At 63.5% G+C, this 137,097-nt stretch overlaps 4 protein-coding genes across 4 annotated transcripts in view; 2 read left to right on the forward strand and 2 right to left on the reverse strand.

Annotated features, from left to right (window-relative positions):
• Positions 1-1,494: 1,494 nt before the first annotated feature.
• Positions 1,495-12,713, forward strand: ETV3 (ETS variant transcription factor 3). The gene is made up of 6 exons (XM_029055534.2): positions 1,495-1,618; positions 7,148-7,210; positions 7,938-8,175; positions 8,468-8,583; positions 11,551-12,350; positions 12,441-12,713. The coding sequence occupies exons 2-6, from the start codon at positions 7,165-7,167 to the stop codon at positions 12,612-12,614; spliced, it is 1,374 nt and encodes a 457-aa protein (XP_028911367.1). The 5' UTR covers positions 1,495-1,618; positions 7,148-7,164; the 3' UTR covers positions 12,615-12,713.
• Positions 12,714-35,257: 22,544 nt separating this feature from the next.
• ARHGEF11 (Rho guanine nucleotide exchange factor 11) lies at positions 35,258-80,922 on the forward strand. The gene is made up of 42 exons (XM_039910876.1): positions 35,258-35,382; positions 53,257-53,289; positions 53,651-53,665; positions 53,821-54,086; positions 56,263-56,312; positions 57,536-57,593; positions 58,473-58,648; positions 58,763-58,834; positions 59,595-59,714; positions 60,171-60,225; positions 60,524-60,600; positions 60,739-60,876; positions 61,249-61,323; positions 61,465-61,566; positions 62,150-62,248; positions 62,897-62,939; positions 63,081-63,177; positions 63,376-63,498; positions 65,305-65,328; positions 65,724-65,868; positions 66,018-66,114; positions 66,556-66,585; positions 68,667-68,802; positions 69,362-69,541; positions 70,171-70,218; positions 70,374-70,561; positions 70,783-70,929; positions 71,144-71,223; positions 71,844-71,969; positions 72,172-72,289; positions 73,544-73,722; positions 73,825-73,900; positions 74,395-74,568; positions 74,657-74,747; positions 75,021-75,149; positions 75,584-75,642; positions 75,996-76,229; positions 76,463-76,804; positions 77,810-77,920; positions 78,737-78,954; positions 80,372-80,564; positions 80,864-80,922. Exons 1-42 carry the CDS (start codon positions 35,351-35,353, stop codon positions 80,920-80,922), a joined length of 4,815 nt encoding a protein of 1,604 aa, XP_039766810.1. The 5' UTR covers positions 35,258-35,350.
• Positions 80,923-86,606: 5,684 nt separating this feature from the next.
• Positions 86,607-104,395, reverse strand: LRRC71 (leucine rich repeat containing 71). The gene is made up of 16 exons (XM_029055536.1): positions 104,382-104,395; positions 103,618-103,778; positions 101,692-101,829; positions 100,936-101,061; positions 100,123-100,198; positions 99,934-100,008; positions 94,677-94,745; positions 94,087-94,246; positions 92,826-92,909; positions 92,435-92,524; positions 91,498-91,629; positions 90,642-90,732; positions 89,976-90,064; positions 88,705-88,816; positions 88,023-88,144; positions 86,607-86,767 (listed from the first exon to the last, which is right to left on the reverse strand). The coding sequence occupies exons 1-16, from the start codon at positions 104,393-104,395 to the stop codon at positions 86,633-86,635; spliced, it is 1,674 nt and encodes a 557-aa protein (XP_028911369.1). The 3' UTR covers positions 86,607-86,632.
• Positions 104,396-107,226: 2,831 nt separating this feature from the next.
• PEAR1 (platelet endothelial aggregation receptor 1) overlaps positions 107,227-137,097 on the reverse strand; it is a 32,081-nt gene continuing 2,210 nt past the window's right edge. The window contains 25 exon segments of the mRNA XM_039910877.1: positions 107,227-107,515; positions 107,967-108,206; positions 108,368-108,415; positions 108,530-108,659; positions 109,149-109,237; positions 109,317-109,547; positions 109,642-109,726; positions 110,568-110,890; positions 112,458-112,528; positions 112,888-113,035; positions 113,788-113,940; positions 114,031-114,198; positions 114,704-114,824; positions 115,650-115,824; positions 117,090-117,118; positions 117,121-117,255; positions 117,258-117,306; positions 119,011-119,147; positions 119,265-119,385; positions 121,421-121,503; positions 121,505-121,668; positions 122,656-122,748; positions 122,855-122,955; positions 124,523-124,627; positions 127,082-127,198. Coding sequence (XP_039766811.1) covers positions 107,364-107,515; positions 107,967-108,206; positions 108,368-108,415; positions 108,530-108,659; positions 109,149-109,237; positions 109,317-109,547; positions 109,642-109,726; positions 110,568-110,890; positions 112,458-112,528; positions 112,888-113,035; positions 113,788-113,940; positions 114,031-114,198; positions 114,704-114,824; positions 115,650-115,824; positions 117,090-117,118; positions 117,121-117,255; positions 117,258-117,306; positions 119,011-119,147; positions 119,265-119,385; positions 121,421-121,503; positions 121,505-121,668; positions 122,656-122,748; positions 122,855-122,955; positions 124,523-124,627; positions 127,082-127,173 — 3,243 coding nt within the window. The 5' untranslated portion in view covers positions 127,174-127,198 and the 3' untranslated portion in view covers positions 107,227-107,363.

The following is a 137,097-nucleotide window of genomic DNA, read 5'->3' on the forward strand; positions in this document are numbered from 1 at the left end:
ATCCACCCCAGCGCTTAGGACAGTGCTTGGCACCTAGTGAGTGCTTACCAAATACCAATATTATCATTATTATTCTTATTACTCTCTGGGCCTCAGTGACCTCATCTGCAAAATGGGGATGAAGACTGTGAGCCTCACATGGGACACCCTGATGACCCTGTATCCCCCTCAGTGCCCGGAACGGTGCTTGGCACATAGTAAGCGCTTAACATATACCGACATTATTATTATTATTATTATTTGGGCCTCAGTGACCTCATCTGTAAAATGGGGATGAAGACGGTGAGCCCCACGGGGGACACCCTGATGACCTTGTATCCTCCCCAGCGCTCAGAACAGTGCTTGGCACATAGTAAGCGCTTAACCAATATCATTATTATTATTTGGGAAGCAGCCTGGCTCAATGGCAAGAGCCCGGGCTTGGGAGTCAGAGGTCATGGGTTCGAATCCCGGCTCTGCCACTTGGCAGCTGGGTGACTGTGGGCGAGTCACTTCACCTCTCTGGGCCTCAGCGACCTCATCTGGAAAATGGGGATGAAGACTGGGAGCCTCACGTGGGACCACCCGCTGACCCTGGATCTCCCCCAGCGCTTAGAACGGTGCCCTGCACATAGTAAGCGCTTCACTGATGCCAACATTAGTATTATTATTCACTGCTCTGGGCCTCAGTGACCTCATCTGGAATATGGGGATGAAGACTGGAAGCCTCACGTGGGCCAGCCTGATGACCCTGGATCTCCCCCAGCGCTTAGAACAGTGCCCTGCACATAGTAAGCGCTTCACTGATGCCAACATTAGTATTATTATTCACTGCTCTGGGCCTCAGTGACCTCATCTGGAAAATGGGGATGATGACTGGGAGCCTCACGTGGGACAACCCGCTGACCCTGGATCTCCCCCAGCGCTTAGAACGGTGCCCTACAACTAGTAAGCGCTTCACTGATACCAACATTAGTATTATTATTCACTGCTCTGGGCCTCAGTGACCTCATCTGGAAAATGGGGATGAAGACTGGGAGCCCCACGGGGGACAACCTGGCCCCAGCGCTTAGAACGGGGCTCTGCCCAAAATAAGAGTTTGAGAAACACCAACATTCTTATTACTTTTATTAGCGCTCCCCCCCCCATCCTTTCCCTCCTCTCCGCCCCTCCCCCACCCCCTGCCTCCTCCTCCTCCCCCCCCGCGTGCGTAGGCGGCGTGCGTAAGCCCTCCAACGTCATCACGTCGGACCCCCTCCCCCGCGTCACGTCGTCCGCGGCGCGCGCGTACGTGACGCGTCCTCCCCCCCCTCCCCACGTGACGCACGCCCCCGCCGCGTGACGCACGACGCCCGGGCTGGGGCGGAAGCGGGCGTCCTCCGCCGGGAAAAGAGGAGGCGGGCGGCGGGCGGCCATCCCGCTCCTCCTCCGTCTCCCTTCCCTCACCCGCGCGGCCGAGGACGACGACGAGGAGGAGGAGGAGGAGGAGGAGGGGGGAGAGCGGGCCCGCCCCCCCCACCCCGAGGGGCGGAAGTGACGTCAGCCCCGCCCGCCGAGGTCACTTCCGGTGGGGGGGTGGATGAGGAGGAGCCGCCGCCGCCGCCGCTGAGGAGACGGGACGGAGACGGAGCGTCGTCAGGTGAGGGGGGGGGCGGGGGGGGCCGCACCGACCCCCGACCTTCGACCCCCGACCCCGGGGGCGACCCCCCCGTACCCCCCCCCGCCTCCCCCGGCCCCCATCGGTGGGGGAGGGGCCGCCCCGCTCCTCCTTTCCCCGCCGACGCCCAGGCCTCAAGGGGGGGGGGGGGGCCCGGCCTCCTCCCCTCCCCCCATCACCCCCGGGGGGGACCCCTTTCGTTATCCACCCCTCCGGGGCTATTTCCTGAACGCCTATCGGCCGCGGAGCCCTGGGCTGAACGCTGGGAAGGCCGCACTTTTAGGTGGCGCTTTTAGAATTCATTCATTCGGCGCTATTTATCGGACGCTTACCGGGGGGGGGGCGGCAGCAGAGCACTGGACTAAACGCCTGGAAGGCCGCACTTCCAGGTGGTGCTTTTCTTATTCAGTGCTATTTATTGGACGCGGAGCCCTGGAGTGAACGCTGGGAAGGCCGCACTTTTAGGTGGCGCTTTTAGTATTCGTTCACTCGGTGCTATTTATTGGACGCTTACTGGGGGCAGAGCAGTGGACTGAACGCTGGGAAGGCCGCACTTCTAGGTGGTGCTTTTAGTATTCGTTCACTCAGCGCTATTTATTGGACGCTTACAAGGGGGTAGAGCACTGGACTGAACGCTTAGAAGGCTGCACTTTTAGGTGGTGCTTTTATTATTCGTTCACTCAGTGCTATTTATTGGACGCGGAGCACCGGACTGAACGCTGGGAAGGCCGCACTTTTAGGTGGCGCTTTTATTATTCGTTCAGTGCTATTTATTGGGCGCTTATTGGGGGCAGAGCACTGGACTAAACGCTTAGAAGGCTGCACTTCTAGGTGCTGCTTTTGTTATTCATTCAGTGCTATTTGTTGGACGCGGAGCACTGGACTGAACGCTCGGAAGGTTGCGCTTCCAGGTGGTGCTTTTATTATTCGTTCAGTGCTATTTATTAAACGCTTATTCTGCGCAGAGCAGTGGACTAAACGCTTAGAAGCCCGCGCTTCTAGGTGGCCCTTTTATTATTCATTCAGTGCTATTTATTGGGCGCTTACTGGGGGCAGAGCACTGGACTAAACGCTTAGAAGGCAGCACTTCCAGGTGGTGCTTTTATTATTCGTTCACTCAGTGCTATTTATTGGACGCTTACTGGGGGCAGAGCACTGGACTGAACGCTTAGAAGGCCGCACTTCTAGGTGGTGCTTTTATTATTCATTCATTCAGTGCTATTTATTGGACGCAGAGCAGTGGACTAAACGTTTGGAAGGCCGCACTTCCAGGTGGTGCTTTTATTATTCCTTCAGTGCTATTTATTGAGCGCTTACCCTGGGCAGAGCACTGGACTAAACGCTTAGAAGGCTGCACTTCTAGGTGGTGCTTTTATTATGCATTCATCCAGTGCTATTTATTGAACGCTTACTCGGCGCGGAGCAGTGGACTAAACTTTGGAAGGCTGCACTATTAGATGGTGCTTTCATTATTCAGTGCTACTTATTGGATGCTTACTGGGGGCAGAGCACTGGGCTAAACGCTTGGAAGCCTGCACTTTTAGGTGGGGCTTTTATTATGCTTTCAGTGCTATTTATTGAGCGCTTACTAGGCGCAGAGCACTGGGCTAAACGCTTGGAAGCTTGTACTTCTAGGTGGTGCTTTGATTATTGGCGCAGTGCTATTTATTGAGCGCTTACTGGGTGCAGATTCCAACCCCCCCCCCCAGGTCATTCACTGGTATCTGTTGAGCGCTTAGTATGTGCAGAGCACTGGACTAAGCGCTTGAGAGCCTTTACTTCTAGGTGGCGCTTTTATTATTCGGTGCTATTTATTGAGCGCTTACTCTGCGCAGAGCAGTGGACTAAACGCTTGGAAGGCTGTCCTAGGTGCCTCTTTTATTATTCACTTGTATTTATTGAGCGCTTACTCTGCGCAGAACACTGGCCTAAACGCTTGAAAGCCTGTACTTCTAGGTGGTGCTTTTATTATTCATTCAATGCTATTTATTGAGCGCTTACTCTGCGCAGAACAGTGGACTAAACGCTCGGAAGGCTGCACTTCCAGGTGGCCCTTTTACTGTTCCTTCAGTGCTATTTATTGAGCGCTTACCCTGCGCAGAGCGCTGGGCTAAACGCTTGAGAGCCTGTACTTCCAGGTGGTGCTTTTATTATTCGCTCAGTCGTATTTATTGAGCGCTTACTGGGTGCAGATTCCCCCGCCCCTCATTCACTCAGTGGTATTTATTGAGCTCTTACTAAGCGCAGAGCACTGGACTAAACGCTTGAGAGCCTGTCCTTCTAGGTGGTGCTTTTATTATTCCTTCAGTGGTATTTATTGAGCGCTTATCTAGGTGGTGCTTTTATCATTCCTTCAGTGGTATTTATTGAACCCTTACTGGGTGCAGATCCCCCCCCCCCCCCCGCCCCGCCCTTAATTTACTCAGTGGTATTTATTGAGTGCTTACTACATGCAGAGCACTGTACTAAACACTTGAAAGCCTGTACTTCCTTCATTGGTATTTATTGAGCGCTTACTGGGTGCAAATCCCCCCAGGCCCTTAATTTACTCAGTAGTATTTATTGAGTGCTTATGTGCAGAGCACTGGACTAAACGCTTGCAAGCCTATACTACTCGGTGATGCTTTTATTCATTCGGTAGTATTTATTGAGCGCTTCCTGGGTGCACATCCCCCCGCCCCCAATTCCTTCAGTGGTATTTATTGAGCGCTTCCTGGGTGCAGACTCCCCCCGTTCCCAATTCTTTCAGTGGTATTTATTGAGCGCTTCCTGGGTGCAGATCCCCCCGCCCCCCAATTCCTTCAGTGGTATTTATTGAGCGCTTCCTGGGTACAGATCTCCCCCACTCCCAATTCCTTCAGTGGTATTTATTGAGCGTTTCCTGGGTGCGGATCCCCCCGCCCCCAATTCCTTCAGTGGTATTGAGCGCTTACTAGGTGCAGAGCATTGGACTGAGCGCTTGAAAGACCCTACTTCTAGGTGGCACTTTTATTATTCAATCGTTTACGGTGTGCAGAGCACTGTACTAAGCGCTTGCTGGCAACAGATAATCCCTACCCAACAACAGGCTCCCAGCCTACCAAAGCGCCCTCCTTTATTTCATGATTTACTCCTCACAATACCCCTGCGAGGTAGGGTGCAGGTATTATTACCCCCCCCCCCAATTTGCAGCCGGGGAAACTGAGGCATGGGGAGGTGAAATGATAGGCCAAAGGCCACACGGGGACTCGAACCCGGGACCCCTGGGTTCCTGGCCCCGCGGCTTTTGCATCGTGCCTCCTAACGTCTGCCTTCTCTTCCCCTTGTCTTCCTTTATTCCCCCCTTATCTCCGCCGGTTGGGGGGTGTTGGGGGTGACCGGGGGAGTGGGAGAGCGCTTTGAGATCCTTCCCCGGCCCCGGTGACGTTTCCCGGGGGATCCTTCGGTGGTTCAACCGAGTATTTATTGAGCGCTTCCCTTGTGCAGAGCATTCGTTCATTCAGTCGTATTTATTGAGCGCTTACTATGTGCAGAGCACTGTACTGAGCGCTTGGAAAGGACAGTTGAGCAGTAGAGAGACCATCCCTGCCCTCACCGGGATTTACGGGCTAGAAGGGGGAAGACGGGCAGCAAAACAAGTCAAGAGGGCATCACCCCCCCCCACCCCTCTATCCAGCGGCGGCTCAGTGGAAAGAGCCCGGGCTTGGGAGTCGGAGGTCATGGGTTCGAATCCCGGCTCTGCCACTTGGCAGCTGGGTGGCCGTGGGCAAGTCACTTCTCTGGGCCTCAGTTCCCTCAGCTGTCAAATGGGGATGAAGACCGGGAGCCTCACGTGGGCCGACCTGATGACCCTGGATCTCCCCCAGCGCTTAGAACGGCGCTCTGCACCTAGTAGGCGCCTAAGAAGCAGCGTGGCTCAGTGGGAAAGAGCCTGGGCTTCGGAGTCAGAGGTCATGAGTTCGACTCCCGGCTCTGCCGCCCGTCAGCTGGGTGACTGTGGGCCAGTCGCTTCGCTTCTCTGGGCCTCAGTTCCCTCAGCTGTAACATAGGGATTAAAAGCGTGTGAGCCCCATGTGGGACAACCCGATGACCCCGGATCTCCCCCAGCGCTTAGAACAGTGCTCGGCACCTAGTAAGCGCTTAACAAATTCCAACATTATTAACATCATTATTCCTAGAGGTGATGTGCCCACCGAGGCCTGGGCTAGGAGAGGAGGGCTAGGACCCCCTCCCCGGCCCCCCGAACTGCCCAAGCGCTTAGTACAGTGCTCTGCACCCGGGAAGCGCTCGATCACGGGAGGCAGCGTGGCTCGGTGGAAAGAGCCCGGGCTTGCGAGTCGGCGGTCATGGGTTCGAATCCCAGCTCTGCCCCTTGGCAGCTGGGTGACTGCGGGCAAGTCACTTCTCTGGGCCTCAGTTCCTTCATCCGGCAAATGGGGATGAAGACCGGGAGCCTCACGGGGGACCACCTGATGACCCCGTATCTCCCCCAGCGCTTAGAACGGTGCTCTGCACCTAGTAAGCGCTGAACAGACACCAACGTTGTTAATAAATATGATTGAACGAACCCCCCCCGCCCCCTCCCGAAGCTGGACGGCCCACACAAAAGCACGGATAGCGACAGGAAATTTCATTGAGGAAGTGCAAATCTTGAACAAGTGGATGGAGATATTCCCCCGGCCGCTCAGCAGTCGCCCGTCGGAAATGCCCCCGTTTTCCCTTCCCACCGGGGAGAAGTCTTTTGAAAGTTTTTTTTTTTTAATTGTTTTTTGTTGTTTTGTTTTTTTCTTTCCCACGTAAAGCCCTTGACTTTATTTTAGTTCCTTCCTTCCAAGAGTCGCCGTACGACGAGAGCCTTTACTCCCCCAGATTCCCGGGGAGTTTTCCGGGGGGGGGGGGACGCAGAGGTGTCGCCCCTCTCAGCCGGCAGCCGCTTCCCCTTTCCCTTCCACCCGCTCGGTCCCCGGGCTGGAGAAATCAAAAATCAGACGCGCCTTCCGGAGAGGGGATCGGATGCGGGGGGATCGAAGGGGGCGTGGAGAGGGCGAGAGTGGGTTTTTGCGTCGGGCTGGCATTTTTTTTTTTTATTTCATTTTTTTCCCGCCGGTCCACGTGGGCGAGCTCAGAGCTTTGTATATCTTGGCATCCCGGTCCGTGTGGTAACAGAAGACGAACCGTTGGACTCGTCCGTCCCGTTCACCGGCGAAGACCCCTCCGGCCGCCAACCTCTGCCGCCGGGGGAGGGGCAGGGGGTGCCGGGGGAGAGGAGGAGGGCAGATGATGAAAGGCAGAGCGTGTTGCCGTGGGGAGTCAGGGCGGAGATCATCACGGCCCTTAAGGATGACCCGAGGACCATCATCTTGGAGTCGGGGCGGGGATCGGGCTCCGTCGGTGACGGGTTTGGCCCGGGGAGGTCGGGCACGGAGGGCAGGGGTGGGCAGAGCGGGGCTCCGGGCCGCTGGCGGGCAGAGCCGCGCCGGGCGGAGAGTAATCGTGGCGCGCGTCTGTGTTTTTTGTGTGTCCGCCTTCCAGTCAGCAGGAGGGAGAAAATGAAGGCCGGCTGCAGCATTGCAGACAAGCCTGAAGGAGGGGGAGGTAAGTCGGGGGGGGGGACCCCCACCCCGGGATAAGCTCCTCTGCAGCCCCTCCGGACCCGCGGCCTCCCCCGGGCACGTGTAGACCCGGGCGGAGGAGCGGGGAGGCCCCGCCGGTTTTCTTTGCCCGCTTTAGTTTGCCCCGCTCCTGGCCGGTGAGCGCAAGCTGGCTGCGGGCAGGGCCCGGATCCTACCGACGCTGTTACCGCCGTCCTCTCCGCCCGCGCTTAATAAATAGTCGACGATCCCTCCCCCCGACAATCTACCCCTTCAAAACTTCAACTCCCCCCGCCCCTTCCCCATTCGGGGGGAGCGTCTAGCGGAAAGGACACCCCGGTCCCAGCCCTCCCCCCCCCCCCCCCTTCCCAGCCGGGTGACCTCGGGCGAGTCGCCTAACCTCTCTGGGCCTCGGTTTCCTCGCTCGTAAAATGGTGATAATCATCCCCGCCTCTCCCTGCCTCACAGGGATGTTGTGGAAATCGAGGGCGATAATTGATGTGAAAGGGCTAGACGGATTCCAGGTGGTGGTGGTGGCGGCGGCGGCGGCGGCATCGTTTTTTTTTACTGTTGTCGTCATCGTCGTCACCGGTCCCGCCGGAGCGCAGCGGGGAGGGCTACTGCGCCCCGAACCCGCTGCCCGGGGGTCCCGTGGACGGGTGAGGGTCGGGGAGGCCGTCCCCGCCCGGCCTCACCGCCTCCGGTCCCCCTCCCGCCCCCCCCCCCGCCAGGCTACCAGTTCCCCGACTGGGCCTACAAGACGGAGTCGAGCCCGGGCTCGCGTCAGATCCAGCTGTGGCACTTCATCCTGGAGCTGCTGCAGAAGGAGGAATTCCGCCACGTCATCGCCTGGCAGCAGGGCGAGTACGGCGAGTTCGTCATCAAGGACCCGGACGAGGTGGCCCGCCTCTGGGGCCGCCGCAAGTGCAAGCCCCAGATGAACTACGACAAGCTCAGCCGGGCCCTCAGGTGGGCGGCGGGGAGCCCTCCGGGGTGGGGGCGGAGGGGGTGACCCACGGGAGTCCAGAGGTCGCCTGCCGGGCCGACCTCCTGGTGCTCGCCTTAGCCCGGCGACCTTCGATCCCCGCCCGGTGACCGGAGCCCTCTGGCCTTCCGTGGGTGAGAGGGTGATGCCATCGCCCTCCCGGGAGGCCCGCGAGTGGGATTTCCCTCCCCGAGGGCTGCCGCCCGGGGGCGGGGGGCGGGGGGCGGTGGTCCCGGGGCCGCGGCGCCGACCGCCCTCCTCCGCCCGCCTCCGCAGATATTACTACAACAAGCGGATCCTGCATAAGACCAAGGGCAAGAGGTTCACCTACAAGTTCAACTTCAACAAGCTGGTGATGCCCAACTACCCGTTCATCAACATCCGGCCCAATGGTCAGCGGGCACCGAGGGGGGGGATCGGGCGGGAGGGCTCGGGGACCCCCCCCATCTCGCCGCCCCGGTTCTCTAGGCTCCGCCACCTGGCAGCCGGGGGACTTGGGGCGAGTCACTTCACTTCTCTGGGCCTCGGTTCCCTCATCTGTAGAACGGGGGTGAAGACTGGGAGCCTCACGTGGGACCGCCTGTTGACCCCCCCCCCCCCCCCAGCGCTTAGGACGGTGCTCGACGCGTAGTAAGCGCTTAACAGATACCAGCGTTAATTCCAGCGTGGCTCAGTGGAAAGAGCACGGGCTTTGGAGTCAGAGGTCACGAGTTCACATCCCAGCTCTGCCACTTGTCAGCTGTGTGACTGGGCAAGTCACTTCACTTCTCTGTGCCTCAGTTCCCTCATCTGTAAAATGGGGATGAAGACTGGGAGCCCCACGTGATTCCCCTGTGTCTCCCCCAGCGCTTAGAACAGTGCTCTGCACATAGTAAGGGCTTAACAAATACCAACATTATTATTACCACTGTCCCTCATGAGAAGCGGCGTGGCTCAGTGGAAAGAGCCCGGGCTAGGGAGTCAGAGGTCATGGGTTCAAATCCCGGCTCGGCCACTTGTCAGCTGTGTGACTTCGGGCGAGTCCCTTCACTCCTCTGGGCCTCAGTTCCCTCCTCTAAGTGGGGCTGAAGACCGGGAGCCCCACGAGGGACAACCCGCTCACTTTGTATCCCCCCAGCGCTTAGAACAGTGCTTTGCACGTAGTAAGCGCTTAACAGATGCCATCATTATTATTAGTATTACTACGCTGGAGGCCGGGGCCTGGATGGGCCCCCAGTCCGATGCCGGGAGCTGGGGGAAGGGTCCCCGTCTACTCCCACCGGGGCCCCCGGGGCCCGGCCCCTCCTCCCCGACCCCGGGCGGCGGGGGTGGGGCCCGCCGAGGTAATTGCTCCACCGAACAAGTCGGGGCAGTTTTTTCCCGGGCGCTGCTATCATTCCTGGTCCATCACGGTGCCGCCCCGCCCCACCCTCCTGGCCCTGGGGCACGCATTTGAAAAAAAGAAAAAGGGGGGAGGGGGAGGGTGGTGGGAGAGAAAGAGAAAAGAGACAGAGAGGTCACCTCCTGGAACGCCTCTCTCTAATTACAACCTGTTTTCTTTCCCGGGGCCTGGCGGAGAGGCGCTGGGAACCGAACCTGTTTGGGGCACTGGAATCCGGCTTCCTCCCTCCCGCCCCGGTGCCTCTCGCCCTCTTCTTCCCCCTCGTCGCCCCTCCCCGTCTGCACCCCCCCGGTTGGGGGGGGTTGGGGTCTAGTTTTTGTCCCTGTCGTGGGGGGCCCGAGGTCAGACGGGGGTTCCTCGGGTGGGGGGGACGGCCCCGGGGCTGGTTCCGGGCTCCAGGTGGGTACAAGCAAATAATAACGTTGGTATTTAAGCGCTGTTCTAAGCGCTGGGGGAGGTACGGGGTCATCGGGTTGTCCCACGTGAGGCTCCCAGTCTTCATCCCCATTTTCCAGATGAGGGAACTGAGGCACAGAGAGATGAAGTGACTGGCCCACAGTCACCCAGCTGCCAAGTGGCAGAGCCGGGATTGGAACCCATGACCTCCGACTCCCAAGCCCGGGCTCTTTCCACTGAGCCACGCCGCTTCTCTCGACCCGGTCCCTGCCCCACGTAGGGCTCACAGCCTTAATCCCCATTTTACAGACGCCCAGAGAAGTGAAACGACCTGCCCGGGGCCACGCGGCAGACCACGCGTGCAGGGATTAGAACCCGTGACCCTCTGGGCTCTATCCGCTACGGCGTCAGGCGGTCGTGTCTATTGAGCGCTTGCTGTGCGCAGGGCACCGTACTAAGGGTGCGGTAGAACAAGAAGCAGGCCTTCCCTGCCCACGGCGAACTCACAGCCTCGAGGCGGAGGCAGGTGTTAATATTAATAGTCGATCTTATTTATTGAGGGCTTCCGGTGTGCAGAGCACTGTCCCAAGCCCTGGGGAGAGGGCAGTAGAACAACAGAGTCTAGCTTAGAGTCTAGAAGGGGGGGGAGAGACATTAATAGAAATATCATTAATTAATAAATCGGGCAACAGCCCTCCCCGGCCTCCGGCTCCCAGCCCGCAGCCTGGCTTCGTTGGGGCTTTTTATTTTCCCGCCCCCAGGCTCCGGCCTGGCCTCTCTGGAGAAACCCGGAATATCGTGGGAACCCCTCTGAACCCGCACCGCCGGGCGTGGGGAGGGAGGTCTCGATTCCTCTCCCGGTTCATCAACCGGTTTGGAGGACGGAAAGGTCAGGGACGGGGGCCGGGCCGGGGCCGTCTGTCCCCCGGCCCACATCCGCGTGTCTTGAGCGCTCGCCGTGTGCGGAGCGGGCCGAGCGGTTTGGGGGTGTCCGATACGGCAGGGTCAGTAGACACGGGCCCGGCCCACCCCCCGGCGGGCGCTCGCGCCTGGACGGCGGGCGGACCGGTGGACTAAGCGCCTCTCGGGTCCCGGGGGCCGCCCCCCGCCCCTCTCGCGTCCCTTGCTGGTTTCCGGGGGAGCCGTCGCCGCCGTGCCCTGCCCCGCGGGGCCCGAGCCCGACCCCGGGGGCGGCCGGCGCCCGCCCGCGAGGACCGGTCTTCGCCCCCGTGTCTTTGCCCAGGGCTGGTGGAGAAGGGGGCCGGTGGCGGAGCTCTTTCATTCATTCAGTAGTATTTATTGAGCGCTTACTATGTGCGGAGCACTGTACTAAGCGCTCGGAATGAACAAGTCGGCAACAGATAGAGACGGTCCCGGCCGTCTGACGGGCTCACGGTCCGATCGGGGGAGACGGACGGACGAGAACGATGGCGATAGATAGAGTCGAGGGGAAGGACGTCTCGTAAAAACAGTGGCGACTAAATAGAATCGAGGCGATGTACATTTCATTAACAGAATGAATAGGGTATCGCGGCCGGTCCCTGACTCCCTCCCTGTGTCTCCCCTCCCTCCTCCCCCACAGGTGTGGTCCCCCAGAGCGCCCCCCCGGTGCCCACCGCCTCGTCCCGCTTCCACTTCCCCCCGCTGGACAGCCACTCCCCCCCGGGCGACGGGCGGCCCGGCCGCTACCCGGTGGTCCCCGACCCCCCGGCCGACGGCGGCGACCGCAAGGCGGAGCTCCCCGAGCTGGAGGACGGGCCGGCCGACTGGCCCCGCCGCCGCCGCGGCGCCGCGGACTTCCTGACGGGACGGGGCGCCGGGGCCCCCGCGCCCGCCGCGCCCCCGAAGCGCAAGCCGGACCTGGTGGTCCCGCTGTTCGCCCGGCCGGGGCTCTACGCCGACGCCGCCAGCCCCTTCGCCGTGTCGCCGCTGCCCGGCCGGGGGGCGGCCGGCGTGCTCAACGTGCCCGTCTCGCCCGCCCTGTCGCTGACGCCCACCCTCTTCTCCTACAGCCCCTCGCCCGGCCTGAGCCCCTTCGCGGCCGGCGGCGGGAGCTGCTTCTCCTTCAACCCCGAGGAGATGAAACATTACTTGCACGCCCAGGCCTGCTCGGTGTTCAACTACCACCTGAGCCCGCGGACCTTCCCCCGCTACCCGGGCCTGGGCCTGCCGGGCCCGCCCTCGCTGCCCCCGCCGCCCCCGCCCCCGGCCCCGGCCCCGCCCTGCCGCGGGGCCCCCGACGAGCCGGCCCCCTTCCCCATCAAGCTGCAGCCCCCGCCCGCCGGGCGCAGGCACCGCGACAGGGCCGAGGAGCCCGCGGCGGGGGCCGCCCCCGCGCCCCCCAGGATCAAGGCCGAGCCCGACGGGGAGCCCGCCGCCCCGGCCCGGGAGGAGGGGGCGGCCGACGGGGAGGGGGCCGGCCGCGCGGAGGCGGCGGCGGCGGCCCCCCCGGCCCGGCCCCCCGCGCCCGAGGTCCCGGAGCCCCCCGAGGCGGGCGAGCCGGAAGCCCCCGAGAAGAAGGAGGACGCCTCCATGCCGCCCAAGCTGCGGCTGAAACGGCGCTGGAACGGCGAGCGCGAGGTCCCCTGGAACCCCGCCGGCCCCCCGGTCCTCCTGGCCGGCCCCCAGGGGGCCGCGGACGCCTAGGACCCCCCCCCCCCCCCCCCCCGGCCCGTGGATTGTCGCGGCGGGGGGGCGGGGACCGCGCCCCGCTCCGTCTACGTAGAACAGACCTCTTGTCTTGGGGTTGGGGGGGTGGGGAGGGTGGGGGAGGAGGGGGGAGACTCCTTATTTTATTGGTGGGTTTGTTTTTTTTTTAATCTTATTTTATTTCCCCTTGTAAACTCGGCGAGTGCGACGCGGACAGCTTGCTTTGGTCAGGAAGGGGTCGCGCTTCGGCTTTCTCGTCCTTCCCCCGCCGCCTCGCGTCCTCTCCCTCCCCTCCCGCCTTCCCTCGAGGAGCGGACCCGCGTCAGGGAAGCAGTAGAGGCCCAGTTCGTCCCTTTCCCCCGGGGAGTCGAGTCCGGACAGAACGGCGTCGGCCCCCCGGGAAAATTCTCCCTCCTACCCGGAGAGAGACCTGCCCGGGGAGGCTGGAATTAGGCGGGCTTCCGTCTCTCCGTCTGTCTTTCTCCCTCTCTCCCGTCCTCTCTTTGGTTTCCGGGAATAGGGGACCCCGAATGGGGTCTTATTTGGCCTTGATGTTTGGCTACATATATGTATGTACGTGTATATATATGTATATATATATATATATGCTATTAGGGTTTTTTCCTAACGAAGTCTTCAGGGAGATGGGGCGGTGGGAGCTGGGGACGGGGGACGGACGTCTTCTGCCCCCACCCCCGGTCAGGCCCCCCCCCCCCAGGTTCTCTGCCTCCTTCGCCCCTCCGCCCCCAAACTAAGAAGCCATGCGGAGTTGTGAAACTCCTTTCAGGGATAGAAGGGAGGAGGGGGAGGAGCGTAGGGCCCACCCGGCCCCCTGCCCGGCGTCCTAAGCCTTAAGCCCGGAGAGACTCTGCACGGGTGGGGATGGCCGGAGGCCAACGGCGGGCCGGGCGAGAGGGTGGTCCCCCGTGGGGACGGCGGGCCCGTTCTTGGAGCCGACGGAGGAGGACGACGGGTCGCGCCGTCTCGATTTCTCCCGGCGGTCGTTGCCCCCCCCGTCGGGCCGCTAGGCCTCGGCTCCCAACCCGCCGCCCCCGCTCTCCCCCGGCCCGTCCGGTCCAGGGCAGCGGGAGGGCTTCCCTGCCGCCCCGTCCGGAGAGACCCGCCCGGCCGTCCTCAGCATGAACTCAGGAATAGATACACGAGGCCTTCAAAAACAAAAAAAAAAAAGGAAAAAGGAACCCACGATGCACTTCTCTTAGCCGGTCGTACCCAAGTGCCAGGTCTGTTCGACGCTTCTCCTCCACCCCCGGCCCCTCCCCGACCTCTCCCGTCCGTGCTCCGGCCGCCCCCTCTGCCCTTTGCAAAAACCAGCAGATGCCTCGGCGGCGGCGACATCGTCCCCGGGTACGGGTCTGGTGGTCTGGCTCGTTCCCGTCCCTCCCACTCCTTTCTGTATCGGCCCGGGGAGGCCGGGCAGGGAAGGGGCGTCGAGAAGCGAGGGGAGGTGTCCGGGGGCCGGCGGGGGGTGGTGGGACGGGAGGGTCCGCTTGCTTTATTCCCTCTGTATCCCCCCCCCCCCCCCAAATCCCGATGTGCCAAATATCCCATCTCTGACATTCCTCGTCTCCCACCGGCTCGCTCCCGGCGACCTTCGTGAGCCCGGGGGTGAGGGGAGGACCCCCAGATTTTCGGAGGGGCCGGTGGGCCCGAAGCCTCGTGCGGGGAGGAGGAGAGACCCCGGGGAGGGGAGCAAAAAGCATTAATGACCTCGAAGACACCCCCTACCCTCCCGGTATCCCCCCCGCCCCCGTGTCCCCACTTAGTATCCCACAGTTCCCTTTCGGTGCCTTCTCTCTCTGCCTCCTCACCCCAGGGCCTTTGCCGACAGCCTTAGAAACCCCCGCGACCCCGGGCCGCCAGGGTGGTCCGTCTCGGTTTTATCGTGTCCGTCCGTCCGCATTGCCCACGTGCAAATGAGTTGGAACCCGAGGGTCCCACCGCCGCGCGCCCCCCGCCTCCCCCGCCCGTGCAGGACGGCGGGGACGGAAGGTCCGGGGGGACCCTCGCCCCGTCGAAAGGCACCCGCCCAAGCAGGAAAAAGCGTGTGAATATGTACATAGAAACTGTAAGTCCATTGTGCAGTGCCTTTTCGCGGTTCCACTTTCTATAAAGTCTTCAAAAAAATTTGCATATATATATTATATATATATGATGTAATGTTATAGAAATATATGTATAATATACATATTTTTTTTCCAGGGGTATCTGATAGCTCTGTATTTTGTTATGGAAGTTGAAAGAGGAAAAAAAAAAAGTATTTTACCTCAGAAATTTAAAAAAAAAATTTCAATAAAAAAAAAAATGGCCGGAGACGAAAGGTTTTTACAACGAGGGCGTCCGCGGGTTGTCGGACCGCGGCGGGGGAGTGAAAGGGGCTCCCTCTGCCTTGGGGTCTGTGAGGGCCGGGGGTGCCTCGGGCCGAAGGGATGGTGACGACGACGGTGACGTTTAGGCGCTTACCACACGCCAGGCGCCGTACTAAGCACCGGAGTAGGTACGAGCTAATGGGATTGGACACGATCCCTGTCCCACCTTGGGCTCACGGTCTTAATCCCCATTTCACAGCCGGAGGCCCGGAGGAGTGAGGGACTCGCCCAAGGTCACGCAGCAGACCAGTGGAGGAACCGGGATTAGAACCCAGGTCCTCCCGACTCCCAGGCCCGGGCTCTACTCACGGGGCCAAGCTGTTGCCCTAAAATGGGGATCTCGTGTCTGCTTTTTCTAAGAGAAGCAGCGTGGCTCAGTGGCAAGAGCCCGGGCTTCGGAGTCAGAGGTCAAGGGTTCGAATCCCAGCTCCAGGGTCACCCCGCTCTGCGGCTGTGCGGTCCCGCCATTCGAGGCCCGGGCCGAGAGGTCGATCGGAGCCTCTGCAGCTACTCCAGAGGCACGTGTCATCCTCAGTCAACCCAGGATACTTACTGAGCGCGGAACACTGTCCTAAGCGCTTGGGAGGGCTCCGCCGCTTGTCATCTGCGTGACTTGGGACAAGTCACTTCACTTCCCCGTGCCTCAGTTCCCTCATCTGTAAAATGGGGGTTGGGACCGTGAGCCCCACGGGGGACGAGGACTCTCCAATCCGATTTTGCTCGCGTCCATCCCGGCATTTAGTACAGAGCCAGGCACGTAGCGCCTAACAAAGGCCTTAATTATTATTATCGTCGATCAGTCCGTCCGTAGTATTTATTGAATGCTTACTCTGTGCAGAGCACTGTAGGAAGAGCTTGGGAGAGTCCAGTAGAACAATAAACGGACACATTCCCTGCCCACGATGAGCTCATAGTCTAGAGGGGAGGCAGAGATGAAAAGAAATAAATTATGGCTCTCTATTAGCAATAATTGTGATACTTAAGCGCTTATGTGTCAGACACTGTTCTAAGCACCGGCGTCGATTCGGGGTAATCAGGTGGGACCCGGTCCCCGTCTCGCGTGGGGCTCGCGCAGCGTGGCTCAGTGGAAAGAGCCCGGGCTTGGGAGTCCTGGGTCATGCGTTCGAATTCTGGCTCCGCCACTTGTCAGCTGTGTGACTTCGGGCAAGTCACCTCACTTCTCTGGACCTCGGTGCCCTCATCTGTCAAATGGGGATGAAGACTGGGAGCCCCATGTGGGACAACCCGATCACCTTGTAGCCCCCCAGCGCTTAGAACGGTGCTCTGCACATAGTAAGCGCTTAACTTACCATCATTATTATCGTTATTAATTCCCATTTGACAGATGAGGGAATTGAGGCCCGGGGAAGTGAAGTGACTTGCCCGAGGTCACACAGCAGGTAAGTGGCAGAGCTGGGATCAGAAGGCAGGTCCTGCGGACTCCCGGACTCTAATAATAATAATAATGACGGTATTTGTAAAAGCAATTCCTAAGTGCCAGGCACTGTTCTAAACGCTGGGGCAGATACAAGCAAATCGGGTCGAACACAGTCCCACGTGCGGCTCGCGGTCTCCATCCTCATTTTTCAGATGAGGGACCGGAGGCCCAGAGAAGCGAAGCGACTCACCCGAGGTCCCACAGCGGACAGGTGGCGGAGCCGGGATTAGAACCCGTGACCTTCCGACTCCCAGGCCTGCGCTCTAGCCACTAGGCCACGCTAATAATGATGGTCTTTGTTAAGCGCTTAGTATGTGCCCAGCACTCTTCTAAACGCTACCCCTGTGGGAGCGATTGGGAGCGGCGGTGACAACGGGGCGGGGGAATTCGGAGCAGGGGAGCCGAGTTGGAGAGACTGGGGGGTGGGAGGCGACCTTCCTCTCCCCCCCCCCTCCTCCTAGTCCTTGAGTTCGAATCCTGCCGCCTCCCCTTCTGTTTTCACTTGGGGGAGGAGGAATGGGGTCGGGTTTGATCCTGGAGGAGGAGAGGATAAAAAAATCAAAGTGTGAGGGGAGAGGAAGGGGCGTCAGTGGGCCCGGATCAGCCCCTGCCTCCTTTTCTGCGCCCCCCACCCCCCCCACCCCCTCTGGAGCCTCTGAGACCCTCTTTAAAGCAAATAAACCCCCCGTTCCACCCCTCTGCTAGACGATGGGGAAGCGGCCCGGGCCGTGGACCCGACCCCCTCCGGCCTCCCGGGAAGGGGAGGGTTGGGGGTGGAGGGGTAAGGTCAGGCCTCCACCGGAGCTAGGCTTCCATCCGGCCTGAGAGTTGCGTAGACCCTCCTCTTTCCCTTTATTCTTCCCATCCGTCCAGTCGTGTTAAATAATAATAATGTTGGTATTTGTTAAGCGCTTACTATGTGCAGAGCACTGTACTGAGCGCTTGGGAAAGTACCCTACAGCAATAGAGACAATCCCTGCCTCCAACGGGCTCACAGTCTAGAGGATAATTATGGTATTTCCACACACACCTCCCCCCCACGCCACCTATTTCCCCAACCTCCCACTATTTTCCATTCAGTCGTCTCTCTTGAGCCCCTATTGTGTGCGGGGCACTGTGCTAAGCGCTTGGGAGAGGACACTAAACCTCCAACAGGCACATTCCCTGCCCACGACCAGCTGCCAGTCGAGAGGGGGGACGACATTAAATAAACCACTGACAGTTCTAATGATAATGTTGGTATTTGTTAAGCGCTTACTAGGTGCAGAGCACTGTTCTAAGCGCTGGGGGAGATACGGGGTCATCAGGTCGTCCCACGTGAGGCTCCCGGTCCTAATCCCCATTTTCCAGATGAGGTCACTGAGGCCCAGAGAAGTGAAATGACTTGCCCACAGTCACCCAGCTGCCAAGCGGCCGAGCTGGCATTCGAACTCATGACCTCTGAGTCCCAAGCCCGGGCTCATCTCCACTGAGCCACGCCGCCTCTCTATGGACACTCGCGATGCAGCTGGGCCCGCTGCCCGGTTTCTTTTAGGCCCGCCGCCTGGTTTCGGTTCCCCGGGGGGGGGGGCGGCGAGGGAGGATGTGGAGATTTTGCAGATGGGGCGGAAATGATGGGAACCCACCACCCCCTCCTCCCTTCCCCGCCCGGGGCAGGTCGGGGAACCCCAAGACCAGAGTGACTAGACTGGTCACCCCACTTCCCCCTCTCGCAACCGACCTCCCGTCCGGCGGGAGGTAGGGCCGGGGGAGGAGGAGGGAGAAGGGATAGTGTCGGTCTTGCCGGATTATTCCATCTCACCCGCGTCGATCGGGTGATTGCGTTATCTCGGCTCTCATCTGAAGGCCGCGTTACCTGGCCTCACTTTCCCCCCTGCTTTTTCCTGGCCGCTTGACAGCGGCCCCCGTAAGGCAGAATAGAAAAGAGAGGAAGAGAGGGGGAGGTTTCGTTCTCGTTTTGATGGCCCCGCGGTCGTCGGTCGCGGTGGAGAGGTCCCAGACATTCCCCTGGAATAGTGACGACGATAATAATAACAACAGCGGTATTTGGCGAGCGTTTACTCTGTACCGTTCATTCAGTCGTATTTATTGAGCGCTTACTGCGGGCAGAGCGCTCCGCCAAGCCCTTGGGAAGGACGGTTGGGCAACAAAAGAGAGAATTGCCGAACCGTCCTTTCCAAGCGCTTAGTAGAGTGCTCTGAACGCAGTAAGCGCTCAGTAAATACGGTTGAATGAATGAATCCCTGCCCGCAACGGGCTCACAGGCTAGAACCGGGGGAGACAGCAAAACGTGTGAACGGGCAGCGGTCGCGTCAGTATTAATAAATAGAATTATAGATACATGCACGTCATCAGTAAAGATAAATTGGGTTATAATTGTAAAGGTGCACATGAAGACACAAGTGCCGTGGGGCGGGGAGGGGGGTTGAGCAAAGGGAGCGAGTCGGGGTGATGGGGAGGGGACTGTACTGAGCGCCCGGGTGGATACAAGCAAATCGGGTTGGACGCGGCCCACGTGGGGCTCACGGCCTTAATCCCCATTTTACAGATGGGGGAGCCGAGGCCCAGGAAAGCGACTGGACCGAGGAGACCCAACAGGCGAAGAGGCGGAGTTCGAACCCAGGTCCTCCTGACTCTCAGGCCGTAGGGAGGCAGTGACCGCGGGAGCTGCTGGCCGGGGACGCCCAGGCTTTCTCGGACGCTCCCCCGACACCCCGGATGAGCCACTCGCCCCAGGCTTCCACAGCAGACGCGTGGCGCGACGGGGATTCGAACCCAGGTCCTCTGACTCCCGGGCCCCTGCGTTTCCCACTAGGCCACGCCGCTTCTCTCTTTGGATGTCCGGCCCCCCCTGGACTGTCAGCTCGTCGTGGGCAGGGAGCGTGTCTACCGATTCTCGTGGTCCCCTCCCAGGCGCTTCGGACGGTGCCAAGCGCACGGAAAGCGCTCAAAAAGCACGCTTATCGACTCATCCGCGTGCAGAGAAGGATGGGGAACACGTGTCTCCCCCGATGAGACCGTGAGCCCGTCAGTGGGCAGGGAGGGTCTCTATCCGTTGCCGAACTGTCCATTCCAAGCGCTTAGTCCAGTGCTCTGCACGTAGTAAGCGCTCGATAAATACCATTGAGTGAACGAATCGGAATTTAGGGGTAATGGGCTCATTGGAGCCAGGCGCTTTTCTCTCTCTCGACCCGAGACACCCCCAAGGAGACTTGGGGGGAAGAGAGAGACCCCTTCCTTCAACAATTCTGAGAGAGGAGAGCAAAGTAGCCATGAAGTTGCCCCCTGAGGGGGGATCCCAAAGACCCCCTCCCTCGGGGACCTCCCAGCTCAGAAAGCTCCCCGAAAAGGTCCGGGCGGAAGATCCTCTGTGAACCCAGCTCTGGCCGCCCCCCCGCCCCCCAAAACTCTCTCTGGCCCCCTGTGTCCCGTGTCTCTCTCTGCCTCAGTTTCTCAGTGTCTGCGTCTGGGAGAGGACCGGGTTTGGGAGGGAAGACGAGGAGCTCAGTCTCGCTCATGTTGAGTTTCAGGTGGCGGGCCGACATCCGGGCGGAGACGTCCCGGAGGCGGGAGGAGACGCGAGCCCGAAGGGAGGGGGAGAGGACAGGGGCGGAGATGTAGATCTGCGTGTCGTCTGCGTAGGGATGGGGCTGGGAGGGGAGAGAACGAAGGGAGCGGGAGAAGAGGAAAAGGGGGGGCTTAATCAGGGAAGGCCTCTTGGAGGAGATGGGCCCTCAAGGCTTTGAAAGCGGAGGGGGAGTCACCGTCTGTGGGATATAAAGAGGGAGGGCGAGAGGTCGGTGGCGAGACAGGCGACGGAGGGGCATTGGAGGAGCGAAGTGTGCGGGCCGGGTCGGGGTAGGAGAGCGACGAGGTGAGGTAAGAGGGGGCGAGGGCGTTGAGGGCTTTAAAGCCGAAGGTGAAGAGTTTTCGTTTGATGCGTAGGTCGGTGGGCAACCACCGAAATTTCTGGAGGAGTGGGGAGCGGACAAACGATCCGGGCAGCGGAGTGAAGTACGGACCGGAGTGGGGATTGCCGTTGTCCTTGTCTGTCCGTCTCCCCCGATTAGACCGTAAGCCCGTCAGAGGGCGGGGACCGTCTCTGTCTGTTGCCGATCTGTCCATTCCAAGCGCTTAGTACGGTGCTCTGCACAGAGTAAGCGCTCAGTAAATACTACTGAATGAACGAATGAGGCCGGGAGGGCAGTGAGGAGGCCGAGGCGGTAATCCGGGGGGAGTGGGACGAGTGACTGGATTGACGTGGTGATAGTCTTCGAGAAGCAGCGTGGCTCAGTGGAAAGAGCACGGGCTTTGGAGTCAGGGCTCGTGAGTTCGAATCCCAGCTCTGCCACTTGTCGGCTGTGTGACTGTGGGCGAGTCACTTAACTTCTCTGTGCCTCAGTTCCCTCATCTGTAAAATGGGGATGAAGACGGTGAGCCCCACGTGGGACAACCCGATTCCCCTATGTCTACCCCAGCGCTTAGAACGGTGCTCGGCACATAGTAAGCGCTTAACAAATACCAACATTATTATTATTAGTCTGGAAAGGGCGGATTTTAGCGGTCGCGAAGGTGGGACCGACCCGATCTAGTGATGGATCGAATACGGGGGTCGGACGGGAGAGGGAAATCCAGGATGACGTCAAGGTTACGGGCTCGTGAGACGGGGAGGACGGTGGCGCCGTCTACGGTGAAGAAGCAGCGTGGCTCAGTGGAAAGAGCCCGGGCTTTGGAGTGAGAGGTCATGGGTTCAAATCCCGGCTCGGCCATTCGTCAGCTGTGTGACTTTGGGCAAGTCACTTAACTTCTCGGTGCCGCAGTTCCCTCATCTGTAAAATGGGGATTAAGACCGTGAGCCCCACGTGGGACACCCTGACTCCCCTGTGTCTACCCCAGCGCTTAGAACGGTGCTCGGCACATAGTAAGCGCTTGACAAATACCAACATTATTATTATTAAGGGAAAGTCGGGGAGGACGGGGGTCTGGGTGGGAAGATAAGGAGCTCTGTTTTGGACACGTCAAGCTTGAGGCGATGGTAGGACATCCAAGCAGAGATGTCTCGAAGGCGGGAGGAAGTGGGAGACTGGAGAGAGGGAGCGAGAGCGGGGCCGGAGATGGAGATTTGGGAATCATCCGCGCGAGGAGGTGGTTGAAGCCATGGGAGCGAAGGAGTTCTCCAAGGGAGTGGATGGAGATGGAGACTAGAAGGGGCTTGGCTTAGTGGGAAGAGCCCGGGCTTGAGAGCCAGAGGACGTGGGTTCTAATCCCGCCTCCGCCACTTGTCTGCTGTGCGACCTTAGGCAAGCCGCTTCACTTCTCCGTTCCCCAGTTACCTCATCTGTAAAACGGGGGTTAAGACTGTGAGCCCCACTTGGGACAATCTTACCTTGTATCTATCCCAGTGCTTAGAACAGTGCTTGGCACGTAGTAAGCCCTCAACCAATACCATTATTATTATTATTATTACTATTAATAAGGGGACCCAGAACTGAGGCTTTAGGGAGACACCCCCCCCCCCCCAGTTAGGGGTATGTCAGGCCCGGGTGTCAGCAGGGCCTGGATTCTAATCTCAGCCCCGCCACTTGTCTGCCGTGTGACCTTGGGCAAGTCACTTCTCTGGGCCTCAGTTATCTCATCAGTAAAATGGGGAGGAAGGCTGTGAGCCCCAGGCGGGACGGGGACCAATCCGATTATGTTGTGTCTACCCCAGGGCTTAGAACAGTGCTTGGCACAAAGTAAGCGTTTAATAAGTTCCATTAGTATTACTAGCACTCTCCCAAACGCTTAGTACAGTGGCCGGCACGTAGGAAGCGCTTAATAAATGCCATCATTATTAATAAATTCTATTGACTGAACTGACAGAATCTCAATCTTCGGGGACCAGGGCTCCCCCTTGTGGTCAGCCAGGAGAACAACAGCCCCCTGGGATGCAGAGCCCGAGGCCCTGGGTTCTAATTCTGCGCCCCTTGTCTGCTTTGTAACCTTGGGCAAGTCACTTGCCTTCGCTGGACCTCAGTCCTCTCATCTGTCAAATGCGGATGGAGACTGTGACCCCCCAAGGGGACAGGGACTGGGTGTCCATCCCATCCCACAATACAGTCCCTGGCACATAGCAAGCCTTAACAAACACCAAAAATAAAAATAAGCACTGAACAAATACCAAAAAAGTTTTTTAAAGCGCTTCACAAATTCCAAAACATAAGATAAGCCCTTAACAAATACCAAAAAATAAAAAAATAAGTACTCAACAAGTACCCGAAAGTAGAAAATAAGCACTTAATAAATACCAAAAAATAAAAAATGAGCATTTAACAACTACCAAAAAACAAAATAAGCACTCAACAAATACCAAAGAATAAAAAGTAAGGATTTGACAAGTACCAAAAATCAGCACTCAAAAAGTACCAAAAAATAAAAAGGTGCTTAGCAAATACCAAAAAATTAAAGAGTAGCTAGCTCTTAACAAATACCAAAAATCAAAAACGAGCACTTAACAGATACCAAAAAAAAGCATTTAACAAATACCAAAAAATAAAAAATAAGCACTCAATATCCAAAAATAGAAAATAAGCGCTTAACATACCCAAAAATAAGCATTTCACAAATACCCAAAAAAAAAGCACTTAACGGATACCAAAATATAAAAAAATAAGTGCTTAACAAATGCCAAAAATAAAAAATAAGCGTTTTAACAAATACCAAAAGAAGACATTTAGCAAACACCCAAAAATAAGCGCTTAAATACCAAAAAATGGAAAGTAAGCATTTAACAAATACCAAAAAAAAATAAGCATTTCACAAAACCAAAAAATAAAAAATAAGCATCTAACAAATACCAAAATATAAAAAATAAGTGCTTAACAATAACAAATACCAAGAAATGAACGATAAGCCCTTAAAAAATTCCAAAGAGTAAAAAACTAAGTGCTTAACAAATACCGGAAAATAAAAGACAAGCCCTTATATACCAAAAAAATCAAAATAAGAAACAGCCCGTCCCTTGTAGGTAGTCAGGAGAGCAGCATCCCACTGAGAGAAGGCACCGGAACCCAGCACCAGACACAATCCCCAAAGCCCCTCCGAGCCCCCTGCCCCATCCGTACAGTGACCCCAGCTCCTCGCCAGCCCCTCCAAGTAGCCGCCTCTCCCCCATAATAATAATAATAATGATAACGCTAATGCTATCGGTTAAGTGCTCACTATGTGCCGAGCACTGTTCTCAGCGCTGGGGTAGATACAAGCTAATCGGGTTGTCCCACGTGCCACTCCCAGTCTTCATCCCCATTTAATAGAGGAGGTCACTGAGGCCCGGAGAAGTGAAGTGACTCGCCCAAGGTCACCCAGCAGACTGTTGACGGAGCCGGGATTAGAACCCAAATCCTCCGACTCCCAAGCCCGGGCTCTTTCCACTGAGCCTTGGTGCAACGATACACAACGTGGCTCAGTGGAAAGAGCCTGGGCTTCGGAGTCTGAGGTCATGGGTTCGACTCCCGGCTCTGCCACTTGTCAGCTCTGTGACTGTGGGCAAATCATTTCACTTCTCTGTGCCTCAGTGACCTCATCTGTAAAATGGGGATGAACTGTGAGCCTCACGTGGGACGATCTGATAACCCTGTATCTCCCCCAGCGCTGAGAACAGTGCTCTGCACATAGTAAGCGCTTAACAAATACCAACCTTATTATTAACCCTCTAGAATGTAAACTCGCTGTGGACAGGGAATTAATTCATTCATTCAATCCTTCATTCGGTTGTATTTATCGGGCGCTTATTGTGCGAAGAGCACCAGACTAAGCGCTTAGGAGAGTCCAGTCGAACGATAAACGAACACATTCCCTGCCCACGATGAGCTTAAAGTCTCCGTTCTATGGTTACACTGTCGGCTCCCAAGCGCTCAATCAACACGACTGACCGGAACGGAAGCTCGTTGTGGGCAGGGGATGCGTCCGCTTACTGCTCTGTGTCCTCTCCCCAGTGCTCAGTCCAGTGCTCTGCACGCATTAAGCGCCCGATAAATACGATTGACTGAGGTGGTAAATGGAGGCAGGACACGCGACGCCGACTGGAGGCTCAGGGCTAATCCCCGTGGCTTCGGCAGGTCCCGGAGGCCCACCGCACCCAGCCGCTTCTTGCCAATCTCTGTGCGGACTTGTCCCGCCCAAGGCCCGACCCCGGTTCCAGATGCGAGGGGGTGGAGGGCGACGCCCTGGGTGGGGTGTCCCCCTGGGGGCCTGTTTCTCTAATAATAATAATCATATTTATTAAGCGCTTACTATGTGCCAGGCACCGTTCTAAGCGCTGGGGTGGATACCAGGCCATCAGGCTGGACTCGGTCCCTGTCCCACAGTCTTAATCCCCATTTTACAGATGAGGGAAATGAGGCACGGAGAAGTGAAGTGACTTGTCCAGGCTGTGGATGCAATGGAAATCAGGCTTCAGGGCTCACAGAAATCAGGCTGTGGGTCCAGTGGAAACCAGGCTGTGGACGGCGGAAACAAGGGTCTGGGCGAGATGGAAGCCAAGCGTGGGCTTGAGCCAGGCTGTGGGCCCAAAGGAAAGCAGGCTTCGGGCCTTAAAAAAAAAGCAACTAGGTAAGAGCCTAAAGGAAATCAGACTTTAGGGCTCACAGAAACCAGGCTGTGGGCACAATGGAAGCCAGGCTTCGGCCCAAAAGAAATCAGGCTGGAGGCACGATGGAAACCGGGTTTTGGCCCAAGAGAAATAAGGCTGGCGGCCCAAAGGAAACCAGGCTTCAGGCCTAAAAAAAAAACTAGGTAAGGGCCCAAAAGAAACCAGGTTTTAGCTTCACAGAAACCAGGCTGTGGGCACAGTGGAAGCCAGGCTTCGGCTTAAGAGAAATCAGACTGTGGAGCCTTTGGAAACCAGGCTGCGGGCTTCAAAGAAACCTGGCAGCGGGCACAGTGGGAATCCGACAGAAGGCCTAAAGTCCCTGTCCCAAGTGGGGCTCATAGTCTCAATCCCCATTTTCCAGATGAGGTAACCGAGGCCCAGAGAAGTGGAGCGACTTGCCCAAGGTCACAAAGCAGACAGGTGGCGGAGCCAGGACTGGAACCCAGGTCCTTCTGACTTCCAGGTGGGGACTTTAGCTCCTAGGCCCTGCTCCTTCTCGAGAAATTCACTCATTCAATCGTATTTTGTTGAACGCTTACTGTGTGCGCAGAGCGCTGTTCTAATCCAGTCGATCCTGCCTCCCCTTTGTCATCAAGGTCCCCGGGACGACCTTGCAGGCCCCGCTGCCAGATTTCTTTTCATTCCACTGCCTTATTTCTCTCCAGATTCTGCTCAACCTTGCCCTTGATCAGAACCCCCAACCCAGCTCCCTTACACCAACCTCTATCCCCCCTGTGGCCTCCAAGGGCTTCCGAATTCGCACTCACGGCCTCAGGGGGCTGAGGGTGAGGCCCCGTGGGGAGCAGCGGTGGGGAGGGGACTTGGCCCCCACGAGTCTCAGGAAGGGGCCGCGCGGGGGCTGCGAAGGGGGGGGGGGGTCCCTGGGTCCCCTCCCCATTTCCACCGGTTCCCTAAGCACCGGGGGGGATGCAAGGTCATCGGGTTGTCCCACTTGGGGCTCACAGTCTTCATCCCCATTTTACAGGTGAGGGAACTGAGGCACAGAGGGGAGCCTGGGGGGGCAAGGAGGATGGGGGGCACGGAAGATGGGGGAGGGGGCTGGAGTGGGGGGGCTCAGAGGGGAAGGAGCGAAATGGGCTTGTTACTGCGAGACTCTTGGGCAGGATTGCTATCGACCTCCCCTGCCGTCTTTCATCAACGCTAATGGGCCCGGAAGAAGCTCCCGGGACTACAGAGAGGGGGTCCCCTCCCCCCCGACCCCGCCACCCTCTGCCCTCCCACACCCCCGCCCTGGTTGCCCCCCCATTCCTTCCCCCCCCCCCCCAACTTTCCAGGGAAAGGCTGGGCGGTCTCTGCCCTAGCGGCACGGCGCAGCGGATCGAACACAGGCCTGGGAGTCCGAAGGTCATAATAATCATAATAATGATGGTATTTGTTAAGCCTTTACTATGTCCCAAGCGCTGTTCTAAGCGCTGGGGTAGAGATAAGGTCATCAGGTGGTCCCAATTGTGGCTTACAGTCTTCACCCCCATTTTCCAGTTGAGGGAACAGAGGCACAGAGGAGGGAAGCGGCTTGGCCAAGGTCACACAGCAGACAAGTGGCGGAGCCGGGATTAGAACCCACGACCTCTGACTCCCAAGCCCGGGCTCTTTCCACTGTTACACTGCTTCTCTAAAGGGGATGGGTTAGGGGTAGGAATGGGGTTAGGGATGGGACTAGAGGGGAGAATTAGGGACAGGGATGGGGAGAGAGAAGAGGATCAGGAACAGGGTTGCGTGAAGAGGGGAGAGGTAGGGATGGGGTGAGGAGAGAAGGGAGGGTTGGGCAGGAATAATAATGATGGCATTTGTTAAGCGCTTACTATGGGCCAGGCACTGTTCTAAGCACTGGGGTGAATAGAAGGAAATCGGGGTGGACACAGTCCCTGTCCCACCTGGGGCCCACCTTCTCCATCCCCATTTTCCAGATGAGGGAACTGAGGCCCAGAGAAGCCAAGTGACTCGCCCAAGTTGGCACAGTGGTCCAAATGGCGGAGGTGGGATCAGAACTCGGATCCTCTGACTCCCAGGCCCGGGCTCTACCCACTAGGCCAGGCTGCTTCCGCGGGCAGGGACGGCAAGGGGGGTGGGGAAGGGGTCCGGCCCGGGGAGGGTTAGCGGCAATGTGGACCCGTTGAAAGGGCGCCCGGGGAGAGAGGCACAGAGGGAGAGGAGGAAGGAGGGAGAGGAGGAGGAGGAAGGAGGGAGAGGAAGGAGGAAAGGTGGGAGAGAGGGAAGGAAGGAGAGAAGGAAGGAGGGAGAGGAAGGAGGGAAGGCGGGGGGGGGGGAAGGAAAGAAGGACAGAAGGAAGAAGGGAGAGAAGGAAGGAGGGAAAGAGGGAGAGAAAGGGAAAGAGGAAGAGGAGAGAAGGAGGTAAAGAAGAAGGAAGAGAAGGAAGAAGGGAGAGGAAGGAGGAAAGGTGGTAGAGAGGGAAGGAAGGAAGGAGAGAAGGAAGGAGGGAGAGAAGGAAGGAGGAAGAGGAAAGAGGAAAGGTGGGGGGGCAGTAAGGAAGAGGGGAGAGAAGGAAGGAGGGAAAGAGGGAGAGGAAGAGGAGAGAAGGAGGGAAGGAAGGAGAGAGGAAGGAGGGAAGGAAGGAGAGAAGAAAGAAGGGAGAGAAGGAAGAGGGAAGGAAGGAAGGAGAGAAGAAAGGAGGGAGAGAAGAAAGGAGGGAGAAAGAGGAGGAAAGGAGGGAGAGGAGGGAGGGAGAGAGAAAACGGAAGGAAGGAAGGAGGCCGAGAAGGAGGGAGAAAAAGAAAGAGAAAAGGGAGAGAAGGAGAGAGAAAAAGAAGGAAAAAGGGAGAGAGGGAGAGAGAGAGAGAGTAGGAAGGGAAGGAAGGGAGAAGGGAAGAGGGAAGGAGGGAGGAAAGGAGAGAAGGAGAGCGAGCCTTCCCTCGGTGGGTCACCCTAACGGAGGCAGAGGGAGTGCGGGAGCCGGGGGAAACCCGACGGACGGGACGGCGGAGCCAACGGTGAGACCCCCGACTCCTGGGTCCCTCCAGGGGACCGCCTCCCGGGGACCCCCGGACCTCTCGGTTCAGGGGAGGCGGAGAGACGAGAGACAGAGACCCACGCGTGGCTCAGTGGCAAGAGCCCGGGCTTGGGAGTCGGAGGTCATGGGTTCGAATCCCGCCTCGGCCACTGGACAGCTGTGTGACTGTGGGCAAGCACTTCACTTCTCTGTGCCTCAGTGACCTCATCTGTAAAATGAGGATTAACTGTGAGCCCCACGTGGGACCACCTGATGACCCGGTATCTCCCCCAGCGCTTAGAACGGGGCTCTGCACATAGTAGGCGCTTAACGAATCCCAACATTATTTATTATTACTAAGCGCCGGGATTGATACGAGCACATCAGGCTGGACACAGTCCCCGCTCCTCATGGGGGTCACGGTCTCCATCCCCCTTTGACAGGTGAGGTCACTGAGGCCCAGAGAAGAGAAGTGACTTACCCAAGGTCACACAGCAGACAAGTGGAGGAGCCGGGATTAGAACCCAGGTCTCTCTGACTCCCAGGCCCGGGCTCTAGCCACTAAGCCACGCTGCTTCTCTGCGATGGTCTCCTCCCTTACCCCTTTTTAATAAGGCAGAGAAACTGAGGCCCAGAGGGGTTACGGGACTTGCCTGAGGTCACACAGCAGGCCGGGAACAGAGGTCCCCCTGTCCGCCTTACTCTCCCAAATTGGGAGGAAGGGGATGGACATGGCCAAGCCCCCCGGGGGGTCGCGTGGGAGACTGTAAGCTCCCTCTAGACCGCAGGCTCACTGTGGGCAGGAAACAGATCGGCTTATTGGGCTCTCCCAAGCGTGTAACACAGTGGTCTGCACACAGTCAGAGCTCAATAAATACCACTGAACGGATGATCGAGTGAGTAAATGTGTCTACCAGCTCTGTTAGCTTGTACTCTCCCAAGCGCTTACTACAGGGCTCTGCACCCCCTAAGTTTAGAACAGCGCTTGGCACATAGTAAACGCTTAGCAAATACCATAATTATTATTATTATTAGCACAACTGATTGATGGAGACGGGGCTGGATTAATCCCCTGGGCGGGGGAACGTAGGGGTCTGGGGAGGGTCCTGCTGCTGCTGCTCTGTCCCACCCCGGAGCCCCCCGACCCAGGGCACCCACCGGCCGCCCCCTCTCATCGGGGTGTGTGTGTGTGTGTGTGTAATAATAATAATGTTGGTATTTGTTAAGCGCTTACTCTGTGCAGAGCGCTGTTCTAAGCGCTGGGGTAGATACAGGGGAATCAGGTTGTCCCACGTGAGGCTCACCGTCTTCATCCCCATTTTACAGATGAGGTCACTGAGGCACGGAGAAGTGAAGTGACTTGTCCACAGTCACCCAGCTGACAAGTGGCAGAGGCGGGATTCGAACCCACGACCTCCGACTCCCAAGCCCGGGCTCTTTCCACTGAGCCAAGCTACTGTGTATGTAAGTGGGGGGTCCTCTCCTGTCTCCCCCAGCCCCCTTTCCCCTTACAGGACGCCCCTCACACCCCCTCCCAGGGGGAATAAACTCATCATTGGCTCCTGGCTACAGTAAGCGCTCAATAAATACGATTAATTGATTGATTGATTAATTGATTTCCTTCCTCTGAACTCTGACTCTGAATCCAACCACAGACCCCCCAAATTGGGGGGGGGGGGATGGAGGTGGCTGGAAAAGGGCCCCTCCCCCAATTCTGGCAGCTGCCCGCCTGGGGGACTGGACGCAGCCACGGAGACCTCTCCCGGAGGCAGACTTCCCTCCCCATTTATTATTATTATTATTATTATTATTATTATTATTATTATTATTATTATTATTATTATTTCCCCCCTTCTCCCCCTGGGTCCGGCAGATCCTCGTGGGCTTTGCTTTCTGCCACCGCTAGGGGGCCTCCGAGAGCCCCCCGCCCGGCTCAGCCCCATTTCCCGCCCGTTTCCATGGTCACCGGATAATTAGGAATGATGATGATGATAATAATAATAATAATAGTGGTATTTGTTAAGCGCTGACTACTTGCCAAGCACTGGGGTGGATCCAGGCAAGTTTTACTGGACACAGTCCTTGTCCCACCTGGGGCTCACGGTCTCAATCAGATGAGGTAACTGAGGCACGGTGAAGTAATAATAATAATGTTGGTATTTGTTAAGCGCTTACTATGTGCCGAGCACCGTTCTAAGCGCTGGGGTAGATACAGGGTGATCAGGTTGTCCCACGTGGGCTCACAGTCTTCATCCCCATTTTCCAGATGAGGTAACTGAGGCACAGAGAAGTGAAGTGACTCGCCCACAGTCACACAGCTGACAAGTGGCGGAGCTGGGATTCGAACTCATGACCTCTGACTCCCAAGCCCGGGCTCTTTCCACTGAGCCACGCTGCTTCTCCAGCGTGAAGTACAGTCCAGTGCTCTGCACATAGTAAGCGCTCAATAAATATTTTTGGATGAATGAATGAAGTGACTGGCCCAAGGTCACCCCGCCATAGGAAAGCAGTACGGCTTAGTGGAAAGAGCCCGGGCCTGGGAGTCAGAAGGCCCTGAGTTCTAATTCCAGCTCCACCACCTGTCTGCCGCGAGACCTTGGGCAAATCACTCAACTATCTAGCCTAGCGCTTAGTACAGCACCTGGCACATAGAAGGAGCCTAACAAATATCATTATTCATTCATTGATCCTATTTATTGGTCAAGCTTAATTATTAGAGCAGATGGATCTCAACCTCTCGCTGCCCTGATTCTAAATCTATTGTTCCCAGAGTAGCGCTTAGCACAGTGTTTAGCTCGCCGCACGCACTTAACAAATATTAATATAATATATTCATATATCAATTGTAATGAGCTACCCGGACCCATCTTTGCTGGGACTGTAGGGGTTGAAGGGACCGCTTAGTACGGGGCTCTACACCCAGTAAGCGCTCAATAAGTATGATTGAATTGAAGGAATAGGGATTCCACCGTGCCCATGGACAAGCACCGTGGTTTAGGGGATAGAGCCCGGGCCTGGGAGTCAGAAGGACCTGGGTTCTAATCCCAGCCCTGCCATGTGTCTTCTGTGTGACCTTGGGCAAGTCACTTCCCATCTCTGGGCCTCAGTTCCCTCATCTGGAAGATGGGGATGGAGACTGGGAGCCCCAGGTGGGACCGGGACCGTGTCCAACCTGCTTACTTTGTATCTACCCCAGTGCTTAGAACAGAGCTTGGCACGTAGTAAGCGCTTATCCCAAGCAATAATGATATAATAATAATAACACGGGATGGAATTTGTTCATTTCATTCATCCGTTCAATCGTATTTATTATTTATTGTACTAAGCGCTCGGGAAGTACAACTCAGCGACAGACACAATCCCTGCCCACAACGGGCTCACGGTCTAGAAGCGGAGAGACGGACTTAAGCATCTGTTAAGCGCTTACTATGTGCCAAGCACTGTTCTAAGCGCCGGAGGGATGCAAGGTCATCAGGTTGTCCCACGTGGGGCTCACAGTCTTCGGCCCATTTTACAGATGAGTTCACTGGAGCCCAGAGATGTGAAGTGACTGGCCCAGCAGACAAGTGGCGGGGCCGGGATTAGAACCCTTGACCTCTGACTCCCAAGCCCGTGTACATTATATATTTATATATCTGTAATTTATTCATAGTCATCTATTTATATTAATATCTGCCTCCCGCCCACACCCTCAGACTGCGAGGTTGTCGTGGGCAGGAATATGCCTGTTGTTATATAGTACTCTCCCCATCGCTTAGTACAGTGCTTTGCACACAGTAAGCGCTTAATAAACACAACTGAATGACTGACAGTGAATGAATGGAGTGGACAGGAGAGGGGAAATAGGGTGGGCAGGGGAAGGGATGGAGTGCACTGGGCAGAGGAATGGGAGGGGCAGTGGGAGAGAGGGATGGGGCCAGAGAAGGTGAGTGGAAGAGGGAAGGAACGCAGTGGCCTAGTGACTAGAGCCTGGGCCTGTGATTCAGAAGGACCCGGGTTCAAATCCCGGCTCCGCCACTTGCCCGCTGAGCGAGTCACTTCACTTCTCTGGGCCTCAATTATCTCATGTGTAAAATGTGTATTAAGACTGTGAGCCCCATGTAGGACGGGGACTGTATCCGACCGGATTACCTTGCACCTGCCCCAGCGCTTAGTACAGTGCCTGGCACATAGTAGGTGCTTAACATATATCCTAAAAGGAAAAAAAAAGTGGCAGGAAAAGCGGGGTAGGGGGCATGGGGAGGGGGGGATTCCCGGGACATGCAGTAAAAAGGGGGGAAATGGAGGAGGGGGAAGGAGACAGGAACAGTGTGCGGGGCGGGGAACAGGGAGGCAGGCGGGCGGGGTTGACTCAGAGGCAGAAAGTGAAAGAAGAGGCAGGGGAGGCTGGGAGAGAGGGAGGAGGGGGGAAGGGAGGAGGGGAGGAGGAGGGGAAAGTTTGGGGGGAGCGGGAGAAGAAGAGGAGAAGAAAGGGGGAGGAAGAGAAGAGGAGGAGCAGGAGAAGAGGTGGAGAGGAAGGGGGAGCAGGAGAAGAGGAGGAGGAGGAGAAGAGGGGGGATTAGAAGAGGAGAAGAAGGGGAGGAGGAAGAGAAGAGATGGAGCAGGAGGAGAAGGGGGATTAGGAGAAGAGAAGAAGGAGGGGGATTAGAAGAAGAGGAGAAAAAGAAGAGGGGGGAACAGGAAAAGGGGAAGAGAAGAGGGGGAGGGGGAGCAGGAGGAGAGGAGGAGGGGGATTAGTAGAAGAGAAAAAAGAGGGGAAGCAGGAGGAGAGGAGAAGAGGAGGAGCAGAAGGGGGATTAGAAGAGAAGAGGGGGAATAGGAAAAGGGGAGCAGAAGATGGGGAGCAGAAGAGGCAAGAGAGGAAGAGGGGAGGGGGAATACAAGAGGGGGAGCGGGAGAAGAGGGGAGAAGGAGGAGGGGGATTAGTAGAAGAGGAGAAAAGAAGAGGGGGAGCAGGAAAAGGGAAGCAGAAGGAGAAGAGGGGGAACAGGAGGGGAGGAGGAGAAGAGATGGAGCAGGAGAAGAGGGGGGTTTAGGAGAAGAGGTGAAAAGGAAGAGGGGGAGTAGGAGAATGGGAGGAGAAAAGGGGGAGCAGGAGAATGGGAGGAGGGGGGGAACAGGAGGAGGCGAGAGGAAGAGAAGAGGGGGAGAGGAGTAGAAGAGGGGGAGCAGGAGAAGGGGGAGGAGGAGGAGAGGGGGATTAGTAGAAGAGGACAAAAAAGACGGGGAACAGGAAAAGGGGAGGAGAAGAAGAGGGGGAGCAGAAGGAGAAGGGGAAGGAAGAGAAGAGGAGGATTTGGAGAAGAGGAGAAAAATAAAAGGGGGAGCAGGGAAAGGGGAGGAGAAGAGGGGGAGCAGGAGGAGGAGAAGAGGGGGAATAGGAGAGGAGAAAAGGAAGAGGGGGAGCAGGAGAAGAGGAGGAGAAAAAGAAGAGAGGGAGCAGGAAAAGGGGAGGAGGAGAAGAGGAGAAGGAGGAGGAGAAAAAGAGGAGGAGGAGCTGGAGAGGGGAAAAAGCAAGGGGAGGGGAGGGCGGGGCGGAGGAGGAGGAGAAGGGGGGAGGGGGCTGGGCCTTCCCTTCTCTTCTCTTTCCTTCTTTTCCCTTCTCTTCCCTTCCCTTCCAACCGGGAGGCGAAGAGGAGGCAGGAGGCAGGGGGCAGGGGGCAGGGGGCAGGGGGCAGGGGGCTGCGGGCAGCGGCCCGGAAGGAGGCTCGGGAGCCCAGCCAGAGAACAGGACAGAGACAGACAGAGACGGAGAGACAGAGAGGGAAGGACGAGGCCCTGCTCTTCCCCCATCCCCCCTGCGACCCCCGACCCGGGAGAGGCCGGGATGTGAGGGGCCGAGGAAGGAGGAGGAAGAGAGGAGGAGGAGCAGCAGGCGAGCAGGGGGTGGGTCAGTGGGTGGGTGGGCCCGGGCCCGGCCGGATCCGGCCGCCCGCAGAGGGGGCAGGGGACAGAGGAGGGGACAGAGGAGGGGAGGGGGCTTCAGAGCAGGGGGAGGGGAGAGGGAAGGGGCCAGTCCTGGGGCTGGGGGAGGCCGGCCTACCGGCACGAGCCTCCGCAGGAGGGATCGGGGGGTCTTTGGGGGTCTCTGGGGATCTCTTTGGGTCCCTGGGGGTCTTTGGCGGTCTCTTGGGTGGGTCTCTGGGGGTCTCCTCGGGGGTCTGGGGAGTCTCTTTGGGGTCCTTTGGGGATCTGGGGGTCTTCGGGGCCTCTGGGGGTCCCTTTGGCGGGTCTCCGGGTGAATCGGGAGGTAGGGACCGCCCCCTCCCCCGCTTCATGGAGGCCGGGGCGAGGCAGCCTCCCGGAGGGGGGAAGCGGGGAAACTGAGGCAGGAGCCCGGCCCGCGGGTCGCGGGGGACCCCCTCCGGGGGGGGGGGTCTGCGAAAGGGACAAACAACCCCCTCCCCCGGCTTGCTTTTTTCTCTTCTCCCCCCCCCACCCCATTTTCCCAGGGTCTGCTGCCAATCATTCGCGATCGGATTGTCGCCGTGCATTTCGCCCTCCCTGCCGGCGCCCACATTTGGGGGGGAAGGGGAAAAAAAAGATTTGGGGGAGTCCGGATCCCTGGATCCCGAGGACCGGGATCGATTGACGGTTGCGGGATTTGGCATTGATTTTTTTCTCTTTTTTTAGTAGGGTTTTTTTGAAGGGGATAATAGACCCGCGGGTTGTGCATTTTTGTTGTTGTCGTTGTCGTTTTCGTCCGGTTTATTGTCTTTTTACAACCTGACCGGGAAAAAGAGCCCCCTCCTCATCTTAAATATTGGGGATCCGGGGGAGAGGAACCTCGAACTCGGGGACCCACCCCCAAAAAGGATGTTTTTTATCTGGATTTTGCAGTTGCAGCTGGTGTTTTGAAGGCGCCCACCCCTAGTTTTGCAGGGATTTGTGGTTGGGGGTGTTTTTTTGGGGGGGGGGTGGGTTTATTTGGGGGTGGGGTTTTGGGGTGGGGTTAGGAAGCAGGTTATCGGGGTGCCTTCTGCTTTCCTGCCTCACTCAAGCCTTTGGTGGGTTTTTTTCCCTCCTTAAAGGGTCGGGGGCGGGGAGGAGGGGAGGGGGCTTGGGTGGGGGGACCATGTTTGCAGACAGACCCCCCTCGGGGCAGCTCCGGACCCCGACATCCTGAGGTCCAGGGAGGGAGAGCTTCGGTGCTGAGAAGTTGGGGAGACCCCCCCCCTTTTTCTTCCCCCCTCCCCCACCAAGCCCCTTCGCCCGCACCCCCTTTTTGTGTGTGTCTGTGCATTTTTGCGATTGCGAACGAGGGGCCTCGACCGAGAGGCCTCCGCCCTGCGCCCCCCGACCCCCGGAACCATGAGCGTGAGACCCCCCCAGACGATAGACAGGTAGGCCAAGGCCGGGGGTCGCGAGGGAGAGGGGTGGTCTTGTTGGGGAGGGGGTGTTTGCGCAGGCCGGAGACCTCTGGCATCAGGAGGTTTTTGGGGGGGAGGGGTGCAACGGGGAGGGGGTCTTGTTGCCCCCCACCAGGGTTAACAGGGGGCGGGAGGGGGGTTTGGGGAAGCCCCCTCCTCTCTGGGGGTTGGGGGTCTAAAGAGGGTGCGCGTGGAAGGGTAGATTGGGGGGCAGGGGGCGGCTGGAATCTGGGAAAAGGGGGTGCGGGGAAAATGATGGGAGGGGGCACCGGGGGTGGCCGGACTGTTTCGGTTTCGGTCCTCTAGGCTCCGGTCCCGTCGCCGGAGATAATAACTGGGGTATCTGTTAAGCGCTTACTACGTGCCAAGCACTGGGGTGGGTACCGGCGGGCCCATCCGTCCATCCCCGCTGGACCGGGGGACCCCCCCCCCTCCTCCGAGATCCCCTCCCCCCCAAGCCTCGCTCCCCGTAACGTGCCGGGCCCCGCGCCCCCGGATCCACCCGGTGGCCCAGTGGATCCGCCGTGGGCGGGGACTCTGTCCCTTACATTGTTCCGTTGTCCTCTCCCAAGCGCTCAGTACGGCGTTCAGCACACCGCCGGCGCTCAATGAGCACAGCGCGGCGCAGCGGATAGAGCGCCGGCCTGGGAGTCGCAAGGCTCCGGGTTGCAATCCCGGTTCTGCCGCTCGTCTGCTGTGTGACCTTGGACAAGTCACTTCACTTCTCTGGGCCTCAGTTCCCTCATCTGGAAAATGGGGGTGGAGACGGTGAGCCCCCAAGTGGGACGGGGACTGCGCCCGACCCGATTTGCTGGTATCCACCCCGGCGCTCAGTACAGTGCCTGGCACGTAGTAAGAGCTTAACAACTACCATTATTATTATTATTATTACTACTACTACTAATAACCCTGCCTGTCATCTGACTCTTCCCCTGGCTTCTCTTGGATTCGAATCCTTTTTGGGCATTTAGTATTCACCTCAGCCTTACGGCACTTAATAATCGTCATCGTAATAGTAATCATCATTGTCAAGCTCTCACTCTGCGCCAGGCACTGTTCTAAGCGCTGGGGTAGGTGATAACGGCGTCGGTATTTGTTAAGCGCTTCCTATGTGCCGAGCACTCTTCTAAGCGCTGGGGCAGATACAAGGTCATCAGGTCGTCCCACGTAGGGCTCGCGGTCTCCGTCCCCATTTTACGGAGGAGGTCACTGAGGCCCGGAGGAGGGAAGTGACCGGCCCAAGGTCACACGGCAACCACGTGGTGGAGCCGGGATTAGAACCCGGCTCCTTCGGACTTCCGGGCCCCGGGCTGGGTCCCCGGTGCCTCCTCCGCACGTTATCGTTTTATATGAATGTCTTGCCTCCCCGTCTAGACCGCAGACTCCTTGCGGGCAGGGCACGTGTCTCGGCGACTCGGTCCAGTGGTACTCTCCCAAGCGTTCAGCACGGCGTTCGGCACTCCGTAAATAGCGTCGATCGGAGGGGTGGGCCGAGGCCGGTCGAGCAGTGACCCCCACGGGGAATGAAATTCGAGGGTGTGGGACGGGGCGGGGAGGAATCAGATGCTGAGGGGAGTTTCCGTTTGCCCCCTTCCGGAGGGGGACTCCGATTTGGAGACCGCCCTCGGCTTTGGGTGTCTTGTGGGTAGCGAGTCCTTCTAGGCGAGGTGATGATGATGGTATCCGTTAAGCGCTTACTATGTGCCAGGCACTGTACTAAGCGCCGGGGGAGATAGAAGATGGGCGGATTGGACCCAGCCCTACATAGGGCTCGCGGTCTTAACCCCCATCTTGCAGCCGAGGGAACGGAGGCCCGGAGGGGCAGAGTGACTCGTCCGAGGTCTCCCAGCAGATAAGTGGCGGAGCCGGGATTGGAACCCAGGACCTTCTGACTGCCGGGCCCGGGCTCTACCCACTGGGGCCGGGAGGGAGTGGTGGGGTAGAGCCCGGCCTTCTTTGGAAAACACGTGCCCGGCGGGGGAGGCCTGTAGGATCTCAACGGGGGCCATGATAATTCCTTGGCACCGGGCAGGGCGGCCGGGAGCGTGATTACCCCCTCGCCGGGAGGGAGGGGGGAAACCGAGTCAGGGCGGGGTCCGCGGCCCGGCGAGTATCGGCCACCCCCGGAGCCCCAGTCCCGAGGCCCTCCGAGGCCCGTCGGCCCGTCTCAAGCAGCTCCCGTTCGGGGTGGGCCGGGGGCGGACGCCCTGACGGGGAGTCGGCTCCCCCTCCGCGCTGACCGCTGGGCTTCCTCCCCCTGGGAGCCGAAGCGGAGCGAGGGGGCTCCGACTGCAGCGGGAGGGAAGGAGGGTAGAGGAAACGGTGCGCTCTGATGGCAGCCGGAGGGACGGGGGGTAGAGGAAACCCGTGCTTTGATTGCGGCGGGAGGGAAAGGCGGGTAGGGGGAACCCGTGCATAAACAGCAGCGGGAGGGATGGAAGGTAGACGACGTGTCCCTCGGGCAGGGAATGTTTCTGTTTATAGCGTCCTCTCCCAAGCGCTTAGTACAGTGCTTTGCACACCGTGAGCGCTCAATAAACACGATCGATGACTGAATGAGGGCATTTGGGGCCCCCCCCCAAGTTCCGCGGGGGCCCGGAGCGGTGACCGAGAGCAGGTCCGCCGGGGGCGGGTGGGGGGCTTCCCCGACCGATGGTGGTCCCGTCCCGGGCACCCGCACGTTTGGGTTCGAGGCAGAGGGGCCCCCACTTGTCTGCTGTGTGACCTTGGGCGAGTCACTTCTCTTCTCAGTTCCCTCATCTGGAAAATGGGGATGAAGACTGGGAGCCCCACGTGGGACAGGCCCGCTGACCTTGCATCCACCCCGGCACTTAGTGCTCCGCACGTAGTAAGCGCTTGACAAATACCACTGTCATTATTATTATCGGTGCTCCGCGCACGGTCGGCGCTCGATAAATACGATCGCGTGAATGAATGAGTGAACGGAGCCCGGGCCTGGGAGTCGGGGAGGCCTGGGTTCTAATCCCGGCTCCGCCACCTGTCCGCCGCGTGGCCTTGGGCAAGTCACCTAACTTCTCCGGGCCTCAGTTCCCTCAGGGGATTGAGACTGTGAGCTCCGTGTGGGACGGGGACCGCGTCCAACCCCATTAACCCCAGCGGTCGGTACAGTGCCTGGCACGCGGTGAGCGCTTAACGTAATACCGCTATTTTATTATTTAATGTGATTAGGGGCAACGTGGCCTGGTGAGAATCTCTCACAGAGACAGTGAGCGGATGCGGTCGGGCTTACAGAGACCTCTCCCCTTCGGGGACGGGGAGACAGAAGAGCGTGTCCTGTGCCTCGAGGTCGTAATGATGATAACCGTGGCGTTGGTTCTGCGCGTACCGGGTGCTAAGCAGTCGGTCCTATTTACCGAGCACTCTACTGAGCCCCCGGGGGAGTCCAGTAGGACAATAAACAGACACCTTCCTTGTCCACGACAAGTTTCTAGAGGGGGGAGACAGATCTGAATAGAAATAAATAAATGAGGGATAGGGACATAAGCGGCGGGAGGACGGGTCCGGAGCGGGAGAAGAGGAAAGGGGGCTTAATCAAGGAAGGCTTCTCGGAGGAGACGGGCCTCCGATGAGGTTTCGAAGGAAGGGATGCGAGGAGGGAGGGCGATCCAGGCCGGAGGCGGGATGCGGGCGAGGGGTCGGCGGCCAGATAGAGGAGACGCAGGGGCAGCGAGCGGGTTGGCATTAGAGGGGCGAAGCGTGCGGAGAGAGGAGAGCGGCGAGGCGCGGTAGGAGGGGGCGAGGAGGGGATCGAGGGCTTAAAACGGACGGCGGGGAGTCCCTCGGACGGGCGGCCGGCAGCTCGTCGGATGGCACCCGGCCCCTCGCCCTCACGGGGCTTCCCCGGCCGAGGGGGAGGGAGAACGGGGGACTTCGTCCCCGTTTGGCAGAGCTCAGAGTCGCGTGCGGTCTGTTGGTCGTCCCTCCTTTCCCAGCCTCGGCTAATGGGCCGCTAGACGCCCGCCACGTACGCCCGCCGCCCGGGCACTGCCCTCTGAGAACCTCCGCCCCCAAGGTGTCGTGGCGAAGAGGGAGTTTCACCCCCCGGCGGCGTGGGGCGCGGGACTTGGGCCCCAAGGGGGCGGGGGGCCCGGCATCCCACGCCGTTGTGGGGAATAGGAACCCGCGTCCCAAGGCGTCCTGGGGAATAGGTGTCGTGGGTAATGGGAACGGTAATGGGAATTTCTGCCCCTAGGCACCGTGGGTGATGGGAACCCGCGTCCCAAGGTGTCTTGGGGAATAGGTTTCACCCCCCGGTGTCGTGGGTAATGGGAATTTCTGCCCCAGGGCGCCGAGGGCGATGGGAACCCAAGGCCCAAGGTGTCGTGGGGAAGAGGAACGTGTCTCAAGGTGTCGTGGGTCATAGGAACGCGCCGTCGCAAAGTGTTGTGCGTAATAGGAACCCGCATCCCAAGGCGTCTTGGGGAATAGGAGGTTTCACCCCACGGTGTCGTGGTAATGGGAATTTCTGCCCCAAGGCGCCCCGGGTGATGGGAACCCAAGGCCCAAGATGTCGTGGGTGATAGGAACGCGTGTCCCAAGGCGTTGTGCGTAATGGGAACCCGCGTCCCAAGGCGTCTTGGGGAATAGGCGGTTTCACCCCTCCGGTGTCGTGGGTAATGGGGATTTCCGCCCCGAGGTGTCGTGGGGACGCGTAACCCCGCCGCGTTGGGGGTGATGGGAATTTCTGCCCCGAGGTGTCGGCGGCGTGGGTAACCCGCCTCCCAAGGTGTGGTGGATAATTGGAACCCGCCTCCCAAGGTGTCGTGGATAATAGGAACCCGCCTCCCAAGGTGTCGCGGGCAATAGGGAGTTTGACCTCAGGGTGATGTGGGTAACGGGGGTAACGAGGTGGCAGGGCCAGCAGGAATTTCCGCCCCGCGTTGGCGTTGGCGAGAGGAACGTCTGTCCGTCGGCGGCAGGGGCGGTGGGAAGTTACGCCCCAGGGTGTCGGGGGCAATACCCGAGGGCTTGTGGTTATTAATAGTAATAATGGTGGTATTTGTTAAGCGCTTACTGTATGCAGAGCACCGTTCTGAGCGCTGGGGGGGATACAAGGCGATCGGCTTGTCCCACGCGGAACTCACAGTCTTCATCCCCATTTTCCAGATGAGGGAACTGAGGCCCAGAGAATAGTAATAATAATGCTGGTGTTTGTTAAGCGCTTACTACGTGCAAGGCACCGTTCTAAGCGCTGCGGGGGTTTACAAGGTGATCAGGTTATTCCACGTGGGGCTCACAGTTTTAATCCCCATTTGACAGATGAGGTCACAGAGGCACAGAAGTGAAGTGACCTGCCCACAGTCACCCAGCTGACGAGCGGCGGGGCTGGGATTCGAACCCTTGACCTCTGACTCCCCAGCCCAGGCTCTTTCCGCTGAGCCGCGCCGCTTCCCCTCCGCTAGCCTCCTGCCCCCTCGCAGGTGGCACCGGCCCCCGACGGGCCGAACGCCAGGCAGCGGCACTGCCCGCGAAGCCCCTCCGAGAGCCCCCGCGACCGGTCACGGGGTCAAGTTTGCTTTTCCAGGCCGGGGTCGGGTGGGCGCTGCGTTTGCGTCGACGGGATTTTGGAAACTTGTAGGGTTCTGGTTTGTGGGGGGCGGGCGGGGGGCTAGCGGGGGGCCAGTGGGGGGGCCTTTGAGCTTCATTGATTCCCCCCCCCCCCACCAAAATCCTCATCAGCATCGTGGTACCAGAACAGTGCTCACTATGTGTCAAGCACTGTTCTGAGCACTAAGGTAATAATAATGTTGGTATCTGTTAAGCGCTTACTATGTGCCGAGCACTGTTCTAAGCGCCGGGGGAGATACGGGGGTCATCGGGTCGTCCCACGTGAGGCTCCCAGTCTTCATCCCCATTTGACAGCTGAGGGAACTGAGGCACGGAGAAGTGAAGTGACTGGCCCACAGTCACCCGGCTGCCAAGCGGCAGAGCCGGGATTCGAACCCATGACCTCCGACTCCCAGGCCCGGGCTCTTCCCACCGAGCCACCCGGCTTCTCTATCATGGGGCTCCCGGTCTTCATCCCCATTTTCCGGACGAGGGAACCGGGGCCCCCGAGAAGCGGAGTGACTTGCCCGAGGTCACCCGGCGGGCAAGTGGAGGAGCCGGGATTCGAACGCAGGTCCTTCCGACTCCCAGGCCCGGGCCGCGGCCGCTAGCTGCTTCTCGGGGACCGTGTCCCCCAACCCTGCTGTGTTGGACTCTCCCGACCGCTTAGTACAGTGCTCTGCGCATAGTAAGCGCTCAGTAAATACGGCTGATTGATTGAAAATCATCATCTTCGTCAGGACCAAGTGGGCCAAGCACTGTCGGGGGAGGGAATAATAACCTTTTTTTTTAAAAAAAAATGGTATTAATTGAGTGCTTACTATGTGCTAGACACTGTTCTAAGTGCTGGGATAGGTACAACTGAATTAGGGTGGACACGGTCCCCGTCCCCTGTGGGGTTTACGGTCAAAGAGGGAGGGAGAACGGGGATTTAACCTCCATTTTACAGAAGACGCCGCCGTCCCGGGGAAATCAAGCGACCTGTCCAAGGTCGCTCGGCAGGCAGGTGACGGAGCCAGGAATTAGAATCCGCATCTCCTGACTTCCGGCCCTTCACTCTCTCTTTTATTATTTTTGAATGGTATTCGTTAAGCGCTTCCCATATTCCGGGCAGCGTTCCAAACTGCCAATGAGGTCGCGCACGGGGCTCACCGGCTTAATCCCCGTTTTTACAGATGAGGCAACTGGGGCTCAGGAAAGTGAAGTGACTTGCCCGGGGTCACCCAGCAGACAAGGGACCGAGCTGGGCTATGAACCCCCTGGCTCCCGGGCCCCGTGTCCCGGTATTAATGGCGTTCATTAAGCGTTTACTGTGTGCCAAGCGCCGGGGGGGGGATCGGGCGGTCCCACGTGGGGCCGCCGGTCTTCATCCCCATTTTCCAGACGAGGTCACCGAGGCTCAGAGAGGTGACTTGCCCGAAGTCACCGCGCTGACGGGTGGCGCGGCGGGGATTAGAACCCACGACTTCTAACTCCCGAGCCCGGGCTCCTTCCCCTGAGCCGCGCTGCCGTGGGAACAAGTCGGCTCAGCCTTCTGCGTCGTGCTCTCCCGAGCGCTTAGAACGGTGCTCTGCCCATAGGAGGGGCTCAGTAAATACCATTGATGGATTTATCGATCGCCTTCAGGACGGTTGGGACCCAAGTGGAGGGTCAGAAGCCCCCCCACAGCGTAAAGAGATGAAGGGGGTCCCCACCATAACGGTGCCTCCGCGCGTCCTCTCCCCGCCTCCATTCACTCAGTCGTATTTATTGAGCGCTGCCGGTGTGCAGAACACTGTACTGAGCACTTGGGAAAGCCCAAAACAACAACGGTCACATTCCCTGTCCACAACGAGCTCACAGTCTAAAGTCGGGGGTGGGGGGGGGAGACAGACTTCAATAATAATAGTGACGATGATAGTTAAGCGCTTACTACGGGCCTAGCACTGTTCTAAACGCTGGGGGAGATAGAAGGTCATGAGGTGGTCCCACGTGGGGCCCGCGGTCTTCGTCCCCCGTTTTCCAGATGGGGGAACCGAGGCCCGGAGAAGCGACGCGACTGGCCCGAGGTCACGCAGCAGACAGGCGGCGGAGGCGGGATTAGAACCCGCGACCTCCGAGTCCCCAGCCGGGGCTCCTGCCGCTGAGCCACGCGAATAAATAAAACGACGGACGAGCACATGAGTGTCTCGGGGCCGGAAACGGGGAGGGGACGGGCGAAGGGATAAATAAAATTACAGATATGGAAGTAAATCCTCCGGGGCTGGGAGAGTCTAATTATCTCGTATTCTCCCGAGCGCTTAGTACGGCCCTCTGCGCACAGTAAGCGCTCACTCAATACGGCCGGATGAACGACTGAATCGACTCGTTCGGTCGGATTTAGTGAGCGCCTACTGTGTGCGGAGCGCTGTACTGAGCGCTTGGAATGGACAATTGGGCAACAGACAGAGACCGTCCCGGCCCAGTGACGGGCTCACGGCCTAATCGGGATCAGACTTCACCGGGGGGTCGACCTGACTCGTTCAGTCGTATTTAGCGAGCGCCTGCTGTGTGCGGAGCGCTGTACCGAGCGCTCGGAAAGTACGACGGGGCAGCGAACAGAGGCGACGGCTCCCCGCCGACGGGCTCCGGGACGCGTCCTCTCCCCTCCCTCGCCCCGGGAGGACGGCGGTTCCTCCCGGGTGCCGCGATGAGGATAGTGACCCCTCCCCGGCGCTCCCTCCGTCCAGTGCCCGGCACGCAGTCGGCGCCCCGGCTTAAGTGAACGCGCCCCCCCGCCAGGATGGTGGTTTCTTCCCCGTGGCCTCCCCGCGGGATGATGGTTTCACGTCCCCCCCTTCCCCGTCCTCCCTTCCTTGGGGAATTTTGCTTGTTTTTCCTTTCCTGGAAGCGGTAGCGAAAGCGAAATCCGCCCGCGTCCCGGGAACCGGGTGTAAAGGGTGAGCGGGGAGACTCTGGGGTGGGGGTGACCTTGTTTGCCTTGGCGGTGTCCCCGACTCGTTATGTACATTGCCTTAATCGATCTACGTACATTAATGGCCCTCTTCCTCCCGTGGCCGGCAGCTCGTGGCGGGCGGGGAGGGCGGCCGTTGGTCGCCCGGTCCTCTCCCCAACGCTTAGTCCAGCGCTCTGCGCCCCCGGAGGCGCTCAAAACACACTCCTCGTGGGCAGGGAGTGTCACCGTTTATCGTTGGACCGGGCTTTCCCGACCGCCGACCCGGCGGCGCGCGCCGTAAGCGCTCAATAAATACCATCGAGTGAATGGTCGAGTGGGTATTTATACTAAGAACTACCTTGGTATCTGTTTGTTGAGCGCTTACTACGTGCGGAGCGCCGTTCTAAGCGCCGGGGGAGATCCAGGGGCGTCAGGTGGTCCCACGGGAGGCTCACGGTCTTCATCCCCATTTTCCAGATGAGGGAACTGAGGCCCAGAGAAGTGAAGCCACTTGCCCACAGTCGCGCGGCTGACGCGGGGGCAGAGCCGGGATTCTGTGAAGTGGGCAAGTCGCTTCACCTCTCTGGGCCTCAGTTCGCTCATCCGTCAAATGGGGATGAAGACCGTGAGCCTCGCGTGGGACCACCTGATGACCCTGTGTCTCCCCCGGCGCTCAGAACGGTGCTCCGCACGTAGTGAGCGCTTGACAGATACCAACGTCATGATTATCGTTATTGTTTTGGGGTCTCTAGACGCCCCCACCCACCCGACCCAAACCCCCGCGTCCCTTCCCGACCCCCCCGGTGGGGCCTCGAAGCCGGAGCGGCTGGGATCCGGTCGGTCACCGCGCCCCAAAATGGGAAACCGAGGCCCGGGCCGGCCAGACCCTCTCCCCCCTTTCTCCGGTTCTTCCCATCCCATCCGGCTGAATCCTTCCATAATCCCCCAGAGTTCGGCCCCGAGACGATAAGCCGCCGAACGGAGTCCCCTCCGTCCCGGCGCGGGAAGCCCGCGGGTCCTGGGTCCCGTTCGATCGGTCAGTGGCGTTCGGGGAGCGCTCAACAACTACGTGCGGAGCGCCGTACGGAGCGTCGGAGAAAGTGCGGGACGTTAGAGTGGGCGCTTAACGAGTACTGTTCTTATTATACCCGCGGCCCGGGGTCGGATCTGCCTGGCCTACCCGCAGGCCCAGGGTCGGCTCCCCGCCCACGGGCCTCTAGAGGGGCAAAGGCAGACTTCGAGCGGACCGTACTGAGCGCTTAGCGTGCGCGGAGAACTGCGTCCGGCGTGCGGGACGGCGCATTAGAGTCGGCAGACGTTATCCCCACCCACCCTTCGGTCCTACTTTTTGAGCGCTTAGAAGCGGCGTGGCTCAGTGGCAAGAGCCCGGGCTCGGGAGTCAGAGGTCATGGGTTCGAATCCCGGCCCCGCCACGTCAGTCGCTTCACTTCTCCGAGCCTCGGCGAGCTCATCTGTAAAATGGGGATGGAGACCGGGAGCCTCACGTGGGGCAACCCGATTGACCCCCGGGTCTCCCCCAGCGCTCAGGACGGCGCTCTGCACGTAGTAAGCGCTTAACGGGTACCAACGTTATTATTATAACTACGTGCAGAGCGCTGTACCGAGCGCTCGGGAGAGTCCAGCGGAGCAACGGACACATCCCCTGCCCGGGCACGGCCCCGCCGGGTGGGTCCTTCGAGGACGATGGTCGGCGATGGTGGTGTATCGTTAGGCGCCCCCTCCGTGCCCAGCGCCGGGGTGGGTACGAGCAGATCGGGTGGGTCGCGGTCCCCGTTTGGCAGGTGAGGGAACCCGGGGAAGCGGAGCGAGCGGCCCGAGGTCACCCGGCAGACGAGCGGCGGGGCCGGGACCGGAACCCGGGTCCTTCTGGCCCCCGGTCTCGGTAGCGGGCCGCACCCCGGCCCGAATTGGCCTCGTAAATCACCCGGGAGGCCTCTGCCCACCCCCTCCCCCATCCCTCTCCCCTCCTCTGCCCTCCAGCTGGCGGGATTAAAGGAAGGAAGGAGGGACAGAGGGACAGAGGGAAGGGAGGGAGGAAGCCCGTCCATCCGGCCTCGGTTTCCCCGCCCCCAGCCTCCTCTGCGGCCAGAGAGGGATGGGAAGCGGGGGATTTCCCGGGATCCGTGCCGTCCCGCTCCAGTTCCTCCCCGTCGAGCCCCCGTTCGGGTCCCCCCCTTTCCCGACTCCCATCCATCCCCCGGCCGCCTGGGGAGGACCGACCACCTGCCCCCCGGGAGGCCTCCCCTCCCTCCCCTGGGCGACTGGACCGGATGCACCGAGCGTTGGCTACGGTGCTCCGCACGCAAGAGGCGCTCAGTAAATGAAGGGGGGGGGGGGGGGAAGGACCGGGTTCCTGGGGGAGGGGGCCCCTCTTTCCCCGAGGGCGACCTTTCCGGAGGCCGGGGAGTGGAGGCGGGCCCGGTGGTCTAGCGGTCAGAGTCCGGTGCTCCGCACACGGTGAGCGCGCGATGGAGGGGATTGAAGGAATCGGTGAATAGGGGTCAGAACCCGGGCCTGGGAGTCGAGAGGACCCGAGTTCTAATCCCAGCTCTGCCGCTTGTCCGCCGCGGTGACCCTGGGCGAGTCGCTTAATAATAATTACGACGGGGTTGGTTAGGCGCTTACTAGGTGCCAAGCACTGTTCTAAGCGCCGGGGGAGATACGAGGTCATCAGGTCGTCCCGTGTGGGGCTCACAGTCTTCATCCCCATTTGACAGGTGGGGTAACTGAGGCACGGAGAAGTGGCCTCATTCATTCGGCGGTCTCTATTGAGGGCTTACTGCGTGCGGAGCGCTGTACTGAGCGCTTCCATGCTTAGACCCTTGGACATGCCCAAGGCCCCACAGCGGACGACCCCTCTGGGCCCGAGCTACCTCATCTGGAAACGGGGATTAAGACCGGAAGCCCCAGGAGGGACGGGGACCCTGCCCAACCCTGACAACCGTCCGTCAACCCCGGCGCTTACCACAGTGCCCGGCACCTAGTAAGCGCTTAACAAGTACCATTAAGGAAAAAGACAGCATGTGAAGCGGGGGGATCCCCTGGTTCCCCCCGAAAAGCTGGTGGATTCTGAGGGGGCGGACGGGCTGGGGGGGACGGAGGGGGTCCCCCCGTTCGCCGTCGCCCCCTCCTTATCGTATCTATTGAGCGCTCGCCGTGTGCCGTGCACCGTACTAAGCACTTGGGAGAGTCCGATAGACCTGCCCACACTGAGCTTTCAAGTCAGTCGGGTTTATTGAGCGCTCAAAGTGTGCAGAGCGCTGTACTAAGCGTTTGGGAGAGTACAGTATAAGAGTCGCGCGTTCCTCACCAAGATTTATTTTTTTTATGGTATTTAAGTGCTTACTGTGTGCCAGGCACTGTGCTACACGCTGGCCTTCGCTCGTTCACATAGAACAGTGCCCCGGCACAGAGTAAGCGCTTAATAAATACTATGATTACTATTATACCCGCAGCCCAGGGTCGGATCCGCCTGGCCTTCCTTCCTGCACTTAGAACAGTGCTTGGCACATAGTAAGCGCTTAATAAATACTATTATTATTATTATTATACCCGCGGCCCAGGATCAGATCAGCCTGATCTTCCCTCATACACGTAGGGCAGTTCTTGGCACATAGTAAGCGCTTAACAAATACTGTAATTATTATTATACCTGCACCCCAGGGTCGGATCAGCCCGGCCTTCCCTCGTGAACTTTGAACAGTGTTTGGCACATAGTAAGCGCTTAAGACTGTAATTATTATTATTATTATTATTATACGCGCAGCCCAGGGTCGGATCAGCCCGGCCTTCCCTCATGCACTTAGAACAGTGCTTGGCGCGTAGTAAGCACTTAATAAATACTATAATAGTAATAATTATTATCATACGCGCAGCCCGGGGTCGGATCTGCCTGGCCTTCCGTCATGCACTTAGAAGAGTGCTTGGCACAGAGTAAGCGCTTAATAAATACTATAATTATTATTATACCCGCCGCACAGGGTCGGATCTGCTTGGCCTTCATGCAGTTAGAACAGTGCTTGGCACAGAGTAAGCGCTTAATAAATACTATAATTATTATTATACCCACAGTCCAGGGTCGGATCCGCCTGGCCTTCCTTCTTGCACTTAGAACAGTGCTTGGCACATAGTAAGCGCTTAATTAATGCTATAATAATAATTATTATTATTATTATTATTCGCGCAGCCAAGGGTCGGCTCTGCCTGGCCCTTCCCTCATCCCCGCCGGCCGCGATCGGCCCTCTCTGGCGTCTCTGTTGACCCCGCGGCCCGGGGTCCCTCGCCCACCCGCCCTCCTGAGGCTGGGGCTGCCCCCTGCAGGCCGGGCAGATTCCCTCGGCGCCGGGCCTCTCGGGGGGGGGGGGGCCGGGGGCTCCCGGGGATGGGCGAGATCCCGGGTGACGTCCCCGGAGGGGCAGGGTGTGGGGGGCTTCTTCCTTTGGAAAAGTATGAAACCCACAGCCCGACCCTCCGGCTCCTGCCAGGGAGGGAGGAGAAAGGGAGAGAAAAGAGGGAGAGAAGCGGCGTGGCCTAGTGGCTAGAGCCCGGGCCTGGGAGTCAGAAGGTCACGAGTTCTCATCCCGGCTCTGCCACGTGTCTGCCGTGTGACCTCGGCCAAGTCACTTCTCTGGGCCTCAGTTCCCTCATCTGTAAAGTGTGGATCGAGGCTGTGAGCCCCCCGTGGGACAGGGACCGTGTCCGACGCCGCTTGCTCGTGTGCGCCCCAGGGGTTAGTGTAGTGCTTGGCACATTGTAAGCGCTTAACGAAGAGCATAATCATTATTTTTATTTGAAAAGAGAGGGAGGGAGAAGGAGAGAAAAGAAAAGGGAGGGAGAGAAAAGAAGGGGGAAAGAGAAAAGAGGGAGGGGAGGGAAAAGAGAAGAGGGAGAGAAAAGAAAGGGGAGAGAAAGGAGATGAGAAGGAGAGAAGAGGGAGGGGAGAATAGGGAGAGGAAAGGGAAAGAGGACAGGAGAGGGAGAGAGAAGGAGGGGAGAGAAAAGGGGGAGAGAAGGGAGAGGAGAATAGGGAGAGAAAAGGAAAGGAGGAAAGAGGAGAAGAGGGAGAGAAAAGCGGGAAAGAGGAGAAGAGAGGGAGAGAAGAGGGAAGGGAGAGAAAAAAAGGACAAGAGGGAGAGAAGAGGAGAGGGAGAGAAGAGGGAGGGGAGAGAAAAGGGGGAGAGAAAGGAAAAGAGAGGGAGGGGAGAGAAAGAATAGGGAGAGAAAAGAAAAGGAGGACGGAGGAGAAGAGAGGGAGAGAAGAGGGAAGGGAGAGAAAAAAAGGACAAGAGGGAGAGAAGAGGAGAGGGAGAGAAGAGGGAGGGGAGAGAAAAGGGGGAGAGAAAGGAAAAGAGAGGAGGGAGAGAAAGAATAGGGAGAGAAAAGAAAAGGAGGACGGAGGAGAAGAGAGGGAGAGAAAAGAAAAGGGGAAGAGGAGAAGCGAGGGAGAGAAAAGAAAAGGGAAAGAGAAGAGAGGGAGAGAAGAGGGAGGGGGGAGAAGGGAGCAGAGAGGGAAGGGAGAGAAAGGAGAATAGGGAGAGGAAAGAAAAGGGGGAAAGGAGAAGAGAGGGAGAGAAGAGGGAGGGGAGAGAAAAGAAGAGGGAAAGAGAAGGGAGGGAGAGAGAGACGAGGGAGGGGAGAGAAGGGAGAAGAGAGGGAGGGGAGAGAAAGGAGAATAGGGAGAGAAAAGAAAAGAGGGAAAGGAGAAGAGAGGGAGAGGAGGGGGGAAGGGAAAGGAGAGAGAGATCGGGAGGGGAGAGAAAGGGAGAAAGAAGGAGGGAGATTTCCGAGCCTGGGCCTCCGTGTCTGGCGGACCCCCGGCTCGGCCGGAAGTAGTGTCGGTGACGAGGTCCTGCGATCACCCCCATCCCTCCCCGGCCTCCGTTTCCCTGGAGGGTCTGGGCGGGGGGTGGGCCGAGGGTGGGCACGGCGGCAGGGTCGGGGCGTGCGGAGACTCTCGGGGTGGACTCCGGGGACGGAAGGCGCCTCGGTGTCCCCGCCCGCCTCGGCGGAGGGGGGACGTGGAGGGCGGCGGGGGAGGGTCTGCCGAGCCCAGGGGCTTGGGGGGGCCGCCCTAATCGTCCCCCTGCCCGGGACTGGCCCGTAATTGTGGTTTCGGGGAACCCGGGAGTGGCGGGGCCGCGGCCCGGCCCGGTCTGGGGCCTGCGCCGGCGACGGCCGCCGGGTTCTCCGTCCCTCCTCCCGGAGAAGTGACTCACGCCCCGGGGAGACCCCGGAATGGAGGGATGGGGAGGGGATCCCCCACCCCGCGGAGACCCCCGCCACGGGGGCCGGACTGGGGTCTTCCCCGGGGGGTTACGCTCACCGAGGACGAAACCCCCGCGATTTTTGGTTTTCGTGGTATTTGTGCGGCGCTTCCCCTGTACCGGGCTGGGGTATTCAATTCGATTGTACTTTCTGAGCGCTCACGGCGTGCAAAGCACTGTAATGGTATCTGTTCGGCTCTTCCTAGGTACCAGGCTGGGCTATTCAATTCAGTCGTATTTATTGAGCGCTTACCGTGTGCAGAGCGCCGGAGCGGTATTTGTCCGGCGCTTCGTAGGTGCCAAGCCCTGTACCGAGCACTCCGGGTAGATAGAGTCCCCAGATTGGATCGGATACAGTCCCCGTCCCCCACGGGCCTCACGGCCTCCGTCCCCATTTTACGGATGAGGGAACCGAGGCCCGGAGAACCCAAGTGACTGGCCCCAGGTCACCCAGCAGACGAGCGGTCTGTTCATTGTTCCGTTGGACTCTCCCAAGCGCTCGGCGCAGTGCTCCGCACACGGTAAGCGCTCGATAAATACGACCGGGTCCCTCTGACTCCCGGGCGCTACCCACTAGGCCACGCTGCTTCTCCCCCGGGAGGGTGGCTGGGGGACGCTCCCCTCGTCCCCGCCTCCCGGCCCCTGCCCCGTCCCGCTCTGTCTGCGGGGAGTCGCCGGTGCCGTGGGCGAGCTCTGACTCAACCTCCCCACCCGTCCCGATGGGGACGAAGGCCGTCAGCCCCACGGGGGACAACCCCGATGACCTTGTATCTACCCCAGCGCTCAGAACAGTGCCTGGCACGTACTAAGCGCCTAACAGACACCACCATCACCATCCCGATTATTACCAGTACGAGCCCCTCAGGTGGTTTTCAATCGATCAATAGTATTTATGGAGCGCCTACCGCGTGCAGATCACTGTACCGAGCGCTTGGGAGAGTACGGCACAACGGAGATGGCGCACGCGTCCGCCGCCCACCACTCCTTCGCTCGGTCCTACTTATTGAGCGCTTCCGGCGTGCAGAGCACCGTACTGAGCGTTCGGGAGAGGACGGTACGCCAAACACAGCGAGCCGACTGGAGGTCTAGAACGTCAGTCCGTCGATGATATTTAGTGAGCGCTCTCGTTAGGAAGAGCACTGTTCTGAACGCTTGCCCCCCCCCCCCCCAAAAAAAGGGCCGGATTTGTGCCTCGGTTTCCCCCTCCGTACAATGGGCCGTGCACCCTCCCTTTCTTCCCGGGTACCAAGGCCGACTCACCCCGGGGCGCCGTCTCTGTTCTTGGATCGGTGACCTTTGGATATTTGATATTCGCCCCACCCCACAAGCCCTTGTGTACATATCTATAAATGATATAGTCCAAATTACTTATTTGTTCCTATTCACGTCTGTCTTCCCCTCTAGACTGTAAGCTCGTCACGGGCAGGGGACACGTCTCCTAATTCCGTTGCACCGGACTCGCCCAGACGCTCAGTACAGCGCTCGGCACCCAGCGGGTGCCCGAAAAATCCCGGCGATGGATCGATTGGAAAGGGGAGAGGGTGGGGAGGGGGGTTCTGGCCCGCGGCCGGTCAGGGGGTGAAGCCCGGGTTGTCGTGGGGGGCCGGGGATGAGGGTGGGCTTCGGGTCAGAGCCGGGTCGATGTTGGTTGAGCCAGGGTGGGGGGGCGTCGAGCGATGGGATTCGTCGGGCGCCTACTGCGGTGTCCGGAGCACTGTAGTGAGCGTGGGTACTGAGCGAATGTAATAGGGTCGGTAGATGGTGGTCTGCCCCAGGTGGGGCAACGAATTTACCCCAGTGGGGGGCGGGGAGGGGGGCCTCTCCCTCAAAGCATGCTGGGATTTGTAGTCTGCAGGAAGGAGGGGCCACCGAGCGCGTGCGAATGCCTGCTTTTCCGCGCCTCTTGAGGCCTGGGCTCTTTTGGAAGAGGAAACCCTCCGGTCGGGGGGGGGGACGTCTCCCCCGGCCTCTTCCGTCGCACCCCCCGACCCCGGCCCCCGGCCGGAGGGGCCGACGGTGCCGCGGAGACGGGATCCGGGGTCGGGGCCGCCCGGGGTTCCAGGCCCGTCGCCCGGACGTTCCGGGCCCGACGCCCGAAGGCCTGAGCCCGGCCACATGGAGAAGGAGTTAGGTTCCCGCGTTGCCCCCTGCCCCTGCCGGCGTCGTCCTCCACGCCTCCCTCGCCCCCCAAGGGTGATCCCTGAGAGAAGGGGGGCGGCAGCTGGGTGGGAAGAGGAGGGGAGCGTCGCCCTTCTGCCCGTTCCCTCCTCTCCCTCCGCTCTCGGGGTCCTTGACCAACTGCCTCTGGGTCTCCCCCCGTCCCGGGCGAACGGCCCCAGGCCCTCTCGTTCCCGCCCCAACCGCCCCCCGATTCCGTCGGGCCCCCAACTGCCGGGCGTCCTCCGCGCCGGGGGCGCGTCGACGGCTGCCGAAGAAGGGGGCGGCCCCGGCTCGGACGCCTTTCCCGCCTCTCCCGATGGCAAATGGGAAAGCGAGACCTGTCCCTCTGGATCGCCGGGGAGGATTTAGGCCCTAGGCCCTGGCTCGATTTTTTTTTTTCCCCGGGGGGGCGGAGGAGGGCGGACCGGCCGAGGAGGCCATCTGGAATCGTCGGGAGGCGGGGGCGTGGCGCGCGGGCCGCGGAGGCCGGGGAGGGGGCCCTTCGCCTCCCCCTCGCCGGGCGCCCCGGGAAGGCCACGGGCTAGGCCGGCCCGGGGAGCGGGAGCCGTGGCCGGGATGGAGCGGCGTGGCCTGGCGGCTGGGACCTCGTCCCCCTCCCTGGGCGAGGAGAAAGGAACTCGCTTCCTTCTTCTTGTCGCTTGTCGGCCGGGTGACCCCGGGCGAGTCGCTCCACGGCTCTGCGCCTCGGTTATCTGTAGGGCGGGGATGACGACCGTGACCGCGTAGTCCGGGGCCTGGGCACGCAGTCAGCGCTTCCAGAAAGAACCCTCCTCTGCGGCCCCCCGTCCTGTCTTTTACACCTTTTCCTGTGGGTCTCTCTGTCCTTTTTGTCTCCCTTTCCGTCTCGCTGTCTCCCGTTCGGGGTGTCTCTGCGCCTTGGGTTTCGGGGGGGACCCTCAGATCAGCCGGTAAAAAGCACGGCCACCTGTCCGGGTAAGAGGGAGCGGGCGGCGACGGGGAAGAGGGTGAACCCCCGCCCCGTGCCCCCTGAAAATGGAGGAAGCTCGAGGCTGGATTGGGGGGGGGGGGTCCCCTCTCAGACCAGCTGCCCCCCACCTCCCTGGGGTCCGTCTGGAGAAGGGGGGCGGTGGCCGGGTTAGGCCCGGCGGCCCCCCCGATCTCCCCCGACGCGAACCCTCGGTCCCGGGTGGCCCTCGCCATTCTGAGGGGGGTGGGGGGGGGGAACGAGCCCTCCGGCGCCACCCCTCGCCGCCGACGGGGGGGGGGGGGGGGTTCGGTGTCTCTTCTGTCTCTTGCATTCATTCTCTCCGCCCCTTCCTTTCTGTTTCATCAGCCCCATTGCCACCTGGTAAGACCGGCGGGGGGCCGCGGGCCGCGCGGGTGGGTGGGCGCGCGTGCGTGGACATCCGCATCTCTCTCCCCACGCGTCCCGTCCTCCCGCCGCCGGGGTCCGCGGATATTTATCGAGCGCTCTCGTTAGGAAGAGCCCGTGTCTCCCTCCAGGTTGAGCAGCCCGTCTTCCCTCGGCGAGCCGGCCAGCCCCGACGGCGGGACCCCCGCCCCGCAGCGTCCGCCGGCCGACCCTTCCGAGAGCCCGGGCGAGCGGCCCTCCCCTCCTCCGCCCTCCCCGGGGAGCGGCGGGGGGCCGCTGACCGGGTCCGCGTCCCCGGGGCTGGTCCAGCGCTGCGTCGTCGTCCAGCGGGACCAGCACGGCTTCGGCTTCACGGTCAGCGGAGACCGCGTCGTCCTGGTGCAGTCGGTCCGGCCCGGTGAGTGCCCCCCGGGGACGCGGGGGCCGGCTCGTGGCTCAGCGGCCCGATCACGGGCCTGGGAGTCAGAGGGACCTGGGTTCTGATCTCACTTCACGAGGAGCCTCTGAACTTCTCCGGGCCTCAGTTCCCTCAACCGTAACGTGGGGGTGAAGACCGGGAGCCCCGCGCGGGACAACCCCTTGACCTCGGATCCTCCCCGGCGCTTAGAACAGCGCTTGGCACATAGTAAGCCCTTAACGGACGCCGTCGTCATTATAACGAGGGTTCTGTTGGGCGCTCACCGAGTGCCAAGCACTCTTCTGAGCGCGGGGCGGGGGTACGAGGTCATCAGGTCGTTCCCCGGTGGCGCTCCCGGTCTTCATCCCCGTTTTCCAGATGAGGTAACCGAGGCACCCCCGGGCCCGCCCACGTTGGCCGGCTCCGTTGCGTTCATTCGGTACGATTTACTGAGCGCTTACCGAGTGCAGAGCGCCGTACTAAGCCCTCGGGAGGGAACAATAAACGGACACGTCCCCTGCCCGCAACGAGCGAGCGAACAATCTAGGATTCCCGCTCGGTCCCGGGAGACGCAGCGAGGCCTCGCGGCTAGACCCCGGACCCGGGTTCCGATCCCGTCTGATGGGTGACTTCGGGCGAGTCATTCTACTTCTCTTGGCCTCGGTTCCCTCGCCTGTAAATTAAAAAAATGGCGATTTAAGACCGCGAGCCCCTCTGTGGGACGGGGCCTGGGGCCAACCCGACTTGCTGGTGTCCACCTCAGCGCTCAGTACGGTGTCTGGCGCATAGTAAGCGCTTAACAGTCAGGACGATGGTTATCATTCAGGGCACGAGGGGAGGCGGGCTCTCGCTTTCTGCCCCGACCTTGCTCCCCGCGGGGGGGATGGGCAGGGCGGCGGAGGGTTAACCGCAGTGTTATTTGAGTTCACAGGCGCAGTGATGAGGACAGGCCGGGAATTCCCCCGCCCTTCCTCCCCCTCCCCTCTCCGGACAAGCTTCCGGTCGCTCCTCCGTGGAGTAACAATAATAATAATGATGACAATTGGGGCATTTGTCAAGGGCAGAATAATAATAATAACCGCGGTATTCGTTAAGCGCTCACTATGTGTCCATCAGCGTTCCAGGCCCCGCGGTAGAGCTCGTCGCGGGCAGGGAGTGTGTCCGATTCTTGTCGTATTGTCCCCTCCCAAGCGCCTGGGACAGTGTTCTGCAGGCAGTAAGCGCTCAATAATCCGAATGAATTGAATACAAGGTCGGGCGCGGCCGCTGTCCCCCCGGGGGCTTCACGGTTCCGATCCCCATTTTATAGATAAAAATGATAACAGTTGTGATATTTGTTAAGCGCTTAGTACGCGCCAGGCGAGCGCCGGGGCGGACGCGGGTGAATCGGGCTCACAGAGCAACTGAGGCGCAGAGAAGCGAAGCGACGCTCCCCGGGTCACGCGGCAGACGTGCGGCGGGCCTGGGGTTCGAACGCACGACCCCCGACTCCCAGGCCCGGCTCCGGCCACTAGGCCGCCCTACCTCTTAAGTACTCTGTGCCAAGCGCTGTGCTGCACGCTGGGGAAGATACAAGATAATCAGGTCCCCCGAGGGGCTCCTAGTCCCAGTCGGAGGGAGAACCGGGATTCGATCCCCATTTTGCGGATGAGGGAACTGAGGCCCGGAGAAGTGAAGTGACTCGCCCAGGGTCACCCAGCAGGCAGGGGGAGCAGCGCGGCTCGGCGGAGGTCACGGGTTCGAATCCCCGCTCCGCCGCCGGTCGGCCGGGTGACTTTGGGGCCAGTCGCGTCACTTCTCCGGGCCTCGGTTCCCTCCTCGGGAAAATGGGGATGAAGACCGGGAGCCCCGGGGGGGGGGACAACCTGATCGCCTTGTATCCTCTCCAGGGCTCCGAACAGCGCTTGGCACCTAGTAAGCGCGTAACGAGCGCCGTCGTCGTTATCGGTACAAGGGGCGGAGCCGGGATGAGAACCCAGGTCCTCTGACACCCAGCCACCCCGCTTCTCAGCTTAATACCCAGCCTGCTCGCTCCCACCCCCCGCCCCCGGGACTCCCAGTTGCCAACCGGTGGGACTGGGACCCCCCCGGGGGTGGGTTGCCGGCGGCCCCCTCCCCCAGAGCCCGGGGGAGCCCGGCCCGGGCCCAACGTCCCCTTCCCGGGGCTCTGTTTCAGGAGGGGCGGCCTTGAAAGCCGGTGTGAAGGAGGGAGACAGAATCATCAAAGTGAGTTTCAAGGCCCCCCCCCCCCCCCCCCGTTGTCTCCGTCTGTCTCTCTCCGTCCCGTCTCTCTCCGTGTCTCTCCCGGCGTTCCCGTTTTTGTCTCTTTCTCCCTCTCCCTGCCCCCGTGTGGGACGGGGGGCGGGTCCAACCTCGTCGACTTATAGCTACCCCGGCGCTCAGTACGGAGCTTGACGCGTAGTAAGTGCTTAATAAATGCTGTTGTTGTTATCACGATTATTAGTATTAACGATAATAATTTCACCGTCCCTGGGGGGTCTCTCCCTCGTGGTAAGTGTTTAATAAATAGCATTATTATTAATAATAATAATAATAATAATAATAATAATAATTTCACTGTCCCACCGGGACCCTCCTTCATAGAAAGTGCTTAATAAATACTATTATTAATAATATTTCATTGTCCCACTGGGACTCTCCCTCATAGGAAGAGCATCATAAATACTATTATTAATAATAATAATAATAATAATAATAATTTCACTGTCCCTGGAGATCTCTCCCTATAGTAAGTGCTTAATAAATGCTATTATTATTAATAATAATAATGATGACAATAATAATTTCACTGTCCCTGGGGGTCTCACCCTCATAGTAAGTGCTTAATAAACGTTATTATTATTGATAATAATAATTACGATGATAATAATTTCACAGTCCCACTGGGGAGGGTCTCGCCTTCATAGAGCTTAATAAATACTATTATCATTATTAATAATGACGATAATAATAATTTCACCGTCCCACCGTCCCCGGGGATCTCTCCCTCCTAGTAAGTGTTTAATAAATACTATTATCATTATTAGTACTAATAATGATGATAATTTCACTGTCCCCGGGAGTCTCTCCCTCCTCGTAAGAGCTTAATAAATACTATTATCATTGTTTCACTGCCCCACAGTCCCGGGGGGGGGGGGCGGGGGGGGTCTCTCCCTCATGGCGCCTCTTTCTGTGACTCCCCCTCGGAGTACGTCCCCCTCCGTCTCCTGTCACCGGGTCCCTTTTCCTCCCTCCCGGCTGGGTCGTCTCTCACCCCGTCTCTGTCTCCGTGACCTCCGAACCCCCCCGGGACGGGAGCCGGCCCGGTGGGCCCAGACCCCCCGTGCCCGCCCCGGCCGGGCCGGGGGGCGCGGGGCGGCACCTGGGCTGGGGGCGGGGGGGGCGAGGGGAGGGTCCCCGGGTGACGAGCCCCCTCCGACCCCCAACAGGTGAACGGCACCATGGTGACCAACAGTTCGCACGTGGATGTGGTGAAGCTCATCAAATGTGAGGGTCGGGGGAGCTGGGATTGGGGGGGGCCGGGGGGGGGGGGCTGATTTGAGTCGTCCATTTAGGGTGCGGGGTGAGACGCGGGACTGGCCGGAAAACTGGATTAATCCATCTAGAACGGAGGGGGAGGAGGAAAATAGTAATACTGACGGTATCCATTAAGCGCTCACTACGCGCCAAGCACCGTTCTGAACGCGGGGGTAGATACGAGACGATCCGCTTGTCCCCCGTCACTGAGGCCCAGAGAGGTGAAGTGACCGGCCCAAGGTCACACAGCTGCCAAGCGGCGGAGGCGGGATTAGAACCCACGACCTGTGACTCCCAAGCCCGGGCTCTTGCCACTAAGCTTCACGAGTGGCGGCCGCTAGCATTCATCCGTCCATTCGGTGGTATTTACTGAGCGCTTCCCGGGTGTTAAGCCCCGTACTGAGCGCTTAGGGGAGGACGGTATCGCGACGGGTGGACACCTCCCTGCCCGCGGTGAGCTCACGGTCTCCAGGGACCCCCCCGACAGGCCCTCCCGGGGGCGGGGGGACGCGGGGCCACAGGAGAGCGGTGCGGCTTAGTGGGTAGAGCCCGGGCCTGGGAGTCAGCGGGACCTGAGTTCTCATCCCGCCCCCGCCGCCCGTCTGCTGCGCGACCTCGAGCGAGTCCCTCGACCTCTCTGGGCCTCAGCGACCTCCTCTGAAAGCCGGGGGTTGAGCCCGCCGGCCCCGCGTGGGACGGGGACCGCGTCCGCCCCGCTCAGCCCGTATCCACCCCGGCGCTTAGTACGGCGCCTGGCCCCTAGTAAGCGCCGAAATAACCGCACCGGGCGTCTGGGGGAGTCCAGGCCCACGATCACGGACACGCTCCCCTCCCCTCGCCCCCTTGCAGCGGGCGCCTACGTGGCCCTGACCCTCCTGGGGTCCTCGCCCGCCTCGGGGGGCTTCTCCGGCCTCCAGCGGGACCCGGGCCCGCCGCCGGCCCCCCGCTCCCCGCCCGCGGAGTCCCCGCCGCCCCCGCCGCCCGGGCCGCCGCCGGAGCGCATCACGGGACCCAGGCCGCTGCAGGTGAGCGTTCCGGCCCGGCCCCCCGCCCCCCCCCGGCCCCTCCTGCCCCCCCCCGCCGGCTCCCCCGTTCCCGCCCGCCGACGGCCGCCCCCTCCCCGCTCCCGTTTCCCGCAGGACTCGGAGGTCCAGAAGCACGCCGCGCAGATCCTGCTCAACATGCTGAGGCAGGAGGAGCGGGAGCTCCAGGTGGGTGGACCGGACCCCGCGGCCCCTTCCCCGCCCTCTGTGGCTCCTGCCCTCGTCCCCCGGACCCAGCGCCTCCCCCTGAGGCCCCCCCCATCGCCTATCGGCTCTGCCCCCTCATCCTGTGGCTTCACCCCCTCACCTTTCGACTCTGCCCCCTCGCCCCTTGCCTCCACCCCTCACCCTGAAACCCTGCCCCTCGCCCCTTGGCCCGCCCCCCCTCAGCGAAGCAGCGGGGCTCCGTAGAAAGAGCCGGGGCCGGGGAGTCACAGGTCACGGGTTCTAACCCCGGCTCCGCCGCTCGGCAGCCGTGTGACTCTGGGCCAGTCACTTCACTTCTCCGGGCCTCGGTTCCCTCATCCGTCAAATGGGGGTGAAGACTGGGAGCCCCACGTGGGCCGACCCGATGGCCCTGCATCCCCCCCCAGCGCTCAGGACGGTGTTCTGCCCGTAGTAAGCGCTCAACAGATACCAACATGATTATTATTATCATCTGGCTCCACCCTCTCACCCTTAAGCTCTGCCCCTCGCCCTCAGGGTCCACCCCAACCCTTAGAGTCCGCCCCGCCCCGTGTGGTTCCACCCCCCTCCCTGCAGCTCCCCCCCAGACACGGACCTCCGGGCCATAAGCCCCCCGTCCCCCGGGTTGGGTTGTCCTCTCCTCTTTGGGCGGGGAATTTCGTGGGGTGGGGCGGGGTGGGATTTCCTGGGGGGCACAAACCCCCTTCCCCCGGACTCACTGTCCGCCCGCCCCCCCGCCCAGCGGTACTGCGAGGAGTACAGCCACCGGCCGGACAGGCTGCTGGAGGAGCAGATCGAGGGCGCCCGGCGCAGGGTCTGCCAGCTGCAGCTGAAGATCCGGCAGGAGACGGGCGGCGTGAGGGTGAGGGGCGGCTCCCCTCCGCGGGCCTGGGGGGCTTAGCCGGCCCTAGACCCCGCCGTTCCCGGGCTCCTTCCGCTGGGATCCCGCTGCCTCCCCGAGTGGCACGGAGGAGCGGAGAGGGCACGGGCCCGGGAGTCCGGAGGTCCCGGGTTCTCATCCCCGTTCCGCCGCTTGTCTTGGCTTCTCGCGGCCTCGGTGCCCTCATCCGTAAACGGGTGTGGGGATGGCGAGCCCCCCGTGGGACAGGAACTGCGTCCGACTCGATTCGCTTGGATCCACCCGGGCGCTTAGTACAGCGCCTGGCACATATGGAGCCCTTAACAAGCGCCAGCGTTCTCACCGTCGTTATTAAACGCCCCAAGTCCCGCCGGGCCGGCGCAGAGAGCCGCTTGCGAGGTGGGGCGGGGCGGGAGGGGTTTCACCGGTGTCCCGACCCCTCCCCGTGCCCCCCCCCAGGAGGCGTGGCGGTCCCCCGGCGATGGAAACCGTGTCCGCCACAGGTCATCGGAGGGTGAGTCCCGCCCCCGCCCCACCGAGGCCCGGCCCGCCCTCCCGCTTCCCGCCCCCCGGCTCGGGGCCCAAATCCCACCCGCTCCGAGGCCTCCCCCCCGCGCCCGTCCCCGGGTGGCCTTGGAACGAGCCCCTCCCCGTCCAGGTTCCCCGAGACCCCCCCCCCGGGGCTCCCGTCCCCCGGGCCCCGGCCCGGTGGGCGGGGGCGGGAGGGGCGGACGACGGCATCCCCGGGGTCCGGAGGCCGGGGGTGCGGGCAGCGTGCCTCCCCGAACCCGGCCCCGGCCCCGTCCCCGCAGGCTGCCACTCGCTGGATTCGCAGGACGGGGACAGCGGCCCGGAGTGCGGGCCGGAGCGCCTCCCCTCCGGGAGCGAGGTCAGTCCCGCCCGAGGGCCGCCGGAGTTGGGCCATCCCCGCCCGCTGGGGCCGGGGAGGCGGGGGGCGGGGGGGGGTCGCGGGCCGGACGCCGGACCCCGCGTCGCCTCACGTCTCCGCCGTCCCTCCCCGACCCAGTCGCTGCCGAGTGGGAAGTCGGTGTTCCCGGACCCCGGGCCCGACGGCCCGCACACCTCGCCCGTCGTGGCGTCCCGGGGGGCCCGGCGGCACCGGCGCCGGGGTTCGGAACCCCTCCCCGGACCCGCCTCCGAGCAGGTGAGCGCCGCCCGCCCGCCCGCCCCGGCCCGGGGAGCCGCCCCGGACCACCGGATCGGGCGCTTCCTCGTCCCGAGGGGCGGGGCGGCCGTCGGGCGGTCCGGGTCGGCCCGGCCGGCGGTGAGGAGGAAGGCCCCCGAGCCCCCTCGCCGACCCAGCCTCCCCCGCCGGTTCCCTCCGGCCGAGGCTTGACGTCGAAGCGGCGGAGAGCGGCGTGTGGGGCGGGTCCCTCCCCGCCCCCGCGGGGGGGGGCTGTCCGGTTGCCCGGGGCGGTCGCGGCGGGGGCCGGCGGGCCTCCGGCCGGGCCCGGGGGCTGACCCGCGTCTGGCCTCTCCGCCCCCCCGCCCCTCCGACCCGTGCCTCCCCCGCCAGGGCTCCGATCGCGGCCCGAAACCCTTGATCATCGGCCCGGAAGAAGATTACGACCCGGGTTATTTCAACGACGAGGTAACGGGCGTCGGCGTCTCGGCCTGCCCATCTCCGCCCCGTCCCCGCCACCCCCCGGGGTGCTGGGTCCTCGGGCAGGGCAGACGAGGGTGCCAGGCCCGGCTGCCCGCCGCCGGTGACCCCGTGTCCCCGGCCGGGCAGTGTGACGCCCTGTTCCAGGACCTGGAGAAGCTCAAAGCCCGGCCTGCCCACCTGGGCATCTTCCTGCGGTATATCTTCACCCAGGCCGACCCCAACCCCCTGGTGAGTCCGAGAGGGGCCCGCCCCGGCCCGTGCCACCCTCCCTCCGGTGACCCGGTCGTCCGCTGCCGGTCCCCCCTTCCGCCCGGCCTCGCCCCGGGAGATTAGCTGGCTGGGCATCGGGGGCCTGCTCAGGGCGGCTGCGGGGTCGGAAAGGAAGGATTGGGGGGCGGGCCCGAGAGCCCGGGACGTAACCCTCTCCCTCCCCCAAAGCCCCGGCCACGGTCTCTTACACCCGCTTCTCCTTCCGCCGTGATAGACGCTTGACAAATACTCCCGGGGACGCAGCGCGGCCTAGTGGGTGGAGCACAGGCCCGGGGGTCGGAAGGACCTGGTTTTTAATCTCGATCCGCTGGGTGTCCTCGGGCAGTCACTTCTCTGGGCCTCAGTTACTTCGTCTGTAAATTGGGGATTAAGAGCGCGAGCCCCGCGTGGGACGGGGCCGGTCCAGCGCCATTTGCTCGGATCCACCCCGGCGTTCAGTACGGTGCGCGGCACCCAGTAAGCGCGTAACGGGTACCGGGTATTATCCTCCAGTGACTGCCCCGTTGTACCCTTTCCTCCGCCCGCCGTGTCCTTCCCCTAGCTCTTCTACCTGTGCGCCGAGGTTTTCCAACAGACCGGCCCCAAGGACTCCCGGAATCTGGGCAAGACCATCTGGAGCGTTTTCCTGGAAAAGGCCGCGGTGAGCAGCCCGGGGCTAGGCCCGAAGCGGGCGCGACCTAATAGCGGCGATGGCGTCTGTCGGACGCTCACTCTGCGTCGCCGCTGGGGTGGGGACCGGGTGACGAGGTTGGACGCCGTCCCTGCCCCCCGTGGGGCTCACGGTCTCGGTCCCCATTTCACAGGGGAGGACACTGAGGCACGGAGAGGGTGTGCCCAAGGTCACACAGCGCCTGCGGGTGTCCGTGTCCCGTCCCCCGGCTTCTTCGGGCTCAGGGAGTCGTTGCTCGAGAACGCCCTCCTCCCCGCCCTCCTCCCCGCTTCGCTCCGTCCTCCCTCCTCCCCCTTCCCGCCTCCCCGACCTCCGACGGCCGGAGGGTTTTCCCCGCCGTCCCGCCGGCCTCCCTCCCGCCGCGGTCAGCCTGTCCCCCGGCCCGCCCGGTGAATAGCCGGTGGGCGCCCTCCCCCTCCCCCCGCCCCTTCCCCGGATCCTCCGGGGCCGCGCGGGCGGCCGTCCCGCCTCCCCGCCTCGGCCTCCGCTTCCCCGGGTCGCTCGGCCCGAGCGGGGGCAGCGAGAGGATGTAGGGGGCCGGCGGGGTGGGCGTCTGGGACGTCCCTCCTCTCCCGCCCCGGCCTCCGCCGATCCAACTCCTCCCCGCTCGCCTTCCAGCCCCTCAGAGTGTACGTCCCCGACGCGCTACTGGACGATTTCGGTAAGCGTTCGACCCCGGGACCGGGGCGCGGGCGGGTTGGGTAAGTCCTCCGAGGCCCCCTCTCTGCCCCCGTCCGGGGTGGGCTCATCGCGGGGGAGCCGCCAGCCGGGCCGCCCCCGCTCAGCCCCCGCCCCCCGCCAGACCTGCGCCTGAGGAACAACGAGGATGTGAGAGTCGCCATGTCGGAGGCGCAGGCCGCCGCGTTGCCGGACATTCAGGAGCAGATCCAGGACTACAGGTGCCCCGCGGGGGGACGGAGGGTGGGCCCCGGGGGCGGTGCGGCCGTCCTCCGCCCTCCCGCGTCCCCCATCTCGGCCCGCGGGTCCCCCCCCCCCCGGCCCCTGACCCTCCGGCCTCCTCCCGGCCTCGGTCTCCGCCGACGGCGGCGCGCCCGGCGGCCCCGGCCCGGCACCACGTGCGTGTGCGTGCCCGGCAGGCGGAAGCGCACCATGGGGCTGGGCAGCCTGTACGGGGAGAACGACCTGCCGGACCTGGACGGGGACCCGCTGCGGGAGCGAGAGCTGGCCGAGAAGCAGCTCGTGGCCCTCGGGGACCTCGTGTGAGTGCCCGGCCGTGCCCTTCCCCGTCCCGCCCTGCCCCGCCCGGGCTTCCCTGGCCCTGCCCTGCCCCGCCCGGCCCGACCCGGCCCTGCCCGCGGGCCCCCGGACCCGCCGCTTCCCTCCTTCCCTTTCCGGCGTCATCCCTCTTCGGCCGCCGTCGGCGGTGAGGCGGGAGGGGGCGGGGGAGAGGACGGCGGACGCCTCGGGGCCGGTTCCCTCCGGCGCCTGACGTCCCGCGCCGGTCCCGGGCGCCCCTCGAACGGGCCCCGGAGGGCGCGGGCCTCCCGCGTGCGACCGCGTCCGTCGCCGCGGCGACGGGCCCCGGGCCCGCGGGGAGGGCCGGGCGGCCGGAGCCGCCTCTGGCCGGTGCCCGGATCCCGGCCACCCCGGGGGGGCCGCGGGGCCCCGGCGGAGGAGGGAGGGGCGCGGTCCCTCCGTGGCGTGAGGTGGGCCGCCCCGGGCCGGTGGCGGAATCAGAGATGGGGCAACCTCCCGCCCCACCCCCTCAACCCCGGGGCCCGCCAGCCACCCGGGGAGAAGCCGTGCCCGGCCGACCCACGGGGGCGCGGGAGAGAGCGGGGGCCGCCGGGACCGACCGCGGGGGCTTCCGGGTAAAACGGGGTTCCCGCGCACCCCCCGCACCTGCACGCCCGCACCGACCCGTACACACCCGCCCGGCCGCGGGAGGGAGAGTCCCCCTCCCCGCCCCCGGGGCCCGCGGGGTCCCCGGGAGGAAGGGCGGGGCGAGGGGGAAGTTGTGGCCGAACCGCCGACCGCTCGGCCGAGCGGGAGCCGGCCTCGGCTGCTTGGGCCCCGGGGGAGGAAAGCGGCGGCGGGGAGGCGGGCCGGGGGAGGGGACGAGGGGAGTCTTCCCGCCCCTCCCACCCGCCCCCGGTAACCGGGGGGCGGCAGAAACGCGGGGGAGGGGGGCCCCCGGGCTCCCGGAGCCTCCGGGGTCGTCAGATCCCCCTCCCCCGGCCGCGCGACGTTCGAGGTCAAACCCCAGACTCCCCGAGTGAGGCCGGGGCGGGTCGGACTCCGGACCCGGCGGGACGCCCCTTCCCGTCGCCCCCCGCGTCCCCCGCCGAGACGAGAACCAGATACGCCATCCGCCCCGGGGAGATTGGGCCATTTTTCCCAATAACGTTCGGAAAAGGCTCGCGGCCGCCCAAACTAAGCCGATTAGGCGGCTTCCGGCGCCGGCCCGGTCCCCCTCCCGCGGCTGACCTCCTCGCCCCGCCGGTCCCCCGCCGTCCCCCTCCCGACCCGTCCCCCTAGCTCAGACCTTCCGATCGGCGCAGGGCCGGGGAGACTCGGGCCCTCGACGTGCTCTGGGCGACCCCGGGCGGGGCCGCTCACCCTCCCTAGGCCTCGGCCGGGGAGAGCGGTGCCACCTGCCCCGAGGGATGCCGGGAGGAACGGCGGCCCGGGACCGGGGTAGCGTCTCCAGCGTCACCCACTTCCCGACGGCGGCTCCGAGCGGCAGCCGGGGGCCGGGCGGCCCCCCGCCGGGCCCGCCGCGGATGGAGCGCGCTCCGTCTCCGTCACGCCTTCGGCGGTCTCGGGGTGGGGGGCCGCCGAGGGCTACGGCCTCGACTCCGGCCCCCGGGGGGATACCGGCTGTCGGGGGCCTGTGGCCGTCGCCGGTCTCGGTGGGCTTCCGGCTGCTCCTGGCCCTTCTCCTCCCCGTCCCTCACCCGCCTCCCAGCTTCCCCCTTCTCTCTCCCCGCCTCCCCTTCGCCCACCGAACCTGTCCCGCTTCCCCAGCCGCCTCCCTCACCTCTCCGTCCTCTCTCCCCCTCCAGGTCCCGCTACGAGGAAGACAAGAGGTGAGCCGACAGCGGGCGGGAGGAGGGGTTGGGAGGGGTCGGCGCCTCGCCCGCGGGCTTTGGGTTTCGGGGTCTGGGGTCCCAGCCGACCCCGGCGTGGGAGACGTTCAAGGCAGCGGGGCAGCGGGCCGGGGAAACGGAGCAACGGAGATCCTGAGCCCTCCGCCGCGGGCCCCGGGCCCTCCCGGCCTCAGGGGCAGCCGGGCGTGGGCCCGGGGGGATGCCGGCCGTGGGCGGGCTGGGGGGGACCTCTGGCCGGACCCCCGAACGTCGCTCTGCGGGAACGCCCCCTCCCTCTCGGCGAACGGCCCCCCGGGAGCCCAGGGCCGAGGCCGAGGGGGCCCGTCGGCCCCGGCCGCCCCCCCACCGGGATCCCGCCTTCCCGTCGTCCCCAGCACCGCCATGGAGTTCGCGCTGAACACGTACGCCACCCACGCCGGCCTCCGCGGGAAGGAGGCCCGGTCCTGCGGCCCGGCCGACAAGACCCCGAGCGCCCCGGACAAAGACAAGTGGCTCCCGTTCTTCCCCAAAACCAAGAAGGTGAGCCGGCCGGCCGGCCCCCGGGGAGACGCGGCTGGGGCCGGGATGGGGCCGAGCCTCCCGCCTCCCCCGGCGCGGGTGGGAGCGGGGCGTCCGGCCGTTCCCCCACCCCGTGACCCGCCCTCTCCTCCCCCGCCCGCCCCCCGCAGAGCGCCAACTCCAAGAAGGAGAGAGACGCGCTCGAGGACCGGAAGCGCAATCCCATCCTCAAGTACATCGGGAAACCCAAGGGGTCCTCACAGAGCAGTGAGTGACCCGGACCGGGGGTCACCGGGCGCTTCGGGGACCCCCGGGGTGGGCCCGGGGCCCGGGCGGAACCTCCCCTCAGAACACCCCGCCCCCCCCCCCCCCCCCCCCGGCTCCGTCCCCGAGGCCGTCCCGGACACGTTTGCTAGGGACCCGACAACTCCCAGCTTCCTCCCTGCTCCCCGACCGTCTCCGGCCTGCCCTTCCCCGCCTCCCTGAACCCCGCTGGGAACGCTGGTCTTGCAGTAGGGCTCCCGGTCCCCCTCCCCACCCCCCTACATCCCCCTCCCATCTCATCGCCTCCTCCCGGCTCTCCGTTGCCCATCCACCCGGTTTTCGTTTTGGCGCTGGTCGGCGGGACTGACCGCCCCCGCCCGGGGCGGCGTTTAATTTTGACTTTTCACGGTTTGAGTTTGTGTTTTCCGTTTCATTTCCTTTTAGCATTTCATGTCCCCCTGTCCCCCGTGGAAGGTAATCAGCTTGGGCGTTGGCGTTTGGCTCTTGGGTCTGATAGGGGGGCAGGTGGGCTGTGGTTCTCCGCGTCCAGCCCCCAGCTCCTCGCTGCCCAGTTTGTCCCAGCCTCCTCCCCCACCCCGCTGCCGCTGTGTTTTCCTCCTCTCGTCATCACCACCTCCGCACCCTCTGCCCTTCCTCCTGGTCCTCCTCCTCCACTTGCTCCTCTTCCTCCTCATCTCCTCCTCCCCTCGCTCCTCTTCCCCCTGCTCTTCCTCATCTCTCCCTCCACATGCTCCTCTTCCTCCTGCCCCTCCTCCACTTGCTCCTCTTCCACTTACTCCTTTCGCTCCTCTTCCTCCTCCTCCACTTGCTCCTCTTCTTTCTCCTGCCCCTCTTCCACACGCTCCCCTTCCTCCTGCTTAGCTCCTCTACTCGCTCCTCTTGCCCCGCTCTTCCTCATCTCTTCCTCCACACGCTCCTCTTCCACTGGCTCCTTTTCCTCCTCTTCTTCCCCATCTCTTCATCCACTTGCTCCTCCTCTTCCTCATCTCCTCCTCCACTTGCTCCTCTTCCTCCTGCTCATCTCCTCTACTTGCTCCCTTTCCTTCTCTTCATCCTCATCTCCTCTTCCACTTGCTCCTCTTCCTCATCTCCTTCTCCTCATGCTCCTCTTCCTCCAGCCCCTCCTCATCCCCTCTTCTCCTCCTCCACTTGCTCCTCTTCCTCCTCATCTCCTCCCCCACTTGCTTCTGTTCCTCCACTTGCTCCTCTTCCTCCTCATTTCCTCCTCCACTTGCTTCTCTTCCTCATCTCCTCCTCCACTTGCTCCTCCTCTTCTTCATCTCCTCCTCCTCCTCCACTTGCTCCTCTTCTTGCTCCTCCTCCACTTGCTCCTTTTCTCCTCCTCCTCATCTCCTTCACTTGTTCCTCTTCCTCCTCATCTCCTCTCCTCGCTCTTCTCCTCCTGCCGCTCAGCTCCTCCTCCACTTGCTTCTCTTCCTCCTGCCCCTCCTCATCTCCTTAACTTGCTCCTCTTCCTCATCTCCTCCTCCACTTGCTCCTCTTCCTCCTCATCTCCTCTTCCTGCGCCTCATCTCCTCCGCATGCTCTTCTTGCCCATCCTCCACTTGCTCCGTTTCCTCCTGCTCCTCCTCATCTCCTCCACTTTCTCCTCTTCCTCCTTATCTCCTCCACTCGCTCCTCTTCCTCCTCATCTCCCCCTCCACTTGCTCTTCTTCCCGCTCCCCATCTCCTCCACGTGCTCCTCTTCTTGCCCCTCTCCCCTGGCCCCTTTTCCTCCTGCTCTTCCTCATCTCCTATACTTGCTCCTCTTCTTCCTGCTCCTCCTCATCTCCTCCTCCTCGAGTTCCTCTTCCTGCTGCCCCTCTTCCACTTGCTTCTCTTCCTCCTGCTCTCCTCCTCCACTTGCTCCTCTTCCTCCTCCATCTCCATCGCCCCCCGTCCCCCCACCCCAGACGTGGGAACATCCCCCCGGCCCGAAAAGCCGCCAGCCACTCTAGGGACCTGAAATAGGGATCCGTCGACACCCCCAAGATCCCCCGTCTTTGGGGTGGGTGTTGGGGAACGGGTAGGGAGAGAGCCAGGCACCGGGTCAGGCTTCGGGCGACAGAGCGAGCCAGAGTTTGGAATAAGATTGAGGGTGACGCCGGGTGTGCCCACCTGCCGGAGAGCGGTCGGGGCAGAGGGGACGCGGGCTAGAGCTGGACGCAGGGGAGAACTGACCGTAGCATTACCCCAGGGGCGAGAGGTTCTCGGGTCCTGCCCACCTCACCAAGTGGGTCGTCCCTCCCCCGGTCTCCCGCGGGAAATCGGGGACGGAACCCCGGGCCGCCCGGACTCGGGGGTCCGACCCAGCGTCGAGCCTGGCGTTCTCGCGGGCACGGGTCGGTGACCGCGTCGGTCAGCGGCCCGCCCCCTCCGCCCACCCGCTTTCCCGAACGGCCTTCCCGATGGCCAGCAGCCGAGGGCCGGGCGGGGGTCCCGGACCCGGCAGGGGCTGGGGGCGGGGAGCGGTGGGAGTCGCCCTCCCGGTCCGCGCTCACCCCGTCCCCTTCCGTCCCGGCCCCCGCCAACAGTCAAACCCGGGAACGTGCGGACCATGATCCAACACTTCGAGAACAGCCAGAACTACGGCGCCCCGGCGGCGGCGGGGCCTCCCGGCCAGCGGTTGTCTACTGGCAGCTTCCCTGAAGAACTGCTGCCCGGAGACAGGTGAGTGGGGGGCGGGGGCTCGGCCCCGGACCCCGGCGCCGTCTACTAGATGGGACGTGAACCTGGAAGTCAGAAGGATGGGGGTTCCAAGCCCGGCTCCGCCACTTCTCTGTTGTGTGACCCTGGGCAGCTCACTCCATTCGTTCGTTCGTTCAGTCGTATTTGTGTGCAAAGCGCTTGGGGGGACTACGCTTCTCTGGGCCTCAGTTCCCTCATCTGGAAACTGGGGATGGAGACCCTGAGCCCCAGGTGGGACGGGGACCGGGTCCAACCCCGTTTGCTTGTATCCACCCCGGCGCGCAGTACAGCGCCCGGCACATAGTAAGCGCTTAACAAGTACCGTAATTACTATTATTATCCACGCCCCCGCCGGCACAGCCCAGGTGATCCATCCCCAGAGACCCCCAGATGGCCTCGGCTCTCGCCGCGGGGGTGTGCGGGGCATCCCGGGACTCCGTCCCCTCCGGTCGGCCGGGGGTCCGAGCCCCCACCTCCCCGGCCCCTGGGCCCCGGCCCCCCACCCCCCCCCCGGGGTCTGAGCCCCCCGTTCGTCCGGCAGCTGCCGCTCGGAGGTGAAGCTGGGCCGCTCGGAGAGCCTGAAGGGGCGGGAGGAGCTGAAGAGGTCACGCAAGGCGGAGAACGTCCCCCGCTCCCGCAGCGACGTGGACATGGACGCCGCCGCCGAGGCCGCCCGCCTCCACCAGTCCACGTCCTCCTCGGCCTCCAGCCTGTCCACCAGGTCGGCCCCTCCCCCGGCCCTTCCTTCCCCCTCCCCGGCGGAAAAGGCTGGCGCTGGACGGCCAGGCAGGAGACCCCCCCCCCTCCGATTGCCCCCGCGGTTCAGCGGGTGACGCTGGGGCTGGGCCGGTGAGAGAAGGGGAGCGGTGCGGCCTAACGGATAGAGTCCAGGCCTGGGTGGGATCTCATCCCGGCTCCGCTCCTCGTCCGCCGTGTGACCTGGGGACAGTCGGTTCCTCCGGGCCTCAGTTCCCTCCTCCGTAAAAGACCGTGAGCCCCGCGTGAGACAGGGACCGTGTCCAGCCCCATTAGTTTATGTCCACCCCAGCGCCCGGAACAGTGCCCGGCACCTAGTAAACGCTTAACGAATACCGTTTGAAAAAAGAAAAAGAGGGGACCGGGGCCAGACTCGGGGAGCAGGGGGTGGGCCCGGGGGAAAGGAGGCAGGGGGAGTCGGCTCTGATCGGTGCCCCCCCACCAGATCGGAGAGGGGTGGGGGGGATGGGCGGGCAGGGCCGACGAGAGAAGGGGCCGGGGGTGGGGCCTGGGGGAGCCGGGGGAGGGTGGGGGTGGGGCGGGGAGGCCTGTTCAGTTGCCGACGGCTTCCCCTGCCCCCCTCCCACCTTCCAGGTCCTTGGAGAACCCCACTCCACCCTACACCCCCAAAATGGGCCGCAGGTGAGTGTCGGCAGCGGCCCTCGGCCCCCGCCCTGGCGGTCCTTGGGGACCCTCCCCCCCGCCGCCGGATGGATGCCCCCCAAGGGCGGTCCCGGGGCTGGCCGCTCTCCCCAGCCACCCCTAACGTCCCTCCCCGCTCCCTCCCGGCCCGGCAGGAGCATTGAGTCCCCGAGCCTGAGCTTTCCCGGGGAGCCCCTGCTTCCCCACCTCCGGGAGGACGACCTGGGCCGGCTGTCGGACCTGGAGCCCGAGCTGGAAGCCCAGAACTGGCAGCACACGGTCGGCCGGGACGTGGTGGCCGGCCTGAGCCAGCGAGAGATCGAACGGCAGGAAGTGATCAACGGTGAGGACGGGGCCGGATCTGCCCCCTCCGGGGCCGGCGGGGTCAGAGGGGACGTAGGCGGGCGGGGGGGGGGGGCCGCAGGCCGAGCGGCGGAGGGGCGGCCGGCGGCCGGCCTGGGGTGGAGGGGCATGGGGACGGGGAGGGGCTCGGGGCAGGGGCGCGGAGAGGAGGAGGAGGAGGACCCCCCTCGGGACTCACCTCTCCGCCCGCCGCCGGCCCAGAACTGTTCGTCACGGAGGCGTCTCACTTGCGCACGCTCCGGGTGCTGGACATCGTCTTCTACCAGCCCATGCGGAGGGACAACCTGCTGGCCCCCCAAGAGCTCAACTGCCTCTTCCCCAACCTCCCCGACATCATCGACATCCACAGTGAGGCTCTGTCCCCCAGCCCCCCACCGCTCCCCTCAACTCCTGATGCGCCCCCTCTCTCCTTCCTCCTCCCCCATCCCGGGCTGGGCGAGTCCGATCCGAGGGGGGACGGGGAAGAACCAGAACGTCCCCCCAAGATTTGGCTCCCGGCCCCCCGGGAAGCCCACGGGACCGGCCGGCGTCCCCAGCCCCCCCCCTTGCCCTCCGTCCTCAGACTCCTGGTGCGAGGCCATGAAGAAGCTGCGGGAGAGCGGGCCCGTGGTCAAGGAAGTGGGCGACCTCATGCTGACGAGGGTGAGCCCCCTCCCCATCCCGGGGAACCAACTTGGGGGGCTTGGGGCGGCGAGCCAGTTGTTGTGGGCGGAGAGTGTGTCTGGTTTTCGTTCTGTTGTCCTCTCCCAGTCGCTTAGTAGAGTGCTTTGCGCACAGTAAGCGCTCAGTAAATACAGTCGAGCGAGGGAACGAGCGAATGCTGACAGCCCCCTCCGCCCCCGTCACCCCTGCACGGGAGATGGAAGACGGGGGGTTGGGGGAGGCCAGGTGGGGAGCTGCAGTAGTTGGGGTCTGGGGACCAGGGAGGGGGTGACACCCCCGGGACCTCGGCAGTTTGGGGGCGAGGAGCTGCAGCGAGCAGGGTTTTGGGGTGCTCTGGGGGCCGCGGAGGCGTAAACGGAGGGGTCCCCGGGGGGAGGCCGGGGTCCGACAACCCCGGTCCCCCTGCGGTTTGACAGAGTGGACTGGGGAAGCCGCAGGGGGCTGGGGAAGGGCACCCCAAGGGAGGCCGGACGCGGACCCCTTAATTTGACGGCGCGGGCCGGGAGGAGCTGCGGCGGGTGGGCTCTGGGGGGACCGGGGAGGGGCCTCCGGGGGAGGGGATGCCCAGGTGCCATCACCCCTCCCCGCTCCCCCCACAGTTCGACGGCGAGGGCCGGGAGGAGCTCCAGGAAGCGGCCGCCCAGTTCTGCTCGCAGCAGTCCATCGCGCTGGAGATCATCAGGGTCAAGCAGCGCAAGGAGAGCCGCTTCCAGCTTTTCATGCAGGTGCGGCCGGACCCCCCCCCCCCACCTTCGGCCCCCCCACTCGGCCGACGGGAAGAGAGGCACCCGGGAAGGGGTCGGGAGGGTGGGCCGGCCGGTCCGCCTCTGCCCCGGCACTTGGGAGTGGATCGGGACCCTTGCCCCGTTGCCGGGCCCCTGCGGGCGCTGACCCGGACCGCCCCCCCGACCCCCGGGGTCCCCACAGGAGGCGGAGAGTCTCCCCCAGTGCCGCCGGCTACAGCTGCGGGACCTGATCGTGGCCGAGATGCAGCGCCTGACCAAATACCCGCTCCTCCTGGACAGCATTCTCAAGCACACGGACGGTGCGCAGGCCCGGCTGCTCGACCCCTTCCGACCTCCGAGCCCTTCTGACCCCCACTGACCCTTTCTGACCGCCCCCCCCCCCCCGCTCGCCCCTTCTGATCCCCCGACCCCTCCTCCTGTCGGGCAGCGGTATTTATCGCGCGCTTACGACGCGCAGGGCACCGCGCTGAGCGTCTGGGAGAGTACGGTAGAATATAGTAGACGTATTCCCTGCCCACAGCAAGCTTCCGGTCTAGAGGGGGAGACGGTCGTTAATAGAAATAAATCGCTGACCCTTTCTGACCCCCACTGACCCCTCCTGATCCCCCCCCGCCCGACCCTCGCTGGCCACGGGCCTGGGAGTCGGGGGGACTTGGGTTCCGATCCCGGCTCGGCCGCGTTTCTGCCGGGTGACCTCGGACAAGTCGCTTCGCTTCTCTGGGCCTCGGTTCCCTCCTCTGTAAAATGGGGTTTAAGAGTGTGAGCTCCGTGTGGGACAGGGAGTGTGTCCGTCCTGATTACCTTGTAGCCGCCCCAGCGCTTAGAACGGTGCTCGGCACAGAGTGAGCGCTTAACAAGTACTATAATTATTATTATTCTCTGGCCCCGAATGATCTCATCTGTAAAATGGGGATTAAGAGTGGGAGCCCCGTGTGGCACAGGGACTCTGTCCAACCTGTTTAACTTGTGTCTTCCCCAGCACTTAGTACAATGCTCAGCATAGTGCTTAGCAAGTACCATCGTAATAATTAATCATTAATAATAATAGTGTTGGTATTTGTTAAGCACTTACTACGGGCAGAGCACTGTTCTAAGCGCTGGGAGAGATACAGGGTCATCAGGTGGTCCCACGCGGGGCTCACAGTCCCCATCCCCACTTTACAGATGAGGTCACTGAGGCACAGAGACTTTAACGGGCTTGCCCGAGGCCACGCAGCTGACGGGTGGCGGAGGCAGTGTTCGAACCCATGACCCCCGACGCCCAAGCCGGGGCTCTTTCCACTGAGCCACGCCGCTTCTCCCCGGCACTCACTTAAGCAGTAGGCACTTACTACTTGCCGAGCACCGTTCTAAGCGCTGGGGTGGGTACGGGAGGTTGTCCCACGTGGCGCCGACAGTCTTCATCCCCATTTTACGGAGGAGGGAGCTGAGGCCCAGAGAAGTGGCCCGCCCAAGGTCACCCAGCCCCTGGCCCTGCCTCCCAGGGCCCCCTCCCGCCGCCCCGCCCCACGGAGGCCCCTGACCCGGACCCCCTCCTCCTCCCCGGCCCGCAGACGACGTGCCGGAGCGGGAGAAGCTGGGCCGGGCGCGGGATCAATGCCGGGAGATCCTGCGGTTCGTGAACGAAGCCCTGAAGCAGGCGGAGAACCGCCACCGGCTCGAGGGCTACCAGAGGCGCCTGGACGCCACCTCGCTGGAGCGGGCCAGCAATCCCCTGGCCGCCGAGTTCAAGGTAGCCCCCGGCACCCGCCCCGGGGAGAGGAGGAGGGAGGGGGGATTCCGCTCCCGGGAGGCCCGCCGGGTCTCACCGGCCTTCCCGGCCCGGTCCCCGCAGAGCCTGGACCTCACGTCCCGGACGATGATCCACGAGGGCCCGCTGGCCTGGAGGATCAGCAAGGACAAGACCGTGGGTGCGTCGCCGTCCCGGCCCGCCCCCCGGGACCGGCCTGAGGGCCGCGGCGACGGTTGGCGGGGAGAAGGGGGCCGGTGGAGGGGCGGCGGGGGGGCCGGTAGCTGTGTCCCGGGGGGGGGTCAGGAGGTCGCGGGTCCGGCCGATCCCGCCGTGTGACCCCGGGCGGGTCACGTCACTTCTCCGGGCCTCAGCTCCCTCATCCGGAAAATGGGGATCGAGCCCGTGAGCCCCACGGGGGACGGGGAGCCCGATTTGCTCGTACCCACCCCGGCGCCTAGCGAGGCACCGGGCCCGGAGCGCGCGCCTAACGGATGCCGTCTACGTCGTCGATCGATGTCATTATCACGCCGGCACCGGTCACGTAGCGGACGCTCGACGGGAAGTGCGGTCGTCGCGATTCCCGCCTCTCCCCGGGCCCGGGGGGCGGGACGGGGCGGGTGGAGGCGGGCGTGGGGGCGACGGCTGACCCGGACCCCGCCGGCCGGCCCGCAGACGTGCTCGTGGTGTTGCTGGAAGATCTGCTGGTGCTCCTGCAGCGCCAGCAGGACGAGAAGCTGCTGCTCAAGGTCCACAGCAAGTCGGCCCCGGGCTCGTCCGACAGCAGCAAGCAGAGTTTCGTCCCCGTGCTCAAGCTCAACGCCGTGCTGGTCCGCTCCGTGGCCACAGGTACCCCGTCCCCCCCGGGCCCGCGGCCGCCCCGGGGGCGGGCCGGAGGCCGCCCCCGACCCCTGACCCCGGCCCGCCCTCCCTGCAGACAAGCGAGCCTTCTTCATCATCTGCACGTCGGAGCTGGGGCCCCCGCAGATCTACGAGCTGGTGGCCCAGACGTCCCTCGAGAGGAACACGTGAGGAGGCCGGGGCGGGTGGCGTGGCGGTCCCTCGCCCCGCTCCCTCTCCTCCCCGATCCCCTGCCTCGCCCCCTTTCTCTGCCGTATCCCCCTCCGGTGTCTCCCCCGCCCGGCTCCGCGCGTCCGCCCCGCCCCCGGCTCTCTCTCCCCGTGCGTCTCTTCCCCCGCCCCGCCTCTCCGCCTTAAACGGGACCCCCTCCCTCCCGGGGGCGGCCCGGGGACCCCCGCGGGCTCACGGCCCCGTGGGGCCCTCCCCCCCCCGGCCCCCAGGTGGATGGAGCTGCTGGAGGCGACGGTGCAGAGGGCCACGAGGAACCCCGGCCCCCACTCGGCCGCCGCCGACCCCCCGAAGCCGGGGAGCCCGCGGGAGCCGGCCGCCCGGCGCCCGCTGCCCGACAGGTGAAAGGCGCCCGGCCCGGTCCACCCCCCGCCCCGGCCCGGTCTCTGGGGAGGCAGCGCGGCTCGGCGGCGAGAGCCCGGGCTTGGGAGTCGGAGGTCGTCGGTCCCGATCCCGGCCCCGCCGCCGGTCTGCCGGGTGACCCTGGCCGAGTCACTTCACTTCTCCGGGCCTCAGTGACCTCCTCTGGAAAATGGGGGATGGAGACCGGGAGCCCCGCGTGGGACCACCCGATTGGCTTGTATCTCCCCCAGCGCTGAGGACGGTGCTTGGCGCCCAGCAAGCGCTTAACCAATGGCGTCGGGCCCGGCCAGGCCCAACCCTCGCCGGAGGCCGCTTTGGTCCCGAGCCCCCCGCCTCCCCCACCCCCTCGTTGAGCGCCATCCGGTCCCTCCTCCCTCGGGCCCCCCGAATCAGCCTTCCCTTCCTCCCGCAGCCCGGGACGGCCGGACGGGGACCCGACCCCCGGCGTCGGCCCCGGGGACGCCGCCCCAGGTGGGTCCCCCCCGATCCCCGGGACGGCGGAGGCGGGCGGCGGGAGCCCGGACCGACCCCCTCGTCCCCTCGCCCCCGCCCCACCCCTCAAGAGCCCGGGCCGGGGTGGGGGTGGGGGTCAGAGGACGTGGGTCTAATCCCGGCTCCGCTCCGGGACCTCGGGCAAGCCGCCTGGCTCCTCTGGGCCTCCGTGACCTCATCTGGAAAATGGGGACGAAGACCGTGAGCCCCCGGTGGGACCGCCCGATCACCTAGTCTCTACCCCAGGGCTCGGCACACAGTAAGCGCCTACGGATGCCGTTATTCTAATCGTCTCCCCTGTGGCCCCCGCGCCTTCCCTCCCTCTCCCGCAGGTCCCGGGGCGCCCTGGCGGACAGAGGGCCTGGAGAAGACGGAAGTGGGGACAGAGGCGGAGGGGGAGGGGTCCGCGGGAGCGGCGGCGGAGGAAGAGGAAGCGGCGGCCGGAGCCCGGCCGGGCCCGGGGGCCGCCGCGGTCGCCCTGGAGGGCGGCGGCGGCGGCGGCCTCCGCCTGCCTCCGCCGGAGCCTCTGTTCCCCGAAGGACTGGCCGACTCGGCCCTGGAGGATGGTGAGTCCACAGCGGGCAGAGCCGGGGACCCTCCGCGGACCCCCACCCGCGCCCCCTTCCCCCTGCTCCTCCCCAGACCGCCCGTCTCCCACCGTTGCCCCGCCGGTGCGGCGTTCTCCCCTCTCCCCACGGCGGGCAGACGGGGGCGCGTGGGGGGTTCCCTGCGGGGGCGAGACTCACGGCCCCTCTCCCCCACCCCGCCCTCCTGCCCCCGTCTCCGCCCGCCCCGCCAGTGGAGAGCCTGCGCCACCTGATCCTGCTGACCCTGCTGGCCGGGCCGGGGACGGAGCCGACGTCCGACGGAGCCGAGGACCCCCCGACGCCGCCCCGCCGAGGACACGCCGCCTCCCCGCGGGGCGGCCCGGCCGACCGCAGGGGCGGGGAGGAGGAGAAGGGGGCCGGGGGTCCGGGCCGGGGATCCCTGACCTCCCTGGGGCAACTCCCGCCGCGGACCAGGAACTCGGGCATCTGGGAGTCGCCGGAACTGGACGGGGAGCTGGACGGAGGAGACGGGCCGGCCGGAGCGGCGGGCCCGCCCGACCCCAGCCCGGGGGGCTACAAGGTGGTCAGGAGAGGTGAGGCCGGGGGCGGGCGCGGCCCCGGGTCCCCCGCTCGGACACGCGGGGCGGGAGACGGCCGCGGGTATCCGGGCACACGCGCGCACCGGCACAGACGCGCTCCCACCCTCCCGCCCAGGCCTAGAGTCTCCAGAGCCACCCCCACGCACACCCAAACGCACAAAAACAGGAGGACGCGTGCGCCCACAGGTACATAAACGGGAAGGCGCACGCGCGCGTGTGCCGACACAAAGAGGAAGGCACGTGCACGCGTACAGAAAGAGGGAGACGCGCGCGGGCACACACCCAGACACAGATCCAGAGACAGAAGTGCCCGCGTGCACGCAAGAAGGGACACGCGCCCACCCCGAGACAGGCAGACACACACGCGTACGCACACGCTCTTCTACAGAATTGTGCTTTTTGAGCGGTCGGTCTAGTGCTCTGCCCACGGTGAGCGCTCGGTGAGTACGATGGGATGAGTGAAGAGGCACCCCCTACACGCACAAACAGGAACACACGCACACAGACCCCCCCCCCTCGTTCGACGTGCGGCCTAGCGCGGCCCCGCCGACCCCCCCGGCTCCCCCCCCCCCCGGGGTAGGGCATCTCCCTCTCGCGGCCGGGAGAAAGCCGGCCTCCGGACGAGAGTCTGGCCTCCTCTCCCCCTCGGTGAATTTCCGGTCCCCTCCCGGTGGTGGGTCTTGGGCTGGTTTTATCCTTTTCTCATGCTCTTCTCCTTTCTTAACCTCCTTTCTCTCTCTCCCCCCCCGACCGCTTCCCTCCCCGCTCCGAACTCCCCGTCCCGACGCCTCTCCTTCCCCCCGCACCCCGCGTCGTCCCCCCAAAACCCGTCCCCGCGTCTCCCCCGCCTTTGCCCTTCCCGTCGCTCCGGCCTCCCCTCGGCCTTCGTTCCCCTCCCGCCTCCGATTGCGGCCTCCCTGCCCCTCTCCCTCCCGCCCGCCTCCGCCCCCCCCTTCCTGCCCGCCGTCTCCCTCCCGGTGGCGTCCCCCCCCACCCCAGCCCCGCACGGCGCAGCCGCGGTGGCGGGCGGTAGCGCCGTCCACCGGGGTCCAGCGAGCGTCCCGTCGGAGGCCGAGCCGCGGGGAGCCGGAGGCGGGGTGCAGGCCGCGGGTAAAAGCCGCTCTCTCCGGCGCGGCCGGGGGGCCCAGGCGGGCGAGCCGGATCCCCCCGGCTTCCCCGCCGGGCCCCGGGAGTGGGCGTGGAGGCAGGGGCCTGGAGGAGGTGGCCCTGTCGTCCTCACGGTGGGGAGGGTCCGCCCGGGTGACGGGTCAAAGCCCCGCTAGGTTGTGAGGGGCTGGGAGGGTCGAAGGTCAGGCACGCCGGGCCCCGGGAGCCGCCCGCGCCTAGAGGGGTCCTCCCCCCGGGGTCCCCTCTGGCCGGGCCTCCTGGGCCCCCCCGTCCTCCGCGGTAGGGGCGGAGGGGGTAGCACAGTGCGGAGCCGGGCCCGGGGGGCTCGGGTGGAGCGGGGAGTCCCGGAGGCCGGACGGGGCCCCTCCCCCCACCCCACCGGCGGCCACCGCTCCGTACGGGCCGCCGGCCCCCGGGTCCCTCATCACCGGCGGCTGGCCGCGGGCAGGGATCGCTCCCGTTTACTGTGGCGGACTCTCCCGAGCGCTTAGCGCGGCGCTCCGCGCTCGCGAAGCGCCCGATAAATACAAGCGAACGGACCGAAAGAGACCTCCCTTGAACCGTCGTCTCGCCACTCCCGGAAGCGGGGCGGCGGCCACGGGGGGGAGGTTCCCCGGCCCCGTCCTTCCGTTCGCTCGGTTCAGCCGGGCGCGCCGGCTGAGCGCCGGCTGCGTGCGGGGCGCTGTGCCGAGCGCTTGGGAGAGCACGTTCCCGGTGGGCCCCGGGGGAGGGGGGCGCCCCCGGCCCGCCCTGACCTCCGCTCCCTCTCCCTCCCCACGCCCACCCGCCGGGACCCAGGGAACTGTTTCTACATCAGCGTGCCGCCCGGACGCCGCGACCTGAACGCGGGGGCCCTGGGGCCCGGGACCCCCGAGGTGGGGACCCCCCGGCGAGCGGACGGCTGGCACCTGGAGCTGGGGCCCCCGGCCGGCCGGGTCACGGGCGCCGTCCAGCGGGGCATCGACCCCATCTTCCACACCATCCAACAGCTCACCCTCAAGCTCCACCGGCTTAAGGTGAGAGAGGGCCGGGGTCTGGGTGCGGGGGACGCCCCAGGAACCAGGCGCGGCCCGGTGGGTAGAGCCGGGAATCGGAAGGACCCGGGTTCCCATCCCGCCTCCGCCGCGCGTCCGCTCTGTCGCCTTGGGCGAGTCGCTTGGTTCCTCTGGGCCTCGGTTCCCTCATCCGGAAAATGGGGGTTAAAAGACGGTGAGCCCCGCGAGGGCCGGGCACCGCGTCCAACCTGACCGACCTGAAACCGCCCCAGCGCTCAGTACGGTGTCCGGCACGGAGTCGGCGCTTAACCCTTACCGTCTTAAAAAAAAAAAAAATGGGATCGTGGGTGCCGCCCGGCCGTGCCGGTCGGTACGGGATTCGCACCGGCAGCGTGTCCCGAGGTAAACGCTGGGCCGGGCAGCGGCCCGTCCAACCCCCGCGGGACTCACCGTCTAAGAGGGACGACTCGCGCCCCCATTTTGCGGAGGAGGAAGCAGGCCCGGAGAGGTGACGTGACTTGCCCGAGGTCACACGGCAGGCCGGGATGGGAACCGGGGGCTCCCGGCTCCCGGGACCGGCCCCCTTCTCACCAGGCCGAGCTGCCCCTCTCCGGGCTCGATCCTTTTTACCGTTATTCGGTAAGCGCTCGCTGTGTGTCGATCACCGGTCCAAGCTCTGGGGTCGGTTTCTGTTATTGGTTCGTTCCGTGGTATTTATTGAGCGCTCACCGGGCGCAGAGCCCTGTACCGAGCGCTTGGAAAGCACAGTCTGGCACCAGACAGAGACAATCCCTGCCCCGCGACGGGTTCTGGTCCCGGCCCCGCCGCTGCTGGGTGACCTTGGGTGAGTCATTTCACTTCTCCGAGCCTCGGTGAGCTCTTCTGCGAAATGGGGTTGGAGCGGGAGCCCCACCGGGGCCGGGGCGTCCAAACGAATTCAGTCGGACCTACCCCAGCGCTTAGAGCAGTGCTCGACGCACGGTAAGCGCAGCGTGGCTCAGCGGAAAGAGCGTGGGCTTGGGAGTCAGAGGTCACGGGTTCGGATGCCGGCCCGGCCACGTGTCAGCCGGGTGACCGTGGGCGAGTCGCTTCACCTGTCTGGGCCTCGGTCACCTCCTCTGTCAAATGGGGATTAACCGCGAGCCTCACGAGGGACCGCCCGACGACCCCGTATCCCCCCCCAGCGCTTAGAACGAACGGTGTCCTGCACGTAGCGAGCGCTTAACCAACGCCAGCGTCATGATTAACGTAGACCGTCATCGTTGTTGTTATCATTCTGTCCGTATCCTTGTATTCTGGCCCTCCCCCCGTCTGCAGTTTAGTCCGGGGTCTCCTGTAGATCCCGAGCCCGTTGCGGCTCCGTGATAGCGGACTCCCCCGAGCGCTTAGCGCGGCGTTCTGCGCCCGGTAAATTCTGTCCATCGATCGGTCCCGCCAGGAGCTGGAGATGGCCCACCACGAGCTCCTGAGGTCCCTGGGGGCCGAATCGTCGGGGGGCACCACGCCCGTGGGCGGCCCGGACCCGGAGCCGGCCGGTTGGGCGGACCGGACCCCCGGCCCCCCGGCCCGGGACCCCGGCCCGGACCCCCCGCCCGGGACCGGCCGCCGGCCGCAGCCGAGCCCCGAGGACGGTGAGCGGAGCCCCCCCTCCCCCCCCCCCCCCCCCCGCCCCGGTCCGACTCCGGACACTCCGGGAGCCTCCCCCCGATTCCCTCCGGCCCAGCCCCGCTTCCCGGCAAGAGGGGCGGGGGTGCGGAGCCGGGGCGGGGAAGGTGCTGATGCTGTCTGGCCCTCTCCCGGGCGCCCAGTACGCTGCTCTGCACGGAGCGGGCGCTCGGTACGGGGCAGCGATGGGTGGGAGAGGCGTGGGAGGTCAGGGGTGGGCGGCGGGCGCGGGTCCAGCTGACCCCCTCCCCGCTCTCCCCCGCAGGCCCCGCCGGCCCTCGGCGGGAGAGGTCCGAGGACGCCGGGGGTCCCCCGGGTCCCTAGCGACCCTCGGCCGCCGCCCCCCCACCCCCGGGGCGGCTCGCCAGAGGAGGGGGACCCCGGCCGGGAGGCGGACGGGTCCCTCCGGACGGCCGGGACCACCCTCCCGGGATGCTCCCGCACCTGCCGACGGCCCCAGAGAGGACCCCCGCACGCACCCCGTGTCCCCGTCCCCCCCCCCAGCCCACCCACCGGGGCTGCCGAGATCCCGGCGGCCCCCCCGGGGGCGGAGGAGCTGTCTCGTCTCTTCTGTAGAAATGCACTTTCAGCGGGGGTCGGCGGCCCCAATCTCAGAACCGGGGACGTCGGGCCTCGGGGACCGGACCCCCGGCGTCCGGCCGGGAGACGGACGGACCCACGGGCCCCGGCGCCGCCGCCCCCCCCCGGGCCGGGGGAGACCCCCCCGGAGGTGATGGGGCCCCCCACCCGCCGTCGGGCCGCACCTCCCCGGCCTCTCAGCGGGGACCCCCGGGGAGGGAGACAGTCACCCGGTCGGAGGGGCTTCCCCTTGTGAGACCCCCCCCCCCCCGCCTCACTTCCCCAGCCCCCCAACCGGCGGGGGAAGGGGGTCTCCGGGCAGCCACGTCCCCCCCCCACCCAGGTACGGAGCAGAGAGACCCTCGTGACGGTCGGGGGGGGAGACCCCCGCCCCCTCCCTCCCGACCCCCTCCGCCGGCGGCCCCCCGGTTCCGCGCCCCCGTCGTTGGAATATACACGCTGTGTTAGGTGTATATATATAAATATATATAAATATATATAATATATAAAATATAGATATGGAAATGACTGTTTTGCTGTTCAAATGATGTATAATCTTTTATTTTCTTCCTTTCATGGTTAAGAGATTTTTTTTTTTTTTAAAGAAAAGTTAAATATTCTTCAGGCTGGCTGGCGTGTCCGTGTTTCTTTGAAGGGACCCCCCCGCCCCCACCCCGGGACCCCCCCACCCCGGGGAAAGAGAGCAGGGCGGGAGAGGAGAGCGGGACCAAAGCAGGCGTTGCCTCGTGCCGCCCTCGCCCCCCGCGCCCCTCCGGCCGCCGCGTCGAACGAGCAGATGCCGGGGGAGATGGGAGGGACCTCCGGACCGTCCCCGGGCGCGGAGGCGGGCAACGGTGGGCCGCTGCGAAGCTGGGAGGGCTCCCCGGAGGAGGCCGAGGGAGGCCGCGATGACGATAATCGTGTCGGTATCTGTTAGGCGCCTACTAGCGCCCTGTTCTGAGCGCTGGGGGTGATACAGGGTCATCGGGTTGTCCCGTGTCGGGCTCGCAGTCTGGCGCCCCATTTTCCAGATGAGGGAACCGAGGCCCAGAGAAGGGAAGCGACTCGCCCGCGGTCACACCGACCAGTGGCCGAGGCGGGATTCGAACCCATGACCTCGGACTCCCAAGCCCGTGTCCTTTCCACTGGGCCACGCCGCTTGGCTTCCTCCAGACGAGAAGCGCTTAGTACAGCGCTCTGCCCGCGGCCTACGGGGACGGCCTAGTGGCTACAGCCTGGCCCGGGGAGTCGGCGTGTCGTGGGTTCTAAGCCCGGCTCCGCCACTTAGGATAATAATAGCAATAATAATGATGAGGGTATTGGTTAAGCGCCTACTATGTGCCAAGCACTGTTTTAAGCCCGGGCGTAGATGCGGGGTCATCAGTTTGTCTCGCGTGGAGCTCCCAGTCCTCATCCCCATTTTCCAGATGAGGTCACTGAGGCCCAGAGAAAGGAAGTGACTGGCCCAATGTCCCCCCCCCCCCCCCCCCGGCCAGGCGGCGGGGTCGGAATTAGAACTCACTCCCAAGCCCGCGCACTCGTCTGCTTGGGGCCTTGGGCGAGTCACTTCGCTTCTGGGCCTCGGTTCCCTCATCCGGAAAACGGGAATGAAGACCGGGAGCCCCGGGTGGGGCAACTTGATCGCCTTGTATAATAATAATGTTGGTATTCGTTAAGCGCTTAACAAATGTGCCGAGCACTGTTCTAAGCGCTGGGGCAGGTCCAGGGTCATCAGCTTGTCCCACGTGAGGCTCACAGTTAATCCCCATTTGACAGATGAGGTCACTGAGGCCCAGAGAAATTAAGTGACTCGCCCACGGTCACCCAGCTGCCAAGCGGCAGAGCCGGGATTTGAACCCATGACCTCCCCCCTAGCGCTAAGAACAGTCATGGGTTCGAATCCCAGCTCTGCCGCTTGGCAGCTGGGTGACCGTGGGCCAGTCCCTTCACTTCTCTGGGCCTCAGTGACCTCATCTGTCAAATGGGGATGTAGACCTTGAGCCTCACGTGGGCCAACCTGATGACCCTGGATCTCCCCCAGCGCTTAGAACAGCGCTCTGCACACAGTAAGCGCCTACCAAATACCAACATTATTATTATTATTAGAACGGGGCTCGGCACGTAGTAAGCGCTTAACAAATACCAACATTATTATTATTAGAACGGGGCTTTGCACAAGAACGTAAGCCCGTCCAAGGGCAGGGACTGTCTCTATCTGTAACCGATTTATCCATTCCAAGCGCTTTAGTCCAGTGCTCTGCACATAGTAAGCGCTCAATAAATACTACTGAATGAATGAATGAGTAGTAAGCGCTTAACAAGCAGCATGGCTCAGTGGAAAGAGCCCGGGCTTTGGAGTCAGAGGTCATGGGTTCGAATCCCGGCTCGGCCACCTGGCAGCTGCGTGACTGTGGGCGAGTGTCACTTCCCTTCTCTGGGCCTCAGTTCCCTCATCTGTCAAATGGGGATGAAGACCGTGAGCCCCACGTGGGACAACCTGATTCCCCTGTGTCTGCCCCAGCGCTTAGAACGGTGCTCGGCACAGAGTAAGCGCTCAACAAATACCAACATGATTAAGGATCCCCTGCACTTGCTCGCTTCCCCCGGGAGGGGGCGCCCGGAGCCCGGCGGGAAACGCCCTCCCTCCGCGCGCGCGGGGGAGGGGGGGGAACCATAGAGATGGAGAGTCCTCCTGGAGCCTAGAAGGGCCCCATGCGGGCGCGGTGACGCACTTCCGGGGCGGAGCCTCCCCCGGGCTTCCGGCCGCGCTTTTGGGCCTCGTGCCTTGCTCAGCAGCAGCAGCAGCAGCGGCAGCCCCAGCGTGGATTTCGTCAGGTCCTTACTGAGTGGTAAACGCTGTACTAAGCGCTGGGGCTCTCCTCGCCCTGGGGTCGAGGGGTGTGTTTGGGGGAGGGTCACGTGTGCTGCTTCCTGTTTTGCATCTCTGTCTCCATTCAGTGGGATTCATTGAGCGCTTTCTGTGCGCGGAGCACTGTGCTGAGCGCTTGGGAGAGGACACTTCCTGCCCCTGCCTCGACCTTCATTCATTCACCCACTCATTCGTTCAGTTGCATTTATTGAGCACTGGGCTAAGCGCTTGGAATGGGCAGCTCATTCAGTCCGTTGTGTTTATCGAGCGCTGAGTGCAGAGCACTGTGCTGAGCGCTTGGGAGAGGACACTTCCTGCTCCTGCCTCGACCTTCATTCATTCAGCAGTATTTATTGAGCGCTGACTATGTGCAGAGCGCTGGACTGAGCGCTCGGAATGGGCAGCTCATTCAGGCCGTCGTGTTTATCGAGCGCTTTCTAGGTGCAGAGCACTGTGCTGAGCGCTCGGGAGAGGACACTTCCCGGTGCTGCCTCTCCAGCTCATTCGATCCTCCGTGTTTATCGAGAGCTTTCTATGTGCAGAGCACTGTGCTGAGCGCTCGGGTAGTGCAATCCCTGGAGCTTCTCTCTGCAGCTCATTGACAGTCCGGCCTACCTATTGAGCGCTGACTGTGTGCAGAGCACTGAGCTGAGCGGTGGGGAAAGGACACTTCCTAGTGCTGTCTCCGCAGCTCATTCAGTCCGTCGTATTTATTGAGCGCTGTGTGCAGAGCACTGTGCTGAGCGCTTGGGAGAGGGCAATCCCCGGTGCCTGTCTCTACAGCGCATTCAGTCCGTCGTATTTATTGAGCGCTGACTGTGTGCAGAGCACTGGGCTGAGCGCTTGGGAAAGGACACTTCCTAGCGCTGTCTCTACAGCTCACTGTCAGTCGTATTTATTCATTCAGTAGTATTTATGGAGCGCTTACTATGTGCAAAGCACCGTGCGAGGCGCTCGGGCGGTGCAATTCCCGGTGCTTGTCTCTACAGCTCATTGGCAGTCGTATCTATTGAGCGCTTTCTGTGTGCAGAGCACTGGGCTGAGCGCTCGGGAGAGGACGATCCCCGGGGCTCTCTCTCCAGCTCATCCGGTCCGTCCTATTTAGTGAGCGCTTTCTGTGTGCACAGCACTGGGCTGAGCGCTTGGGAAGTACAGTTCCTGGCGCCGTCTCTCCAGCTCATTGTCAGTCCTATTTATTGAGCGCTTTCTGTGTGCAGAGCACTGGGCAATTTAATGTGATGGACGCAGTCCCTGCTCCCAACGAGCTTCCGGTCTAGAGGAGGGAAGACAGGTGGTCAAGTAAATAAAATGACAGTTTGGGACCCCAGGGCTTTGGGGCGGGGAAGAGCACGGGGAGAAAACAAATGACAGATGTAGAATAACGATGATGGGATTTGTTAAGCGCTTACTATGTGCCAAGCACTGTTCTAAACGCCGGGGCAGCAGCACGGCCTAGTGGCCGCAGCCCGGGAGTCAGAAGGTCACACGCTCTAATCCCGACTCTCCCGCTTGTCTTCTGTGGGACCTCGGGTAGGTCGCTTCACTTCTCTGGGCCTCAGTTCCCTCATCTGGAAAATGGGGGTGAAGACCGGGAGCCCCACGGGGGGACAATCTGATGATCTTGTTTCTACCCCGGCGCTTAGAACGGTGCTTGGCACATAGTAAGGGCTTAACGGATACCGGCGTTATCTCTCTGTCTCTCTGAGTCGGTTTCTCTGTCTCTCTCTCTCTTCTCCCTGCGGCCGTCTCTACATCTTGTAGTATCTCTGTCTCGGCGCCGGCGTCTCTTTATCTCGTCTCCCCGCAGCCGTCTCTGTCTCCACGCCCGTGTCTCTCTATCTCCTCTATCCTGCAGCCGTCTCGACTCTCGGAGCCCGAATCTCCGTCTCGGCGCCAGGGTCCCTCTATCTCTTCTCCCCGCGGCCGTCTCTGCCTCGGCACCGGTGTCTCTTTACCTCTTCTCCCCGCGGCCTTCTCTACGTCTCGGAGCCGGTGTCTCTCTATCTCTTCTCCCCGTGGCCGTCTCTGTGTCTGTCTATCTCTTCCTCGGCACCACCGTCTCTCTATCCCTTCTCCCCGCGGGCCGTCTCTGTCTCGGGACCGGCGTCTCTTCCTCGGCACCGGTGTCTCTCTATCTCTTCTCCCCGTGGCCGTCTCTGTGTCTCTCTATCTCTTCCTCGGCACCACCGTCTCTCTATGTCTTCTCCCCGCGGCCGTCTCTACGTCTCGGGACCGGCGTCTCTGTCTCGGCACCGGCGTCTCCGTATCTCTCCTCCCCGCGGCCGTCTCTGCCTCGGCGCCGGTGTCTCTCTACCTCTTCCCCCCGTGGCCGTCTCTGTGTCTCTCTATCTCTTCTCCCCGCGGCCGTCTCTACGTCTCCGTCTCTCCCGTGTGGGACCTCTACGTCCGCGCCCATTAATGCCGCCTGCCATCTGCCTAAGCGCTTCACCCCGCGCCCCGCGCCCCGTCTCCGCCGCTCGTCGCCCGCGTGACCGCGGCCTCGTCGACCTCATCCGTCAGAGGGGGACGGAGGCCGGTCGGCGCTCAACGGACGCCGTGGTCAATCCGACGGCGCCGGGCGCCGGTTTATTGGGGGGAGGGTCGCGGCGGAGGGGCGGCCGCCGCCCCCTCCTCGTCCCCGGGCTTGAAGACGGGGTCCCGGGCCAGCATCAGCTCCTGGAGTCTCAGATAGGTCTCGCAGGTAGGGAGGAAATTGTTTTTCTGGGGAGGCAGAGGGGGCGGGGGGGGCCGCCGTGAGCCCGGCCCCGCGGCGGGAGGGATGCGGGGCGGCCCCGGCCTCCTCGTCTCTAAAATGGGGATTCGATCCCGCTCCCTCCCTCCGTAGGCTGCGACCCCCCCCGGTCAAGGGGGGACGGGGCCGATTAACCCGCATCCACCCCGGCGCTCGGAACGGTGCCTGGCACGTAATAAGCGCCTGACGAGCACCATCGGAAGAAGAAGGGGGGTTCCCAGGGTCACGGGTTCTAATCGCCGCTCGGCCACTTGTCCGCCGTGGGACCTTGGGCCAGTCGCTTGCCCTCCTCTGGAAAATGGGGAGCGAAACCGTGCCCCCCGCGTGGGACGGCGCGGAGTGACGACGACGACGATGTCGGTGTTGGTTGAGCGCTTACTATGGGCCGAGCACTGTTCCGAGCGTTGGGCGGGGGGGGGGATCCCGGGCGATCCGGTCGCCCCACGTGGGGCTCCCGGTTCTCATCCCCGTCTGACAGCCGAGGGAACCGAGGCCCGGAGAAGTGAAGTGACTCGCCCGGGGGCGCCCGGCTGGCAAGCGGCGGAGCTGGGATTCGAACCCGTGACCTCCGACTCCCAAGCCCGGCCTCTTGCCACCGAGCCACGCTGCTCCTCCCTAAGCCCTTGGGAGGTCGGGGTAAAAATAATGATTACGGTACCCGTTAGGGGAAGCGGCGTGGCTCAGTGGAAAGAGCCCGGGCTTGGGAGGCAGGGGTCACGGGGCCGGCCCCCGGCCCCGCCACCGGGCGAGTCGCTTCGCTCCCCGGGGCCTCGGTTCCCTCATCTGTCAAACGGGGATTAACCGCGGGCCTCGGGATGACCCCGTGTCGTCCCCGTCCCCCCCAGCGCTCCGCGCACAGTAAGCGCTTGACAGATACCGAGATCGAGCGCCGACGGGAGACTCCCCGTTGGTTCATCCGGTCGCCTGTTCTGAGCGCCTCCCGCCCGCCGAGAACTCCACCGAGCGCCGAACGGATCCGAGCGGGTGAATCAGAACGCCCGGACGGACGGGCCCGCCGACGAGGGGGGCGTCCATTAAGCGCTCGGGCGCCGAATAAACACGAGAGGGGGAACGAACAGGCCCGCACGGGCCGACGGTAAGGGCGTCCGTTAAGCGCGTCCTCCGTCCCGAGCCCCGGGGGAGACGCGAGGCAACGGGGTGGGGGTCCCGGCCTCCGGATGAGGGGACCGAGGCCCCGGGCGGGGTCGCGGGCGGGGGACTCACCCCCAGCCCCAGCCGCAGCAGCCCCGAGGTGCCTTTGGCCGCCTGCCCCCGCTGCCCGTTCTGCACCTGGTAGGTGACGGCCGCCAGGAAGCCCCTGAGCCCCTCCTCCGTGATGTCGTTTCCTAAACGGGCCGGGGGGGACGGCGGAGGGGTGCACGAGAAGGAGCGGGAGTCGGAGGAGGTGGGTTCTGATCCTCCCCCCGCCCCCCCGCCTTGACCCGGTCGCTTCACTTCCTCCGTGAAATGGGGAAGACGGGGAGCCCCAAGGCGGACCACCCGATGACCTCGTATCCCCCCCCCCCCCCGGCGCTTGGCACGACGTAAGCGCGTAACAAAGGTCATTACGGCGGCGCAGCGGCCTCGTGTGGGCGGGTCTGGGGGGCGGGATTAGAACCCGGGCTCCGCCGCGCGGCCTCGGACGGGTCCCTTCTCCGGGCCTCGGTCCCCTCGCCCGGAAAATGGGGGCGGAGCCCGCCAGCCCCCCGCTCTCTCCCGGCGCTGGGCACGGCGGCTGGCGATTCTCACGGACGTATCTCTGCCCGCCCGGAGGGGCTCGATAAATACGGCCTCGAGCGTGTCCCCACCCCCCCGGGGGAGACGGGATCGGCGCGAGTAGAAATCAAGGAGGGGGGGGACGGGACGACCGAAGCGGGAGGGAGGCGGGGGAGAGTCGGGCACTCACGCAGCAGGTTGAGATGCAGCAGGACCAGGTTTCCCGGCAGGAAGACTTTGCCGTCCCGGTGGTCGGCGGGCTCCAGCAGCGGGTTGACCGTCTCCGTGACTTCGGCGGGGGGCTGGGGCGGGACGGGCGGGGGCCGGGGGCGAGGAAGGGGGGGGCGGGGAGGGATTGGGTCGGCTCACCGCGGGTGGGGACCGTCCCTCCTCCTCATCGATAATAATCGCGTCGGTATCTGCCGAGCGCTTCCCGTGTGCCCGGCACCGTTCTGAGCGCCGGCAGGGATTCGACGTCGTCCGGTCGCCCCCCCCCCCCCCCGCCCGCCCCCCCATTTTCCAGATGAGGAAACTGAGGCCCGGAGGACAATAACAAGAGCGACGTCGGGTATTCGTCGAGCGCTAACTGTGTGCCGAGCACCGCTCTGAGCGCTGGGGTGGACCCAGGGGCATCCGGTCCCGCGTGGGGCTCGCGGTCTTCATCCCCCATTTTCCAGGCGAGGGAACTGAGGCCCAGAGACGCCAAGCGACCGGTCCGGCTGACGGGCGGCGGAGCCGGGATCGGAACCCGCCGCCGCCTAAGCCCTCGCCGCTGAGCCGCGCCGCTTCCCCGGATGGTATCCGTTAAGCGCTTACTAGGTGCCAGGGCGCCGTTCTGAGCGCTGGCGGGGGGGGGGGGGGGGAGGCAGGGTAATTACACCGTCCCAAGGCGCTCGGTACAGTGCCCACGGCAAGCACTCGAATACGACGGAGCGAGGCGAGCCCGTGGTGCGCACGGATCGCGCCCCGTGCTTTCCCAACGGCTCGGTCCGGGGCTCTGCGCAACGTAAGCGCTCGACAGATGCGACGGAATGAACGAATCGGGCGGGGATGGGCCCTCGTCATTCGGAGAAGCAGCGCGGCTCGGGGGCCGGGGCCCGGGAGTCGCGGGTCGCGGGTCCGGATCCCGGCTCCGCCACCTGTCGGCTGGGTGACCGCGGGGCCGGTCACTTCGCTGGGCCTCGGGGACCCCGCCTGGAAGATGGGGGCGAAGACCGGGAGCCCCGCGGCGGCGGGGGGGGGGGGGGGCGACCCGATCGCCTTGTGGGGCCCCCGGCGCTCGGAACGGGGCTCTGCACGTAGTAAGCGCTGAACACATACTATCGTTATCATTGCCGAAGTGTACTTTCCCCAGCGCTCGGTCCAGTGCTCCGCGCACGGCGAGCGCTCGGTAAAGACGATCGAATGAACGGGGGCCCGGGGTGAGGGAGAGGAGGGGAGAGCGGCCCGCCCGGTCCTCACCTCGTTCTCCGGGGGCAGGTAGCGTTTTTCCCGGGCGCCCGTCTTGGTCCCTTTCGTCCTCCCCGGCTTGGGGTCCGGCGTGGTCGCCTCTGGGCGGGACGGTCAGTGGTGTCTACTGGGCGCTTACGAGGCGCGGAGCACCGCACCGAGCGCTCGGGGCAGTACGGCGGAGCCGTCGACAGACACGAGCCGACGGCCTCCTCCTCCCCGTGGCCCGAGATCGAGGGCCGGCCTCTAGACCGGAAGCCCGGGGAGGGCAGGGGACGCGTCCACCGACTCTCCGGGGCGCTCGGCCCAGCGCTCCGCACCCGGGAGGCGCTCAAGAGATACCGCCGCCGCTCGTGTACGTTTCCGTATCTCCCGCCTCCCCGGACCGTAAGCTCGGCGCGGGCGGGGGAATGTCACTGCCGAGTGCCGTGCCGGACTCCCCCAGACGCTCAGCGCGGTGCTCTGCACACGGGAAACGATGAACACGACCCAACGCGTGGATGAAAAATACGTTCGCATTCGTCCGTCGTATTAATAACAATCTCCCCCCTCCGGACCGTCGGCTCCCGACGCCCCTGCTCTGTCGTCCTCACCCGAGCGCTCGGTACGGCGCCGTGCGCCCAGGAGGCGCTCACTAAATACGACCGGTCGATTACCAGGAGAGGCCCCCGCACTCACTCCCTCTGGGGGCCTTGGCGTCGTCCTTCTTGACGGCGGTCTGCATGGGGGACGGCACGGGGCCCGGCCTCTCCTCCTTCTTGCTCCCGTCCTGCCGGACACCGAGGCGACGCCCGAGTGCGAATCCCCGCCACCCGTCCGCCGTGCGACCTCGGCCGAGTCCATTCGGTCGGCTCTACGGAGCGCTTACTACGTGCAGGGCGCCGGACCGAGCGCGACGTCCTTCCCCTCGACGCTATTCATCGCCATCGTTCTCGTCCGTCCGTCTCCCCCCCCCCCCCCGATTAGACCGCGGGCCCGTCGGAGGGCGGGGACCGTCTCTATCTGCTACCGATCTGTCCGTTCCCAGCGCTCGGTCCGGTGCTCTGCACAGAGTAAGCGCTCAATAGATACCATCGAATGAACGAATGGTAAGCGCTCAATAAATACCGCTGAACGAATGAACCCGTGAGCCTCCCGTGGGACCACCCGATGACCCTGCATCTCCCCCAGCGCCCAGGACGGTGCCCCGCACACAGTGGGCGCTTAACCGATACCACCGCTATCATCACTGACGGACGATTCGGCCACGGGCGGACAATCCCCGCCCAGACACGGGCTCGCGTCACTTCCCCGGGCCCCGGTCGCCTCACCTGGAAAACGGCGATCGACAATGGCGGCGGCGGCGGCCGTTAAGCGCCTCCCACGTGCCGGGCGCCGGGGCGGGGGGATTCCGGGGAAGCGACGCGGCCGGCCCGGAGCCGCCGTCGGAACCCGCGCCCCCCGCGCCCCCCGGGCTCGAGCCGCCCGGGAGCCCCACGTGGGGACCGGCCCCGAGCCGGCGCTTAAATACCCCGGTGGGCGGCGGCGGCCTCACCTTCTCCTTCTTCTTGGCCGCGTTCTTGGCGGCTTTAGCGGCCTGCATCCTCTCCACCTTGTCGACGGTCGTGCTGCTGAGGCCCAACATCCCCCGGTCGCTCCTGGGGTCCGAGAGGCGGGAGGACGGGGCCTGGGGGACGGTAGATTGTATATATCATAATATATTATCAATATCATAACCACCGTCGTGCCCTCTCCGGCCGCCCGCCCGCCGCGCGCCGGGGTCGACGCCGGACGACGGGGCGGGACGCGGGGCTCGCGGTCTCCGTCCCCGTTGGACGGGCGAGGGGCACCGAGGCCCAGAGAAGTCAAGCGACTCGGTCGAGGTCACCCGACGGACAGGCGGAGGAGCCGGGATCGGAACCCGTGACCGCCCGACTCCCGGCTCCGCCCGCCAGGCCGCGCCGCTCCTCTGAGCCGGGGGTGGGGGGTCGGGTCGGCTCGCCCCGGGGGCGCCTTCCGATTCACTCGGCCGTATCCTTGGAGCGCCTCCTATGCGCGGAGCGCCGTACCGAGCGCTCGGCGAGTACAACCGGGGGAGCGCGTCCCTTTTATCGCCCCAGTGGACTTCTCCCAGGCGCTCAGGACAGCGCCGTGCCCACGGCGAGCGCTCAATAAACGGACGGACGACCTCCTCGGACGGACGGAGGCCCCGGGCGCCGCGGGAGGGGGAGTCGCGGAGGCCGGCGGGGCCGATCCCGGCGGCCCCCCGGCCGTCCCGGGTTCTGATGCCGCCACCCGTCCGCGGTGCGACCCCGGGCCGGTCGCTTCCCTTCCCCGGGCCTCGGTTCCCTCGTCCGTCAGATGGGGACGGAGACCGGCAGCCCCCCCGGGGGGACCACCCGACGACCCCCTGCTCCCCCCGGCGCCTGGCGAGCGCCTCGCAGATGCCGCCGTTCTCCTCCTCCTCATCCCCCCGGGTCCCCGGGCCTCACCGAGCGCAGCCGGTCCCGAGTCTCCTTGTCCAGCAAGAGCCTCCGCCGCTCCACCACCTCGGCGTGGGTCAGCTGGAAGGGGTGCAGGACCTGCGCCCCGGGGGGAGAGGTCACCCCGCCATCCGTCCCCGGGGGGCGGCGGGGGCCGACCGCCCCGCCTACTCGCCATCACCACAACTGATGACCCCGGTCTCCGTCGAGGGCCCCCGATTAGGCGGCGAGCGCCGGGACGGCCGCAGGGTCGTCGGCCCGTTCCCCCCCCGGGGGGGGGGGCTCCCGGTCCGCCGGACGAGGCGGAGCTCCTCCGCCCGTCTGCCGCGCGACCGACCGAGGGACGGACCGGGCTCCGCGGCGGCGTGCGGGGCGCGAGGGCGGGGCCGGGCGCGCCTACCTGGGCGAGGCGGAGCGCCCCCGCGTCCCCGATGCCGTTGTGCGCCAGGGACAGGGACAGCAGGGACCGGTTGAGCCGCAGAGCCTGGGCGGGCAGGGGGACGGCGGGGTGTCGGTGCCCGGCGTCGCCTCCCCGCCCGCGGCCTCCCCGTCCCCTCCTGCCCCGTCCTCCCGGAACGCCCTCCCTCCTCACCTCCTCCAAACTCGCTCCCTTCCCCTCTTCGAAACCCTGCTTAAAGCTCACCTCCTCCGAGAGGCCTTCCCAGACGGAGCTCCCCCCTTTTTCCCTCCGCCCCCTCACCTCTGCGCGGCTAAACCCTCTCCTCCCCCCTCTCGTCACCCTATCGGTTCTGCTTGACGGACGGACGTCACCCCGATCCTATTCATCTGCCATCGTCCCAACGGGACGTCCTCCCCCCCCCGCCTCCGTCGACCGCCGTACGTCCTCGTCCGCCCGTCTCCCCCGATGGGACCGCGAGCCCCTCGGAGGGCAGGGGCCGTGGCTATCTGTCGCCGATCTGTCCCTTCCGAGCGCTTGGTCCAGCGCTCCGCACGTAGGGAGCGCTCAGTAGATACCGTTGAACGGATGAACGGACCTCCCCTCCCGCGGCCTCCCACCGTTCGGCCTCCCCCGGCCAACGGGCGGCCTCCTCTCCCGCGGCCATCCCCCCCCGAGCGTGGGCTTGGGAGCCAGAGCCCATGGGTTCGAATCCCAGCTCTGCCCCTTGTCAGCTCAGGGACTCTGGACCAGTCCCTTCGCTTCCCTGTTGCCTCGGTGACCTCATCTGGAAAATGGGGCTGAAGACCGTGAGCCTCACGTGGGGGGACACCCCCCCCCCCCCCCCGATGACCCCGTGTCTCCCCCAGCGCTTAGAACGGGGCTCGGCACAGAGTAAGCGCCGAACGAATAATAATAATAAGATAATAATGTTGGTATCTGTTAAGCGCTTACTCTGTGCCGAGCCCCGTTCTAAGCGCTGGGGTAGACCCGGGGGAATCGGGTCGTCCCACGTGGGGCTCACGGTCTTAATCCCCATTTGACAGATGAGGGAACTGAGGCCCAGAGAAGTGAAGTGACTCGCCCACAGTCACCCAGCCGACAAGGGGCAGAGCCGGGATTCGAACTCATGAGCCCTGACTCCAAAGCCCGTGCTCTTTCCACTGAGCCACGCTGCTTCTCCAATTCTCCAAACGAATACCAGCATTATTAACGTGCAACCTCTTTCCCCCCGCCCCCCCGCGGGCCGGGGCCGGGGCCGGACCTGGGCGAGGTGGGCGGCGCCGGCGTCGCCGATGCGGTTGTAGCCGAGGTTGAGGGAGACGAGGGTGCGGTTGGAGGCCCGCGGCGAGGCCAGCGCCCGGCCCAGCAGCAGCGCGCCCCGCTCGCTCAGCGCGTTGTTCCGCAGGGACACGTGCTGCAGGCTGACGCGCGCGCCCGCCCGGGCCCGGGAGTGGCCCGCGCGGGGCGGCCAATCAGGGCGAGGGGGCGTGGCTGACGCCCGACGGCCGCAGGGGCGGCGGCCAATCACGAGGAGGGGGGCGTGGCCGACAGGCTCGGCCGTGCGGTGCCGTCGGTCACGGGGAGGGGGCGGGGCGCGCGACCCATCGGGGGGGAAGGGGGTGTGGCCAAATCACGAGAAGGGGGCGGGGCTAACCCCCTCGGGTACGGGTGTTGTCGATCACGGGGAGGGGGCGGGGCCAGACCCTGGAGAAGACCGGGGGGACGGGACGGCCAATCACAGGAAGGGGCGGGGCTAAGAGCGGGCGTTGCGGCCAATCAGGAGGGGCGTGCCGCCAATCCCGGGCGGGGCTGGGGTCCCGCGGCCAATCAGAGGGAAGGGGCGGGGCTCACTTGGTGTCGTCGGCCAGCAGCCGGTGGAAGGACTGGTCGGGCAGCGGGTTCCCCTCCAGCGACACCGTCCTGAGGGGGAGAGGCATTCAGTCAGTCAGTCAGTCATTCGTGCTAATCATTCATTCGTTCATCGATCATAACTGTGCCGGCGCCATCATAAAGCCCCATGTCACGTGCTCCTTTAATTGCCCTGAATGATCCAGACACATTATTATTATTATCATTATTATAACCGTGGCGATTCTATCCATGCCCACCTCCCCCCTCTAGACCGGAAGCCCCCGGACCCTAATTCCGTCCCGTTCTCCTCTCCCAACCCCCTGGTTCCAGCGCTTTGGACACAGTAAACACTTCGTTCGTTCGTTCGTTGGTTCATTCATTCATCCATGCGTATTCTTGAGCGCTTGCTTACTGTGTGCAGGGCATTCATTCATTCATTCAATTAATCGTACTTCTTGAGCGCTTACTATGGTGCAGAGCATTCATTCAATCGTACTTCTTGAGCACCTACTGTGTGCAGGGCATTCATTGGTACTTCTTGAGCGCCTATTGTGTGCGGAGCATTCATTCATTCGTACTTCTTGAGCACCTACCGTGTGCAGGGCATTCATTCAATCGTACATCTTGAGCGCTTACTATGGTGCAGGGCAGTCATTCATTCATTCATTCGTACTTCTTGAGCGCCTACCGAGTGCAGGGCATTCATTCAATCGTACATCTTGAGCGCTTACTGTGGTGCAGGGCATTCATTCATTCATTCGTACTTCTTGAGCGCCTACCGAGTGCAGGGCATTCATTCAATCGTACATCTTGAGCGCTTACTATGGTGCAGGGCATTCATTCAATCGTACATCTTGAGCGCTTACTATGGTGCAGGGCATTCATTCATTCATTCATTCGTACTTCTTGAGCGCCTACCGAGTGCGGGGCATTCATTCAATCGTACATCTTGAGCGCTTACTATGGTGCAGGGCATTCATTCATTCATTCATTCGTACTTCTTGAGCGCCTACCGAGTGCAGGGCATTCATTCAATCGTACATCTTGAGCGCTTACTATGGTGCAGGGCGGTCATTCATTCATTCATTCGTACTTCTTGAGCGCCTACCGAGTGCAGGGCATTCATTCAATCGTACATCTTGAGCGCTTACTGTGGTGCAGGGCGGTCATTCATTCATTCATTCGTACTTCTTGAGCGCCTACCGAGTGCAGGGCATTCATTCACTCGTACATCTTGAGCGCTTACTGTGGTGCAGGGCAGTCATTCATTCATTCATTCGTACTTCTTGAGCGCCTACCGAGTGCAGGGCATTCATTCAATCGTACATCTTGAGCGCTTACTGTGGTGCAGGGTATTCATTCATTCATTCATTCGTACTTCTTGAGCGCCTACCGTGTGCAGGGCAGTCATTCAATCGTACATCTTGAGCGCTTCCTATGGTGCAGGGCATTCATTCATTCAGTCGTACTTCTTGAGCGCTTACTGTGTACGGAGCATTCGTTCAGTCGTACTTCTTGAGCGCTTGTTCGTCCGGAGCATTCATTCATTCAGTCGCACTTGAGCGCTTACTGCGTGCGGAGCACATTCATTCCATCGTATTCCTTGAGCGCCTACTGTGCGCAGAGCCCGGATTAAGCGTCTGGAAAGTACCATTCGGCGACCGAGACGATCCCTGCCCAATCCCGGGCTCACGGTCCCGAATCCATCCCTTCGGTCGTATTTGTATTTCGATCGTGAGCCCGTCGTCGGGCAGGGATTGTCTCTCTCTGTTGCCCGATTGTCCATTCCAAGCGCTTGGAACGGTGCTCTGCACACAGTAGGCGCTCAATAAAGACCACTGAATGAATGAATGTATGAATATTTACTGAGCGCTTACCGTGTGCAGAGTAACTCTCTTCCCCTCTTCCAAGCCCTCCTGAGAGCTCCCCTCCTCCGGGAGGCCTTCCCAGACTGAGCCCTCCCTTTCCCTCCGCTCCTCCTCCCCTCCCGACTTGTCCCTATTTGTAGGAATTACTTATTGCTCGATTTATTCTATTAATGATGTGTCTAGATCTACGATTCCATTTACACTCACTCCCTCGGTGAACTCATCCGCCCTCACGGCTTCGACTACCATCTCTACGCAGACGACCCGCGGATCTGCATCTCCGCCCCCGTCCTCTCCCCCTCCCTTCGGGCTCGCGTCTCCTCCCGCCTCCGGGACGTCTCCGCCCGGACGTCGGCCCGCCACCTGAAACCCGACGTGAGCGAGACCGAGCTCCTCGTCTTCCCTCCCGAACCCGGTCCTCTCCCGGACTTCTCTATCGCCGTGGACGGCACGACCGTCCTTCCCGTCTCTCGGGCCCGCGATCTCGGTGTCGTCCTCGACTCGTCCCTCTCGTTCGCCCCGCGCGTCCTACCCGTCACCGAGACCCGCCGGTCTCACCTCTACGATATCGCCGAGATCCGCCCTCTCCTCTCCACCCGGACGGCTACCTCACCGCTCCGGGCTCTCGTCATATCCCGGCTAGACTACCGTGTCGGCCTCCTCTCCGACCTCCCTTCCTCCTCTCTCGCCCCGCTCCGGTCTATCCTTCACTCCCGCAGAGACGACCCGGGCCTGTCACTCCCCTTCTTAAACGACTCCGGTGGTCGCCCGTCGACCTCCGCTCCAAACAGAAACTCCTCGCTCTAGGCTTCGAGGCTCTCCGTCACCTCGCCCCCTCCTGCCTCTCCTCCCTTCTCTCTCTCCGCCGCCCGCCCCGCACGCTCCGCTCCTCCGCCGCCCGCCTCCTCGCCGTCCCCCGGTCTCGCCCGTCCCGCCGTCGACCCCCGGGCCGCGTCCTCCCGCGGTCCCGGGACGCCCTCCCTCCTCGCCTCCGCCGGACCGATTCTCTTCCCCTCTTCGAAACCCTACTTAAGACTCACCTCCTCCGAGAGGCCTTCCCGGACCGAGCTCCTCTTCCCCCTCTACTCCCTCTGCCATCCCCCCTTCACCTCTCCGCAGCTAAAGCCTCATCTTCCCCTTTTCCCTCTGCTCCTCCACCTCTCCCTTCCCATCCCCACGGCGCCGTACTCGTCCGCTCGACTGTCTATATTTTCGTTACCCTATTTATTCTGTTAATGAATTGCACATCGCCTCGATTCTATTTAGTCGCCGTTGTCTTTACGAGACGTCCTTCCCCTCGACTCTGTCTATCGCCATCGTTCTCGTCCGTCCGTCTCCCCCGATCGGACCGTGAGCCCGTCAGACGGCGGGGACCGTCTCTATCTGTTGCCGACTTGTTCGTCCTGAGCGCTTAGTACAGTGCTCTGCACATAGTAAGCGCTCAATAAATACTATTGAATGAATGAATGAACGATTCCATTCTTCTTGATGATGTTGAGGCCAGACTTTCTGTTCTGTGGTCCATCTCCCCCGTTTAGACCGCGAGCCCGCCGTCGGGCAGGGACGGTCTCTGTCCGTTGCCCGCTGTGCTTCCAGAGAAGCAGCGTGGCTCAGTGGAAAGAGCCCGGGCTTGGGAGTCAGAGGTCATGAGTTCGAATCCCGGCTCTGCCACTTGTCGGCTGGGTGACCGTGGGCGAGTCGCTTCGCTTCCCTGGGCCTCAGTGACCTCATCTGTCAAATGGGGATGAAGACCGTGAGCCCCACGTGGGACAACCTGATTCCCCTATGTCTCCCCCAGCGCTTAGAACGGTGCTCTGCACACAGGAAGCGCTTAACAGATACCAACATTATTATTACTGTCCATTCCAAGCGCTTAGAACGGTGCTCTGCGCACAGAAAGCGCTCAATAAATAATCCTTGAAGGAACGAATGCAGAGCGCTGGGCTAAGGGGTGGAATAAATACCACCGATCGATGGACTGACGAGGTCGTTACGGGCAGGGAACGAGTCGGCTAATTCCGGGGTATTTTCCGAGTCTTTAGCCCTAGTGCTCCGCATATGGGAAGCACTCAATAGATACCGCTAACTGATGGATTAATAATAATATTCATGTGGGTAGTTGTTGAGCGCTTACTATGTGCCGAGCACTGTCCTCTCCCGAACCCTCAGTATGGTGGTAATAATAATAATGATAATGATAATGATGCTGATGGTATTTTTTAAGGGCTTGCTATGAGCCGAGCACTGTTCTGAGCGCTGGGGGAGAGACAAGGTGATCCCCATTTTACAAACGAGGTCACTGAGGCACAGAGAGGTTAAGCGACTTGCCCAAAGTCACAAAGCTGACAGGTGGCGGAGCCGGGCGCGTCGTAAGCGCTCGGTGACGAATAGCGATCGAATGACATCGATGACCGTCACGGTGTCCGTTAAGCCCCCGCTGTGCGCCCGCCACCGTCCGAGACGCCGCGGGGGAGACAAGCGGATCGTCCCCGGCCCACACGGGGCTCCCGGTCTCCATCCCCGTTTGACGGACGAGGGAGCCGAAGCCCAGGGAGGCAGAGCGACCCGCCCGAGGTCACCCAGCGGACGAGCGGCGGAGCCGGGACCGGAACCCAGCTCCTCCTGACTCCCGGGCCCCGGGCTCTACCCGCTGGGCCGTGCTGACCGACCGGGGAATGATGATAATAATGAAAACAGTGGCGACGGTGACGGCGGTGTCGCCTGGCTCGGTGGAGAGACCCCGGGTATGGGAGTCATTCATTCAATAGTATTTACTGAGCGCTTACTACGTGCAGAGCGCTGCACTAAGCGCTCGGAACGGACAAGTCGGCCACAGAGAGAGACGGTCCCCGCCGTTCGACGGGCTCACGGTCTGATCGGGGGAGACGGGCGGACGAGAACGATGGCGATGAACGGAGTCGAGGGGAAGAACGTCTCGTGAAAACAAGGGCAACTAAATAGAGGTCAGGGGTTCGAATCGCGACTCCGCCCCTTGTCAGCCGTGTGGCCGGGGGCGAGTCACTTCACTTCTCCGGGCCTCAGTGACCTCATCTGGAAGACGGGGGTGAGCGGTGAGCCTCATGTGGGGCGGCCCGATGCTCAGAACAGTGCTCTAGGAAGCGCTTAACAGATACCAACGGTATTATTAGTATCGGGTGAGCACCGGGGGAGACGCAAGCAGCGTTCTAAGCGCCGGGGGAGATGCCAGGCAACGGGGTTGTCCCCGGGGGGCGGGGCGGGGGGGAAAGCGAGGCCCAGAGAAGGGAGGCGGCTCGCCCGAGGGCACGCAGCAGACTGGGGCCGGGGAAGGGAAGGGTATTCTGGCTGACCCTTCCCCCCGTCCCCCCGGTCACGGACACCCACGCTCACCCACACGCTCGCACGCTTACTTGACGGTGGAGCAGCGGAGCAGCAGGGCGACGAAGGATCCCAGGGTCTCCTCGGTGAGACCCGCCTTCCACAGGCTGGGGGGGGGGGGGGGGCCGGGGACGGACGGACGGGGGGGTCATTCGGGCCCGGGGTCCCTCCGACCCCGACCCCCCCCCCCGACCCCCCGCGTGCGCGGCCCGGCCCCTCACTGGATGGCCTGCAGCTGGCTCAGCGCGGGCAGACACTTGCTGAACACCCCGAACATGCGCTCTTCCACCTTCCACCCTGAAGAGGGAAGGAGTCGATTCATGATACTAACGATGACTAACTGGCAAGTCACGTCGCCTCGCCGGGCCCCGGTGAGCTCGTCCGGCAAATGGGGATGAAGACCGGGAGCCCCCCCCCCGCCCCCCCGGGGGACGGCCCGACGGCCTCGTGTCGACCCCGGCGCTTGGGACGGCGCTCGGCACCCGGTAAGCGCTCGACGGACACCGTCGTCACTAAGCGCTTACTGGATGCCCGGCGCCGTTCTAAGCGGTACCGGATGACCGGGTCGGACGCAGTCCCCGTCCGCCGTGGGGCTCGCGGTCTTCAGCCCCGGGGCTTACAGAGGAGGAAACCGAGGTCTGTTGTTCCGTCGGCCTCTCCCCCGAGTAATGGCGCTCTGCCCCCGGTAAGCGCTCACTAAATAATAATGATAATGTCGTTAAGCGCTTACTATGTGCAGAGCGCCGTTCTAAGCGCCGGGGGAGATACGGGGTCGTCAGGTCGTCCCCCGTGAGGCTCCCCGTCTTCATCCCCACTTGCCAGATGAGGTCACTGAGGCCCAGAGAAGCGAAGCGACTCGCCCGCGGTCACCCGGCTGACAAGCGGCAGAGCCGGGGATTCGAACCCGTGACCTCGGACTCCCCGGCCCGGGCTCTCTCCACCGAGCCGCGCTGCTTCTCTAGGACGGACCGGCCGAGGGAGGGAGGGCCCGAGGGCCCGGGGAGGGTCGGGGGGGGGGGGGGAGGGGGACTGACCCCGGATGAAGATCTCCCGCGCGGTCCTGGGGTCGTCCTGCTCCTGCTCAATCTGGATGCAGGGCCGGAAGAAGGCGTATTTGGTCTGGATCCGGGAGAGGGTCGTCCCCGGGGAATCCAGCTCCTCTGGACCGGGAGAGAGCGGGTCCATCGGGGGCCGGGGGACCACCCCCCCGACCCCCCGGCACCTTGCGCGCCCGCTCCCGCAGAGCGCCCGCTCGCACGCGGGAGGGCGGCCGGGACGAGGGACGTTTTTTCCTCTTTTACGGCGTTGGGTAGGCGCTCGCTACGGGCCGGGCTGAAGCGTGGAGAAGCGGCGGGAGTCGTGGGTTCGAGTCCCCGCTCGGCCGCCGGCCAGCCGGGCGACCTCGGGCCAGTCGCCGCATTTCTCGGGGCCTCGTTCATCCAACGGTATTTCTCGAGCGCTTACCAGGCGCAGAGCACTGGGCTAAGCGCTTGGAATGAACAAGTCGGCAACAGATAGAGACGGTCCCTGCCGTGTGACGGGCTTACAGGCCTCAGGTCCCTCATCCGGAAAATGAGACTGGGAACCCCGCGTGGGACCCCCCCGATGACCTTCTGTCCCCCCCCCAGCGCTTAGAACAGTGCTTGGCACATAGTAAGCGCTTAACAAATGCCACCCTTATCATTATCGTCCACCCCCGGGCCGGGCCGCTTCTCTGGGCGCGGGGGCCTCGGGCTACCCGGCTCTCGGGGGGACGTCTGGTGGGAGGGGGGTGACCCCGACTCCCTCACCGGAAGGTCCTGGGCGGTCCAGCCCCGGGGGGACGGTGGGGTGGGGGCGGGGGACCACCCTGGGGAAGTCGGAGTAGCCGGTCAAGCCGCAGAGCTCCGCGAAGTCCTGCTCCAGGATCCCCGAGCACTGGTACTCCTCTGGAGGTGATAACAACAACCAGGGTGTTTGTTAAGCGCCTACTATGTGCTTATTGAGCTGTGAGCGCTCAGTAAGTACCGTCGCATGAACGAAGAAACAATGATGATGATGTCGCTATCCGTTAAGCGCTTACTAGGTGCAGAGCACCGTTCTGAGCGCCGGGGGAGACGCGGGGGGCATCACGTGGGGCTCCCGCTCTGCATCCCCATTTTCCAGATGAGGTCACTGAGGCGCAGAGGAGCGAAGCGACTCGCCCACAGTCGCCCAGCTGACACGGGGCAGAGCCGGGATTCGAACCCGTGACCTCTGACCCCGAAGCCCGGGCTCTCGCCGCTGAGCCGCGCCGAACTCAATAAATACCACTGATGATGATGAGCGCCTGGTTACTTGTTCGGATGTCTGTCTCCCCCCCCAACTCTAGACCGTAAGCCCGGCGTGGGCGGGGGTCGTCTCTCGTTAGCACGGCGCCCCGCACGCCGCGAGCGCTCCGTAAATACCGTTGACCGCCTGAATGAACTGACCGAACGATGATTCCCTAATCCCGGCCCTGCCACTGGTCTGCCGTGTGACCCTGGCCAAGTCACTTCACTTCTCTGGGCCTCAGTTCCCTCGTCTGGAGAATGGGGAGACGGTGAACCCCAGCGGGGACAGGGACTGTGTCCGGTTCGATTTGCTTAATAATAATAATAATAATAACGTCGGTATCTGTTAAGCGCTTACTAGGTGCAGAGCACTGTTCTAAGCGCTGGGGGAGACACGGGGTCATCGGGTTGTCCCACGTGGGGCTCACACACTTTTAAGCCCCATTTTCCAGATGAGGGAACTGAGGCCCAGAGAAGCGACTCGCCCGCAGCCACCCAGCTGACGAGCGGCAGAGCCGGGAGTCGAACCCATGACCCCTGACTCCGAAGCCCAGGCTCTTTCCACTGAGCCACGCTCCCCCCCCCCCGGCGCTTAGTCACCATCATGAATAATAGTGATAACGATGGCATTTGTTCAGCGCTTACTATGTGCCAAGCACTGTTCTAAGCACTGGGGGAGGTCACGGTCTGCATCCCCCTGAGGCACGTAGACCGTGAGCCCGTCAGTGGGCGGGGACGGTCTCTGTCCGTTGCCGAACTGTCCACTCCGAGCGCTCAGTCCGGTGCTCTGCACATAGGAAGCGCTCAGTAGATACTGCAGATACTAAATAATCATAATTGTGACTTTCGTTAAGCGCCGACCAGATGCCAAGCACTGTTCTAAGCGCCGGGGTAGAGACAAGCTAATCGGGTTGGACCCAGTCCCCGTCCCCCGGGGGGGGGGGGGGCTCACGGTCCCCAGGGGAAAGAGGCCGGGCTTGGGAGTCAGAGGTCGTGGGTTCTAATCCGCCGCGATCCACTGTACGAAAGCGTTTAGGACGGCGCTCTGCGCGTAGCAGGCGCTCGGTAAATCCTACTGAATGAATCCCGGCTCCGCCGCTGGCCAGCTGGGTGACTTTGGGCAAGTCACCTCACTTCTCTGGGCCTCGGTGGCCTCGTCTGGAAAACGGGGATGAAGACCGGGAGCCCCGCGTGGGACGACCCGATCCCCCTGCGTCTCCCCCGGCGCTTAGAACGGTGCTCGGCACAGGGCGAGCGCCTAACAGATACCGACATCATCGGCGTCGTCATTTTCCGGATGAGGTCGCCGAGGCCCGGGGAAGCGACTCGTCCCGGGTGACGCCGCGGGCAGGTGGCGGGATCGGAACCCACGTCCTCCGACTCCCGAGGCCGGGATCCGGCCGCTGGGCCGGAGGAGAGCGTCACCTGGGTTTTTGGGTTCCTCCTCGCACACCGGGGCCAGGCTGGCCAGCTTGTCCCTGGCCGCCTTCTCCCCCTTCCGCCCCATCGACCCCGACCGGTCCCGCCCGGCGCCGCGCCCCTGGCCCCTTTCCAGACCCGTCCCGCCGCGCGGGGCGGTGGGAGGCCTGCAGGGAGGAGGCGGCTCGGGAGCTGCGAGTGGGGGGGGGGAATTAGTGGCTGGGGGGGGGAAGGGAGGGAGAGGGGGGCGGGAGGCCCGCCTGGAAGAGGAGGCTTCGGGCCTGGGAATTGGAGGCGGGGGAGCAAAGGGAGGGAGAAGGGGGCGGGAGGCCCGCCTGGAAGAGGGGGCTTTGGGGCTGGAGGTGGGGGGAGGGAAATGAAGGCAGGGGAGCGAGGGGAGGGAGGAGGGGGCGGGAGGCCCGCCTGGAAGAGGCGGCTTCGGGGCTGGGAATTGGAGGCCGGGGGTGGAGGGGAGGGAGAAGAGGCGCCACTGGCGCTGGGAAGGGGGTGGGAATTGGAGTCGGGGGTGGAGGGGAGGGAGAAGGGGGTGTCGGGTGCTGGGGGAGGGCGTGGGGGTCGGAGGTCAGAGGTCAGGGGTCAGGGCTCGAGGGTCGAGGGTCGAGGGTCCCTCCGGCGGCTCCGGCGGCTCCGCGTTTCGCGTCCCTTCTCCAAGACAACGGGGCGGGGCGGGGCGGGGCGGGGCGGGGCGGGATCCCCAGGTGGCCGCCAGGCGGCGCCGCATCGGGCCGCCCTCTGCGCACGCGTCGCACGGCTCTCCGCGCATGCGCCGCCGACCTACTAACCGTTGGGATCCCTCATTCATTCATTCACTCATTCATTCATTCACTCATTCATTCATTCAATGGTATTTATTCATTCAATAGTATTTATTGAGCGCTTACTATGTGCAGAGCACTGTACTAAGCGCTTGGGATGAACAAGTCGGCAACAGATAGAGACGCGCTTGGAATGGACGATTCGGCTACAGATAGAGCCCATCCCTGCCCAACGACGGAGTGATGATAATAAAAAAGTTGGCATTTATGATGACGTTGGTATTCGTTAAGCGCTTACTCTGTGCCGAGCACCGTTCTAAGCGCCGGGGTAGACACGGGGGAATCAGGTCGTCCCACGTGGGGCTCGCGGTCTTCATCCCCATCTGACAGATGAGGGAACCGAGGCCCGGAGAAGCGAAGCGACTCGCCCACGGTCACCCGGCTGACGAGTGGCAGAGCCGGCATCCGAACCCGTGACCTCGGACTCCCAAGCCCTTGCCCTTCCCGCTGAGCCGTAAGTGCTTCCCAGGCGCCGAGCACTGTTCAAAGCGCTGGGGTGGACACAAGGTCATCGGGCTGTCCCCCGTGGGGCTCCCGGGCTTCATCCCCCATTTTCCGGATGAGGGAACCGAGGCCCAGCGAAGTGACCGGCCCAGAGTCGCCCGGCCGACGAGCGGCGGAGTGGGGATTTGAACCCACGACCTCGGCCTCCCGAGCCCGGGCTCTTGCCACCGAGCCACGCCGCTTCTCGGTTATACTAACGATGGGATTTGTTAAGCGCTTACTCTGTGCCGAGCGCTGTTCTAAGCACTAGATACAAGGTAACGAGGTTGTCCCACGCGGGGGCTCCCGGTCTCCATCCCCATTTTACAGATGAGGCCCAGAGAAGTGAAGTGACTCACCCAAAGTCACCCAGCTGACAAAGGGGCGGAGCCGGGATTAGAACCCACGACCCCGGGCTCTCGCCACCGAGCCACGCCGCGTCTCTGGACCCGACGCGTCCCCCGGCCGGGATGACCCTCTCCATCGGTGGTGTTTGCCGAGCGCTTGCTATGTGCAGCGCGTTTCCTTCATTCCCTCGTCTTTATTGAGCGCTTACTGTGTGCGGAGCACTGTCCTAGACGCTCGGAAAGCGCAATTGGGCAGTAAGCACCGTATTGAACATTTACTGTGCGCAGAGCACCGTTCTAAACGCTTGGAGAGCGCAGTTCAGCGGTAAGCACCGTACCGAGCCCTCGGGAGAGGACGACGCAACGGAATTGGCGGGTTCGTTCCCCGTCCACAGTGACGTTATCGAAACGGCGATCGATGGGTGGTATTTACCGAGCGCTTACGAGGCGCGGAGCCCCGCGCCGAGCGCTTGGGAGAGGACGGCACGACAGAACGAGCGGACGCCCGCGTGTCCGAGCGCCCGGCCTTTCCACCCCACGGCACCGCGGGGCCGGGCTTGGCGGTCGCGGGTCGTGGGTTCTAATCCCGGTTCCGCCACTCCGGGCAGGTCACTTCGCTTCTCCGTGCCTCGGTTCCCTCATCTGTCAAATGGGGATGGAGACCGTGAGCCCCACGGGGGACAACGCGATGATCTTGTACCCGCCCCGGCGCTTAGAACGGCGCTCGGCCCACAGTAAGCGGCGTGGCTCAGTGGAGAGAGCCCGGGCTTGGGAGTCAGAGATCACGGGTTCGGATCCCCGCTCGGCCACTCGTCAGCCGGGTGACCGTGGGCGAGTCGCTTCGCTTCTCCGGGCCTCGGTTCCCTCATCTGGAAAATGGGGATTAACCGGGAGCCTCACGTGGGACGGCCCGATGACCCCGGATCTCCCCCGGCGCTTAGAACGGTGCTCTGCGCAGAGTAAGCGCTTAACAGATACCAACATTATTACAGTAAGCGCTTGCCGGCTGCCATTATTAATCTCATCACCCTCCCCAGACCATCAGCCGGTCGCGAGCGGGGAATTATGCCTAGTGTTCTGCTGTCCTCTCCCGAGCGCTCAGTCCTTGGGCGAGCCACGTCGCTTCAGGGCCCCAGTTCCCTCATCTGGGAAATGGGGATGAAGCCCGTGAGCCCCACGTGGGACAACCTGACGGCCCTTGTATTAATAATGTTGGTATCTGCTGAGCGCCTACTAGGTGCCGAGCCCTGTTCTAAGCGCCGGGGGAGATCCGGGGTCATCGGGTCGTCCCCACGTGGGGCTCCCGGTTAATCCCCATTTGACGGATGAGGTCACCGAGGCCCAGAGAAGCGAAGCGACTCGCCCACGGTCACCCAGCTGCCGAGCGGCGGAGCCGGGAGTCGAACCCGTGACCTCGGACTCCGAAGCCCGGGCTCTTTTCCACTGAGCCACGCTGCTCCCCCCAGCGCTGAGAAGAGCGCTTGGGACCTAGTGAGGGCTTGACAGAAGACCGTGATCGTTATTACAGTGCTCTGCACGGGGTAAGTGCTCCCTAAAGACGATTAAATGAGTGATTTCCCTCCCCTCTGCCCCCAGAGAAACTCCCTCTCCCCTACCAAGGGCCCGGGGTCCCGCGGTGCCCCCTCGTCCCCTGCCATCCGTGGGCCTCCCTGACCCGCCCCCCCTCGGCCTCGCGGCCCTCCTCCCTGCCTCGCCCCTGCCCCGCCCCCCAAAAGAGACCCTCGCTCTCGCGCAAAATCCAATGAGTTTTATTTACAAGCCGGGGAGCGGGACACAGGCGGGGGAGTGGGGAAAGGGAATAGGGGAGGGGGAGCGGGGTCGCTCCCCCCGCCGGCCCCCCCCTTCCCTCCGTCCACCCGACCCGGAGGAGGAGACGGGACCCCGGGCCCCTGGCGCGCCCCCCCCCCCCCCCCCCCGGCAACCTGGGAGAGGCGTGGGGGGGGGGAGGCCGGCCGGGGTCCGCGGTCTCCACCCCCGCCTCCGCGGGACCCCCCCCGGGAGGAGGGCCTTCCCCGCGGCCCGCACCGTCCGGGGGTCCCTTCGGCTCTCGGCCCCGGGGCGACCCTCACCGGTGCTGGGGCCGCCGCGGCGGGGACGGCGGGCGACGGACCGGCGGCAGGTCGTAGTGTCCGGGGACGTGGCTGTTCTTCGGGGAGTCGTAGTGGCCGGGGGGGAGCCCCGGCGGGGCGGGGGGCCGGGCGCCCCCGGGGCCCGGCTCTGGGGGAGGGCAAGAGGCGGGGGTGAGGACCCGGACGGGGCGCCCCGCCCCTCTCACGCCAACCTCCCCGCCGGCCCCGGATCCCGCCCGGCAGGCCGCCGCCCTCGCGCCCCCGTCCAGCCCTCGCCCCTCACGCCGGGCGGACGGCCGCCGCCCCCCGGCTCCTCCCAGAGCCCTTCCCCGACTCGACCTCCCTCTCCTCCGTCCCGCGTCCCCCCGACCCGCTCCCTCTCTTCGCCCCCCCCCCCCCCCCCAGGTCCGTCTCCGTCATTTATCGACCTCTCCTCCCGTCGGTCCTCCCCCCGAGAGGGGAAGGCGGCGGGGAGGGGGGGCAAGGGACGCGTCCGTTCTCGTTCTATCATCCTCGGCCGGGCGGCCGGTCCGGTGGCCCGCACGCCGTCAGGGCTCGGGGTCCGGCCGACGGAACGGCCGGGGGACACGGGGGCTCACCGAGGCTCGGGCAGGGGTCGGGCCGCTCGTAGGTTCCGCTGTCCCTCCGTCCGGGCGGGGGTCTCTCCCCGTCGTCCCCGGGGGCTTCGTCCTCCCGGGCCCCGGGCCCCTTCATCTCCACGTAGCCGCCCTCGCCGGGGCCGCCCGGCAGGCCGGGGAGGTCGCGGATGGTGGCGTAGGGGTTCTCGACGGCCGGGGGGTCCGGGCCGGCGGCCGGCGGCCCCTCCTCCGGGATGCCGCCTGGGGGGCGGGAGGGAGGAGGCCGCCGGGGGGACGCGGGCCGGCGGCGAGGTCGGCCCCCGTCCTCCGCGCCCCCCCCGGCCTCCCCCTCCCGCCCCCCGTCCCTCTCCCCCGCGGCCGGTGCCCCCGGTTCCGTCGGCCGCCGCGGCCCCCTCGGTCACCTTTACGGTAGAAGGGTCCCAGGCTGTAGCTGTGACCGTGGCTGAAGTCTGGGGGGGGACGGGGAAGGGTCAGACTCTCCGGCCTCTCCCGCCTCCTCCCCGCCGCCCCCCCCCCCCCCCCCGGCCCGGGTCCGGTCCCTCCGTCCGTCCCGGGGCCCGTACCCCGTTGGCGGTGCCCGGGCGGGGCTCCCCCGAGGCGCTTCCAGTCGGCGGGGAGGGTGGCGCGGCCGTCGGGTCCGAAGGCGCCCGGCCGATCCGGGGCCCCGAGCGAGAACATCTGGCGGCCCGGCATCTAGGGCGGGGAGGACACGGCGGGCACGGCGAGGGGGGAAGAGGGGACGGCGGGGGGAGAGTGAAGGGGGAGGGTGGGCACGGCGGGCGGGGGCACGGTCAGAGGGGGCCCGGGCACACAGGGGGCAGAGGGAAAAGGGGCACGGGGGACCCAGTGGGTGGGGGACAGAGCGAGGGAGGAGGGTGGGCACGGCGGGTGGAGGCACAGTGAGAGGGAAAAGAGGGCCGGGCAGGCTGGGGGGCACCGAAAGGGGACGCGGTGGACACGGTGGGTGGCGGGCGGAGCCAAGTGGGAGGCTTGGCACGGGGGGCAGAGCGAGGCGGGGAGGACGGGCCCGGCGCGCGCAGGGCGGGGGGAGGGAGGATCTCGGTTAGGAGGGGCTCACGGGGCACCAGGAGGGGGGCACCCGCCCCCCAGGCCAACCCCCTCCTCCCCGAAACCCTCAGGGCCCCGTTTCCCCCCGCCCCCCCCCGGACGGCGGGCGCCCACCTTGATGGGGAGCGGGGCCCGGGGCGAGCACCGGGACAGGGTGTGGTAGCTGGGGTTGGAGTAGTAATGGCTGGAGCCGGGGGGCGCCTCTGCGGGGGGGGGGGGGGCGCACGGTCAGCCCGGGCCCACGGCGCCCCCCCGCCCCCCGCCCCCCAGGTCCCCACTGGCCTGGCACGGCGTACTCGGAGGCGGGTGGCCGCCCGCCGCCGTAGGCGGCCGTCAGGCGCCTGTGGATCTTCCCCTTCTTCCAGCGCCGGTAGCCGACGACGAAGGCGAGGAGGCCGGCGGCCAGAGCGCACGGCGCCGCGACGCCCGCCGCCGCGACGCCCGCCGCCGCGCCCGCCGAGGCCGAGACGTCAGGCGGGGCCGGCGCCACGGTGAGAGGCTGGCGGGGGATCCCTGGGAGGGGACACGCCGGCGCTGACCCCCGCCCGCCGCCCCCCGCTCCGTCCCGCCCCCGGGGGGGCGGGGGGGGGGGGGGGCGACCTGCGACCGATAACCACCGGGGCATCTCTGAAACCCTCCGAGCCCCGGCACGATTGGGGCCGCCGCCGCCGCCGGGGTTTCTTCAGCCCTTCCTGAGCGCCCGAGCGCCGTTCTGAGCGCCGGGGGATACGAGGCCGCCGGGTCGTCCCGCCGCGGGGCGGGGGGATCGAATCCCCGTTTTCCAGACGAGGAAACCGAGGCCCAGAGAAGCGAAGCGGCGTTCCCAGGCTCGCTCGGCGAGGGGCCGGGAAGCCGGGTCCTCTGACTCCCCGACCCGCCCGGCGGAGAAGGCCTCTGCCCAGAGAAGCGGCGTGGCCGAGTGGAAAGAGCCCGGGCTTGGGGGTCGGAGGCCGCGGGTTCGGATCCCGGCCCCGCCGCTCCTCAGCCGTGGGACCGCGGGCGAGTCGCCTCGCCTCTCTGGGCCTCGGTGGCCTCCTCTGTGAAATGGGGATCAACCGGGAGCCTCACGGGGGCCGACCCGATGACCCCCGTCTCTCCCCCGGCGCTTAGGACGGCGCCCCGCACGGAGTAAGCGCTCGACGGATACCGACGTGATCGTTATTAGGCGGTGAGGCGGTGGTCGTGGTCGGGAACCGGGGACGGAGAGGGGGCTGATAGTGATGGTGTCGGTGGAGCGCTCACTACGCGTCAAGCGCCGTTCTGAGCGCCGGGGTGGATACGAGCCGATCGGGGTGGACGCGGTCCCCGTCCCACCGCAGTCTCGATCCCCGTTTTGCCGGCTTGTCCATTCCAAGCGCTTAGTACGGTGCTCTGCGCATAGTCAGCGCTCAATAGCTACCCGATAAACGCTGTTGAATGAATGAACGAATTTTACAGAGGAGGGAACGGAGGTTGTCGAGCGCTTACTAGGTGCCAAGCACCGTTCTAAGCGCTGGGCTAGGTACGAGGTGACCGGGTTGTCCCCCGTGGGGCTCCCGGTCTCCACCCCCCAGTTCCCGGCGAGGAAACTGAGGCCCGGAGAGGCGAAGGGGCTCGCCCGGGCGGACGCGGGACCCTCCTCCCCGACCCGGCCTGGCTCCCCCGTCCTCGGTCGGTGCGGGTACCTTCCGAGCAGAGGCGTCCGCTCCATCCCCCGGGGCAGGAGCAGGAGCCGTCCCGGGGGTCGCAGGGGGCTTCGTGGTGGCACGGGCAGGTCCGGGCGCAGTCGGGCCCCCCACTGCCCCGGGGACACACTGGGACGGGGGGGAAGAAGCCCGTCAGCGGCCCGCTCGCCGCCCGCCCCCGCTTCTCCGCCGCTTGGCACAGAGTAGGCGCTCAACCGATGCCCTGATCATCACCATCCTTACTTTCACTCATTCGATAGTACTTATTGAGCGCGTCCTACGTGCTGAGCGCTGGACTAAGCGCTCGGAACGGACAGGTCGGCAACAGACAGAGACCGTCCCTGCCCTTTGCCGGGCTTACGGTCTCGTCGGGGCGGACGAGGACAACGGCCATCGGGAGAGTCCAGGACACCTCGTAAAAACGACGGCAAATGAATAGAATCGGGGCGACGGACATCTCATTAAACAGAACAAACAGGGTGATGAAGACATACTATCATTCAGCCCCGCACCACGGCGAGATTCGCTCTAGCCTGGAAGCTCCTCGTGGGCGGGGAAAGAATAACAATAATGGTGACGGTATCCGCGAAGCGCTGACTCGGTGCCGAGCACCGTTCTAAGCGCTGGGGGAGAGGCAAGGTGACCAGGTTGGCCCACGTGGGGCTCACGGGCTTCATCCCCGATTTCCAGAGGAGCTCACCGAGGCCCGGAGAAGTAAAGCGACTCGCCCGAGGTCCCCCGGCTGACGGGCGGCGGAGCCGGCATTAGAACCCACGACCTCCCCCGCCCGGGCTCCCTCCGCGAAGCCGCGCTGCCTTTCAGCGCTTAGAGCGGTGCTTGGCACGTAGTAAGCGCTTAAAAAAAACCCTTCGGCACTATTCTCTTCGGCGTCTGTCATTCTCTCAAGCAATTATAATAATGGCTCGTTGAGCGCTTACTGTGGGCGGAGCACCGGGCTAAGCGCTTGGGAGAGTATGATACGATGATCCACCGTGATCTCCCCCGCCCACAACGAATTTACAGGCTGCCGGCGGGGGGGGGGGGGGGGGGGGGGGACGTCGATACAAATAGATACAATGACAGATCGGGACGTAAGAGTCGGGGGACCGGGAAGGGGCGGGAAGAGCAACGGGAGTCGGAAGGGAGCGGGAGATGAGGAAAAGTGGGGCCGAGTCTGGGAAGGCCTCTCGGAAGAGGTAGGCCTTCGATAATAATAACGGTATCCGTTAAGCGCCCACTATGTGCCAAGCACCGTTCTGAGCGCTGGGGGAGACACAAGGTCGTCAGGTTGTCCCCCGCGGGGCTCCCGGTCTTCACCCCCATTCGACAGAGGAGGGAACCGAGGCCCAGAGGAGTGAAGCGACCGGCCCAGAGTCCCCCGGCTGACGAGCGGCGGAGCCGGGATTAGAACCCACCACCTCGGGCTCCCAGGCCCGGGCCCCTGCCACGGAGCCAGATTGCTTCTCGTAAGGTTTCGAAGAATAATACTGTGGATGTGTTAGGCGGAGTCGTTACCCGCGGGATGAGAGGAGGGAGACGGGAGGCCGGAGGAGCGCTTAGAACGGTGCTCCGTCACGCAGCCGGCGCCGGATAAAGAGGAAGCGACTGGCATCTAGGGGCCGAGTCGGAGCATGCGAACGGATCGTCCCCACCCCCCCTACCGCCGGGGCCCGCCTCACCTTGGGCCACCTAGTCTGGCGGACCGCCGTCCAGCCCGGGGAAGGGCAGGTGCACGCTGCCTGTTGACGGAGGTGGGCACGTCGCCGCGTCGGCAGCAACTTGCAGGGGACGGAGCAGCAGCGCTTGCCGTAGCGGGCCGGAGGGGCAGGCCTGGGCACGGGGGGCGGGGGGGAAGGGGCGCTTAGGGGCCGCGCCGCCCCCCCCAACCCCGCGGGCCTCGGCCCCCCAGCCCCCCTCACCGGGGCCCGCAGCCGGGGCCGGTGGGGACGGGGCTGCAGGGACCGGGCCCGTCGTTTCCCACTCCGACCCTCTCCCCAGGCCGTTCCCCCCGGCCGCTCAGTGAATAACGCTGAGGGCCATCCGTTAAGCCGAGCACCGTATCTAACAGCTGGAGGGTGACGCGCGACGGGCTCGGGTTTAAGGGGCTCGCCCGGTGCCCGAGCCAGGCGGCGGCGCCCCCCCCCCCCCACCCCCCGGCGTGGGGGTGGGGGACGGGGGTCGTCGCTCACCGCGCTGGCAGGAGGGAACCCCGGAATCCGGGGGCGCAGGCGCAGCTGCCGTCTTCCGCGTCGCACGTGCCCCCGTTCTTGCAGGTGCAGGAACTGTTGCAACCGGGACCCCAGAGGCCTTGGGGCAGCGCTGGCCCGCAGCGGGGTCCTGCGGCGGGGGGCGGGGAGGGGCGGCGGGCGCTGGAGAGGGGGCTCCCCCATCCCCATCTTCCCCCTTCGCGACCGCGAGCCGATCGGCGGGCAGGGAACGGTCTCCACCTGTCCGTTCCAAGCCGCTTGGGACGGTGCTCTGCACATAGTAGGCGCTGCTCAGTAAATACTCCTGAATGAATGCGCCTGAGCCCGTTATTGGGCAGCGGATCGTCTCCGTCGCCGAGCTGTCCGTTCCAAGCGCTTAGGACGGTGCGCCTGCACATAGTAAGCGCTCAATAAATACTACTGGGATGAATGAACGAATGAATGCACCTGAGCCGGTTAACGGGCAGGGATCGTCTTCTGTTGCGCCGAACTTGTCCGTTCCAAGCGCTTAGGACGGTGCCCCTGCACATGGTAAGCGCTCAATAAATAATACTATTGAATGAATGAATTGATGCACCTGAGCCGGTTTTTGGGCAGGGATCGTCTCTTTTGCCGAACTGTACGCTCCAAGTGTTTAGGACAGTGCTCTGCACACGGGAAGCGTTCAGGACAGTGCTCCGGACATAGGAAGCGCTCAGGACAGTGGTCTGCACGGGAAGCGCTCAGGACGGTGCTCTGCACGGGGAAGCGCTCGCTAAATACCACCGAATGAACGAGTGTAGGGGGTCGAGCCTCGGCTCCTCCCGGGGTGGACCCTAAGGCCGGGGAGTGGGAAGGCCCTGGGTTCTAATCCCGCTCCCGGCCCCCCCCCCCTCTCCGGGCCTCGGTTAGTTCTGTGGCGGAAGTCGGGGAGGCGGGGGCCGCTCACCTGTCCATCCGGGGAGGCAGAGGCAGCGGCCGTCCAGCGGGCCGGCAGCCGGGCGGCGCGCTCGCAGTCGCAGCGCTTAGCGCCAGCCCGGGCCGAAGCCGGCCGTCCTGGAGGGGGGGCGGGGGGGCGGGGGCGGAGCGGGGGGGGGGGGGGGCCAGGCCTCTCCCCTCCCCCTCCCCCCCGGGGCCTCGGGGCACTGACCGGGCAGGGCAGGCGGCATCGGGGTCCGTGCCAGCCGGGGGTGCAGGCGCAGCTGCCGCTGTCCGGCCGGCAGGCGGCGCCGTGCGCGCACTGGCAGCTGGCGTTGCAGCCGAAGCCCCACGTGCCCGGCGCGCAGGGCACCGAGCAGTTTCCCGCCTGCCAGCCTGGGCGGGGCCACGGGGCGCTCAGACCCGCCCACCGGACGCCTCGGCCAATCGGCGCCCTCCGGGGCCCCGTCGGGCGCCGCCCCTCCCCGCCCTCCGCCAATCATCGGCCCCTCTCGGGCCCCGCCCTCCCCCCGTGGCTCCGCCAATCGGCGCCCTCCGCGGCTCCGTCGATCACCTCCCTAAGCCCCTCCCCCGTTGCTCGGCCAATCGCCGCCCTCCGTGGCCCCGTCAGTCACCGCCCCGGCCCCGGCCCCGCCAATCACCGCCCCGGCCCCTCCCCTTCCAGGCCCCACCCTCCCGGGCCCCGTCAATCACCGCCCCGGCCCCGCCCCTCCCCCGTTACCCAGCCAATCACCGCCCCGGCCCCTCCCCTTCCAGGCCCCGCCCTCCCGGGCCCCGTCAATCACCTCCCCGGCCCCGCCCCTCCCCCGTTACCCAGCCAATCACCGCCCCGGCCCCTCCCCTCCCCGGGCCCCGCCCCTCGGCCCCGCCCCCTCCGTACCTTCCTTGCAGACGCATGCGCCGTCGACGGGGCTGCAGCCGAAGGCGTGCAGGCAGGAGCAGCGCTCCGAGCAGTTGGGCCCGAAGGTGTCGGCGGGGCACAGGCTGGCGCAGTGCGCCCCCTGCCGGAAGCCCCGGGTGCACGTCAGCGTTGGGGATGGGGAGCGGGCCCCCAGCCCGGGTGGTGACGGTGGCCGATCTCGGGGAGGCGGGCGCCCCCTTGCGGGTGGTCGCGGGGGCAACCCGCCCCGCCCCCGCCCCCTGGTCTCTGAGCATGGCGCACTGTCCTGGCCCCCGCCCCCAGCCCGGGTAGTGACGGTAGCGCCGGTTCTCGGGGAGACGGGGCCCCCTTGCGGGGCGGTCGCAGCGCACCCGGCCCCGCACACTGACTCCGCCCACTAATCTCTGAGCATGCGCACTGCCCGACCCCCCCACCCATTGGCCTCTAGCCCCCGCCCCGTGTACTGACTCTCCGCCTCCGTCCACTTACCTGTGAGCATGCGCACTGCTCCCGACTCCGCCTCCGGCCCCGCCCACTGGGATCTGAGCATGCGCCCTGTCCCTGTCCCGCCCCCATTGGCCTCTAGCCCCGCCCCCCTTGTACTGACTCCGCCCAACCTCTGGAGCATGCGCACTATTCCCGACTCCGCCTCCGGCCCCGCCCGCGGGGATCTGAACATGCGCCCTGTCCCCGCCCCTTCCATTGGCCTCTGGGCCCCCCCCCCTGCCATGACCCCGCCCACTGGGTTCTGCAGCATGCGCCATTATTCTTGACTCCGCCTCCGCCCGCCCACTGGGTTCTGAAGGCATGCGCAGTCTCCGACCCGCCCAGCCCCTGCGCTCCGCCCCCTCCCTTCCGGGCTCTGCGCATGCGCCCCCCCCCCCGCGCCCGCCCCGGGCTCTGCGCAGGCGCACCGGCCCCATCCCGGTCCCCTTTGGAGCCTGACCGTGTATCCGGGGGTGCAGAGGCAGAGTCCGGTGTCGGGGCGGCAGGTGCCTCCGTGCAGGCAGAGGCAGGGCTCCCGGCAGCCCGGTCCGTGCTGGCCCTGCGGGCAGCTCTCGTTGCACTGCAGGCCCGCCCAGCCCGCGGCGCACCGGCACTCGCCGCTCATGGGGTGGCAGCTGCGGGGGGGGGGGGGGGGGAGTCAGCGGGGTCAGGGGTCACGGACGGGGGGGGGGGGGCCGCAAGGTGGGAGGGGAGGGGGCTTCTACTGACCTAAAGCAAAAATGACTTACTCATCTTGGGCCTCCAGACTCTAATAATACTAGTTTGGTAAGCGCTTACTATGTGCCAAGCACTGTTCTAAGCGCTGGGCACGTGCCAAGCACTAGGCACTGTTTTAAGCGGTGGACACCGTCCTAAACAGTGAGCACAGCTCAAGCTCCTTAAGGGCCGGGAACCTATCTGCCAATCAATAATAACAGTGGCATCGACGGCGGACTTTTATCGTTTTGCTGTCCGTCCGTCTGTCCGTCTCCCCGCTTTTAGACCGTCGTTGGGCAGGGATGGTCTCCATCTGTTGCCCCGTTGGACTTTCCCAACGCTTAGTCCAGTGCTCGGCACGCAGTAAGCGCTCCATAAATAGGAATGAAGGAATCCGTGAAGCGCTTACTATGTGCCAGGCACCGTATTGAGCGCCGGGGTGGAGACGAGATCAGGCTGGACAGAGTCCCGTCCCATATTGGACCGTCGATCTTAATCCCCATTTTACAGGCGAAGTAACCGAGGCCCAGGGAATTTAAGTGACTGGTCCAAGGTCATCCAGCGGACGAGTGGCGGGACCGGGATTAGAACCCGGGTCCTTCTGACTCCCAGACCTGCCCTAGCCACTAGGCCACGGGCGGGGAATGTGTCACAATAATCCTAACGATGGCATTTGTTAAGCACTTACTACGTGCAAAGCCCTGTTTTAAGCACTGGGGAGGCTACGAGGTGATCAGGTTGTCCCACGTGGGGCTCACGGTCTTAATGTCCATTTTACAGTTGAGGTCACTGAGGCACGAGCAGTTAAGTGACTTGCCCAAAGTCACGCAGCCGGCAAGTGGCGGAGCCGGGATTAGGACTCACGTCCTGTGACTCCCCAGCCCGGGCTCTTTCCGCCACGCGGCTTCTCTATGATAATAATAATGATGCTATTTCTTAAGCGCTTACTATGTGCCACGCGCTGTTCGAAGCGCCGACACGAGGTCATCAGGTGGTCCCCCCGTGGGGCTCCCGGTCTCCATCCCCATTTTCCAGAGGAGGGGACCGAGGCCCAGCGAAGCGACTTGCGCCAAGCCGAGGAGCGGCGGAGCGGGGATTAGAACCCGCGACCTCTGACTCCCCAGCCCGGGCTCCTGCCGCCGAGGCCCGGGGCCCCCCCCCGAGCCTTCCCCGCCCGCGTCACCTGAGGCTGTGCCCGGGGTGGCACTCGCAGCGGGTGCTGGGCAGCCGAGCCCGTAGCTGCCCGGGGGGCAGAGGGGCTGGTCGCAGCGCTCCCCGGAGTAGCCGTGCTCGCACAGGCAGGACCCGTCCCGGGCGAAGCAGCGGGCGCCCTCGGCGCAGTCTACGACCGCTCGCTGCAGTCCTGACCGTAGCGGCCCACGGGGCATTCCTCCTGGCACCTGATGGGGAACAGATTCCCCGTTTAATGTTGGTATCTGTTAAGCGCTTACTCTGTGCCGGGCACTGTTCTAAGCGCTGGGGTAGACACAGGGGGATCAGGTTGTCCCACGTGGGGCTCACGGTCTTAATCCCCATTTTACAGATGAGGTCACCGAGGCACCGAGAAGTTGAGTGACTCGCCCAAAGTCCCACAGCTGACAAGTGGCCGAGCCGGGATTTGAACCCATGACCTCTGACTCCAAAGCCCGTGCTCTTTCCACTGAGCCACGCTGCTCTCCGTGAGCCCCTCACTGGACAGGAACCGTCCCTCTCTGTTGCCCTGTTGTCCATTCCAAGCGCTTAGTACAGTGCTCTGCACCTAGGAAGCGCTCAATAAATACGATTGAGTGAAATTTGTAAGCGCTCACCATGTGCCGGGCACTCTACTAAGCGCTGGAGTGGATACGAGCAAATGGGGTCGGACCTTCTCCCGCCCCGCTCGCCCGCACGACGATGGACCGCGCCTCCCACCCTCTCCCCGGCTGCTTCCGCTACACTGGCAGCTCGTCGTGGGCGGGGAATGTGTCGGTTTGTTTTATTGGACTCTCCCAAGCGCTCAATAAATACTGCTCACTGTAAGCGCTCGATATATTCTGCTCACTGTCAGTGCTCGATAAATACTGCTCGTTGTAAGCGCTCGATAAATACTGCTCACTGTAAGCGCTCGATAAATGCTGCTCTCTGTCAGTGCTCGATAAATACTGCTCCTTGTAAGCGCTCGATAAATACTGCTCACTGTAAGCGCTCGATAAACGCTGCTCGTTGTAAGCGCTCGATAAACGCTGCTCGTTGTAAGCGCTCGATAAACACTGCTCACTGTGAGCGCTCGAAAAACGCTGTGCTCACTGTGAGCGCTCGATAAACGCTGCTCGCTGTGAGCGCTCGATAAACGCTGTGAGCGCTCGATAAACGCTGCTCGCTGTGAGCCCTCGATAAACGCTGCTCGCTGTGAGCGCTCAATAAATACTGCTCGTTGTCAGCGCTCGATAAATACGGCTCACTGTAAGCACTCAAATACTGCTCACTGTAAGCGCTCGATAAATACTGCTCACTGGAAGTGCTCAATAAATACTGCTGACTGACTGACACCGTCCCTTGTCCTACGTGGGACTCACAATCTCAATCTCTTGGTACAGATGAGGGAACGGAGGCGAAGTGAAGTGACCTGCACAAGGTCACCCAGCAGACAAGTGGTGGGGCTGGGATTAGAACCCATGACCTTCTGACTCCCAGGCCCCGGGCTCTACCAGGCTGCTTCTCCGCCAGGCAGCGGGACTGGACGACGGGGCCGTGTAATAATAATAGTAATTGTGGCATCTGTTAAGCGCTTACAATGTGCCAGGCACTGACTGTATTAAGCGCTGGAGCGGATACAAGCTAAGGGGTTCGGACAGAGTCCCTTGTCCCGGGGGGGGGGGGGGGGGGGGGGGGGGTCCCAGTCTCCATCCCCATTTTCTAGCCGAGGTGACAGAGAAGTGCAGTGACTCGTCCAAGGTCACACAGCGGACAAGTGGCGGAGCAGGGATTAGAACCCAGGTCCTCCTGGCTCCCAGGCCCGGGACGGGGCGATGGGGTCGCGAAACCCTCCGGGACCCCACCCCCTTCAGGGACCCCCGGGTTGGGGGTCCCGTCCCCCGCCCCCCGCCGGAAGGGCCCCCTCTCACCGTTCCCCGGTGTAGCCTTGGGCACAGAGGCAGTGGCCGGTGACGGGGTCGCAGCGGGCCTGGTTGTGGCACAGGCAGGCCTCCCGGCAGTCGCGCCCGAACCGGCCCTCGGGGCAGGGCTGGGAGCAGATGGCGCCCTGGGGGAGGGCACGGGGGTGGGCACGGGGCGTCGGGAGAGGAGGGCACCGGGCTCCATCCTCCAAGGTCAGGTCCCACCCCCCGTCGGCTCAGCCCCCCCGGCCCCCGGCGCCTACCGTCCAGCCCGGCGGGCAGTCACAGTGCCCCGTGCCCGGCTGGCACACGCCTCCGTTTTGGCAGGGGCAGGTGCTGGGGCAGGAGTCCTCGGAGGTGACGTTGGCACAGGACACCTCGCAGCTGCCGGGAGAGACGGGGGAGAGCAGGGGTGAGGGACGGCCTCGCGGAAAGCGCCGAGACCCGGTGGGCGGAAGGACCTGGGTTCTGATCATTCATTCAGTAGTATTTATTGAGCGCTTACTACGTGCAGAGCACTGGACTGAGCCCTTGGAATGGCCAAATCGGTAACAGATAGAGACCGTCCCTGCCCATTGACGGGCTCACGGTCTCATCGGGGGAGACGGACAGACGAGAACAATAGCGATCAGCTGTGTGACTGGGGGCAAGTCACTTAACTTCTCGGTGCCTCAGTAACCTCATCTGTAAAATGGGAATGAAGACTGTGAGCCTCACGTGGGACAACCTGATGACCCTGTAGCTACCCCAGCGCTTAGAACAGTGCTCTGCACATAGTAAGCGCTTAACAAATACCAACATTATTATTATTATTATTATCCCGGCTCCACCACGTGTCTGCTGGGTGAGCTCGGGGGAAGAAGAAGAAGAAGAAGAATGCTGGTACGCGTTAAGCGCTTACTCTGTGCCAAGCACTGTTCTAAGCCCTAGGGGGACATACAAGGTCAAGCTCTAGCCACCGAGCCACACATCGTGCCGGTGTTCGACACTTGCTAGGTGTCAGCTGGGTGACTTTGGGCGAGTCACTTCCCTTCTCTGGGCCTCAGTTCCCTCATCTGTCAAATGGGGATGACGACTGGGAGCCCCACGGGGAACAACCTGCTCACCGTGTATCCACCTCAGTGCTTAGAACAGTGCTCTGCACAGAATAAGCGCTTAAGAAAATACCATTATCCCCAGCGCTCAGAACAGTGCTCGGCACACAGTAAGCGCTTAAGAAAATACCATTAGTCCCAGCGCTTAGCACAGTGCCTGGTACACAGTAAGCGCTTAAGAAAATACCATTACACCCAGCGCTTAGAACAGTGCTCGGCACCCTGTAAGCGCTTCACAAAATACCATTATCCCCAGCGATTAGAACAGTGCTCGGCACACAGTAGGCGCTCAGCAAATACCATTATCCCCAGCGCTTAGAACAGTGCTCGGCACCGAGTAAGCGCTTACAAATGCCATTATTACTGTTATGATGATGATGATGACGGTGTTTGTTAGGCGTTTACTCGGTGCCGAGCCCTGTCCTAAGCGCTGGATCATGAGGATTATGAAGATAAGGTGGAAAGAGCTCGGGCTCGGGAGTCAGGGGTCATGAGTTCGAATCCCGGCTCTGCCACTTGTCAGCCGTGTGACTGTGGGCGAGTCACTTCACTTCTCTGGGCCCTCAGTTCCCTCATCTGGAAAATGGGGATTAACTGTGAGCCTCACGTGGGACCACCTGATGACCCTGGATCTCTCCCAGGGCTTAGAACAGTGCTCTGCACATAGTGAGCGCTTAACAAATACCAACAATATTAGAGAATCAGCGTGGCTCAGTGGCAAGAGCCCGGGCTTGGGAGTCAGAGGTCATGGGTTCGACTCCCAGCTCTGCCACTTGTCAGCCGGGTGACTGTGGGCGAGTCACTTCACTTCTCTGGGCCTCAGTTCCCTCATCTGTCAAATGGGGCTTAACTGTGAGCCTCACGTGGGACCACCTGATGACCCTGGATCTCCCCCCAGCGCCTGCACATTAAGGGCTTAGAACAAGCCCCTCAAACGGCCGGGACCGTCTCTATCTGTTGCCGACTGGTTCATTCCAAGCGCTTAGTCCAGTGCTCTGCACATAGTAAGCGCTCAACAGATACTACCGAATGAATGAATGAACAAATACCAACAGTATTAGAGGGGGGGGGGGAGGAGCGCGCAGGCGCAGACGCCTCGGCTCCACGCCCTCCCACCCGCGCGCAGGCGCAGACGCGGCCCCCGCGGCCCCGCCCCCCTCGCTCGTGCGCGCGCCGCTGCCTCCTCGCGCCCCCCCCCCGCGCGCGCGCGCGCCGCTCCCCTCCCCCCTCGCGCCCGCCCTCGCGCCGCTCCCCCCTCCCTCGCGCCCGCGCCCCGCCCCTCGCTCCTCGCGCCGGCCCCGGCGCGCCCCCTGGCGGCGACTCACATGGGCCCGGCGGTCCCGGGGGGGGCAGAGGCAGGCTCCGGTGGCGGGGTGGCAGGGCGCCCCCTCGAGGCAGGGGCAGGCCAGGCGGCAGGCGGGGCCGTAGGTGCCCGGGGGGCAGGGCAGGCGGCAACGCGGGGCCCGCAGGCCGGCGGGGCAGGAGCAGGCCCCGCTCTGCGGGTCGCACGTGCCCTCGGGCCCGCAGTCGCAGCGCTGCCGGCAGGACGGGCCCCACGTCGACGCCCCGCAGCCTGGACGGGGACCGGGACGGGGACGCTCACACCAGGCTCCGGGCCAAGCACCGTGCTGAGCGCCGCGCCGGGGCCGGGCCTCTCGCCCATCCCACGTGGGGCTCCCGCTCCCCGGCTCCCCGGCGGACGGGCGAGGGCACCGGGGCCCGGAGAATGGCCTCTGTCCGGCGCTTAGGACGGTGCTCGGCACACAGTCACCGCTTAACAGGTATCATCGTCATTATTATTATTATGAATACTCCGTGCCAGGCACCGTGCTGAGCGCTGGGGTGGAACCAAGCCCGTCCCTCGTGGGGCTCACGCTCTCCATCTCCCCGTCGGACGGGCGAGGGCACCGGGGCCCGGACAGCGATGCCGGCCGCGATGGCGGCGTTTGTCCGGCGCTTAGGACGGTGCTCGGCACACAGTCACCGCTTAGCAGATATCATCGTTAGCATTATTACCCTGTGCCGGGCACTTCGTGAGCGCCGGGGTGGAGGCGAGCCTGTTGCCCGTCCCCCGTGCGACTCACAGTCTCCATCACCTCATGAGGGACCTGAGGCCCGGAGCATAATGATAATCACGATGGTGTCTGTCCAGCGCTTAGAACAGTGCTTGGCACACAGTGAGCACTTAAAATATTATCATTAAGCGCTTGCCACACGCCAGGCACCGGGGTGGAGACGAACCGATCGGATCGGGCGCGTTCCCCGTCCCACAAGGGGCTCACGGCCCCCGTTTGACGGAGAACTGCAATGACTTGCCCGGGGTCACGCGGCGGACAAGCGGCAGAGGCGGGAATGATAATGATGATAATAACGACGAGGGTATTTGCCCGGCGCTGACGACGCCCGAGGGAGATGCGAGGTCATCGGGCGGTCCCACGTGAGGTTTATTCCCCTTCGACAGACGAGGGAACCGAGGAACGGAGAAGCGAGCGAGGTCGCGGGGCGGACGAGCGGCGGAGCCGGGGGGCGGCGGGGGGTGGCAGGGTGGGCCGGTACTCACGGCTGGAGCAGTCGACCCCTCGCCAGCCGGGCTCGCACTGGCAGCGCTCCGGGGACAGGCATCGGCCGTGGACGCACTCTCGGCTGCAGAGCGCTGAGCGGAGGACGGGAGGGGGACGCCTCAGGCCTCGGCCACACATCCGGGCGCGGGCCGGGGGGTCACGGGGCCCATCGCCCACCCCCGGGGACGGCGGACTCACGGACGCAGACGCCGCTGCTCTCGTAGTAGCCTTGGCAACACCGCAGCCGCTGCCTCTGGGCCGTCCTCACCGCCTGGCGGTAGGCCGTCCGGTAGACGATCCTGCGGGGGGGGGACGGGGCGGGACGGTCGCCCCGGTCCCCTCCTGGACCCCTTCGCCTCCCCCCCGTCCCCGCCTGCTCTCCGCCTCCCTTCCTCTGCCCCCAACAGACGGGTGAGGGGGGGCATCTGCAGCTGGAGGGATTGAGGCCAGACTCTAGGCCGTACACTCGTGGTGGGCAAGGAATCTGGCAGCGGGGGGGGGGGGGGTCTTCGTTAAGCGCTCGCTAGGTGCAGAGCACTGTTCTGAGCGCTGGGAGAGATACGGGGTCGTCGGGTTGGCCCCCGTGAGGCTCACGGTCTTAATCTCCGTCTCCAGTTTCCCCGTGAGGCCCGGAGAAGTGACTTGCCCACGGTGAGCCGGCGTCCGAACCCATGCCCTCTGACTCCCAAGCCACTGAGCCACGCCATATCGAACTCCCCCCAGGCGCTTAGCACAGCGCTCCGTCAGTACCACGGCTCGACCGTCGGGGGTCTGGACTCTGAGGACGGACAAGGAAACGGCTGCCCGTGCGAGAGGGGAACTGGGTCCGACCGGCTTGATGGGTTGTTGTTTTTTTAAAAAATGGTGTTTGTTCGGTGCTTTATTACGTGCCAGACACTGTGCTGAGCACTGGGGCGATCCCAGCGGATGAGGTCGGGCACGGTCCCCGTCCCCCACGGGGCCCTCACTCTTCGTCCCCGTTTTACGGCGGAGGGGACTGAGGCCCGGAGGAGCGAAGCGACTTGCCCGAGGCCACGCAGCGGACGTGGGGCGGAGCCGGGATTAGAACCCACGACCTCGGACTCCCGGACCCGGGCCCTCTCCTCTAGGCCACTGACGTTTGTAGTTTCCGAGCGCTTAGTACAGTGCTCTGCACACAGTAAGCGCTCAATGAATAGGATCGAATGAATGAATCGACCCCAGGGCTTAGAAGAGCGTTGGACACACAGTAGGCTCTTAAGAAGAGAGAAGCGGCGCGGCCTAGTGGGTAGAGCCCGGGGCCCGGAGGTCAGAAGGACCTGGGTTCTAATCCCGGCCCCGCCCCCCCCCCCCCCCGTGTGACCTTGGACAAGTCGCTTCCCCTCTCTGGCCCTCGGTTACGTCGTCTGTCAAACGGGGATCGAGCCCGTGAGCCCCACGTGGGACGGGGACCCGGGTTCAGCCCCGCATCCAGAACAGCGCCTGGCACATAGTAAGCACCTCACGGATACCATCTGAAGCAAAAAACCACCTGTCCGCCCTCCAGCTCCCCGTTGGACGGATGGGGGAACCGAGGCCCGGAGAACAACGATCATCGGGATGGTGCTGGTTAAGCCGGGCACGGGTTCGAATCCCGAGCCGGGTGGCTTCTCCGTGCCTCAGTTCCCTCATCTGGAAAATGGGGATGAAGACTGGGAGCCTCGCCCGCTGACCCCGGATCGCCCCCGGCGCTCCGAACAGAGTGAGCGCTTAACGGATACCAACGTTATTACGATGTGCCAGGCACTGTGCGGAGCACCGGGGTGGGGTGTTTAAACCATTTTTTTTTTTTAAAAAAAGGGGGGTTAAGGTTGGGGGGCGCGAGGGGGGAAGGGGTCGGCAGCTCACGTGGGCTGGTGGCAGGTGCGGAAGCGATCCAGAGGGTCCTCGCAGGGCCGGGCCGGCGGCTGGACGAAGGGGTGGGCGTAGGACTCCTTGACCACGGTGGTGAAACTGGGGAGGGGGCGGTGGGAGGGAAGGGGCCGCGTCGGCGGAGAAGCCCCCCCCCCCCCCGGGCCGGGGTCAGGAGCCCGGGGGGAGGGGGGCGGCCCCGGCCCCCAACCACTCCCCGGAGACCACCCCAAACTCCCCCGCCCCCCCCCCCACGTCGCCCCCCTGGACTAACCCCCGAGACCCCCCCCGGGCTTGGGAGGCGGAGGTCGCGGGTTCCGATCCCGCCCCCCGGTCGGCTCTGCGACTCGGGGCGAGTCACTCCTCTGGGCCTCGGCGACCTCGTCTGTCGGGGGACCACCTGACGACCCTGCATCTCCCCCGGCGCTTAGAACGGTGCCCGGCACAGAGTAAGCGCTCGATAAATACCAACGTTATCATCATCTCTGGGCCTCGGTGACCTCATCTGTCAAATGGGGATGACTGGGAGCCCCAGGTGGGACAAGCTGATGACCCGGTATCCCCCCGCAGCACTTAGAGCAGTGCTCGGCACACAGCAGGCGCTTCGCAAATACCTTCGTCGCCACTCCCCACACACAGACCACACACGTACACCCCCGGGGCACTCGATTCATCCACTCGGTCCTATTTAATAATGATAACGTTGGTACCCGTTAAGCGCCTACTACGTGCCGAGCACCGTTCTCGGCGCTGGGGGAGACACGGGGGAATCGGGTCGTCCCACGTGGGGCTCCCGGTCTTCATCCCCATTTGACAGATGAGGTCACTGAGGCCCGGAGAAGCGAAGCGACTCGCCCGCGGTCACCCAGCTGACGAGTGGCCGAGCTGGGATTCGAACCCGCGACCCCTGACTCCAAAGCCCGGGCTCTTTCCACTGAGCCACGCCGCTTCGGTATTTACTGAGCGCTAACTGGGTGCGGAGCACTGGACTGAGCACTGGGAAAGCGCAAACGCAAGTGGAGAAGCAGCCCGGCCTAGTGGAAAGAGCCCCGGGGCCGGGAGTCAGAGGCCACGGGTTCTAATCCCGGCTCCGCCCCTCGTCTGCTGTGTGACCCCGGGCTGGTCACTTCACTTCTCTGGGCCTCAGTGGCCTCGCCTGGAAAATGGGGATTAAGGCCGAGAGCCCGGGGGGGCCCGGGACTGTGCCCAACCTGATTAGCTTGGATCTACGCAGCGTGGCTTAGCGGAGAGCGCCCGGGCTTGGGAGTCAGAGGTCCTGGGTTCTAAACCCAGCTCTGTCAGCTGCGTGACCTTAGGCGAGTCACTTCTCTGGGCCTCGGTTCCCTCATCTGGAAAACGGGGATGGAGACTGGGAGCCCCACGGGGGACGACCTCATCCCCCCGACCTCATCCCCCCGTCACTTCTCGGTGCCTCGGTGACCTCATCTGGAAAACGGGGGTGAAGGCCGGGAGCCCCACGGGGGACAACCTGATGACCCTGTATCCCCCCCCCAGCGCTTAGAACAGTGCTGGACACGCGGTAAGCGCTTAACAGATACCAACGTTATTATTATTTTCTACCCGGCGCGTTAGCAGGGGGCCCGGCACGATAAAGCAGCCGGACACAGACACGCAGACGAACACGTACTCCGCTGGAGCGGCCCCCTCCCACCTCCCCCAGCCCCCCAGAAGGCAAATTTTAGGAGCAAAATCCGAATCCGCAGGCAGGGCCTTCCCATCTGGCCGGGTCCGGCTGTGGGAATACCGCGGCCCCCGCGGTCGGCCTCGGCTCCGGCCCCCCACCCTCAGGCCCCGGCCCCCCTCCGCCAGGAATGCAGGACCCCGGCCGGCCCAGCCGCCTCCTTTCCGGGCCCCAGAGCGCCCGGACGTCTCCGGCCAAACTCCGTCCCGGGGTTCGCTTCTCCCACCCCCGGAGCTGCGGGGTCAGGCCCCTCACGGAGGCCCCGGCCCCAGGCCGAGATAAAGAGAGGCGAAGAATCGGAGAGACGGAGATGCTCGGGCACCTAGAGGGAGACGGTGGCAGAGGTACCGAGAGACAGAGGGAGAGATTCCCCACCCCGCCCAGAGATCTCCAGCCCTAGAGAAGGCACGAGGCGAAGAATTGGAGAGACAGAGATGTTCGGGCACCTAGAGAGATATGGTGACAGAGATACCGAGAGACAGAGGCAGAGGTTGCCCGCCCCGCCCGGAGATCTCCAGCCCTAGAGAAGCCACCGGGCCGAGATCAAGAGAGACGAAGAATTGGAGAGACGGAGATGCTCGGGCACCTAGGGAGAGGCGGTGACAGAGATACCGAGAGACAGAGGCAGAGGTTCCCCACCCCGCCCGGGGATCTCCGGCCCTAGAGAAGCCAGAGGGAGGAAAGACAGATAAATGGAAGGTGGGAAGAGAGGAAGGAAGAGAGAGCGAGAGAGGTGTCCAGGGAAAGGAAACAGCTTGGAGAGAGAGAGAGAGAGAGAAAGGGGTCGACCCCGGGATGCCCCCCAAACGGTGCCGGCCCTGCTCCCCCGCCCACCCGGCCGGGGCTGGGCTCACCTTTCCCAGAAGCTGCAAACATTTGGGTCGGTGGGGCGGAGGCCCCCGGCCAGTCCCAGCCCCAGCAGCAGGAGGGCGGAGGCGGGCCGCATGCCAGCAGACACCCGGGGGGGGGACCTGGTGGAGAAAGCGCGGGACCCGCAGTCAGGGGACCTGGGTTCCGGTCCCGGCCGCCCGCCCGCCGGGTGACCTCGGACGAGTCCCTTGCCTCCTCTGGGCCTCCTCGCCTGTAAGATGGGGATTCACTCACTCGCTGGGATCTCCGGAGGGCTTACCGTGCGCAGAGCAGCGTACTAAGCGCCGGGGACGGTACCGGTGGACCGCGTCCGACCCGGTTTGCTGGTATCCAGCACGGCGCCCGGCACGTAGGAAGTGCTTAACGGATAACATCGTTATTATGAGGCAACCATAATCGGACACATTCCCCGGCCCACGAGGCGCTGACAGTCTAGAGGGCTCAGACCCCGCACCCTACGTGGGACGGGGCCCCGTCCGATGTACCTACCCCAGTGCTTAGCACAGGGTAGGCGCTTCAGGAGTGCCACCGTTACGACGGTCCTGGCCAGGGAGGGTCGATTTCCTGGGAAATTAAAGCCCCCTCTAGACTGTAAGCTCACTGTGTAGCTCTAATTCTATTTATTTATAATGACGTGTACTTGTTCTGACGCCCGTCTCCGCCCGTCTCGACTGTGAGCCCGGCGTGGGCGGGGATCGTCTCTCTCTGTCGCTGAATTGTGCTTCCCAAGCGCTTAGTACAGTGTTCTGTACCTAGCGACGAGAAGTGAAGTGACTTGCCCACAGTCACCCAGCTGACGAGTGGCAGAGTCGGGTTTCGAACCCACGACCTCTGACTCCCAAGCCCGGCCTCTTTCCGCCGAGCCACGCTGCTTCTCTCTAACCGTGCGCACAGCGCTGTACAAAACGCTTGGGGGAGTCCAACAGATCACCAGACACATCCCCTGCCCGCGACGGGAAGCGGCGCGGTCTGGTGGGAAGAGCCCGGGCTTGGGAGTCGGAGGACGTGGGTTCTAATCCCGCCTCCGCCACTCGTCTGCTGTGCGACCTCGGGCAAGTCGCTTCTCTGGGCCTCAGTGACCTCATCTGTCAAATGGGGATGAAGACTGGGAGCCCCACGGGGGACAACCTGATTACCGGGGATCTACTCCAGTGCTTGGCACACAGTAAGCACTTAACAAACTCCATCATCATTATTATTATTATTATTATTGTTAAGAGCCCGGGGCCGGGAGCAAGAAGGCCCGGGTTCTAATCCCGGCTCCGCCACTCGTCCGCAGCGCGACCTCGGGCAGGTCGCTTCACTTCTCTGGGCCTCAGTTCCCTCATCGGTCAAATGGGGGTGAAGACCGGGAGCCCCACGCGGGACAGCGACCGCGTCCGGTCTGATGTCCCTGTACCGGCCCCCGGCGCTTAGGACGCGGGACGTAATAAGCGCTTGACAGGTACCACAAAATAAAAAAAAAAAGAACCACCACCACAAAAAAAAAAAGTCTTCCTCCTGGAAATTATTACTGTCATTATTATTATTAAACCCAGGCCCCGGCCTGCCTCTCGCCCCCACGACCCCCGCCGTCTCCGCTCCCCGCTTCCCTCTCCCGCTCCCCCTCTTTGCTCCCGACGTTGGGGGTTCGGGGGGAGGAGAGTCGGGGCGGACCTCGGCTTAGGGGGGATGTGGAGGGAGAGTTGGAGATAGCCACCTGGGAGGACTACAGGATACAGACCCCGAAAACAGGAAACAGAGACGGGAGGCGGGAGGAGGATACGTATGGGGGTTGGACTACGCTCGTGTAGGTCCGTCCTATTTATTGAGCGCTCACTGTGTGCGGGACGCCGGATTGAGGTCCCGGGAGAGGACGGTGGGACAATGATCAGACCCCTTCCCCGCCCACAGTGAGCCGTCGGTCTAGAAGGGGGAGAGGCACGTGAATGGAAATAAATAAACGACGGATATGGACGGACGCGGTGCCGGGCGGGGAGGCGGCGGACGAGGAAAGGGAGCGAGTCGGCGACGCCGAAAGGAGGAGAGGAGGGTTGAGTCGGGGCAGGCTTCCCGGAGGAGGGGGGCCTTCGAGAAGGCCTTGACCGTCACGGTCCGTCACAGTCGTATTTACGGAGCGCCGACCGGGTGCACGGCACCGTCCTAAGCGCCTGGAAGGGACGACCGGCCAACGACGGGCTGACGGTCTAAACGGGGCTCGGTGGAAAGAGGCCGGGCTTGGGAGTCAGAGGTCGCGGGTTCTAATCCCAGCCCCGCCGCTTATCGGCTGGGTGCCTTTGGGCGGGTCACTTCTCTGGGCCTCGGTGACCTCCTCCGTCAAACGGGGATTCAAACTGTGAGCCCCACATGGGACAACGGGATCGCCTTGTATCCTCCCCCCCCCCCCCCCCAGCGCTGAGAACATCGTAAGCGCTTAACGGATGCCATCGTTATTATTATTAAACGGGGCGGATGCGCGGCAAAACAGAAGAAGTAGTCAGGCATCGATGCCGTCCGAACAGATGAATGGAATCACGGATATGGACCCATCATTAATGAAATAGAGTAATAAATAATATATAGACAAGGGCCGCGGGGAGGGGAAGGGGGTAGAGCGGAGGGAGGGAGTCGCGGCGACGGGGAGGGGAAGGGGAGCGGAGGCTCAGTCCTGGAAGGCTTCCCGGAGGAGGCGAGCTCTCGGGAGGGCTCGGAAGAGGGAACGAGAGCTAGTTCGGATACGAGGAGGGAGGGCGTTCCGGGCCAGAGGCCGGGACGCGGGCGTGAGAGGGACAAGATCGAGGTACGACGAGAAGGTGAGCGTTAGAGGGGCGAAGCGCGCGGGCCGGGTTGTATTCAATCACTCATTCACTCGATCGTACTTACTGAGCACTTACTGTGTGCAGAGCGCTGTACGAGGCGCTTGGGCGAGCACGCTATACGGAAGCGGCGGGGCTCAGTGGGAAGAGGCCGGGCTGCGGAGTCAGGGGTCACGGGTTCGACGCTCGGCTCTGCCACTTTCATTCACTCAGTAGTATTTGTTGGGCGCTTACTACGTGCAGAGCACTGCACTAAGCGCTCGGAACGAACAAGCCGGCAACAGATAGAGACGGTCCCCGCCGTTCGACGGGCTCACGGTCTAAGCGGGGGAGACGGGCGGACGAGAACGATGGCGATAGAGTCGAGGGGAAGGACGTCTCGTAAAAACAAGGGCGACTAAATAGAATCGAGGCGATGTACATTTCATTAACGAAATTAATAGGGTGATGTAAATATATGCAGTTGAGCAGGCGAGTACAGTGCTGAGGGGATGGGAAGGGAGAGGGGGAGGAGCGGAGGGAGATGAGGGGAAAAGAGGGGACAAGTCACACGCTCGTCAGCTGTGTGACTGTGGGCAAGTCACTTCACTTCTCCGTGCCTCAGTGACCTCGTCTGTAAAATGGGGATGAAGACTGTGAGCCTCACGTGGGGCAACCTGATGTCCCCGTATCTCCCCCAGCGCTTAGAGCAGTGCTCCGCACACGGTAAGCGCTTAACGACGTTATTATTAATCTCCGCTCCATCCCTCGTCTGCCGTGCGACCTGGGGCGAGTCGCTTCGCTCCTCGGGGCCTCAGGGGCCTCGTCCGTCCAGTGGGGATGGAGACTGGGAGCCTCGCGTGGGGCAGGGCCCGGGTCCGACGCCCTTTACCGGTATCCGTCCCGGCGCTTAGCCCAGCCCTTGACACACGGTAAGCGCCCAACGAATACCGTCGTGGCGATTGTCGTTCCATCAAGGGAGGGCCTTTCCGCTGCTTCCCCGGATTTTCGGCGGGTGCGGCTTCCATCCCCGGGGGAGGCGAACCCCCGTACCTCCCGCCCACACCCCTCCAACCCACAATAAAGCAGACGCCGCCTTGGCCTCTTCCCCACCCGTCCATCCCCCGGCCTCCGGGCGGGGTGCCACGTCACCGCCCCCTCACCGACCCCCCAGCCGGGAGACTCGGGGGTCCCCCGCCTCCCGCCCCGGGCCCCCTTCTCTTCGTCATCATCCAAACTGGGCCCCCTTCCTCCCACCGCCCCCGACTCGGCCTCCGGCCCCCGAGTGCCGGGGAGGGGGAGATCTGGACCCCGGGCGAGGTCCCTCCGCCCCCTAACGGCATCCAGATGTCGGGCTGGGCCCCCTCCCCTCCGCCAGCAGATCTGGGGGGCCTCCCCATCCCCCCCTCGGGCACCTGGGTCCCCGGGAGCGGGGGCCGGAAGGAGGGGAAGGGGAAGGAGGAGAGACGGCGTGGGAAACGGACCCTTCCCCTCCTCTCCCCCGTCTCCCCATCCCCTGCTCCCCCGAGGTCACCCTCCCTCTCTGCCCCCGCCCTGAGCATCCGCGCCCCCCGTGATTTCAGACGGGACCCCGGCGGGCGAGCGGCCCCCGACGACTGCCCTCTCTCCGCTTCCCCTTCTCCCTCACCGAGACCCAAAGCCGTCCCACGCCCCCTCGGAAGGCGGGACACCCTCCCGAGCGTTCAGTACAGCGCTCTGCCCTCGAAACAGACGACTGATTGACGGGGCGCACCTTCTGGGCCTCGGGGTGGAGCGGAGGGAGGGACGGACGGAGAGGAAGGGTGGTGGGCACTACCTGTGATAAGAATGATATTTGTTAAGCGCTTACTATGTGCCCAACGCCGTTCTGAGAGCTGGGGGGCTCCCAGTCTTCATCCCCATTTGACAGACGAGGCCACCGAGGCGCAGAGAAGTGGCTCGGCCAAGGTCACGCAGCGGGACCGGTGGCGGGGCCGGGATCAGAAGCCGCGTCTCCCGACCGCCGAGCCCGGGCTCTTGCCAGTAGGCCGGGCCGCTTCTCTGAGCGCTTACGATGGGCCTTGGGGCCACCCGTGCGCCGTCTACGTGGAAGGGGGGCGGATTGGGGGTGAGGAGCAGGGTTCGAGGGGCGGTGGGAGTGCAGATGGGGGTTGGGAGGGAAGGGAGGGGGCGGAGGGGACGACCTGGACCCCTCGCCAGCGGTAGCGTGGGAACCTCCCGCTTTATTTACAGACCAAGTCAGCGCCACATTCCTCTCCCGACCCGCGGGGTCCCCCAGGACCCCCACGGTCCCCTCCCCCTCCTCTGCCGTTCCTCCCTCGTCCCCCCCCGCACCCGACCGGAGCTCTCCCGTCGGGCCCGGCGCCCCCCGACCCCCCGCCCGAGGCCGCCGAGCCCCCGTGGGAATGGGAAAACGGGGGCTTGGGAAAAAGGGGATGGGAAAGGGAGCCGTTCTAATCCCGGCTCCGCCACGGGGCTGCCGGGTGACCTCGGGCAAGGCGCTCGGCTGCTCTGGGCCTCGGTGACCTCATCTGGAAAACGGGGACGGCGACGGGGCCCGGGGAGTCGACCCGCTCGGCTCGGATCCACCCCGGCGCTCAGGACGGTGCCTGGGACCTAGTAAACGCTTAACAAATACCGCAATTATGATTCAATTGCGTTTATTGAGCGTTTACTGGGTGCGGAGCACTGGACTAAGCGCTCGGGAGAGGACAATACAGCAATAGAGAGAGACGATCCCTGCCCACGATGGGCTTACGGTCTAGAGAAGCAGCGGGGCTCAGTGGAAAAGAGCCTGGGCTTCGGAGTCAGAGGTCATGAGTTCGACTGCCGGCTCTGCCGCTTGGCAGCTGGGCGACCGTGGGCGAGTCGCTTCGCTTCTCCGGGCCTCAGTTCCCCCGTCTGGAAAATGGGGATTAACCGTGAGCCTCACGTGGGACGACCCGATGACCCCGTATCTCCCCCAGCGCTTAGATCGGTGCTCGGCACGGAGTAAGCGCTTAACAAATACCAACGTTATTATTATTATTAAAATGGGGATGAAGACTGGGAGCCGCACGTGGGACCACCTGATGACGCTGTATCTCCCCCAGCGCTTAGAACAGTGCTCTGAACCTAGTAAGCGCTTAACAAATAGCCACATTATTATTATTAGAGGATGGGGATGGGGGGGGTTGTTAGAAGGGAGATGGGAAATAAGGGGGGAAGGGGAGGCAGGCGGGGGATGGAAGAGGGGGCTGGGATGGAAAAGGGGGTGGGAATTAGGCATGGGAAGGGGAGGCCCTGCCCCCCATCTCTCCCACAGGGATCTGTCTCCCCCCCTCTCCCCGCCCCGGGACCCCCTTCCCTCCTCCTCGCCCCCCACCCCCTCCCCGAGACCCCCTTCCCTCTGCTAGGCCCAAGCCGGTTTTCATTATCCCGGGATCCAGCTGCAGACCGGAAAAGGGGGGGAAGCGGCGCCCCTGGGAATACGATCCCCCCTGTTTCCCGCCCGGGGCGGGGCTCTTCCCGACGGGGGTGGGGAGCTGGGGGAGGGGGTGAAGCCCGGGGAGAAGGAATAATACTAATACTGACGGAATGGGTGAAGCGCTTACTATGTGCCAGGCACCGTTTGAAGCGCTGGGGGAGATCCAAGGTGATCGGGTGGTCCCACGTGGGACTCCCAGTCTTCATCCCCATTTTCCAGATGAGGGAACTGAGGCACGGAGAAGGGCAGCCACTCGCCCGAGGTCACACAGCGGACAAGGGAAGCCGCGTGGCTCAGTGGGAAGAGGCCGGGCTTGGGAGTCCGAGGTCGCGGGTTCTAATTTCGCCTCCGCCCCTCGTCAGCTGGGTGACTCTGGGCGAGTCGCTTCACTTCTCTGGGCCTCGGTTCCCTCATCTGTCAAATGGGGATGAAGACCGACAGCCCCGCGGCGGACAACCTGATGACCTCGTATCTACCCCAGCGCTTAGCACATAGTAAGCGCTTCACAAAAAGCATAACAAGCGCTGTTATCACCCCAGCACTTAGAACAGTGTTTGGCACGCAGTAAGCGCCTAGGGAAGCAGCGTGGCTGAGTGGAAAGAGGCCGGGCTGGGGAATCAGAGGTCTTGGGTTCTAATCCCACCTCCTATCAGCTGTGTGACTTTGGGCAAGTCCCTTCACTTCTCGGGGCCTCAGCGACCTCATCGGCAAAATGGGGATTGAGACCGGGAGCCCCACGGGGGACAACCTGATCACCCCAGTGCTTGGCACACAGTCAGTGCTTAAAAAGTACCGTAATGACCCATCATTAATTATTACTCTGGACCTCTCGGCCCGCCGGGAGAGTCCGCTGGGGTCTCTCTGCACGCCTCGGGCCGCGGAGCAGGAAGCGGGACCCGCTCGGCCCCCGGACGCCCGTTTCCTCTCCAGGAAACTCTGAGTCAAAGGGGCGGAGGGCGGCGGCCCGGACTCGGCTGTCCCAGGATCCGGTGGACAGGGGACGGAGGCTCCCGTCCCACCCAGGAAGAAGGGGGGAGGGTAATAACGATAATATTATTAATAATAATGTTGGTATTTGTTAAGCGCTTACTATGGGCCAAGCACTGTTCTAAGCGCTGGAGGGGCGGGGGTACAAGGTCATCAGGTTGTCCCACGTGGGGCTCACCGTTTTAATCCCCTTTTACAGCTGAGGGAACTGAGGCCCAGAAAAGTGAGGTGACTTGCCCAAAGTCGCACAGCGGACAAGGGGCGGAGCCGGGATTCGAACCCATGACCTCTGGGCTCTTTCCACCGAGCCACGCTGCTTCTCTACCCAGGCCAGGGGCAGGGGCATGGCCACAATGACCTCGGGAGCCTCCGTCTAGGTTCCCACGCAGCCCTCAGAGGTGTCAGCTCGTTGCGGGCGGGGAAAGTGTCTGTTAAATTGTTGCCTCGGACAAACGCTCAGTACAGTGCCCTGCGCACGGTTAGGGCTCGGTAAATACCACTGATGATGATGATCGCCCGGTCGCTTCTTTTGAGGTCCGTCTCCCCCCCGAGCCTGTAAACCCGGGGTGGGCGAGGAGTGTCTCTCTTTATTGCTGTATCGTACTATCCGAGCGCTCAGGACAGCGCCCGGCACGCTGTGAGCGCTCAATAGATACGACTGAATGAAGGAACTGAATGAATGATGATTCCCTAATCCCAGCACTGGTCGGCTGTGTGACCCTGAGCAAGTCACTTCACTTCTCTGGGCCTCAGTTCCCTCGTCTGGAAAATGGGGAGACTGTGAACCCCGGGGGGGACGGGGACTGTGTCCGGTTCGATTTGCTCGTATCCACCCAAGTGCTTAGTAATAATAATAAATAATAATGAAGGCATTTAAGTGCTTGCTATGCGCCAAGCACTGTTCTAAGCGCTGGAGGGGGGGATACAAGGTCATCAGGTTGTCCCACGTGGGGCTCCCGGTCTTCATCCCCGTTTTCCAGACGAGGTCACTGAGGCCCAGAGAAGTGAAGTGACTCGCCCAAAGTCACCCAGCCGACAAGCGGCGGAGCCGGGATTAGAACCCGCCACCTCTGACTCCCAACCCCGGCCTCTTTCCGCTGAGCCCCGCTGCTTCCCGAGTACGGCGCCTGAGACGTAGTCAGCGCTTAACAGATGCCACGATTATTATTATCATTATTAATTACCTGGCACATAGCGCTTAACAAATACCACGATCATCATCATTATTATTAATTACCCGATCATTTAGCACTGGGCATAAGCGCGTAATAAAATATCGTAAGTAGCCCCGAACTTTTAGGGAGGAATCCGGGGATCTCCTCCCGTGAAAGATACGAATGGGGGGGGGAGGATTTCCTCGTGTGTGGCTTTGGGGGGGGGGGGGGGGCGTGTGTGACCCCGTGTGCGTTTGCGTGTTCTCTCCGAACGGCCTTGGTGTTCGAGAGTAGGAGGTGAAGCGAGCAGTCGGAAAAAAAAAAAAGCGAGGAATGATAATTATTCGCCAGGAGACCGGGAACGTGGAAAACGATCCCGTTGCTCCGGAGAAGATCTGGCACCGATCTGCGCAGCTGAACGCGTGATTATTTTCGGATCGTCTGGTTCGCCAGTGAATAGTTGGGCCCCGGGACGTCGTGGGAAACGGTAGTGCCGGGAGACGTGGTTCAACCAGGCCGGCGAAACAGGCCACGTGCTTTCCGAGCGCTGGGCCCAGCGCTCCGCACACAGTAGGCGCTCAAGAAACACGCTCCCATGAAGGAATACGCCGCCGATCGATCGAGGCTATTTATTGAGCGCTCGCCGGCGTGCTAAGACCGTGAGCTCATGGGGGACGGGGACCGTGTCCAACCTGATTAAGTCCTATCTACCACAGTGCCAGGCATGTAGTAAGCGCTTAACGAATGCCATTAATAATCATAACGATAACAATAATAACTCTTCGACACTGGGCCTGTCTCTCTGACTCGGTCTCCCTCTCTGTCTCTCCCCGGGGCTGTCTCTCTTTCTGTCTCTGTCTCTCGTCTTCCTTCCCTGGCACATAGTGGGCGCTTAACAGATGCCAACATATTTACTGAGCGCTCACTATGTGCAGAGCACCGTACTAAGCGCTTGGAATGGACAAATCGGCAACAGATAGATTCCTTTCTGTGACAGCCATCAAGGCAGAGACCCAGAGAGAGAGACATCTCTGCCTGCGACCATCTCTCCAACAACCCTCATGTCTCTCTGTCTGTCTCTTGGTGGCCCCCGTTCCCCTCCCCCCACCCCCGGGGCCCGGCGTAGTGGACGGAGCCCGGGCCTGGGGGGGTCAGAGGACATGGGTTCTAATCCTGCTTCCACTTAGGGCAACAATAATAATAATAATAATGTTGGTATCCGTTAAGCCCTTACTACGTGCCCAGCACTGTTCCAAGCGCTGGGTAGATACAAGGTCATGAGGTTGTCCCAACTGGGGCTCACGGTCTTCATCCCCATTTTCCAGATGAGGCCACCGAGGCACAGAGGAGTTAAGTGACTTGCCCAAAGTGGCAGTCAAAGAGCTCCTCAAAGAGCCCGGGTTTGGGAATCGGAGGACGTGGGTTCTAATCCCGGCTCCGCCACTTGTCAGCTGTGTGACTTTGGGCAAGCCACGCCACTCCTCTGGGCCTCAGTCCCCTCATCTGTAAAATGGGGATTAATAATAAGAAAAATAATTATGGTATCTGTTAAGCGCTTACTATGTGCCCAGCCCTAAGCGCTGAACACTGTTCCACTGTGAGCCCCACGTGGGACAACC

Source organism: Ornithorhynchus anatinus, chromosome X5, assembly GCF_004115215.2.
Source record: "Ornithorhynchus anatinus isolate Pmale09 chromosome X5, mOrnAna1.pri.v4, whole genome shotgun sequence".
Lineage (NCBI taxonomy): Eukaryota > Metazoa > Chordata > Mammalia > Monotremata > Ornithorhynchidae > Ornithorhynchus > Ornithorhynchus anatinus.

Bases quoted from the DNA above. Each gene is read 5' to 3' on its own strand.
- ARHGEF11 (XM_039910876.1), top strand. From the start codon at position 35,351: ATGAGCGTGAGACCCCCCCAGACGATAGACAG. The intron at 75,150-75,583 runs GTGAAAGGCGCC...TTCCTCCCGCAG, and splicing joins CGGCGCCCGCTGCCCGACAG to CCCGGGACGGCCGGACGGGG. The intron at 76,230-76,462 runs GTGAGTCCACAG...CCGCCCCGCCAG, and splicing joins CGACTCGGCCCTGGAGGATG to TGGAGAGCCTGCGCCACCTG.
- LRRC71 (XM_029055536.1), bottom strand. The intron at 100,199-100,935 runs GTCAGTCCCCCT...TTCCCTCTTCAG, and splicing joins GCGGGAGATCTTCATCCGGG to GGTGGAAGGTGGAAGAGCGC. The intron at 94,247-94,676 runs GTGAGCCCCGCC...CGCGCGCGTCAG, and splicing joins CTGCTGGCCGACGACACCAA to CCTGCAGCACGTGTCCCTGC.
- ETV3 (XM_029055534.2), top strand. From the start codon at position 7,165: ATGAAGGCCGGCTGCAGCATTGCAGACAAGCCTGAAGGAGGGGGAG. The intron at 7,211-7,937 runs GTAAGTCGGGGG...CCCCCCCGCCAG, and splicing joins CAAGCCTGAAGGAGGGGGAG to GCTACCAGTTCCCCGACTGG. The intron at 12,351-12,440 runs GCCCGGGAGGAG...CCCGCGCCCGAG, and splicing joins ACGGGGAGCCCGCCGCCCCG to GTCCCGGAGCCCCCCGAGGC.